Below are 144,179 nucleotides of genomic sequence, written 5' to 3'. Positions count from 1 at the left end.
TCTTTTTTCCCCCATCTACAACAGATTTTACCAATAGCATCTTCAAAGACATTTAATTGTTAAGTAATGTATACGTGATCTGAAACTGTCCTTTGTTTCTCAGTCTTTGCAACAAAAAGTTTCTGCAATAGTATTTAACCTATGGTATGAATAGGCTCATTGATTTATGTTGTGTTCCACTGGACATTCATAATCTGAACTAATTCTCACTGTCAATACAAATAGATATTCTTTTTTAGGAACAATTGAATAAGAAACTATTTGATAAATTTGGCACAGGTAATTCTAGATCAATAAGAAAATAAATAACCTTGTATAGTCTTAAGAAAATAAATAACCTTGTATAGTCTCAAAATATATAGTTGGTGATATTTCTAAAAAAATTAAATAAGTTTTAACAAGTACTATGACTATTTCTATTAGATAATCTTACATCTCATACGTGTAATGGAAAGACACGCCCTCCTATAACATGTAGAGTGTAAGTGAAAGGCATAAACACTGTGATGACTTTCAGAAAGAAAAATAATTTTAGCACCTGAATCATCCATAGCAGTTTTTTTCATACTAGCCATTGTGATAAATTGGAGAGTAGGGGTTGAATAGAAGGAAAAACTCATAAATATATATTGAATTCTAATTATCCTGATTATCCTTTCAGTCTCCTCCATCCTTTCCTTCTTTCTTTCTTCCTTGCTTTCTTGCTTTCACTTTCTTGCTTTCTCCCCCACCCCCCCTTTATTTTGCATGTATGGAAAATAAAACAGAATCAGGCAAAAAGGACTTCACTATGTTTGCAAACTTTATTAGAAATTCTGTATTGACGGAGCTAAAATGTTTCAACTGGAGCCAATAGTGCAGAAGGGAGGAGCTTTTGTATTTTGAATGAATAATGAAACCAAAGAGTTGTAGCCAAATTTTGAAGGGGAATCTAAATGTTTTGGGAAAAGATGACTGAATGAATTACCAGTGGCTGTCACCTTCAGAACTCTGCTGCAGAAAAACAGTACTGAATAGCTTTTATAATCTTTTTCCTTATCCTTTTCTTTCAAATCAAGTCAACCAGAATATAGTTAAAAGCTTAATTTTTACTGAGATCTTCTGTGTAAAATTAAACCTTCTGAAACCAACTTTCCCCAGCCGTCTTTTTTTTTTTTTTTAAACAGTAAGTAATCAGTGTTTAATTACTTGACTTTTACATGGTACAACCTTTGAGACTTTGCTGACTTACTGAGGCTTCAGGGTGCATTGTTCAGAATGTTCAAAGACCCTGGATGTCTTGTTAGCACTAACAATGCTAAGATTACAAATGGGAGAAGTGGACTGTAATGTGCTCCTCATGCTCCTCAGATAGGCCGTTGCATAGTCCCAAAAAGCCTAATTTAAATTTTGATGTGACTGGACATAAGGTAGAAATGGAGAAATAGTTCCATGTTTATGTATTTACTAATGAGTGCAGTCTCATTACTAATGACAAGAGCTTGAAACTTTCAGGTGAGAGATACTATTTTGTTACCACAAAACAGAAGATGATGAGAATGGTTGCAAGAAGTCCTTTTATCGTGTCAGAACAGGCAAATATGTAATTCAGAACCAAAATATGTGCCTTAGTAATCAATATACTCATAATCTATATACTTAGGTTAATTCTATTTCTTCCTTTACTTACAAATGTGGGCATTAAATGGAAAATTTTAAACTGTTCCAAATTTAAAGTCAGACTATCTTCAAAATTGCTTTACGGCCTTTACCTATATAAAAATCACCATATTAACATATTGTTTATTTCTTACTTTTTAATCAAATGTTAAGAAATCATTTAAATCAGCTTAAGGAAGGAAATTATAGAGCATTCTTTCAATAATAGCAATGAATCAGATTTCTGTGTAATTTATGGAAAATGAATCAAAAGACCTTAAATGATTTTAAATATATGTAATTTCTACCCTACCCACATCAAAAAAAAAATTGAGATTCATTACACACAAGCACGTATATAATAAAACACATGTATAATGAAAGATCAAATAGAAGTAAAAAATGTAAAAATCTTGGAAATGGTGAATTAATCTTGGCAAGGCCTTATAAATATGGAATTATTGGTTAATTATTTTGATCTGTCATATTAGATTATTATTTGTGATGAGTATGACCTGTTTCCCATATTTTCTCTTCAAAAAAATTTTTGACCTCTAGTAGCACATGGTAGCACCACATTCTTCCATTTTTTTTCCTAATATTTTATTTTTAAGCAATCTCTGCATGCAACATGGGGTTCAAACCCACAACCCCAAGATCAAGAGCTGGATGCTCCACTGATTAAACCAGCCAGGTGCCCCCACACTCTCCCATCTTAAACACCTCTCATAACTCAACACAGACAGAAATTCAATGCACAATATTTTTGAATACTTTTCTCAATATCTTATGTCCTAATGAAATGTATTTAGAATAAGTCCACCAAGAAAACCTACCTTGAATTTTTTTTTTTTTTTTAATTCAGCAGTTGCAAGTAGACTGTACTCTCTTTGAATGGAGAAACCACGTTATGTTGTTCACTGTTCTTTGCTCAGTGACTACATCAGTGAACAGCAGGATTCAGGTACTCCTATAAACAATGCATTAAACAAAATAATTAAATATGAATAGGAGTTAAAGACACATATACAGTAAGTGGACAATGCTGATACTTCTTTACTGAAGGTAAACTGCTCATTTTCTTCTTAGCCCACATCTTCACCTGCAGAGTCAAAGAGAGTTAATACACATTAAATTATGCCTGTTTGTTGTCATGATTTTAGCTCATTTTGCTTTCCTATGCTTCCTAATTTCTTCCAGCAATTAAATATCGCTTTATCGTCAGAAAAAAATATGAGTCAAATGATGGTTAAACAATTTAAAAAGGACAAATCTAGAGGAAATAGATATGCTTTTTACCGAGAATGAAGGCTGTTTTACAGGGGCTGAACATTTTTAAAAGAAAAAAAATGCAAACCTCCTCTTAACTAAACAAGAGGGTCTGGCCCCTCACATTCCATTTTTAGTGTACTTTTTATAGAACCAAAATTGGTATAATAATAACTATTTCATAGAGTTGCCCTGAGGTTTAAATTAGATAAAATGAATGCACTTAGCAGTATACTTGATGAGATTAAGCATTTGAAAAGAAAAGGAGGAGGCAAAGGAGGAAGATAAAGGAGAGGAAGGTAGGGGGTGATGAGGAAATGGGGAGCAGGAGGGGAAGGAGGATGAGGGAAGGGCACAAGGTGGTGAAAGAGAAGAGGAGGGGACAGGATGGAAGAGGAGGAATCATAAACTGTTTTACATATTTCTTCTTTTCTTTTCTTCTGCAGCTGGAAAGTCTGCATTAAAGTCTGAATTATCCGTCTAAATTTCTGTTCTTTACTGCTTGTAGACTACTACTGCTATTATTTATATGGGGTCTCAGGTACCAAATTAGACCATGTACATAAAAAGAATCTCATTTAATCACTACAAGTGTCCTGGGAGATGGATACATCTATCTTAAAGACGAAGAAGCTGAAATTCAGAGTTTAATTTGCCTAAATTCACAAAAAGCTACAAGAGGCTTTGAACTATGGTCCATTTATGTATATATAATTTTTTAAATCTTAATACTTTGTTCATTTAAATTCTATATTTTGCTGTTCTAATAAAGTGTGTTTTAAAAAAAATACATTTGAGGATATAATATGAACAGCAGCATAAAATTTAATTTCAAACTCGTTATTTTTAGGTTATAGTACAGATGATTGCTTAGTTTCGAAAGAGGCAATGAATCTATTTTATAATGATTTCAACTAAAATAAGAAACAATATTGTTTTAGTTTTATCCACTTCAAATATGGAAACTCTGCTCCATTAAAAATACTCCTTTTAATTCTTGCCAAAAAGAATATTCTAGAATATTCCATTGTTGTTGACTTTTTAAATTTTTACTTTATTTTTTTTAATTTTTATTTATTTATGATAGTCACAGAGAGATAGAGAGAGAGAGAGAGAGAGAGAGAGGCAGAGACATAGGCAGAGGGAGAAGCAGGCTCCATGCACCGGGAGCCCGATGTGGGATTCGATCCCGGGTCTCCAGGATCGCGCCCTGGGCCAAAGGCAGGCGCCAAACCGCTGCGCCACCCAGGGATCCCCATTGTTGTTGACTTCTATGTGTAATTAAAATAAAGAAAATGATGAGCAAAATCTTCTACATTTTTAGATTCAGAGTTTTGTTTTATTAAATTTATGTCAGATATCTCCTTTTTCATTACATTGGAAACATAATTCTTATTTTCTCTATCCTTCTTGTTTCACAGCGGGAAAATTTTTGTTGTTGTTGTTTGGCTACCTAGTTTATTTTCTCCTAATGGATAGAAAATAAATTTTAATTTGCTGTTTAAAAGAGCGAGTAGTTAAATACCGTTGACTAATGGAAAATTTTAAATTTTTGGACAATTCTCCCAGACTTCAAAAAATTCTTTTCATTGAATTTTAGTCCTCTTGAAATGAATGTCAAGTATCTTCCCAATAAGAATAAAATGGTGTGCTTTCCTATTATCTCCAGCGGTTGTGTATCTGTCTGAGACTTGGTTGGTCACCAAATTTGTAAGATTGCCCTTTTCCTCTGGATTCTTTCCTGTTTTCAAGCAAGTGAGTGCGAGCGACTGAAATATTTTCTTGGTTTAGTCTAGTTTGAAGCTTGAAATAACTAGGAAATAAGCAACTGACCGAATTATGTACACCGTGGAGGTATTCATCAAACAACATATGAAATCTGCCTTGCCTGACTACAGAGTAGAAGCGCTTAGCTGCGTCCTGGTGCTCCTGTAGAAGTCATAGTGACCGCATATTACATTGACTATCAGGCTAACACTAACAATTCTTTACAACACAGACAACACAATTTGGTGATAGATGTCATGCGATGTAGGAAGAAAATTAAAACATTTGGAAGCTCTTCTTCAATTTGCATTTGGTTTCTGTTGTTGTTGTTTTATTTTGTTTTTGTTTTTTAATGGTTAGCTTTCAGCTTCCTGGGTTGTTTTGCTGTTTCATTTTGTGTGCGTGTGTGTGTGCGCATGTGTATGTGTGGTGTATTTCAGGGTGTATGAAATTTCTCTTGGAGGTGGGAGAAAGTGGCTGGGGAGAAAGCAGAGGAGGGGATACATTTACATTGAGAACAAATAAGAAAACAGGTAATCTTTTCTTTCAAAACTACATTACAGAAATAGATATGTATCAATGACTTGACGTGCCCCACCTGAATGACCACAAATAAAAGTTACCTGTATCTTTGGGCTGCCAGGCTATGATAAACTATAAAGGGTTTCTGTTCAAAGATGATTTAAGACTGTTAACAGGGAAAGAAGTCAGCAGGGCACATCCTTTGGAGACTCATATTCTTCATATCTGAAATTCGGCTTTGGTTAAGGACTCCAAAAGAGACTTTAGAGATTGGGAACCTTCATCGCGTATTTCCAGTAGAATTTGACAAGCATGGCATTTCTTGCATATCAAGCATGACAGGTAACCTTTGTGAGAGGATCCTAGTTGCTTGTGGTTTTGGTTAAATTTTAAGTTATTTGAAGATACACAATTGTCTTCAGATTTTCATTTGGAGTATGTTTTCAGGTATGCATGCATGTGTCAGGAAGGGGAGCTGGATTACTAATTGAACACTTTGAAAACAGAAAGCAGTAAACTGTTCCTCCTTTCTTCCCCAAATCAGGTTTTCAGAGTTAGTATTAATGTTGGTTTTGAACTTTATCGAGGAATAACTGACAAATATAATTACATAATTTAAAGTGTACTATGTGATGATTTTATATATATATAAAATATATATGTGATGATTATATATACACATGTGTATATTCATATATATATATATGTAAATGATTACCAAGAGCAAGATAATTAATACATCACCTCACTTAGTTAACTTGTGTGTGTGTGATGAGAATACTTAAGATCTACTTTTGGCAACTTTCAAGAATATAGTACTACATTACAACCTATCGTCACCAAGCTATATATTACATCCTCAGAACTTATTCATCATATAACAGAAAATATGTACTCTTTATGACCCCATTTCCCTCTTCCCTCATCCTTCTTAAACCACCATTCTACTCCCTGTTTCTATGAAATCAGCTTTTTTTTTTTTTTAAGACTTCACAGATGAGTTATATCATACAGTATTTGTCTTTGTCTGGCTTATTTCACTTAGCATAATGCCCTCTAGCTTCCTTCATGTTAAAAAAAGTAGGATTTCTCTCTTTTTCAATGGCTGAATAATATCCCATTGTGTATATATATGTAGAACGCATTTTCTTTCTCATTCATCTGCTGATGGATTTTGTTTCCATATCTTCTTGCCTTGTGAATAATGCTGCAACAAGCATGGATGTGTAGGTATCCTTCAAAATACTGATTTTGATTTCTTTGGATATATACCCGGGAGGGGTATATTCCTGGATATTCCTGGCTAATATGGTGGTTCAATTTTTATTTTTTAAAGATTTATCCATGTAATTTGAGAAAGAGAGACAGCAAGTGCCGGTGGGGAAAGGGCAGAGGGAAAGAGAGAGAATCTCAAGCAAACTTCCTGCTTTCAGGGCTCAATCCCACAGCCCTGAGTTCATGACCCATGCAAAAACCAAGAGTCAGATGCTTAGCCAACTGAGCTACCCAGGTGCTCCTCAATTTTTAGCCTTTTGAGGAACCTCCATATTGCTTTCCACAATGGCTGTACCAATTTACATTCCCACCAACAGCATATAAGTGTTCCCTTTTCTCATCCTTGCCAGCATTTATCTATTGTCTTTTATTATTATTATTAGTAGTAGTAGTAGTAGTAGTAGTATTCTAACAGGTGTGAAGTGAAATCTTATTGTGGTTTTGATTTTCTTTTCCCTGATTTTTAATAACATTGTGCACATTTTCATGTACCTATTGGCCACTGATATGTCTTCTTTAGCAAAACATCTTTCTGGGTCCCTTGCCCATTATTTAATTGGATTATTTTATTTTATAGATGAGTTCATTATGTATTTAGGATATTAACCCCTTCTCAGTTATACAGTTTGCAAATGTTTTTCTTTCATTCTGTAGGTTTTCAATTTATTATTTTCTTTGATATGCAGTAACTCTTTTGGTTCATCTCCTTCTACTATTTTATTACCTTTCATTATCTCTGCTTTCAATGTCGTATCCAAGAAATCATTGCTCAGACCAATGTCAAGAACCACATTATTTTTTGAAGAGTTGTAAAGTTTCAGACCTTACATTTAAGTATTTGATCCATTTCAAGTTCATTTATTTGAGTATGTACAATAGGCGTCCAGTTTCTTTCTTTTGCACATGGATATCCCATCTTCCCAACGCCACTTATTAAAGAGACTACTCTTCTCTATTGTGTGTTCTTGATGCCCTTGGTATATGTATGAGTTTATGTCTGGGTTCTCTATTCTGTTCCACTGGTTGATAGGTCTATCTTTATGCCAGTCCCATACTGTTTGGACTGCTAAAGCTTTGTAATATAACTTGAAATTAGACAGCATGATGCCTCCAGTGTTGTTCTTCTTTCTCAGGATTGTTTTGGCTATTCAGGATTTTTTGCGGTTTCATACAAACATTAGGATAGTTTTTTTCCTGTCCATGAAAAGTGTCATTGGAATTTTGATACAGATGGGTTCCTTTGATAATATGGACAGTTTCACAATATTAAATCTTCCAAGAACATGGAATATCTTTCCATTTATTTGTGTCTTCTTCAACCTCTTTCCTCAGTATCATTTAGTTTTCAGCATATAGGTCTTTCACCATCTTGGTTAAATTTATTCATAAGTATACGTTTTTTTCAATATTATTACAAATGAGATTTCTTTCTTAATTTACCTTTGATATAATTATTAGTATACAGAAATGCAACTGAATTCTGCATGTTGATTTTGTAGGCGCAACTTTACTGAATTCATTTATTAGCTCTAACAATGTTTGGGGGGATTGTTTTTTAGGGTTTTCTCTATATAAAATCATGTCATCTGCCAAGACATAATTTTACTTCTTTTTTTTTTCAATTCAGATGTCTTTATTTCTTTTTCTTTTTTGCGGGGGGGGAGCACTAAATTCTGCCTAAACCTGGGTGCTCAGTCAGTTAAGCACCTGACTGTTCATTTTGCCACAGGTCACAATCAAAGGGTCATGAGATTAAGTTCTGCATTGGGCTCCATGCTCAGTGGGGAGTCTGCTTGAGATGCTCACTCTCCTTCTCCCTCTGCCCCTCCTTTCCTCTCTTTTTCTAAATAAATAAATAAATCTTAAAAACAAAACATCTCTGGCTAAGACTTCAAATGTTGAATAGAAATGGCAAGAGTGGGCATCTTTATCTTGTTCCTGATCTTAGAGGAAAGTCTTTACATTTGCATTGCGTGTAATGTTAGCTGTGGATCTGTCAAATATGGCCTTTACTATGTTGAGGAACATTTCTCCTACACCTAATTTATTGATAGTTTTTTTTTTTATCATGAAAGAGTTCTGAAATCGGCCAAATGCTTGTTCTGCATTGATTGAAATGATTGTATGATTTTTGTTCTTCATTCTGTTAATATGGTGTATGACAATTTTTTATATGTATATGTTGAATTATCCTTGCATCCCTTTGATTATGGTATATGACTGTTTTAATATGCTCTTGAATTTGATTTGCAAGTACTTTGTGGGTTTTTTTTTTTTTTTTTTTTTTTTTTTGCGTTTATGTTCCTCAGGGGTATTGGCTTATAATTTCCTTTTCCCATAATATCCTTGTCTAGTTTTGGTAACAGGATAATGCTCTTTGAAGTATTCCATCCTTTGAGATATTTTTGGAAAAATTTGAGAAGCATATGTATTAATTCTTCTTTAAATCTTTGATAGAAAAAAAAAAACCTTTGGTAGAATTCACCTGTGACGCCATCTGATCCTGGGCTTTTACATGTTGGGAGATTTTGAATTACTGATTCAATCTCCTTGCTAAGTATTGGACATTCAGATTATCTATTATTGCATTATTCAGTCTTCATAAGCTATGTATTTCTAGAAATTTATCCATTTCTTAAGTTACTATTTTGTTGGCATATAATTCTTCATAGTAGTCTGTTGTGATTCTTTGGTTTTTGAGGTATCGATCATAATATCCTTCTTCTGTTTATAATTTCATTCACTTGTATCATAGCTCTTTTTTCTTACTCTACCTAAAAATTTCAATTCTGTTTTTCTTTTCAAAAACACAACTTGAGGTTTCATTGATCTTTTTTGTTGTTCTGGCTTCCTATTTATTTCTGCTCTGATCTAATTATTTCCTTCCTTTTGGTAACTTTGGGCTTAGTTTGTTCTTCCTTTTCTAGTACCTTAAGCTAATTAAAATATTCTTAAGTCTTGACAGTAGCACTAATAGGTTCTGTGCATATCACATAAATGAAAATTTCTTTTTTCCTCAGGAAAAATTTCCAACATTCTCTTTTAGAACATAGCATTTTCAGCTTCCCAATTTCCTTCTACCCGGACGAGAAATTTAAACTCAACAAAGTTCAATTTTAATAGGCAGTATCTATTGACATTTGTTTTAGTCTAAATTTATAATATCAAGATCTTATATGTAATATATATGTGTATGCAATTTCAATCTTAATTCTATTTGTTAAGAAGGACTTTTTCCTAGTGATATAGGAAAATAAAATAATACAATTATAAAAAAAATCAATTTGCAAAACACAATCTGACATTTTAAGAATAAAAAAAAATTGAGACTATATTCTATCAAAAGGTGATTTTCTAAATAAGTCCTTTTAGCAGAATAAAAGCATTACTTAATATTGTCCCAATCACATACATATGAAGGAAAAATATTCTCATTGAGCTAATACAAATGCAAATATATCTATATTTTAAAACACTGAAATCACAAAATTATTATTTCATATATACATAGTATAAGAATATAATGTACTGGAGGAATATATGAAGCTGAATATAAAAATGCTTGCTTCTTTTAAATTGACAGTCTAGAAGGAAACATCTCTCAAATGCACATATGAATAGGCAAATATATTGGAATTATGTGCAATTTTTTAAAAAAGTATTTCTTAGTAAAATATGTAAGCCTTTGCTTTCTTTTTCAGAAATGAAATAAATGTTATTGGACATACATTAGACAAAATGCTCTGCTGAAATGTCTCTTAACAGACCATACAAAATATATTTATTTTGTAAATTGTTGACATGCCAGCAAGGAAATATCATATATTAAAACCTCTCCTCGACAGGGATGCCTGGGTGGCTCGGTTAGTTAAGCATCTGCCTTCAGCTCAGGTCAAGATCCCAGGGTCCTCAGATCCAGCCTCCTGGGATCAGCACCATGTCCAGCTCCCAGCTCACCAAGGAGTCTGCTTCTCCCTCTCCCTTTGCACCTCCTCTTGCTCATGCTCTCTCCCTCAAATAAATAAAAATCTAAAAAACAAAAAACAAAAACAAAAACAAAAAAAATTAAAAAAAAAAACTAAACAAAAACAAAAACCTCTCCTGGACATGGAAAAAATGTGATCCAGAGACAATTTAACACAACATTCTATTTGGATAATTATATTCTAACAAAAGCAATGCCCTTCAAATCAGAAGTTATGTTGTCTTTTTGTAAAATAGGTCTTGCTGTTCATGACAACTTTTGTTGTTGTTGCTAATTAGGTCTTTGGGCATAGAGGCTGGGAGCATTGGTTCTAGAGGCCTCAAATGATCAGCATCCATACCTGGACTCTTCTGCCTCTAAACTGAGTTTATTTAGTCAAGTTCTTTATTGTAAAAGTCTCTAACTTCTTTGAACTTCAGTAATGGTATCTTCCGCAAGTTTGGGGGATTTTTTTTTTGTATAAATTAAATGAATTAATCTATGTAGAATATGTTAGTTTACCTAGGACATAGTTAACACCACATAAGTATTAGCAATTTTTATCTCTGGAGGCATTGATCTTCACAAGTGGTAAATACTGGCATCCAATTCATTTACTTTTTTTTTTTTTAAAGAGATTTTATTTATTTATTCATGAGAGACAGAGAGAGAAAGAGGGGGCGGGGGGGAGAAGCAGGCTCCATGGAGGGGAACTGACGCGGGACTTGATCCGATCTCCAGCATCAGGCCCTAGACTGAAGGAGGTGCTAGACCGCTGAGCCACCTGGGGTTCCCTCAGTTACTTTTAATACTAATAGCTTATTAAGTCACTATTTATACTTAGTAGTTGAAACTTAATCCATTTAATAGTGTTGGTCTTATATATTTATTCCTTATAGTAAAAAATATTTCTTGGCTATTTATGATATGTGCATTAATGAATTTTAAGAAGACTCAATGTTTAAAGGTTGGCCAATTTTGGTTCAATTCCCTATTTATATTTCCTGCTCATTTTTCTTTTCTTTCCTTTTTTTTTTTTTTTAACTATGGAAGGAAAGAGTCAACAGCTTTTACCATCTCTCTGTCTTTCCATTTATTATTTATCAGTCTATTTCTGGGGTGCCTATTATTGTCCTACTGAGGAGTGCATATTGCAAACTTCAGAAAAGCAGGCATGAAGAGGGAATTTGCAGAAGGCCTTGATTTGGCAGATCCAAAGGGAAAGAGTTTCCAGGCAGGAGGGGCTTTGTTGTGTCATGAGATAACAAGACAAAGAGAGCATAGAAAGGATGAGCCAAGAGAGTTCTGAGAAATAGGGAAACAGAAGATATTTAAGGCATTGGTGGAGGCATTTCATAACAGGTATTTGTCAGATACAGTTTTTGACAACCTCACATTTGGGGTACTATATAGGAATTCTCTATATCTGAACATTTTTTATAAGAAGGTATAGGTTCATTGGATTCATAGAAGTGTTTTAAAGCAAAGATGTGAATCTCATAAAATTGGCTTAACAAATATTTTACCTACGTATTGATCATATCATTAGCAAAAATTTTTAAGAGTTATGATGAATTAATGAATACAGTTAAGGATCATGGAGCTAACTGGGAGATAACTGAGGGTCACAGCCACTCTATGTGTCAGAGGTAAAACCCAAGAGCAGATCTAGGGAGATTGGTGAAGAAAAGGTTACAGATTACACGTAACAAGTAAGAAACTATAAGGGGTGTGTGTGTGTGTGCGTGCACATGCACGTGCCCTCAGGTGCACGCCAGTGTGCAGGGTAAGGGAAGAGGGAGGTTGAAGGAAAATTCGAACAGACAGACCTAACCCCGGGTAAAAAGAGGGTGGTGAACTTTTGAACCCTGCTAGTATACAAAGCGTACAATAATACCCACCCACCCAATTCTGCAGGTAATGCAATCACAGTTCTCAAAGTAAATAAGGTCTAATCCCACCAATGTGTACTTCAAATAAGAACTTTGTTTGACTGGTATTAGTTCTTATTTTTTCAGTTGTTTCCAAGTCCTTTAAATATTCGTATGATCAGTATTGCTCTGGGCTTCCATGCTTTTAATGATAAGGACCAACAGTTTAATTTTGCGATGAAAAACACATAGTAATATACCAAGAACAGAGAATTGCTTAATATATGTTTTTTAATTATAATGGCATGTTCTGCTTTTATTTCCCAAATGTAAATTAAATGTTTAATAATTTAATTTAATGTTAATTAAATAATTTTGGTAGGACATAAAAATTGAATAAAATAATTCTTTTTAGAGATTAAAAAATTACTTTGTTGTACCCTTTCAGTTCATAGGGCACAGTTAAGAGAAAAATAAACTTGCTGCCTGTCCTTCTAATATGTCTTGGTCTATCTAGTATACTTTGCGTGTTCACTGGGTTTTATCATGTTTTCAATCTTCAGTACTATTCAAATTTGGCAACTTGTACCAAAAAGTAAGATAATCATTTTAAGAGAAACTGAACATTTATTGTTCATCCTCATGTCTTTGTTCAAAATATTACCAAAATAAGAATAAAATCATGCATATGAAATGATCATGATAAAAAACATGTACATATGCTGAAAATGGGTAACACCAACTAACAATGCTAGTATTTACCAATTGTTTCTACCAGCGTTTGCTGTGGATTAATTTTTTTCTTTGTGTCCTTTGGAGGAGGTTATAACCCTCCCACTTTACAAATGAGAAAAAAAAAAGGGGGGGGGCAGAGAGAAGTCACTGAAGAAGATCTAGTCCTTGTTAGAACTAAGAGCCTATACCAAGCCCCTTGATTGGACATTGCCTTCCTCTGTGAAAGGTAATCTCTTGTGATTTAAATAAATAAAAATTATATTTCTCATTCAATGTTCTTGGCCTTCTGCTTAAATTATTTGAAAACCAAAACTATTACTAAGCAAAAGCACTAAACTGTTATAAAGTAAATTGAAGGATTTCTCTGTAATGCATGCTATTTGCTTTTTGCCATGCAGTCTGGCCACAATGTCAGGTTTACATATATTTATAAAATGTAATTGAAAGCAAATACATATTACAACGTTGAAACTGTTCTTTAGAGGTGAAAAAGATAAGGAGAGATTATGATAGAAGACATTATGCTCTAAGTAGCTCAAAAATATTAGAACTTACTGCATGTGTATCTATATTGAACAAGTTTTGTATTTAATGTTATTAAATAAAATTTGAAGAATCATGTGAAACGTATTCATTATTCTGGACTACTTGTGTAAATTAGTTATTTGGCATACAGTGGGAAGCAATTTGTAAAAGCATTTAAGTTATATTTCTGGAAAGTATGTTGCTATTTTTACACACACACACACACACACACACACACACCCTAACATTTCATCTTACATAATACATACTATTTTTTACAAATGTTTACCTCAATATATAAATATTTTGTATCAATATATGATCACTATATAGTTTGACTTATATATTTAACTCTAAAATAAATGCATATAGCATAAAATGAATGGCATATTTTGTTTAATTGTGAGTTGCTTTGTTACTTTTCTCATATGTATTTGACATGTATGTATCATATCTCAAAGAGCGCCATATACAATGGTCATAAATCAGTGGATTTTATCACTTGCAATCTTCTAAGTCACAATAAACAATTGGCCATTTGGCACCTTTACTGACAATATTTGTTACCTCCAAGGCTCAAAGTTTGCTGATTTTAAAAATATTCTAAAAAACCAGTCAAAACGCATTTTCTGTTATCTTTAGTTTGGCGGGAAAAGAGATTTTACCCATAACAATGAAATCCCTTATGGGATTACTTTGGATAACTCTTACGTCACTGTTTTAGTTTGCAAAATTAACTTGAGTTTGTCCAGCTAAGACCTATCATCCGGAGTTGTGGCAGCTCCTTTCATTTCCCCTTTCACTTCTTAATGTAATGATCTTCGCTAGTAAATTCCAAAGATCACTTATATCACAAGTGAAAGTTTTGCTTTTTACTTCGAAGCACTGTATGCATTTTTGCCTCGTTAATAAATAAAGTAAAATTAAAAAGTTAAATTTTTATCTGTTACTTGTCAGATGTGATATAAAATAATCTCCATCAAGAATAAATATTTATCCTTGTATCCTAGCACCTAGAAGTGTGCCTCAGCATATAGTAAATAAATAGTATGTATGTATTGAATATATATTTTATGTGAATATTAATTTCATTGGAACCTGGATACATAGAAAAATCTGCAGGTAGAATGTCACTTTTGATTCTAATGTAAACTTAAATGTGGTTTGAAAATGAAAAGGTGACATATTAGAAGTGAAGCAAGCAACTAATATTTCTTAATAAGCTTCTCATTTAAAAACTTCTAAAATAATTAATAAATCAATTAGAAGCAGTGCTAACATTTCAAGTTCATACCCCTTGCAGCTAAAGTGTAAACCAAACTATTTCCCCATGAAAGGCATGGAAGAGTAATTCCCAAGCAAATCACTATCCATGAAAGGTGAAATCATAATTCTAGTATATTCTATTACATATATATTTTCCCCTTTCTTAAATCTATGAAACGTTACTATTACCTTAATGTGTATAATATTTTCTCAAGAAACGCCAAAGTCAATTCTACTCCTCCATAAACTCTCCTTTAGTGCCATAATAAAAATCAGTATATATTTAGAATCAATATGATCCTTTAGAGCCAAATTTCCTCAACTGTTGGACATTTGTAAACTAAATAACTGTACTTGTACCTGTGCCATTGCTGAATAGGACATTCTTTTTTTTATTTCCAAAGACATGAAAGCCAAGAGTAATTATCTAGGTTTCATGTTAAGTCTTTGACTTAATCCAGATATTATGTACTACTGGTAAAATTTTTAAAAAGGGGCTGGTGCTTTGAGTAGGGAAAAATTAATACATTTAACTAGAATTCTGTTTGTATGGCAAACTCTATTCATCTTTTTTTTCCCTTTATTATTGGCAAACATGTTCTCTTCATGAAACTTAAATTATAATCGTTTCTACATAATAAAACTCCGTATTTTGGGCATCTCATATTTGGATGGATCTCAAATTCCACTCATAAATTTCTAATTACATGTTCACAAATTGCTTCACAAAAATATGATGCTAATTAATGAGTTAATGGATCTTCCTTTTGTAGACAGAACTCACCGGTTTTCTTTAAAATCTCCTTTTAAAAAAATGTTTATTTATTTATTCATGAGAGACCCAGAGAGAGAGGCAGAGACACCGGCAGAGGGAGAAGCAGGCTCCATGCAGGGAGCCCAACGTGGGACTCGATCCCGGATCCCAGGATCACTACCTAAGCCGGAGGCAGGCACCCAACGGCGGAGCCACCCAGGCGTCCCTAAAATCTCCTTTCTTAATACTATTTCTCAAAGATAACAGTATTTATGTTCTTTCTCAGAGTGTCTTAGAACATAGTTTATTCATATGATATTTCATGTTTTAAATGTTCGCGTATTTGACACTTTATTGAACTTTTAAATATTTCATAGAATAACACAATACATTCAAAATTGAACATAATGATAATCAGCAGGATGTTATGATTATTAAATTGAATGCTACTTCTTCCAAGGGAGGTAAAATGCAAGAAGTTCTCTAGCAATTTATTTTAAGTAAGCCACCAAACTACTGCAGTGACATATTTTCCTAGATATTTGATGGGTGATTTATATTTTCCAGTGAAGGAGATACCAAATCAATGTAAATAAAGAGCATTAATTTTCAGAGGAAAAACTAAAGCAGGGTGATCCTTTTAGAGTCACATTTCTACAATCATCTGGTATTTATGAACCTAAACATCTATACTTGTCTCTGTCCCATTATTGAATAGGATGTTATTTTTTTATTGTGAAAGACAGGAAAGTCAGAACTGATTACAAACTTTTCATGTTGAGACTTTGACTTAATCCAGACATTAGATTTGTCTTTTATTTTTCTCTTACCTTCTCAACAAATTTAAAAATCAATATCTCCCAGGTATATAATTACCTTCTACAAGTTGTGATGTTATTTTCTGAAGTATTCTGTGCTACAGACAGTAAAAGTCTTAGAGGAAAAAAGGGTTGCATGCAAATTTACTTTAAGGAGGTCTGGATACTTTTCATAACTTTTGGGAATGAGGCTATCAAGTTACAATTGAAAAGTTAGTACTTTTAACAGATGCCATTGGATTTTCATTACCATTGTTTAGATTAGCCATTTTAAGTATTTGAGATTGTAGAATAAAGGGAAATGTAAGAATCAATAAAATGCGGCAATGACTGACAGAAACAACAAATAAAATTCTGAAAAGTTGAAGGACTCCACAAACTGTTATTTAATAACATTCTAAATACATATATATATAGAGAGAGATACATGCATCATTCCTTTTATCTTGTTTTTTCAGGATTATTTTACTCTATGTTTAGTATGAACTCAAGCAAATAAAACCTAGAGAGCAGTTGATGGTCTCTGGCTACAGTTGTCTTTACAGAAGACTGTTCCAGAACAGACGCTTGCACACCATTGACATGGTCCTTCACACATGGGACAAACTGGCTGTCCCAGTCAGCATTCGGGCCACCTCCGCACTTCAATAAACCTTTCTGAGACATGGCTCTTGTTATGTTGTACGAGGACTCTTTCTACTAAATTAAATTTGTTGTGTTCCTGCATCATGTTTTCAAAGCCTCTATTGTTCACATACAAAAAATATATATATATATCCCCAAGGTATTTATTTAACTCCTTGAAAATGTAACATTATTATTAAAATATAGGACTATTTATAAAGTGCTTTAGAAACTTTGATTCTAGACAGGACAAATTATTTTCAGAATAAAATCTAACTAATAACATCATTTGGAAACCCTTAATAACTTGACTTTTGCTTTCCTTTTTAGGCTCATTTCTCATGACTTCATCTTGAACGATATTCTGCTCATTGCCTAGAAAATTCTGTGTGCCTCCTCACTTCCAGTGGTTGAGAATATGGTCTTCTGTGCATGAGATAGTACAGACGTACCCCACCCCACTCATTCCTTGTGCGTGCCCTTCACTTGGCTCACTCGGCCACACTGCATCTAAGCTGATAAGGAATTTTCACCACAAAAAGGACACTGACCTTTAAAAGATGGATTTAGTTTCCGCCAAAAATATCAAAATAGAAAGAATGGTGTAATGAACTCCCATGTGACTGTCAAGTAGATAATTATTATTCTGCTGTTCTTCATTCCATGGTTTTTATCACTATACTTGAATTGACTGTATATTGGCTCTATTACCCTTCAAGTCTGACTTCAGTGGGGAGTGGGACCAAGTCAATTTACTACTTGTGCCTATTGCCTCCCCAACCCTGTGTCTGGCATGGGCATGTTTTCCAGACACTATGTGGATTCAGAGCCTTATAATCTCAATAAGAAGAACCTAGAAAATATATTGCTAATACTATATTAATAACAGCACTATTGTTTAGATATTATATTCAAAACAATTTATAGTGACTTATCAGCTTTTAATTAGTGACTGGTTTATATCATTTATCCCCTTAGAACGATTTTAGTATATATATGCTTATACATGTGTATGTATATATGTCTATGTGTACTCAATACAAACATATGCATTTGAGACAGGAGGTAAGTGGTCTCAAAAATACACATAAATATTAAATGTATAATATTATTTAATATATAGTATTATGTATCAGACCATCTACATATATATCTATACATATATCTTTTACCTAAAAGATATCTAAAAGAGTTGAAGTCCATGAGTCAGGAAAGTGAGTAATATGCTAAGGATGCAGCTAATATAAATACTTTCAATGAATACCATAATAAGCTCTAAGCTTTTTGATAACCACAGCACAAAGGAGTTTCCTATGATATATAATTCTAATTATCAGAAATAAAGATTCTAACTTTTCAAGAAAAACAGCTTTAGAAGGAGAGGCGAGCCTTAAACTCTAAATGTGATTTAGCTCCCAAACTTTATACAGAAAGTATTTGAAAATGTTATTAACAGTTTTGAAAGCTTAAAATATTTATTATTTCTTATTCATTGAAGTCAACTATATACACAAAAACACCATGTATACCCCTATGTCCATGATATGAACATTTTCTTTTGTAATAAGAATAAAGGAGAGAAGCCTAAAGATGCAGATTCTAATTGTAAATAAATTAAGGGATAAATGGTCATTTAAATACACGGACTCCACTATATGACTTTTAATAGTATTGGACAGTTCCATAAGCCTCTAATCTTGGGTTTTGATCTCTCTGATTAACTTGTCTACGAGTCACTCTAATTATCCAAGACTGATAATTGGCATTCAAAAAGGTAGCAGAATGCACCTGCCACTCTGACCACTGCTGACCTTCACCACGAATTAACTGGAGAATCCATGTCAGGCAGCTAATTGAATGAAGCTGCAGACTTGTAAGTGGTAATGGTTATGATTAGTGTGTAACATACCACATAACAGTAATGATGTAATCTGGGTCTCGGTAGACCTCAAATTGAAGCCTAAGGAGTCATAATCTCACGAAAGGGAGAATAAATGACAATAAGAGAACTTCAAATGGACGGACAGAGGTCCCTTGCTCCCTTCTCCAGAAAGAGAAAAATATTCAATCAGATTGGAAAGGTTAGTGGGTTTTACACTTGCACCCTTGTACTTGACAGCCCTTTAAGGTAGAGAGGCCTGTCAGCACTCCTTTCATTTCAGGCTGAGGAGTTATTCTTCATTTGCAGCAGGGAGTGAGGAGTCAAATTGGCACTGCTGACTGCGGCCTTTCTGAGCAGCCGGCGAATTGCACGTTTCAATGAGGGGCATGCTGAGCATGGCATGTGTATGTGCAGGGGCTTACCAGTGACTTTTTGTTGCATGTTTTCAGAGCTATTACAGTAATGAGATTAGTGATGCCCAAGCTGATCATGCTTTCTTTGGACGTTACACGTTGTATACAAGCGACAAATATGAAGTGAGCAGCTAGAAAATGGCATTTGGTAAGAAAGCAAGATGTGGGGGGTGGGGGAGTTCGGCTAAGCACACACCGTGTGCAGGATGGAAGAGCTTTTGTGGGCTGGATGAATCCTGCTGGGCTCTCGGCCCCAGTGCTCTCAGATTAAAAAAAAGAAGAAGAAGAAAGAAAGAAAGAAAAAGAAAAAGAAGAAAAAAAGAAAGCAAGCTTGTCCTGGGTGAAATTTGCTCCCAGCTCCAGTCTATCCCATGCTTGTGAGAATATGACATCTTGCAAATATCCTCTGCAAGACATGTTGCTGAACTCCTAAATGAGAAAAATGAAGCCTTTCATAGCAAATGTATCAGCCCAGTGACCAGCTTACTCATGAGCAGAAATGGAACATGTGTCCAGAAATGCAAAGTGACGCTGCGCAATGTGCTGTCAGTCGGGCTATGCTAAATGCGGTTGGCGCTTCTGTGACTCACCAGTGTCCTGTGGTGTGTAAATGGGTTGCACTTCTGGTATTCCTTTCCATAGATTCATATATTTACTGCGTAAATGATACTTGAAGTTAATGGTGACTGGGAAACTGCTTAATGGAACTCAAGAGCGGGTCTGAGAAATGGCATCGGTCTACCCATAGAGCTATTAGAATGGTCACAGATTTGCATCACAGATGCTACATTAACCTTGCGAGTGCATCGAGTAACTCCATAAAGCCTGGTGTGTTTATACTGTATCCTGTCAGTAGGTTTGCAAGCTGTCTGCAATAAAACCGAAGTCATGGGATGGGACCATTAGGGGTGTAGCATATGTCTACTATGTGTAACCAGTGTGAAAGGTAGATGGAACGTTCTTTTTCTTCTTATCGGTACAAAGGTTAGGCCAGGAAGTATGTTTTCAGTTGGAGGAGAGAGATTGGTAAACGAGGAAATTCAAGATCCTGAATTGGAAGATGAGGAATATGCGTAATATGCCAAAGCTGGAAAGAAACCTGATGATTAAAGGCAAATGCTGGGAGGTCAATGGGGATCTCAGCTCACAATGCTGAACCTCCTCTCTGTCTTTCAGGACATTGTTTTCACAGTGTGAGTTTGATTTCATATTAAATGTCTTTGAATTTGATAATTGGCAGCCAATTCAAAGTAGAGATTTAAATAGAAGGGAAGGGAGAAGAAATGGGTAGGAAATATCAGAAAGGGAGACAGAACATAAAGACTCCTAACTCTGGGAAACGAACTAGGGGTGGTGGAAGAGGAGGAGGGCGGGGGGTGGGGGTGAATGGGTGATGGGCACTGAGGGAGGCACTTGACGGGATGAGCACTGGGTGTTATTCTGTATGTTGGCAAATTGAACACCAATAAAAAATAAATTTATTATTAAAAAAAGAAAAACAAAAAAAAGTAGAGATTTAGCTAGGATCTGGAATAAAAAAGGAAGGGAGGGAGGGAGGGAGGGAGGGAGGGAGGGAGGGAGGGAGGGAGGAAGAAAAGAGAGGTCACAGCCTGAAAATCATTTTAAGATATTGCTTTGGAACAACTTCCTGAAATTTATACTTGGTATTTTAATTATTGATTGTAGCCCAAGGAAGGTTTTTTTTTTCTTTTTTTTAAGTGAGAGGCTTAGGCTTTTCCACTTCTTTAGTTAAGGTATTAAGGGGCAGTTTAAGTGGAAAACTGTACATATACAAATTTTATCTTCTAGCAGACTGTTAAGTTACCTATTACTCATTCGATCAAAAACACTTGAGCAGTAAGAGATTTTTCCACTAAAAAAGGAAAATATCTTGAATCAATTTTACTTTCTAAAAATTTTGAAAACAGAATTTATAGGAATATCCTTACATATTTACACTGACTTTGCCTCATTATATTTTTTCTTTGTTCCAAAATTCTACAACACATCTCTACACATCTATGCCATATATATACATATATATGCTATATATACATATATAATATATATACACATATCCAGCCTTTATGATTAACCTGTAGGCAATAGCAGCAAATCAAAACTGAACAAATATTGCAACCTAATAATTTTTAAAATGTTAACTTTGCCATAATATAGATATTTCATACAGACATACATAGGTATCTTCAACATTGCCAAACAAATCACAAGAGAGTCAAGTTGGCTCTCTTATCATGAGAAATTAATCAAAGCTTTATGATGGTTTGTAGGATTACAGATCAGTATGACATTTACTGACCTAGATGTTTATCAAGAAAATATGTTAACTGTCCATAGATCTAGGTATTTTCCCGAATTATCTGTCCAACTGACAGAGAACACAAATGTAGTTTTACAAATTGCCAAGATATATTTACTACACATAAAACTTACTAATCGCATTTAACACATAACACAACCTTTTAAACTCCAAATATTATATCACAAAGAGATTAAATACATATTTAAGCCTGATTAATCCAATTATTAACTCTACTATACTCAAGAATTTTAGAAGCCTACATATGCATCCCTGAATATTATTTACAGTTTGAGCTACAATAAATCTTATATAAATACATTAAAAATTTTAAAAATACATTAAAAATGAAAGATTTGTCAGCTTTATATTCCAAATTGCTTATGTGTCAGTATATTGTTACACTCTTAACAGTTTTGAGAGCGGGGAAGAAGGTGCATATAAAGGATCACAAGAATACAGTTTTAAACAGGCAGGGTGGGGTAAGAAGTATTAAAAATCCAAAACAAGTTTCAAAATAAGGCAAGGTATTCTAAAGTTTATATGCCTTTAAATCATTTAAATTAAAGCAAAAAGAAAACTAGTGTTTTAATAAAAGTATGGTTACAATCAATGTTATATCTAGGAGGGAGAAGAAAACAGTAAATACCACAAATTTGAAAATTTCTCTATCCAAATACATTTACCTTCATACACTCTATTTTCCAGGTAAACGGATTAGTTCAAATTTAAGGTTCATCAAGAGATTAATAACTTTTATACTAAAGTTTGAGGATAAAAAGTAAAACCTTCTCTTTTACAAGGATTGCTTTAAGAAAAACATTTCTGAGAAACTTGATAAAATCAACTGGTATGAGGTATTCCAATGGCATAAACCTACCAGGCTAGGAGTGAATTTAAAAGTCATATCAGAGCTTTAGGAACATACTTCTATAACTTGGGTGGAAATCTTTTTAAAAGCATTTTCTATCATTTTTAAGTTTGAAAGCTTTTTAAAAAGTTGAGCGGGCAAGAATAATTTAGTTCCTTCTTAACAAGGTTCATAGGTGCTTGTACTATTAATTTTGTTAGCATTTTATGCACTAAAACTGAAAACACCAGATATTCTTCAGGATACACGAATGTAAAACATTAGGAAACATAAGGAATGCATAGAAAAGGATCCAGTTGGTTATCACCATGCACCTAATCAAAAGAACAAGGAACCACAATCACATCCTGGGGCCTGTTTGTTCACAATTATGTCCGCATGGCAGAGAGAGAGCTGCACTGAAGCACCTTAGTGACCAAACTCTTGGATGAGACATATCTGGCCTATGACAAATTTGGTGCCAATTTGGATCATTGAAGACAAAGGGAGTAGTGTTAGAAAAAGATTGTCTACTGACAGGTTCAGTGTCTACCAACAGCATTACTCCATTACTGTTATAATCAGTTTAAATCAAATGAGACACATAAATCTAATGAGTTACTTTATTTTTTTTTTTATAGAAACATGTCTTTAGAACTAAAACAAAAACAACCCAAAAGAGCAAAGTATAATCATAGTTTTCAGGTGGGAAGGTATCGCCTGGAACAACAAAGATGGTCACATGTTTCACTTTACATTTTTAATTTGGAGAAATTAGAAACTTTGTGGCAATTAATGCACTTCAAACTTCTCAGGTAATCCTTTTAATTTTAGCAATTGGTCTGTGTCTACTCAATATGAAAGGATCTATTTATTTGGTGAAAAATAAATGTCAAATTGATCATCTCCCAGGTGGTTAAAAAATAAAGGTTTCATTTCATTGTCCAAAACTGGAGAAACAATGTGGCTACACCTACTTGCTGCTGGCCATCAGTGAAACTAGAAAAAAATATTCAGACAATTACCTATCTTTTGGAAATGCCTACATTTCTGACAGGAATAATCAGTTCTTATATCTAAATACAAAGGTGTAATAAAAAGATACCATAAAGATTATTTTTTCATATTTTGTTAAAAGTAAAATCTGCTTAATATGCATTAAATGAGTTGGAAAAAAATTCATTTTTTTATTCATTTGATTACAACTTAGTATTTTTGAAGTTTCTTTTTCTTATTTCCCCCCTATTTTAATGTGTTGGTTTGCATTTCAAGCTCCTTAACTGTGATTTCTTGTTGATTAAGCTAATTTTTTTTTTGATTAGGCTAATTTTAAATTGTCTTAAACTGAAGCTGATGCATTTCCTGTATTTTCATTTAATCCCACTCATATTTTATATCTACATATTTTTCTCTATTTTCTGGGGATGTACAACTATACTATATGGATAACAAGTTCAAGCAAATTACTAATTACAACTGTAATATATACTTAAATTTTGCTATGTGCCTACAAAAAAAAAAAAATCATCCTGGTTTTATTTCTACCAAAGTATAAGTGTATAGACTTGTTATTTTTTTTTATAGACTTGTTATATATGCATGGTCTATGTTGTTGAAGCCACGTACATTTAATTTGTTGTACTGGTTTTTGTTTATCTTTTGTTTCTGTTTTGTATTATTTTTTTAAATTGTTGTTAACCTAGCCTATAAAAACTACTTAAATAAAAAACTTTTCAGTGACTTTTATTCATTACGTATCTCAAGGGGACTTTTAGTAAAGCCAACAAATCTTTTCCTTTTGATTTTAATACATGCAGGCATATAAACTATCATTCAATCCACAAATTCAGGGGAAACAAAAATCTACTTCATAATCAAGGAGCCAGAAACTGACAGGTACATTTCATTTTCAGTTCTTTTGGGTTCGGGCGAAATCTTGCAAAATAGTTTGTGGTAGTAAAACTTTCTAAAACAGGTAACACTTCATGCCTACCTTCTGATTTCCTGACTTACGTCTTCAGTTTGCCACGGAGGTAAACACAACGTATTATTCTTAAATACTTCTGTGGATGTTAACAAAATGAAATAGGGCATTGCTCCAAAAAGGGGGGAGGAGGGAGAAAGAAAAAGACCTTCTCTATAATGCTGCTAGCAAGGCTTTATCTTTATGACACTAACGATAATCCCTTGTGTAATTAACTGTAGAGTGGTTATGCATGCAGCATGCAGCCCATGACAAGCCTCATAGAAAATACATCAGTATTAGCCACAGGTGAATTCGTTTAGAAAGATTAATGACTGCACCTGAATTTTAATGTCTGAAAAGGGATGGAACACTGAATCCTTAATTAAAAAGTTGAATGACTGGTATGGTTTGTTTAACATCACAAATTTCAACGGGACGGTTTTGTATTCAAATGAAGTATGCAAAAAGGAAACTTTCCTTAGAAAGTGGTGAAGTAAGGGTGAAAAGCAAAAATGTTTTATGTGCTTTACTTTATGTAAATCGATACATGGATCAGTTGCTTTGATATGGATCAAATGTGGCGTAATTATGGCTCTTTTCTGTTTACTGTGAATGTGAGGCAAAGAATTCTTACAGAACATGAGCTGGCATTACCTTCAAACCAAGAGAAAGTTCGAGTAGGGGAACAGTAAAGCCGACGAGTAATCTTATTCTTTCCTTAATGGGAAGCCGTTTCTTCTTCATTATTATTTTACAAAGTTTTTAATGAAGAGAAAGTAACCTTGAAAAACAACTTGGCAATGCCATTCCCAGTAGAGTTTTAACTCTGCTTTGCAAACTCGTTTACTAAGTACGTTAAAGCTTGTCACAGACAGAAGATTTTTCAATGACAATTTTAATCTTCCTTTTTAGGATTTAGGAGGGGGCCAGGGAAAGGATGACTTGCTCACGCTTCTATCTAGAAGACAAGGAAACGACTCCGATTAATCATTTGTCCTTCGGGTAAGAATAGCCAAAAGCAGATGTCTTAAGCAAGAATGGCCTAAAGTATTGATTATTTTGGCCACTGTGCTTACAACTTTAAAGTTCTTCTTCTAATTTCCCAATTAATCACAGAAACAGTTAACATTTCGGAGTGTTAACAAAATCCAATATGGAAAAAGGAGAAGAAGAAAATACAAGGAAAAGACTGACATAATAACATTGATCTTTCTAGAGTTGAGAATTGTCATATGTAGTGTAGGTGCATCACCGAATTATTTTTTCTTTAAAACATAAAAACAAAACCTTAGCTTCTATGGTCAAAGTGTAAAATTAAAAAAAAAAAAAAAACACCAAGAATATATCTGGTGGCTTTGTACTAACATAACTTATACAATTGTCTGCGTTTTCTGTTTGTTCTTTTCCTGAAATGAGAATTCTACTGAAATTTTACTTTAAAAGCTATCAAAGCACATGTAAAATTCCTTTGCCTTTTTATTTTCTAGGTCAGAATGCTGCTCACATCCATGGCAAAGTAGATTTTGATGCTCCTTAGCTTCACACATTGCCTGCTGTACTACTTTCTCTGCCAAGTAAAAGCATGGCTTTTAGTTCTGTCCGCTTTCCAAGGGAACACATTTTTAATGAAATGTCATTTAGGAGTATTTGTTACTTCCTGTAAAAGCTTCTTTCATGGTTTTGTGTGTGTGTGTGTGTGTGTGTGTGTGTGAAGAAAAAAAAAAAAACAAGCCTCTTAAAATGTTGTAGTTGTAACTGTTCCCAGTATTCAGAACACTGGAGAGGAGAAAAAGAGAAACTCCAGTTCTCACAGATGTATCAGATGTTTTTAATAATGGATTGAAAAAGCATGTGTTCCGTATACTGCTAGCGTCTCTGAGATGATTATAAAGCACGTTTATCACTGCCGATTTCCATCAGTTATAATTACCTGTGCCATAGTGTGAGACAATGTTATTGGCACATAAAGCATAAATATTTTTTGGAGACTGGATTTAGTTTTAAAGTAAACATTGACATCTTAGCATAAAGCCAAAACTGAAATGTAAAGAAATGCTAATGCTTTGGCAGCTCTTGTCTGCTGAATGCAGTTAATCCAGTAGGAGTCAATCTGTGGGATAAGGTTTGAGGGGGCTTAAGGATCTGGTATTGTTAATACCAGTTAAAATAATTTACAAAGGTGTCCATTAAATCTGTCAGCAAAGTGTTGACGGACAAAAATAGGTTGAGTCTGGATCCGCCCAGAGCTATTCACATTAAATGTCAGTTAATAATGTCTGTTATAATTTTACTAAGTGAATGTCTGAAAGTTCAGTATTAGAGCTTTCTCTCAGTTATGTACCTAAATCTCCTTCCAAACTTATTTAAATCCTCATCACTAAAAGTTAAGCGTAGTCTCAATGGGTTCATAAGCATTGCTGGGAGAGCCCTTGTAATTTTCTTAAACTCCAGGGGGCCATGTCCACCCCTAAACCGATTAAGTCAGAAAGAATAAGCAAATTTCAAACTTAGCAAAAATTAAGGGATTAAAACAAACAAAAAAAAAGCATTTAAAGTTGCCTCTTAAATATTTTATATTTTATTGCTATTAATTTAAGACAGTCATTGAGAGTGATTGGTAAGAGGGAAAAAGTGGTATGATTCACTGATAAGATATTGGACCAAAATGTCAATTAGGACTAAAACTCATAGTTGTAAGTAAGCCTATTATTTATGTGTATATATATATATATATCATATATATCATATATATGATACATAAAATTTATATATATAATTAATATATTCTATGTTAACATAAATTATATGGGATATAATATATGGAATTTCTTCCAAAGATCTTGTTCTAAATTTACTAGGTTCTGCTAACTCTGAAAGGTGAATGCAGCTCCCTTGATATGTGGTAAATTCTCACGTCTGTGGCATCTTACCCTATTTATGAACCTGCCACACATAATGCCTTAGCAGATAGAATTTGAATCATTTTCCGTGCTGAATGAAGGGATAATATGTTTATATGTAAGTCTCCCTCTCTCTCCTCCTCAAGTGCGACAGAAATGTTTGACACTGAATCCTAATAGATACTCTACTTGTAAACATAGTTTAGAGCTCTTGTAATATTTATAGTTCAACTGGAAGGAATACCTATATATGTTGATGAAATAATTTTAGTATACATTTATATATGTATGTATCACCCATATGGTTAGTAGTTTTTTAGTAATACAGTATAATTATGCCAAAATTGTCACTTTCTGAGAAACGAGAACAGCCCTAGGAAGCCAATACTAATAGGTGTTGATTATTTATTATATGGCAGTCACGAAATTACAGGTTTTAAATGTTATCTCATTTTGATCTGAAAATACGATTGTGAGAGGAATTGTATTAGTCACATTTTGTAGATAAGAAAACAAAGGAAATGACTGCTGTAGGTTTAACACACTACATTGTGCTAAAAACACAAAGACTTTTAAAAAATCTGTCATTTCTCTGCCCACTTTAACTATCTACCATTGGCTAAATTAAAAGTTATTAAGTCTCCATTCTAGGAGGTTTGTCCTCAAGTTTGTTTAAAGATTTGTTATGGAGCTTGTAGACAGCCCAAGACAGCAAATGCATAAATAAGCAATTGTAGGAAATTGTAGCTGTTCTCTGGCCCCGATAGAATTAGAGGTATTGCAGCTCTTACAAATGATCCTTATAGGGCTGCCCCTAGAAGACAGCAGTAGATGTTGGCAACATTTATGGAAACACAAGCACTTGGTAAAGCAATCCACTAACACCTATTTTATTTAAGAGCGCATATAAAATTTTCTGTTTCTTTGGTTTGGGTTGGGGGTTTCATTAAGTAGACAGGATATGCATTTCCCTTTCTGTCAAGCTTTCATTATGTGTCGCTCCAAGGCTGACATCCTCAGAGAACCAGGAAAAAATACAAATGACACTTTTCTTCTTATGGGAGGATTCCTTTTCACTACATAGTTTTCATATCTGTAAAATAAAAGCCAGTTAATGATTAAGAAATAAGATGCACAATGTTTTTTACACACAAAAAGCTTAAGATATAATACATTACAATTCTATTGCAGAATCTAAGTAGCAGGTATCTGGATGTTTACTGTGCAATACTTTCAACTTTTCTGTACGTTTTTAAATTTTTGTGATGAAATGTTGGGTGGGGGAAGCTTTAGATACAATTAAATACAATCTAAAATTACACATCAAACTACTAATGGTAGTTATTGCTCTGAAGAGTAGGAATTAACAAGAGACTTTCATTTCCTCTGAATTTTTATATTTTGTGCAAAAGCTTGTGTTATCTATTAGGAGAGGTTATTTCTATTTTATATGTAAAATAAAATTGGTAGAAAAAGTTATCAGTAAAACAGAAAATGGATCACTGAACTGCTTTAAAATTCTGTTTCCTTTTTGATGGAGAGTGAAAAGAAAAATGTCACTCATGTTGGGGAGGTTCTTTCTTCCCATGTGTTGTGCTAGAGGAATTACTTTTTAAATTTCATTAGGACCCCAGTAATAGAAAAGTCAAAGAACAACCACAACTATAGTATGTTGACAGTCTGTTATATGCAGTACCTTGTTGGAAATTACATACATATATATGTTTATTACCTGTATACATTATATACACACATATTTGTATGTTACATGTCTATATTACACACCTACATATATAAATAGACATATTACATATATATTTCCCTACTTCAAATTGCATATGATTTAGTTGGAGAGACAAAACTAGCATAATGAAAGAAAAGACATTTTTAAGTCAAACTCTCAAACAGAAATTCAGAGAAAGGGACTTGAATAGAGTGGTTATGAGAATTAATGTATTTGAATAAAACTACAGGGAAGAGTCTGGGAATTGAAAAGTCTTCCGAAACATGCAGATTAGTTATGTCTGTGTGTATGTGTGTGTATATGTATATGTATATATTTGTTTTATATTTTTAACCCATTTCTAAAATAAATATAAAACCTGAGAATTTGCACATATCATTATTCTTGAGGGTATGACTTTTAATAATGCTGCCTGTAATTCCATCAGATGGGCATATCTTATTTTATTAATCCTTATTTTGTGGATGGCCATGTTTAGTCAGCCATTAGCTAGTATTCTAAATAATATAAAATATCCTTAGATTCACCGTTTTGATATTTGTGCATAGCTAAATATACTACTCTTCATTTCTTTTTGGTTCCTCATTTACTTTTATCTTTGAGGTCTGGGATAATAGATGATTTTTATATAGCATACATGAGCTATAGCAACAGGTGCTCTGAGTTAAGGAAAAGTCACATGTGAAAATCAATTTCTATAAAAGATAAAACTGTGAACAAATTCTTCATGTTGTATAAATGATTTCCCATAGGTTCTCTAACTACAGATGTGCTTCAAGTGTACTTGTATTTATAGCATTTTAATTTATATGCCTTTGTATCTCAATGTATGTTGATATGTATGTTGAGTTTATTTCACTAGACTTTCGATACCTTTCCTAAAGGTAAAATTAATCAGTACAAATACCACAAACTTTACTTGTAAGTACTTCTTAAGCTGATTTTATTAAGAATGAGCTTCAAAGTATTTCAAATCAACGTTATGCTGGAAATTATTTTAATTCCATCCATAAGCTAAACTATTTGTCTCCAGCATATCAGAAATCCCGACGTTAAGAGTTTATTGAAAAATAACTGATTCTTATAACACAGAGACCAAGTATTTCCAGGATGAAAGTGTAGCATTGCTGCTTTCTCTGGTAGTGTTAAGTATTCCATTTTCCTTACGGATTTAATATTTTTTCCAAATGTAGCTGTATGAAAAAGTTAAAATACAGCACTTCCCGCAGAACCATTTGTCATTTACCTACATTTACTGTGTTTACTGTCCTCTGTGTATTGCTAAACTTCACTTTTAATAGGAGAAAATTGGCCTTAAAAGGGAAGCAGTATTTTACTGCTGAGCAAGAAACTATTTGTATTCCTCTTTCACAGCCTGCCTAGTAGCATGTAGAATGCCTCTTGACCAAAGGAGATGGTATGAATATTCATGTGTTTTATGAATCACAGAGTTGAGGCCGTATGGTTTTCCCATTTATCAATTACTGGTTTAGGATTACCCAGCCGAAGAGTTGAACTGATTAACAACGCTCTTTTTGTTTGCTCCGTGTTGAGGTGAAACAGCCCGGTGACAACTGTATTATTTCTTGCCTCTTCAGCTGTCCACACTTGTGCAGGAAGCTTAACATCCTGTCAGGTTTCATCATGTAGCCTCTTTATTACGACGTTGTGAGAATTTGTATAGTAGTAAATCAGAGTAACTTTTTAAAGTTCCATTTCTCATTGTGGTAAAGACCCCACGGTTACTATGGCTAACGAGCATGGCTAATCGTGCCCATCATAAGTGATCTCAGGTATGCTTGGCATCCAACTGGAACTGTTCAAGTTTTAAAAGTTAATGCCACAGGCAGTTGAGAAAAGCAGCTGCAGTGAGGACCTGACTGGGGTTGTAGAGGAGTTGGGATCCTTCAGACACACTCACCTGGATGGACTAAAGTTAGCATGTTTGTTTTGATTTGGGTTTGTATTTGCTGTTGTTTTTCCCCCTCTTTGCCTCCAGCCTGCTCCCTTAGCTCCTGTTTAAGGGACCACTGGAGATTTCTACGAGGCCCACCGATTCTGCTGAAATAAAATTAGCACAAACAACACAAACCAATGAATTCTTTAGTGTTTTGAGAACTCTGCTTTTCAGAAACTTGAAAGTCTAAGCTCTTCGAAAAAGAAAAAAAAAAGTAGTTAGAAACCTAGAGGCTTGGTCCTCCTCTCTTCTGGACCGCCCCCCCCCCCTGTCTCCCTCTCAACCCCCATTCCCCCCTTCTTGGCCTCCCCTTACCCCGCCTTCATGTTTACCTTCATTAGTATGCAATGGTACAGTTTAATTGGGTAGTGTGAAAATAGTCAAAGCCTAAAGGGGCTTTCTTTTTTTTTTTTTTTTTAATTGGTGTTCAATTTACTAACATACAGAATAATACCCAGTGCCCGTCACCCATTCACTCCCACCCCCCGCCCTCCTCCCCTTCTACCACCCCTAGTTCGTTTCCCAGAGTTAGCAGTCTTTACGTTCTGTCTCCCTTTCTGATATTTCCCACACATTTCTAAAGGGCTTTCTTGATGCTGAAGTAGCGATTTCTTTTTCAAGAGAACAATGAACCTGCTCAACCAGTATTTAGCAGCTTAGATTTAAATTCAAACTTTTCTTTTTGCTCTGTTACGTATTGATTCCCACTTTATCCCTTCTTCTGTTTCTCTGTGGTTTCATGTGCTATCTTTGACGAGGGTCATCTGTTCTAGTTTGTGTGTGTATAAACATCCCATGCTTTTGTTCTCTTCTTCAGTGACTGGGCAGCTGGTTTTAAATCTACAGAAGACTATTTTTTATAGAGTGGGAATTATTTCTTACGTTCCTCTATAATTGTAAACATGAAGGAAATCAGGTGGCTCCTACCATCTAGTGAATATTCCAGTGCAGTCTGAATTTGCTGTCATTTTGTTCTTTCTTCACAGACACCACTTTTACTGCTAACCTAGTTGAAAAGGAGCCAGGGAGAAGAGAGAAACTGCCTGACACTTCAGTGGTGTAGGGCTACTACCTTTGCTCTAGTATGAGAGAATCTAATTTTCTCTGTGAATCTGGGACTACACAAGAGGCGAGTTAGTACCCTCTGGCACTTAGGAATCCCTCGCATATAGCTTATGCCGACCTACAGTCTGAGAGATTGAATCCCCTTAGCCTACAAAGAAACCTGATACAAAAAACAAACGAATCTGCAAATTTTAAGTAGATTTAAAAGGAGTCTATAGTTTGGGAAATCAAATAAAACTTTTTTTGGGGGAAAGAAATCCATTTGCCACGTAGGACTCTATAACATCAAGACAGTGTCAGTGCTGTCGAATTTCTTCTCTCAGATCCAAACATATCATTCTATTCAGAGTACCAGCCTTTAGCTGCCAGGGATTCTGAAAATTCTGTTTGTGAAGCAATGAACAGTGTCAAATTCTTTGTTCGACATTCTGAACACCAAGTCTTTTTTTTTTTTATTTCTTTTTATTGGAGTTCAATTTGCCAACATATAGCATAACACCCAGTGCTCATCCCATCAAGTGCCCCCCTCAGTGCCCGTCACCCAGTCACCCCAACCCCCACCCACCTCCCTTTCCACCACCCTTTGTTCGTTTCCCAGAGTTAGGAGTCTCTCATTGAACACCAAATCTTACACTATGAATTCTGTTCTCTGGTTTCTAAATCCTGAGTGGTTGCATGCAACATATATACACCATCTAAGGCTCTAACAACAAATAGCATTTCTGGTTTAGATTTGGTGTCGTCTAGATCATGATATGCCCCCTCAAAAAATTATGTATTCATTAACAAAATGCTGAGTAAAACACAGGGATAGATTAATGAACACATGAGAAGGAGAAAACCAATAGTCTTCAATGGGTTTTTGTTTTTCAGTGAGGTTCATCTCTCACTTATTACAGTGCTCTCCTTCCTCATACACTTTTCACGCCATTTCTCTTCCATATTATAACATATACACAAAAAAAAGATCAGAGGCCAGAATTTTATATTTCTACATTGCCATCTTTATGATTCAAAATCTTGCCCATTGAAGTCATTTGTTCAGCTGTTCAGGCTGAAAAATAACGTATAACGTTCTTATAATTTTCTGCACGGCGATTACAACCTCAGAGAAATCTGCCGTTGGTCAACAACAATGAAAAAAGTTGGCACAAGACTTTTCCAATTCTTTTTTTTTTTTTAAGATTTTGTTTATTTATTCATGAGAGAGAGAGAGGGCAGAGGAAGAAGCAGGCTCCACACAGGGAGCCCGATGTGGGACTCCTGACACAAGACTTTTAAATTCACTAATAAGTGCACCTTACAGAATCAATGACGGCAAATATAAAACCAACTTGACTCACAAAACCAAATCTCTCCTCTTCTAAAATGCAAATGTGGCATCTCTGTTTATATAAATGGAGTATTACTTTCGCCCTCCACCTTTTTAGATAGATTTTATTTTTTTAAAGTAGTTTTAGGTTAACAAGAGAACTGAGCAGAAAGTATACAGAGTTCCCATAACCTCCTACCCCCACCCACTTTGCAGCCTCCCCCACTATCAACATTGAATGCAAGAGTGGTACATTTCTTGCAATTTATTTTTCTATTTGTTAGTGAGAAGAGACAACTCTTGGGTATTGAATCCATTGACACTCTGGGTTTAAAAAGAAAAAAAGGAAGAAAAGAGAAAGTAAAGCAAAAAGAAAAAAGAAAAGTCCCACTTTTAGTTCAGTTTGACCTTGCTGAGGTACATTCTTCCAAGAGACAATACACCTTGAGCTAAATTCGTGACAATAAATGAGTTACGGAGGATATACTGTGTTCAGTGCATGATACAGAGAGGATGCTAAAAGTAACAACCTGAAAAAGGTGTCACTGAAAACACTAGGTGGTTTTTAGATGGAAACTGACAAATGCCTGACTAGAGATGAGGACTGTGGATGCAATACAGCCACTGGGGAGCCTTCTCCTCTTTCTGCTATTGGCAATTGCTTCTACCTGTGGGTGGACAAAAGTCCAGATGTAATCATTCAACGCTCAACCCTGCTTTCTCAATCTGCTTCCTAGTGAGAGTATTAAAATGGAAGTTTGAGGGGATCACTGGGTGGCTCAGTGGTTTAACGCCTGCCTTCAGCTCAGGGCATGATCCTGGAGACCTGGGATCGAGTCCCACATCGGACTCCCTGCATGGAGCCCGCTTCTCCCTCTGCCTGTGTCTCTGCCTCCCTCTTTATGAATAAATAAATAAAATCTTTAATAAAATAAAATGGAAGCTTGACAGAGAAATTAAAATGAAGCTGTCATATCATCTTAGGAATAAATAATCTAATTTTAAGCCAAACACGTCTCAGTATGTGAGAGCAACAACAACCAAAAAAAAGCAGAGACTTAAGAGTGGATTGGACCATCTGAAAGAGATGATACTTAGAAGTAATACATTCATGGATAGCCCAGGTGTTTTCAAACTGTCATAAGATTATAAACATGCTTTGTCTGTAAAGTCAAATGGTGGATCTTTCTAATAGCAATTCCAGTTCGGAGACCAATTCTGACCATTAAATATGGTGTGTTGCTGGCACTTGCTAATGAATCCACAGAGTATCTATCCTGTTTGTTCATTTAGGTCTTGAATATTAAATAGAAAAGCCTTAAAAATGTGGGTTCCATAAGCTTTCATTATATTGGAGACAGATGTATATTTTAGTGAATTAAGACGATGAGTATTGATTCTATCAAAGAGTTCTGGGAACATTAACAGAAAAGATATTCTCATGACATCATGTCCCTCAACATAATGTGTGCATATAATCCATGTGGGCCATGTATATTTTATACAATTATTGATGAGAAAAGAGATTCCTTTAAGCTTTTACTCTTTAAATGGTGTTTCTCCACCATCCTCTTATCTTGTTGCTTTAAGGCTTTTATAAGTGCTTGCTGGTTTATGTATCTACTCAGCTTTCCCACCAACATCTTCAAGAATTGTCCTTAAAGCTTCAGCTCGTCCTTATTGTGATCACCCTCTATACACCTTCCCATCTTACCGTAGTCCCACAAGCCATTTACAAATATTGGTATTTAGGAGCCAATGAAGCATTCATGATACTCCTACTTTGCAGGAAAATCAGCAGCGAAATAGGAAAACTGATGCCATCATCAAAATATAATAACACGTCTGATGGAGCTCTCAATTTCAAAGCCAACAGTGAGTTATTTTTTTTTAACTAATTTCTTACTGCTCAATATCTATCAAGTGCTAGCAGTATTTAAGTTATTTCTTATAATAACAACTTATTTCCATTTGTATCTTGATCATTTCTTAAATTTTGGATAAACAAGATCATTTGTATATCAACTCTAGCACACAATAGATGCTCTATGACCATTCGTTGCATGAATGACTGAGGGAAAGGTTTCCATTTGGCTTTGGGGTTTTCTTTTCACAAATAAAGTATTTAATGAAATAAGTATGGAAAAGCATTACTAAATCCATATGTATACTTACCACAAAGTACTTGGATGTTACTATTTCTTTAAGGATTAAATGTACCTTTTTTTTCTCTCCAGTGTACACAAGACAGTAACAGGTCTTCTACATCGGATAATGTTGTCAAAAATACAGGACTGTAGGTAAGAAAAGGGGGGCCTTTTCTTCATAGCTGTGCTCTGACAGAAGGGATTGGTGGTTTCAATCTGTGTGCTACAAAATTGAAGGCAGACAGTTACTTAGGGCTCATTACATGTGGTTTGAATGGCTAAGAATAGATATGTTCAAAGCATAGATATCAATGTCTTAAAAGCCACTCATGGGATACACAACAGCTTCTTCTTTAAGCCACTTAATTTTTTTGTCTCGAAATTAATATTTCATTATTCCTTGGAGCACTTGACATGGTCTTTATGGTTTGAAGATGTACAGCAACCACCATACAAACTAATATTAAACTGTGTCTTTAAAACCCATTGAGAAGGTGCTGCAACTAAATGCTTTCACACATCACTGCAGTAATTAACCGTGGGAGACAGATTTAATGCTATGATGGTTTATTTTAACCAAGGACAAAGGTAGAGAAAGGCAGGGCAGGAGAGGAGATGGATACAGTGGGAAAGTAAAAAAATTAAAAAACGTCAGTGTGGCCCATGTCAGGAATCGTGGCTCCCTGCTACTTTCTGAACTATCATGTTCAAAGCTGTTGATTTAGGCTCCTGCTGGTAAACATGTTTTTTTATAACCTCAACTCATCCATATTTCACACAAGAGACTTCATAAAAGAGACAGATTTATAATTTTCTGTCACTGAATTCAAGATTACCAATTATTTCTTTATTGAAATTTTTGCATCCTTTACTAGAATAGGTATTCATAGCTTTATAGACCTTTTCTTTTTTTTTTCTCAATCACTCAATTTAGATTTATGAAGCCTAAGAGTTTTCTCCTGCAGCAACTCACAAAAACATTCTACTTCAAATCACAGTGCCTCAATCAATGTAATTATTTCCAGGAACAAGCCACAAGTTTTAGAATTTATATGCTTTAATAATTCTGTATTCTTGGATTATGACATGATTTTGCCTGAATGGAAAATGAGGATTTTTGAGGACAGAATATATGAGAATATTTAAAGATTGCTTTGTGGATTAATTGGACATTTATATTTAAATTTTTAACTTTTCTCTGTGCACAATCCAAGATTTAAAACTTTCCAAACCATATCAATAGCATGCTTTCAGAGCACTAATTATGTTGATGTTTGCAGAAATAGCAGAGAATTTCAACCCAAATAGTGTACAGTGAAACTGTAATAATGGGGATGAAAAAGTTTATGAAATGTGTGCAATCTTTTGACCCCAAGAGCTTAAGGGCAGTGTCCACATAAAGATGAACAACATGTTAGACCATCTTCTGTGGGCACTACACTCTGTCTTATTGATAGGGTTTTGTCCCTGGTGCAGTTCTAATATGTGGTGGAATTTGTGAAGGTGTTAGAACAATATGACCAGGCACAGTTCCTATATTATAGTCTGAGAAATGGTGAGGACCGAGAGGAAAATTATCTAAAATATGTCTTGAGGAATCTGACATTTCTCAGAGGGCCAAGAATGATGGTGCTATTCGGACTGAAGAGATGATATATACACAACTTCTTTATCTGTTCATCAGTCACTGGACGTTTGGGCTCTTTCCATAATTGAGGTATTGTTTATAATGCTTCTATAAACATCGGGATGCATGCATCCCCTTGAATTAGTATTTTTGTATCCTTTGGATAAATGTCTAGTAGTGCAATTGCTGGATCGTAGGATAGCTCTACTTTTAACTTTTTGAGAGACCTCCATACTGTTTTCCAGAGTGGCTGCACCAGTTTACATTCCCCCCCAACAGTGTAAGAGGGTTCCCCTTTCTCTGCATCTCTAGGACTTACTTCCTAAGGAGCAGAGAGGAGCCTGGATCTCATGCCTCCCGGCATTAGGCACCCAAAGCTAGCATCGCTTATACAGCCACACTTTAGAGCCCTTGATTACAAACACCCCGGATAATGCTCGTTGCTCAGAATGGGGATATTAAACCAAGGTTTGTAGAATAAATAAATAAAATAGAATTAGATGTCTATAAAAGCTGAAGAGCCACAGAGTATCCCTAGGAATGACAATTATTTGGATCTAATACTATGTGTCTAGCTAAGTACTGCTCATAGAACATAGTTCTATGTATATATAAACATATATATAAACATGTATATACAAACATATACATGTTTATGGCTGATGTAATCTTCATATTGGGCTCTTCACAGCAACCAGATGAACAGACAGAGACTAATGTTTTTATGGAAATTTTCATATAAAGAAACAGTATCATTCAAAGAGGTTAAGTGGCTTGCCTAAAGCTGCACAGCAAATTAGGTAGCACCACAAGTAGAACTCATGTTCTGAGTTCTCAAAAAAGAGACAGTCAGTACTATTAAGGTTCCCATGTGAGAAACAGAATATTTTGGATTTTGAGAAGATTTAATGAAATGATTATTCTCACCTTTTGCTGAATATGGATGGATAGTAGAATCCCTGGAAACTATGGAAAGATCTTCCACAGCTGTGTGAGTAGTTCTAGTTTCTAGTTTCCTTTATCTTTCAGACATTTCTAGTTTCCTAGTAATTTCTAGGATCTCTAGTTTCCTTTATCTTTCATTTTCCAAATATACAGTAACTCACATTACTGTTGTCATGTTTCTCAGTTTGCTTTGTTTGTCTATGAATGGGTGAGTGAATGTGTGTGTATCTGTGAAGGTGCATCCATCTATATCCTACAAATGTTGGATGGAGAACTAACCACAACTACTGAAGGAGGTCCAAAATAGGATAAAAGAATAAAGATTTGAAAAGAATTAACCTTTCTTGGTGAAAATTACTAATAAAAATTATTATTATAAGAAAGTTTATAAATAATATTATAGAATCATTCCTAATCATTTTCAAAGGTAGGCAAATTTTGACAAGGCGTTCTTCAAAAAGACAAAAGCAATGAGAGTAAGTGACTCCTCAAAGCATTTTGTTCACTTGTCTTTGTCCAGAATTTTTTTCATTATGTGAAAATCCCAGAGTCAGTTAGATGGCCTGTAAGGCTACATATTTTCTTAAAATGTCATGAATTGCAAGTCTTAAAAATTTTGAGAATCTAGAAGTAGTGCAAGAATTGGAAATATTCTGTTTTATGAGTGATATGAGTACTATATGTAATGTTGAACAAGCCACATTGCAAATGAGTTGAAATTGTGCAATTCTGAGTTTTTGTTTATCCTCAAGGGTAGATTGTTTTTATATTTTAAAAACATAAATAAAAGAAAGTACAGTATCAGAGGCCCTTTATAGAGTCACATTTAGTGGTGCAAACTCTAAGTTGTTGTAATATCAAAAACACAGTATAACTTGAAGGTAACAAAGCAGAAAAACAAAGCAAGAAAAAAAAAAAGCCCATGCATTTTATGTAAAGTATTTTGGCTTACAGTATTCTAAAGAGGGCAAAAAATTGTTGGACTGTAACATTCACATATTGTTTATGAACATACTAACAGCAAGATCTGGGATTCACAAAACCCGTCTCGGTCCATTTATTTTTCATCAGTACCTCTGTCCTTTACTCTAGACTCTAAACAATACATTGAAAAGGGGACACATGTAATCAGTAGTTCTCAAGATTCATTTTGATAGAAATAAAATTAAGTAAACTTGCTTGTGTCTTCCAGTGGTAAACCACACCATATTGTATTCTAACTTCTCTTAGTGCATTCATGTTGTCCCTTGTAGGTGTGGGATCACTTTAAAGACATAATTTTGGGGTAACTACTTTTAAAGTACAAAAATTTACATCTCAATATTCATCTGTTTTTGGTACTTACTAATATACAGCAATTTTTAAGTACTGTAGAAATGAGACACATAATAATATAAAATGAACAATGAAAGAGTAAGAGTTTGATATGTCAACAGATTAAGAACTCCAGTTTCTAATGCTATATTTTCAGATTTCTTTTTAAGGAGAAATCTTCTCTTACTTTCTCACTTTCTTTTTTCTTTTTTTTTTTTTTATAAGATTTAAGAAATCCTCCCAAGATTCTGCAAGCTCCTTTTGGGGGCTTTCCATAATAAGGGCTGCAGGCTGTTACTTCAGGTGAAATTTTCTTCATAGAAGTCAGTTGAAATTATGCTCCTAGTAATCATACTGAATTTACACTGAGAATAGATAGAGCAAATAAATATGTATAGGATCAATTTTTACATTCAATTAAATATTTACATTTTGCTCAAATAATTAACATGAGGATGAAAATGATCCTGCGAAGCACATTATACACATTTATATAGCATGCAATACTTTACCACGGTTAAATATTATCATTATACCTGATATGCACATGTGGAAGCAGAACTTAGGAATGAAGCATTTATAGTAAACATCCATATGTTTTGGTAAACACAATTGCATGTTTTCCAGAGTAAACAACCACATGAATTCCTTAAAATCGTATGGAAGAATTAAAATAGTCACTCTTTTTATATCCCAAAAAGAAAAAAGAAAAAACCTAAGTAGCATGCTTTGAGATTGCAGCAAAATAACAATGATGAAAATAGCGACAAACACCTATTTGGATTTAACACACACACACACACACACACACACACACACACAGGACCATCATACTAAGCCTACAATTTTAGGTCCTATTATCTTCCTATTTTCCAGAAGTCACCTAAAAGAGAGGCAATTTAGTAATTTTCAGGTGATAACCGACCGAGTAGAACATAAGATCTAGTCTCAAAGAACCAGCAAATTTTAACAAAACTAGAGCTTTTATAGTATTTACCAATTTGAGACATTGGACACTTTACTAAGTGTTTTCTATATATTGATTTATGTCATCTACCCTTTTTGGTTGATTCCATTATGGTCTTCATTTTCCTGATGAGGAACCTGAGACATGGAGTGTCTCCATGTCTTGTGGAAGACCTCGCAGCTAGTGAATGACAGCAGGAATTTAAGTGCAACCATTCTAGCTCTGAAGGGTGTCTTAACTGCACTTTGGCTTAGATGCAATTTTGTTAATTTAAGTGGTTCAAAACTGATCTGATTTTAATAATTCACAAAGTCTTAATCTATAAATACTCCAAAAAATTAGACGTCACAGGATTCTTTTTGTTATGCTTCCTCTACCTTTCAAGGTCTTCCCACTAAGCAAAGAATTAAATTTACATGAGACAGATCAACAGGGAAATAACAACAAAGTTCAACTGCCTGCATACAGAGACCCCATAAAGAGATTGAGACCCAAGAAAATGATCGAGTCAGGCAGCTTTTATACATTTTAGACAAAAAGACAATAAATTTGTAAGGAATTTACAGGATAAGGAAAACAGATATTTGGGAGTTTTAATCAATAAGGAATTGTAAGCAGAATTTGGGCAAAAGTGGTAGATGAGTCAAAAAGGTAACAGTATGTTTCTTCTTTTTCTTTCTTTTATAAAGCTCAATTAAATTTTTATTTTTCCCCAAACAATCCATTATGTAAAATTTATTTTTTTTCTTTTTCAAATTCATTAAATTCTAGTCCATTAACATATAGTGTAATATTGTTTTCAGGAGTGGAATTTAGTGATCCATCACTTACATGTAATACCCAGTGCTATTTCTACACCTTTCTTGACTTTAATTATCTCTGGTAATAAGGATGTAGCCCAGATATGGAATTTTTCATATTGGAGATTTGTTTCCTGGTTTCAGGGTGACAGGAGAGGCTTGGAGTCTCCTTGCACTGGTTGTTTCTCAAATAGCTTCAATTCAAAATAATCAATACACCATAGTGTATATTTTGGGATGGCCTTCCCCGAGCCCTACACTTCTCTTTCTGTAGTGATATACCAGGATTCCCAGTGGTAATAAAAATGGTGCCATTCCCCCATTCTTTCAATCAGAGATTTCATTGTCATGAGATCCTTCACATTTTCAAGATTTTATGATCTCATGAATTGAGGGGTAATATTTTGCCCTCATTAAAAGTTTAATTTTAAGGTAGCTGCCCCTAGATAAGTCAAATACTTTTAGATTGTTAGGCTGTCTCTTCAAGAGAGAAATCACAGGAAACAAGGGGTATACAAAAACATAACTATGAAGAGTAATGAAAGTACTTTGCATGAAAAAGTCATAGGAAGTGAACTATGGTTAAAGCAGAAAAAAAAAAAAAAAACTATTATATGAACTCAATTGTTTCCTTATTATCCTCCCAGTGTCCTTCTGGACTTACTGCACCCCTAGGCTAGGAATCAGGGAGATCAGGACTCAGGGAAAAGTTCAAAAATGTACCACCAGGCTCTTGCAATGCCCTTTCCTGCCTCATATGAACAACATAGTCAAGATGCAGGCTATTTTTGACACCTTCCCCAGGTAAGACAGGCTCAGGGGAGCATCAAGAAACCAACCATTTTAGGTCTTGTGGGGATTCATTTGTCACACGTGACTACATTTATTACAGCTCTGGGAACAAACTTTCTTAAATCTTTCATGTTTTCTTATGCAAAGCAAAAAGCCTAAAGGAAGAAAATGGCTTTTTTACACCAGTGGCTAAATGTCTTCAAGTTTACCATCAGAGCCTAACCCCTTTGTCCCTGGGCTAGGTTTCATCCACAACTTCCAGCTTATAATTTTTGAATTGCATTCACAGCTAGCCTCACAACTCCACACCCTGGTTCCTGATATAATCGTTTCTCCCAAACACAAAACCCTGAATCCTCTCTCTCACTGAAATTCTGTAACACCTTGAGTACCTTTTAAACTGATTTAAGTAGGATACTAACTCTCTAACTAACTATCCTATCCAATTTTCACCTTCAAAGAATGACATTTTCCCCAATATGTGAATGTCCTCATAAGAGCAGGAGTATGTTGCACATTAATAATCGTTGGCATGGACTCCTTCATTCTTTTGCAAATTTTGAAATCCTTGCCAACTCTAGACATTTCTGGTTCACCTCTAACAAATTATCTTTCCCTTAAACTGAGGGATTATTGTCAAGCATTGTCAACACTTCTGAGTATAAGACTAAATTAGCCTTCAGGATGCTCTAGCAACTTGGTATTTTTGGTATATAAATGCCAAATGTCACTATCATTGATTACTAGTAAAACGAAATAAAAACCTCTTCGTTACAAGTAAAGATAAGATGGGTCTATGGAATAAGGCCTGATTTTTCATTAATGTTGAGAAGGACCTCCTGTTCATTTCAGTCAGTTTGAGGCTATGTGGGAAGTCCCGTAAAGCCCACCAACGGGCCACAGAACATTCTTTGAAAACCATTGTGATAGACCATATTTATGCTTATCTCAAGGGAGTAAGTTAAATGGCCCACCTCCATTTTATCTCAAGTGATACTTTTTTTTTTTTTAAACAATAGAAATTGCTTTTTTATGTCTCAGAAGTGTTGTGGACTTTATGGAGAACACGAGAAGATAACATTTCTTCTTTTAAAAAACTTTCCCTTGCACTCCAGCTGCACTCTCCCAAATTTGCATTCCTCAATTGGTGAAATAACACCATTCACATAGCTATTACATGCACCAAACCTCTCTTTTCTTTTTTTTTTTCTCTCACATGATTGAATATTGTCACTTCTACCTATAGATGTATCTCAGATTTATTCATGACCAAGTTATCCAAGCCCTGGTCTCCCCTGGGTGCCTGCAATAGCTGCCTGATTGCACCTCCTATTTCTATCTGTGCTTCCTTTCTCTTCCTGCCCCACAGAATGATCCTTCCAAAATGAAAATCAGATCATAACACTTCAATGGTCTCAACCACCCATGACTGCCCATAACATGGAAACCCACATCCTTTCCCATCAGCCTCATACCCTACCCTTGTGCTCCTCATATCCTCATGGTAGAGAGTCACATGGCCTCCTTTCTATTCCTAGAAGAAACCAGAAATGTCCTCACCTTAGAGGCCTTACACTTTGACTTTTCTCTGCCTGGAATGCTTTCCCCAAGACTATGGCTTGCAGATTTGCTACATTCATGTCTCACTCTTATGTCCCTCCTCAGAGATCTCATCTCTTTCCTAAGCAGCCTGTCCAAAATGCACTCTCTGTCACTCTCCACCTTTACACCACTTCATGTTTTTCTGTCCAGCTCTTGTCACTACATAATATTATATCATGTATTCAATTCCTTAAATGTTTATCAGCTGTCTCCCTCACTACAATGTGAGTTCTATGAGGAAGGGACTTTTCATTTTATCTCTGTATCCCTGGTTCCTAAAAGAGTTTCTTGCATAGAGAACATGTTCAGCAAATATTTCTTAAGTGAATTAATGTCTATATCTACATCTACACTTAGGTCATTGTTGGGATTGATTTAGACAACTGCCTAATGCCATATTCAGGTAGCAAATTACCAGAGAGTTTCTCTAAAATTCTTACTTATTTGTAGTGCACATGATGCTTTCCTAGACTCCCTGAGACCCAGTGATCTTGTTGCAATCTAGCATGAAACTGGGAAGACAGGATGGCTGATTTCAGTTTCTCTCATCCACAGCTAGCTGGGCATTTAGTTTTCCTGATTTAATCTTTTATTTAAAAAAAAAAAAAAAAAGCTATCTCCTCACAATCTCACCACTCAGTCCCACTCTTCAGAAATTTGAACCTCCAACCAAAGACCCTCATTCATAATTCTGAATGACAACTATTGTAACTGCACTCCTTCCCCTAATTTTGCTGCTCCTGGAGAAGAAAAAACACTGTTTAGGAGCCCCAATACTTTTAACAAGCCTCTGCCTTTATTTCATATGACACTTTGACTTCTTAGATAGAAGGATTGCAGATTGGAGCTGAATTATATTTTAAATGAGCTAAATATATTCCAAGAGAGAAAAAAATATTTAGGAGACATATCATGGAAATATCCAAGTCTAATCTAATAGGAACCTTTTCAACTTTTCAAAGTAAAAGAGTTTGGATTTTTTAAAGATCCCTAACCATTGTTCTAAACAATTTCACTGAAAAATAGTTGAATGATTAACATCAGAATATGTCATAATAATTGGAAACATCATGTAGGAAATACAGGCATTTTATATATATATATCGGTGAAGAAATAAGAAGGAAGATAATACTAACTATAATACCATATGACAGGGAACGTTACAAGCACTTTATAATCACTCCCTTCAAACCTGAGGCCAGCACCGCTACCTCTTGTGTGGATTTAGTGCAAGAGCTTCACTACCTGATCGATCTGTCACTGTCCTTGACCCCTACAACCTATTTTCAGTATAGCTGCCCAATGATGCTTTAAGGAATGTCATATCATATCACTCTCCTGCTAAAAACCTTACTGCCTTGATGATTTTCCACCTCTCTTAGAGTAATATGAAAAGTCCTTAGCATGTCCTACTAGATCCTACATAGGGCAGCCCCCAGGACTTCCCTGATATCATCATCTCCTCTTTGCTCATGCTGACTTCTGTGCAGCTCCTTAAACCTCCACAGCATGCTCCTTCCCCTGGGCCTGGTACTTTGCCTTCTCTTTCCCTGGAACAACCCCCCTCTAGATATTTACATGACTGCTTACTTTCTTCCTTCAGGTCTTTTGCTCAAATGCCAGCTTCTTGACACCTTCTCTGACCACACAATTTACAAATTGTCCTGAGATGGGACTCTGCGCTCAGAGGGGCATCTTCTCCAGATTCTCTCTCTCTCTCTCTCTCTCTCTCTCTCTCCCTCCCTCTCCCTCTGACCCTCCCTTCCCCCTCACACTATCTCTCTCTCTCTGAAAAAAGAAATGCATTTAATTACTAATTCGATAATAGACAAAGAGATTAACTTTGTTTAATCCTCACAAAGTCCCTTTGATATACTTCTATTGTTGTCTCTATTTTGAAAATGGGGAAATATCCTTGCCCTTGTCCAAGCTCCTATGGCCAGCTCTTGGAGGCTGTATGGGTGGAACTCAGGATGGATCATCTCCAGAAACAGCAGTCTCGATTTCACCCTCACCAAAGGCGTAAATATACAAGAGAAATATAGCAATAAAAGAAAAGCTCTAATAAGACATGGAGGCTGCAGTGTTTTTCCCATCACTTTCACAATACATGTGCAGAGATGGCCTGTTGTGGTCGGAGTGACGGCATCTGTACATAGTAGCTGTGCTGAGAAGAAAATTGCCATTCAAGAAGGAAGCCTGATAGTTTGTTGTCATTGCTTATTATCTCTGGTGTTGCCTTTGAAAACAATTTGATCGCTGTTGACATACATAACCTTGATGATAAATATGAACATTTTCTACATTACTGCATAGATCTCAATACAAACAGATTGAGAGACACATCTTTTCTATTTTGGTTTTTAATTCTCCTGTGGGCCGAACATGTGTGTGCTATGGAGGGAACAATGGGTTATCTAATTTTCGTAAAAGACTTTTAAATATACCTGAGGTGACATTTATGTAAAATTAAAAATATGGCAGGACGAGTCATTGAGTGTGAAACAGAATTCCAGTTGGCTGATGAGCCCCCCAGGCACATCACTGAGGGCTTTATGTTATTCTTCTTTAAAGCAGTTTCTAGATATTCTGTTATCATGACAATCATTCTCAAAGTCTGGATCTTCAAAGTGACCTTTTCCCTGCACTGCCCAAAATAGAAATTTCACTCCATCTCTGCCTGTGGCAGTAATAAAACAACCCTGATATTCAGCCTCTTCCCAGATTACACAGTTTATAATAGGATATCATCATAACTTCTTTCCAAAGTATAATATCCATCCAATTAACCTTGAATATTTTTAAAGAAAGCTCACAATAGAAAAGATAATTGCATAGTTGTCAAAAATTATGACTAACCAGGTACAATAGGGCCCATAAAATAATTCCTATCAAAAGATTAACATTTACCATGTTGCACTAATGAAATATATTGTAAGAGATTTAAAAATAAATAATTGGAAAAAATAGCAAATAGTCATTGCATGTAAAACACACAACCAAATGAACTAAAGAGTTAGAGGAACACATTAAATATAAAGAAATACCTCTTCTATATCTAACATAGGAATATGTCCTGCCATATAGAAATTATTCTCCCTAAATACTTGTTAAAGAAAGAACATTTGAAATAAAATGATTTTCTTGCCCCTTTGTGGTGTCATGAGGTTATTTCACGAACAACTTTCTACTGTATCCCCTTAGTAAAAGTCAAAGCCTTTAAGGTGCAGTCCTTGGTAAGAAATAGCAAGGAAAACCTTTCACACATATAGAAATGGAGAAAATTGCTAAAGAAAGAGAAAAAAGCCCCCTTGACAGATAAGCAATAGCTCTGCTTACACAGTAATTTATGGTAATATCAGAAAGCTTTTGATAAAATTTCACACATATTGCAGGGTAGGACATTGGAGAAGATAAAGGACTCAAAGAGATAGGGGAAAATTAAACCATTTATAAGAGGGGGAAGTATTTTGTAAAAAAAATTTGGCAATTGGTTTTGATAGTCATAACAATTTATGTAATTTCTGTGTGCATTAGGCACTTGCTGTCTGAGAAAGTGGCAGCCTAACATTTCCCCCAGTGCTACAAAAAGTAATTTTTGAGAACAATAAATATGGAAAGCTTTGAAAATACACACATGCATGCACACACAAGTGCACTGACAAAACTACAGTAACACATTCGGGAATGTTTGTGAGCAAAATTTCCATCATTTGACTAGTTTGGACCTTTTAAATGCTTATCTTTGTTTTATGTGATAGCAAATCAATTTTCCTATAAAATAATTTTGCCTTTGGGGTAACATAATGAAAAAACACTTTAAAATATGTTCCTATAAATACCAAAAATTATTTTCATACTAGATATGCAGTAAATAAATGAGATTTTCACACAATTTGCTACCTTCATTCTTTTTATCGGAAAAATAGTGAGCCTTAATTTACACATGTCTCCATCAAGCCCTGGAGCCCTTATTAAGGTCAAAGCCTGAATATAACATATTTGTCATTCTATAGAATTTGATATTTTGAATTTTAGAGTCCTGTTTGATGCTCTGATTTCACCATCTATACTAAAATATATAAACAACATCATCAAGGAGTTTAAAAATGTGCTTTAAATATATTCCTCAACAATCGTGTTCAGGAAAGTGGCTCTGTCTTCCTCTGAACGATAGTGTATTTTTGACTCCTGATTGTCATTCTTACTCAATGATTTCTCAACTCAGTTTCTGACCAAAGACGCTATGGAGATCTTCACGTTAGGTAACATAAAAGATTCTGTTGTTCAAAAAAAAAAAAAAAAAAAAGCATACTATGAGAACTCTGTTCTTTGTTTTTGAAGACTAACAGGAAAATTTGGAAAAAAGAAATGCCAGCTTGTCTCTGTTCTCCCTAACAAATTTCTCCTGAGGCACGGCTTTAATGAGTAGTTCTGGAAACTTCTTAAACAATATGTGTCACTGACCAGAATGGCTGACCCTTTTAAGCTGGCTGATTCTATTCAATAAAGATACTATCAGAATCTGAAGTAACTGGCTTGAGTTTTTAAGGCATTTTGAGGAAATATTTTGTAAGAGTGGGAAGCACATTTTAATGCCATTCCCATGTTTCTCTGAGAATGAAAGCTGATCTGCAAGGGCGTTGAAAGCATTACAGGCTAATTTCATTGCAATTTTGGGAGCTGGGAGGGAGACTGGGAGAACTAGGAGTTGGGTGGGGGTTCAGGAACATCGAGGTGAACACTGTTGACCCTCTGGAAAATTGCTAAGTGCTGGAACCCACTCTAGAAGGCTCATGTTTTGAACCTTTACAGCAATTGTGCAGCTCTCTTGAAAATTTACACTGTCATTTTATTTATAGCAGATGTTTCTTAAAGCAAACATTTTTACTTTATACTATACAAATCTTACAGAAAATTGCAAACATAATGTGAGTTTTGGTCATGCTGTAGAAATCTACAGTATTTTCTCTAATGGATTGTGAGCAAGGGGAAAAGCCGATACTGATCTAAGGCTGAGGGATAAAGGGTAATCAAAACAAGGCTTCTGTGGATGCTTTTATGGAACTTGTTTTAAAAGAAAAGGCAAAAGTTGAAGCTGTGGATTAAACCAACTAAATTAAATCATCTTGTATTCAAAATACATTCTGCACCTCAGAATAAAATGACCAGAAGTCAGTGTGAGCCTTAAGAAAGGAATTCATTTGCTTAGATAAATCTACTGTCTGGGCTGTTCAAGCAGCAGCAGCAGCAGCAGAAGAAGAAGCAGAAGCAGGAGGAGGAGGAGAATTTTACCTGGATTTTCCTAAGTAAAACTTTTATTTCTTTCCCGTGTACATTCAATGAAAAACAAAATCTAAAAATGCATTTTATTTTTCTAGCTGGTTCTGAATTGTAGTCATCCTGTAACTCAATTTCGGGCATAGGGACTTAAATATATGTCCTGTGGCTGCTTAGCAATTGTTCAGCTGCTGATAAAGAAGTTGTAATATCTGAAATTCAGTTTTTAATATAAAAATAGAATGTGTGGTTAAAGGAGAAAGTTAAATTCTTTCTGGAAGTCACACTAGGAAATATTAATAGAAAGAAAGAGATATTACAATTTCATAGAAATAAATGTCAGAAACTTTAATTTTCCAAGGAATAGTTGATCCAGGTACAAATATTTACTCCTGTATTTGTTTTCCTAATTAGCAGAAGTTAAAAATAGGCAATTATATAAATTTTGGAAATGGAAAGCCAGGTATGGAAAACCTGTATTTCTGAGAATATGCTGTTCATTATGCAGAGTTTGTTACAAGATACATTTCAAAAAGTAAGTCATTAAAGTAATGTGACTGTTATATTTTCACAGGCCTTTGTGAGAGTTTGAACCAATACAACAGCATAATCTCTCTGGACTTTAAAAACACAAATCTGTGACAAGGACATAAGATTGATAGAATTAGTAATCACATATTTTTTTATGTATGTAATAAATTTATCGTTTCAAGGACACCATTTGAAATGGCCCCCCCCCCACATTGCAATATGTGGATTCCTATGCTGTTTTGCATTCATACGTGCAGACAATTTTTACACTTTTAACAATCTGCCATTGGCGTTTCAGTGGGCTACTTACTATTATTATTCTGGTCACAGATGAGGGTTAAAATATCTCTAACCTTTACAAATGTATTACGTGGCACCATTGACATAGCTTTTATTGCAGATAAAATCTATGACAAATTTTCCGTATGACAGAAGAAGAACATGATTTCATATTAAATTCTGATGATAAAGACATATTTCTCTGCTTGTACTCCTGAAATGTTTTGGGTATAGTAACAATGGGCAATACTTCCTCTTCCAGTACATCAATAAAAGCTCAAAATCCACTTCATTTTTATGGGTCCAGAGCTTCAGTAAATATTTCTTAAACAGAACTGAAAAACAGTGCAAAAAAAAAAAAATTGGTTCAGAATTCCGCTCACTTCTAACCTTGCTGATCAAAACAGACAAAACATTCTGCTGGTTAGACATAATGAGAAGCAGAAAGGGGAAGCCACAAAAGAGCCTAGACATTGAGTGTTGCCATGAAGGTGTGTAAGAGCTCAAGCAGAAGTTTCTCAAATACAAGTGTCAAGATAATGGCAGGTCCCTCTGACAGTCATTTAAAAGAAATCATAAAGCCTATTATAGTAACTTTATGGAGTTATAAAAGCATTTGAGTTCTCAGGGAACCACAGACTTATAAAATGTTTCTGACATTCCATCAAAAAGTTGGTATTATGACATTGTCATAATACATAATCATATAGTCAAGGAATGATTAGAAGTAAATCCCTACTAGCAGATTAAAAAAAAAAAAACACAATCTCCACATTGCATTCCAGACATCTTCTTTCTCCTTTTTTGCTTAGTTTTAATGAAGAGAAAGGTAGAGAAAGAAGTGCATTGTTTCTCCCGATCCTTTTTCCAGACATTCTCTTGGAAAAGATGAGAATTCTAATCGGTCCATAATTTTTTCAGGTATTGGATTGTGATGAAGCTCAAATAAGTCCATGTCTGATGATCTCTGTACTGAACAGCTACCTCTTCAAAGTTACCTAGTTAGAAGAATGGGTCCCTTTAAATCACCAAGATGCTCACAGCTCTATCAAAGACTTCATGGATTATGTTCAAGGTTCTTGAGGATGGGCTGAACCTGACTCTCCATCCACTGCTTTCTCTGCATGTCACTAGAGACTGGCCCTAGACTATTTAGGGACTAGGCCTTTAATCACAAGATTACCTGAAAGCCGACTCAAGGTTAACATATGGGGTAGCCAACAGTCACATGAATGTGGCTCTCCCCTTCCAAAAATGTAACATGTGGCTTTAATTTTATTTAATTTATTTATTCTTTCAATTTATTTAAAAAAAATCTTTGCCCATTGCCTAAGCCTCTGGGCACATGTGTATAATAAAAAACACTGCTGAGCATAAATAATGTATATTAACTGTGTCTATTAGGATTCTCCAGAAAAGTACATCAAAATGACTTATTTTATAGTCAGGAGTCTCAATTGAAAATCTATTAGCAAAATAATTCTATTAAATTGTATGATATTTCTAACATTAATTAATTACATTTATATCCAGCTCTATAGTGTAATGACTTTGCAATATTAATTTCTATTTTAATTTAGGAAGAGAATTTGTAAGTTTGCCTCAAGTTTTAGTGTCTAATGGTTTTTCCACATTTAGACTGTCCAGAAATTGAGATTTTTTTTTCCTTTTTTTTTCTAATTGAACAACATGTCATTTCAAGGTTTATCTTTCAGGAGTTGTTTTTGTTTTTGTTGTTGTTTTCTGAGTTGAACAACTCAATTTTCTTTGGGGCAGTAAAGAAGCTCAGTAAATAGACAAACTAAAAGTTACCACATAATAAAAGCTACTACAAATTAAAATTACTTTTGCTATGTACTTACTGCTCACATTTAACTATGTGACCAGTAACTTATTTTCACAAATCTTGGAATTGGGGTTTCCTGCTATTGAAAACAGACAATGCAATAATCTGATTTTAAAATAAAATATGTCATGTCTGACGTTAGTTAACAAAACCGAGATGTCTATACCAGGTCAGCAGGAAGTTGATTCTTTCCCACAATAAACAAGTTTTATATCTGGTCATTTCAACCGATTAAACTGACTCTGAGATTACCTACATCCTGATCTCAGCTCCTCCCTAGGGAAAGTCACATACCTCTCCGTGTATCTTCTTTATTCATTTATTTAAAAAAAAAAAAAAAAAAGCTTGATCATGAAATGAGGTAATAGATGAAAGTGTTTAGGACAGACTCCCACAAGTTATCAGTAAATGTTTGTTACTGTCATTATTAATTTTATCGCTCAACCTAATATTGTTCTTCAAGCTTTGTGCTTTTAACATGTTATATTCCTTGCCTGACATGATCTCCTCTCCCTATCTTGATGCTGTAAATTAAATGTTTTTTTCATGCCTCAGCTAAGCACTAGTCCAAAGTGATCTCTCTCTTCTAGGAACTCATATTGACCCTCTCGCCCAGATCACGACTCAAGGTATATATTATTCTCTAAACATTTCTTAAATTCACAAAAAAAGTACAAGTTACTTTAAGAAGGGAACACTTGCTATGGTTCTTGTGCCTTAATTTGTCATGTAATACATGCTCTACAAAACCACATCTCAATTAATGCTGCATAGAATCCAAAGAGCTAAGTAGCCACCATTTCTGACATCACTTATTCATCCTGGTCATGTTAGAGAACCACATTGTATCAACGGAGATCTAGCTTGTTTTGTTTTTGTTTAAAAACAATAACTCATGTTCCTTTAACGGCAACTCCATATCTGCCTTTGGACTACAAAACACAGTCTTACACACTAAAATCCTTTGGATTGAGTCCAACAAAGTCCAAGATTATACAGTTTTCCTCTGTAATGCAAAATTTCTAAAACAGCTTATATATCTTATGTTGCATTACAGAATATAAATAGAGATTCTTGGATATGTCTCTCAGGCTCCTTCAATTCCCTGAAGCCAAAACAGATATGTCCACTATTATTGATGCAGTTCAGGGTTACGACTATTGGGCATAGTGTTTATATACACCCAATTCTTGTGATCACCATCGGGGGTTGCAACTATTTAAGATTTTTACATGGATTTCATTTGAGCCCACTAAGTGGCTTGGATGAAGGGAAGGTAGTTGTTTCAAAGATCAGATGCCTAGAAGATGATCTTTTAAGTGTTTTAATGTCCTCACATTACTAAAAAATCTGTTTGCATGTTAAAATGAACCACCAAAAATCTGATTTCATTTTTTGTTTTGTTACTTTGCTAAAAACATAGCTCTTATCTAGTTGTCAATCTTGTCTTTTCATCATAAACCAAGTTCTTTAATTCTTCCACCATGTCATAAAAGATTCAATAAATTCTGATTTGCATTTCAAATTCAGGTCTTTTTTTAGAAGGACATTGGATTCAATGACAATTACATCACTAATCTCTTTAACACTGACAGTGGGAAGCCAAGTTCAGACTCCTGCTGCCTGAAGTCCTAAAGATGGAAGGTCATAAAATGTTCTACTTTATCAGTAATAGTGATATTTTTGTGTGAAAACTTCACTTCATCTTTTTTTAATCAATATGTGCTCACTTAAGCCATTTGCTTGGGGTAGATATTTTATACTCTTTGTCTCCTTGTTTATTTATTAAGAAATGTGTATCTTATTACTTTTGCTACAGAAAGAGGACACTTTCCAATACTATTGGCCACAGTAATTTTTTTTAAGATTTTATTTATTTATCTATTCATGAGAGACACACAGAGAGAGAGGCAGAGACGCAGGCAGAGGGAGAAGCAGGCTTCATGCAAAGAACCTGATGTGGGATTTGATCCCGGGACTCCAGGATCAGGCCCTGGGCTGAAGGCAGGTGCTAAACCGCTGAGCCACCCAGAGATCCCCAGTTTTTTATTATTATTTTGTTCTTGTAAAAATATTACTTGAAGAATTTATTTCTATATAATTTTAGGGAGATGTTTTTCCATTTTACTTTTGTTACTGTTTAAACAATTAAAATGACCAAAATTTTTAAGTACTTATATATGAATGTATACATGTTTGCTCATGTGGGTATGTACATATATTATCTATAAGTATTTTGACATTCAGTACCAAAGAGAAAGCTAAATTTAGCCCTTGAATAAATGTTCAGTGAATCAATGCTTGCTACTCCTGATTCCATATTTTTTCCTCTACTTTCAAAGACTTGTCGCAGTTACAGCCAACTTTATGGCAGAAACTATACACAATACAGAAATTGTATTTCTAATAATAAATTTTGCTGATTCTGTAAAGAAATAAACAATATAAAACCACATGGAAGTCATTATAACAATTTAGTATAAATTAATAAAGTGACTATCAAATATTATATTATGCACATAATATGGGAAATGGAGAGAGAGGAATTTTTAAAAGGAGGTAATATAAATTTCCAAATTATTTAACTAAATCACAAACTTAAGATGTTTGAGTTGTCTGAACACAAGCTATTAACTAGTAAATATTTTTAAATTCTAAATTTTCAGCTGATAAGATACTTGCATAAAAAGTTTATTTCCGAAAGCATAGGCATAAGATTGAATGGAGAAATACACCCAGATCACAAAAACAAAAAGCATAAATGCCATTTCTGTATTTTTAAATCAATATATCTGCTTTGACTGCATTGAGACTTGTGATTAACCTAACCAGCATATGCATATCATTTCAAATATAAAATGGGTACTTAATAAACACTTATTAAATTAGCTTAAAGAGGAAAAAATTAATTACTTAATTTGTTGTGAATAAGAAATTCCTTATTATAACAGAAAAATCTAGTTAATAGCTTAAAGAATTGGTTTTATTCCATAAAATGTATATATATGTATGTGTATATATGTATTGTAGACTCAAGGTTCAGAAAATTTTAGAAACAGTATCAAAAGAAATCCAAATAAAAAACAAAATCCACAATGCAATGTGGAAATATTTCCAGACAAATTTGTGTAAAAGTCTACTCAAGTTAAGGGACCATGTAAATACTTAGGAAGTAGAAAAAAGAAAAAAAAAAAAAAAAAAGGAAGTAGAAAAAAGGAAATTTGAAAATTGATTAAACAAATAATAAATATTAATTTATCAAAAATAGTGTGTTGATTCCAATGATGCAATAAACAGTAACTTTTCTTGATAAAGAATACTTATCTTCACACCGATATAAGACTAATTAAATGTTTCTTTTGTCCTCTCCTTCCTGTCTAAATGCTTTATTTTGCATTTTATAAGAAAATTAAAAAATGAATTTTGCAGCTACTATTTTTATATATTACTGCATGATAAAATAAAATAATGTTTTATGTGTTAAAACTGAGTTTTATGAATATCTCTATCAATATATAAACATATATAAGTACTTATATAAATATATATGTAAAGATTTATTGATTGTGTGACATTTAGAATAAAAATAAATCTGTGCGAAAAACATAAATCTGTGTGATCAACAGCAACTAACATTTTTTATTTCTTAGAATCAGTCTGATTATATAAAAATATCAGCAATGTGGTCACAGTGAATAAATTACACTCTAGGTGCTAATAGCAAAGCTGTGACTACTGAAACCAGAATAGCTGGCAAAAAAAAATAGATATCTGTATCATTATTTAAACAATACCCATTCATCCAGATATTAAGAAACAGTCATTCGATTTCTTCTGATTAAACAAATACTCAAAAGTATGGTGTCTTGTCAACCAAACAACTGAATGCTTTGACTTGAATTTTTCAGCAGGATGTTTGGGCATTATGTAGACAAGTACTTTTTTAAGACCTGGGTGAGTTCCAGGAAGTTGTTTACACACACAAAGATAATGCAGTTGTATATGACTTTATTACTATATATGACATGAAGAAATTTAAGTCTGGGAGAGATTAAAAGTTTTCTAATTTTTAAGGGAAAATGTATAAGTATATTCTTGTTCAGAACTCTCTCCTTTCCTTCAATCTATGCAGCTACCGAAAGAAACCAAAAAATGTCTCCTTTGGAAAAAGAGACCAATAGGAGGACATAGTTGGCAAGAAATGGAAGAGATGGTTGACGGGGCATAAACAGAAAGGGCTCAGGAGGCAAAAAGTGTGTGGGAACAGTTTTGCATGGATGAAGAAGGATGTGGGGATTATACAAACTTGGAGAGGACAGAACTGTACTGAAACTAGAATGCCTCCAGTTCTCAGACCCAAAATCTGCACGTTCACTTGTCCTAGTTTTCTGGAATTTCAATATTCTAGACATGGCTGTTACCATGCATCTTTGAAAAAATGCAACGATTAAAGCAGAGTATGCATTTCATTCACTGAATTTATCAGAAAGCTTTTGCCTAAATAACTACCCTTTCATTATGAGTGTAAGAAATCATTATTTAAGATATATATTATTAGACAGAGGTAAAAATCAAGAAGTAGAGGTTTGGTTAAGACACTATAGAATCAAAAAACTATTTTAATGCAACTCCAGCTATTCACTTTGTGATTTTTATGCACATGTAGATTTAACCAGAAAAAAAGTAACCAGAGAAAGAGAAACCCATCAGTTGTGTCTTCAAGAGAATTTAGACTCAGAAATAGGTTTGTATAGATAGACTACCTGGATAATTCCTGTGTGTTCAAGGAAGAGTGTTGGAATTGCCGGTGTCCACATCATGTTTCATTCTGTAGAAAGAGCTAAGCGATAAAAATCATCTTTTAAATTCCAGAGCTTCTACAAATCCTGCCATCACCAACTAACCACCAAGGTTTCCTCCAAAAGTACTGCCATTGATTTGGACTTAACAAAGTCTTTTATCTCCTGGGTAAGATCTTTAATTGTATGTAAACAATAAAGAAAAGTAATGAAGAAATGAAATAAAATACAATATAACAAAGTTCTAGTGGGCTCCTCATAACCCTCAGCAACTTTCATTTAATAAAAATGTAGACCTTTCCCTTATTGTCTTAAATTCATATTTTGGTACTTAAGATACCCAGGGAAATTAGTAGACAATTGAATGCTTTAAATAACCCAGAGCAGAAAATGTGGGGGACTCTATTGTAAAAAGGTGCCAGAAAAAATTCTGAGAAGTGTGGCTTAATACAGTGCTCAACAGTATTAAAATAAATAAATTAGTTATAAAAATAATAATAATACTGAACATATTGAACTGATTTGAGTATAACAGTTTCAAATGTTTTCAGCCAGGCACTTGTCTGACATTCAAGTAAATTTCATAGACTTTGCTTTTTGTTTCCTTTGCCTTTCATACCCCAAGGCCAATGCTTAAAATAACTCCAGACTCAGATTCCCTATATCATCCTCATCTGTGTTCCCCAAGACATTTCTTCTATCCCCTGTTCTACCTACATTTCTCATCTATCAAAAGAGCTACCCATGCCTTTTTCATTTGCACTACATTCTCACTATGCTATCCTTGAAATCCATTCTATGGGACCATGTTCGATGTAAAAGTGTTATAACAAGATCCTTCTGGTTCATTTGGTCATAAACCCATCTGGATTTGATCCAGCATGTACTAGTTTTATACCAAATCTGACCTATTAGGGCTAGAATTACACTAAGGATCCATTTCATATTCTTCCTTAGTTAAATTATGATCCAGTCATCAAGGATTTTTTTTTAAATTGATTTACTCATTGTAGGGAAAGAGAGAGAGGTGGGAGAGGGGCAGAGGGAGAGAGAGAATCTCAAGCAGATTCCCCACTGAGCACAGAGTCTGATGCAGGGGCTCCATCTCAGGACCCTGAGATCACGACCTGAACCAAAGTCAAGAATCAGATGATTTTTTAAAGTTTTTTTTTTTATTTATTTTTTTATTTATTTATGATAGTCACACACACAGAGAGAGAGAGAGGCGGAGACATAGGCAGAGGGAGAAGCAGGCTCCATGCACCGGGAGCCCGATGTGGGATTCGATCCCGGGTCTCCAGGATCGCGCCCTGGGCCAAAGGCAGGCGCCAAACCGCTGCGCCACCCAGGGATCCCAAGAATCAGATGATTAACCGACTGAGCCACCCAAGCCTGGTCACCATGGATTTTAGGCAGCAAATCATCAAAACTAAGTTTACACAAAGATAATACAAAGAATACTTTACTAAGTGTGACTTTCCTAGAGGAAAGACAGAGACAAAGACAAATAACCTAGTTTGAGGTGTCCTGCTAATTAGAATAGTAGCTCTCAAACTGTTTTGACCTGCACTCATTTCAACAAGGCAAACAGCCCTGAAACTCACTTAATTTTCCTGTTCTTATTTTCCATTGAAAATATTACTCCATGATGGTGGTGAAATATCACTTACTGTAGAATTAAATTGGGGGGAGGAGGTTAGGATTAGATAATGTAGATGATTCATATGTGATTCAGAGTACATACCTTAGAGACAAGTTATTATAAGATTAGAGGACAGAAAATTAGTGGTAAAATTATGCTTTGCTACCATTATAGAGTATGATTAAATAAATACACAACAAGGATATATCATGATGAGACTAAACCTGAAGCCAAGAATAGTAATGGAAAATCATCACCAACATAAAACAGCCTTCACTGAGTTTGAGGAAGATGGAAGTTGGGGAAGATGAAAGGCCATTGAGGAAGATGGAAGGCTACTCATCTTTAGAAGCTTCTCAGAATCGCCAGGCTATACGTGGCAACCAGACCACTTAATAAAGAAAGAAATTCAGCAAATCTAAGATTATACAAATTTTGGCTTGTAAATACTAAACTATGGTCACCCTGAATAAATTACATAGTATTTTACTGGTAAATAGGCTTTAATTGTACATAAAGATGAAATTCTATGAAACTACTTGGCATTACTCCAAAAAAACAAATAAAGAACTTAATATCATTGTAGCAGTTCACAGACCAGCAGTGAACCGAGATGATTAATTAAAAAAAAAAAAAAAAAAAATCTGCTGGATCCCTGAGCTCCTAAAAGTTTAGATGGATGTTTTAGTATGGTAATCTAAAAATTTTCTCAGTAATTGTATTGTGAATCATCTATATGAAAACTCTATAACCAAATACTGTAACTCGCTTTTGTCTCCCAAATACACTTCTGAATTCAGGATGTCCTGGGTCAAAGTGCCTCCCTTTAATTGTCTAAGGCTAATGCGAAATGTACATCATAGGGTCGCTGCTCAGAAAAGGCAAACTGATTTCACTTGAAATCCTCGTGAAGATTTTCCTGTGGTTTGAATATAGAAAACAGTGAGCAAACTAAGTCATAATAAGTGATAAGATAGTACTGGCATTCCAAACTCAGAAGAGCCTGATCGTCACTGAGGTTGTGAGCAGCCATTTAAGTCCCACAAAACAACTTCATCTGTCCATTAAATTAATGGTCTTCATTTAAATTTTATTAGTTTTGTAGTTTTTATTGACTTGAACTTATAAAATGGTTTTTCTTATACATAGTTATATAAAACCGATAAGCACACAGGGTTTATCCCTATTTTTATGTTTAAGTGTGTTTAAGTAATACTATAATAAGAATAATTAACTCAAAGCTTGGGGTCATTAAAAACTTAGCTCTTAAAAGGGGCCTATACAACAGTGCCCTGGTTCGTGGTAGAGAGAAGCAGCTATCGGCCTGTTCACAGTCTGTCCCGGCTAATCCCCAAAAGAACAAAGACATAAAATGAATGGAGCAGGCTAAACCTAGGGAGAAAATGGGCACAGAGATTAGGAAACATTTCTATAATCAGCTGGGAGGATTTGAGTAGGGAACAGCTGAACAAAAAGCTTCCCCATGCCCTCTGAAATTTCTAGAATATTATCTCCAAGGAAACCCAGTGAACTGGCACCTCCTGGTCCTTCTAAAGACTTCTAAGGCCCCAAAACATCTTTCTCAAACTTCCAGAAATATCACATTTGGCCAGTTCCTACTTCTTCTCACATCAAATCAAACCCCTAGCCCCGTTTACCTCTACACTCTTGCCTGGGAACTCTCCTCCCCATTTCCTCTGTCACTAACCATGGCCAAAAACAACGATTTCTCCCTCAGGAAACCAAAGTTAATCCCTTTAATGGTTCTCTGATACGAACCCTTCTTTGACTCTGATGCAATTTACATACCATGCAATATTCCCACAGCAAAGTTTAGATCAGTTTAGTTGCTTGCTCTAAAGGCCATGAATGTTCCCGAATGCCAATTAAATTAGGTATTCAAGGCCATCATCCTGGCATTCAAAGTCTTTTATGATCTGGCTTCAATCTCTCTCCCCAAGCTTGTTCCCCAAAACATCTAAACCCTAACAGTAGATTAATAAGTGTTTCATACCTATCACTTTCCCACCTCTGTGAATCTAGACAAGCTGTTTCCTTAAAAGGAAATATTCTCTCCTCCCACCCAAGGGTCATAGGACAGATTCTCTAAAAAACAGGCTGTGAGATTCTGAAATGCATAGATAGGGCTTTAATTGGAGAGTGCTCTCTGGAATGGTACCTATGAAAGAGCAAGGGAAATAGGACTGTTCAGGTAGAGGTTGAAGTTCCAGTCAGATAATTTTGCAACAGAGGACTCAGCAAATCTTACAGAGAACTAAGAATCTGGGGATGCCTTTCAGGCATATCCCCAAACTAGATAGAAGAGCCAGGCAGGCATTTGTTCTTCTGTATTGATCATTCATTGGATGCAAGTTGCCCTGGAAATAGGGCATAGACTTTAGCAAGGCAGCCTCTTTGGCCGAGAGGAAGGCAGTGGGATACAGTTAGGCGTAAACAATCAACAGCCACCAATCAGGTAGATCCTAAAAGCAGACCCGCATAAGACCACACACCCACCACAAGTCACCACTTCCTTGTGCCACTCAGAATTACTTTCTTCATAGAGCAAGTTCACCCCACCTATGAAAAACTCTAGAATTCTGGTTGGTCTCTTTACCCCGGGGCAACTCAGGAGAGGAAGGTTAGTGGGACAAAGTAGAGCCCAAGACTACATCTAATATCCATGGCCTTTCCTCCAGATATCTGCCATAGATTCCCCAACCTCTAGTCCAGCACATCTGCTGGTTTAAGTAGGTTACGTGTAGGGTGAACTAGATCCTCATCCCTGAAGAGTCTGGTCCCCTGGTCATCAATTTCTCAGACCATGGCAGATCAGACCTTTTCCTTTTACCGTTAACTTATGTAGGAGAGTTCCAAGAAATGCCCCAGTGGAATTCCTGGGTGACTGCTCTGTTATTCCTTGCTCACATTGTGTCATAGCAGTGCTACTTTCTCCCGATTATAAGGATCGATTAACATTTCAACATTATTGCTCTCCTTACCCATAGTTCTCTTGGGAGAAAAAAAAATCTGATGTGACTAGGCAGGAGCCATCACATAAAAGATTAATGGAATTCATTAAATCTCCCCTGGGACAAGTGCTCCCCCTTGAAGAACTAGCATTTCTAGACATGCAGGGCCTTAAGTTACAGATGTGGGCATCAGAAACTCCCCAAAGAGGTCCCTGTGAAAAATGGGGAGTAAGACCACTTATATTTCCACTTCTTGTTTCCCAGACTTACGCATTTCACATATTGGAGCTAGAGCACCCCATCATGATCATTTATTTAATTGAAGATTACATTTCATGGGGTGCTCTTAGTCACACCAGTTATTATCAGCAACTTGGCACCTCTGTTGTACCTTCAAGAAACTGTTGAGCCAGCAACAACTGAGTGGTGCAGTATGTGACAGGACCAGTGTATCCTATGATCATGTGCCCACTGTCACACCTCCATTGCTTTAAAGAAACTTCTTTGATCCAAGAAAATGTTAGGCAGGATTCTATGTTCATGGATCAAATAACTCTCAGGTAGTGATGCTGGTTGAGCTTCTGCAAGCTGGAAATAGAAAGTCATACTTGGAAAATATCATAATTTTCATCCTATAAGTCACAGCTTCTTCCAGAGTAAAAGGAGTCCTGTGAAACCAGCCTGACATCAAGTTGGTGGTTGATCCTCTCAAGAAATGGTATCGTATCTGGGATTCATCATTGGTTTCTGTTATCAATGCATTAGACTCTAAGTAGCAACAGTAGTTAGATCAGCCTAGGTAAGTAGGTACACGTATATTAGCGTGCTCCCCATTCCACCATGGCTACTTTGTTCAGAAGGCATTTGGCAGCTCTTGGGTGGTTGGCAACAAAAGGCTGACTGGTATCAACTGGCTGACTGGTGCAGTCTACTAAGGTATTTAGTGACTTTTCCATAGTGGGTGGCCCCTGGCAGAAACTAACCTGTGCTTCAAGGATTGCCACACTCTGTGCCCGTTCACAAAGGTCTAGTCACATACTCGACCTCCTTCTGAATACTCATTTCTTTCTCTTCTCAAGCCACATAACCAATGAGCTAAGCCATTTGACACTATCCATAAGCCCATATGTATACTTAGCCAGGGCCGCTTCCCTTCCATATAAGGTGCTTAACTAGGTATACTGACCAAAGTTGGGCTTCATGAGAGAATTTCCCTTAACACACTCTCTTGGGAGCAACCCTGAGTGGAGCTCTAGTGTGCTTGTACTCACATTCCAAGTCAATCACAGTGAGCTTTTTTCCTCTTCCATCGCCTGGTCAGAATGGATACCCCTTTTTGTGGACAGAGGTGTAAGGTAGGGAAAAGGTGCTGATGCAACTGTGATAGATGCATCCTATGGGCTCCTAGGAAACATGTTTAAGCCTCTTACTTGTACCCCCATGGGTCAAATCACTCCTCATCCCAGATGAATCACTTCCATCTTATGATGGTCTGTGACTTGGCCTGCCCAAACTTATGACTCAGTGGACCTACCAGAACTCAGCTCACGATGGTCATCTCTGGACCTCTGAACATCTGATATTTCCTAGTCAGATTCTCCACATCTACCAGAATTCAGTAGCTCATAGGGAGTTTTTATTTGAATAGTGTATAGCTGTGGATGGCATGACGGGCACCAGACAACTGCCTGTCTATATTGTGATTCTCTTTTGGATTTTGACCTACCACAGATACCTATAATACCAGAGGATGGGCCAGATTGTTTGTATAGACCAAGTGGCAAGGCTGCTTGAATGTAGCTTGGATTGCGCAGACATATTCCTTAAAGGTGGCAGCCTTCCATGTCACTCAGTAAGTAGGTTGGATATTCTTAAATGTGAATATGCTGCCTCCAGAAACTCCAGAAGCCTACCAGATACCATATTTACTTCTAGTGGCAGGAATATGAGATACAATCATTTGTCTTTATTTTAGAAAAGATGTCATGGCATACACTGGTCCCCAAAAAACTTCACTAATGAGTTAGCACCTTGACCCTGTGTTGGATTTATCTCCAGTCCTTCAGAGTTCTTCACATACTTACTAAGGCCTTCAATGTACTTGCCATATTATGCTCAATTGATCTGATTAGGATGTATTGTCAATATAGGAGTGGCATATGTAAATCTAGATCCCTTCTGATTATATTCTGATAGAAAGCACAAGATATAGAGCAAGGCAGTAAATAAATTACTCTTATCCACCTTATGAGAATTCACCATGCTTCTGATCCTCTTTCCTGATGGATATTGAAAAGAGTACATGGTCCAAGTCAGTGGCAATAGACCATGTGACTAAGGCCATGTTAATCTTTCTATCAAAAACAGCACATTTGACATAACAGTTTCAAATGGTGTTACTATTTGGTTGAATCTGCAGAAACCTGATTGTCATCCTCTAGGCTCCATCTGTTTCCATAGAAACTAGACTGCTGAATTAAATGGAGGGTATTATGAAGACTGCCATCCCCATATCCTTGAAGTCTTTAATACTGGTACAAATATCTGTCATTCTTTCCAGGATGCATTATTGGTTTTGATCAACTATCTTGACTAGGGTTTTGAGGGAACAGTTTCAGAAGCTTCTCCTTGGCCTTCCCTGTGATAGCTCTTATTCCGTAAAGTAGAGGAATCAATGTGAGAGTTTTGCCCACTACCAAGTATGTCTCTTCTTGGACCTCATAAACTCAACTGTAACAGTTACCCTGGATATCAAGATCAAGATCAACCGAGACCTTGTATCCATCAGTCCTCAAAATGTAGAATGGCATTGGTGCTTTAGTTAATGAACTTGGGTATTACTTATTACATTTACTTGCTGTAGTATTTCAGGATCTTTCTTCCTGTGACTTCTTTAGTCATTGATGATTCCAGATCTGAAAACAGACTTATAGAAATAGAGCAAGGATATGACTTATTTATGGCAGCTGCCCTTGCCCTACTGGTTCTCAATTCTTTTTTTTTAATTGCATAAAAAGACAGTACCCTTGATGTCTGCTCATTTACCTAAAAATTACATTATCTGTTAATCATTTCCATTTGTCTCAGCAAATCAACATCTCCCCAATCCTAGTTACAACTCCAACCTTACTTGCATTACATCTTGCTTCCAAAGTGGCTAATATTTTGAGATCTTTCCATGCCCTTTGTTATCAGGAAATAGTTATTTTTGCCAATTAGTAGGCTCAGCACTTATCTACTGGATTTATTATTGTGATTAGACCTTATTTATTGGCCTGGTGGCCAGGAGGGAAGGTAGGGTTAGATCCAGAAGGTACATATGCTGTCTTGGAAAGTAGAAATTTCTGCAACAGCTTTAAGCAGAAACCTTTAACTGGGAGCAGTGGAACCACTTCTATAAGTCCCAGGGAATTCAGAGAACATAAGGATTCAAGAATTTTAGAATAGAAACTTAGATATTCTTAACCATTTCTCACCTTGACATAGCAAGTTTGCTAATATGGAGAATTCAACTTTAACAATTACCTTGTAACTGTAGATTACTCTCAGCTTTCCATTGGCTTACTCTAATATATAGATTCCCCCCAGGCAACAGCCATCCAATGTCACAGCACTTATATTTACAGTTTTCCTCAAACCTCCAAAACACCTGAAATATTGCACCCACTAGTGCATTCCTTTGCCTCAATATCCCATCCCAAATCCAATTCACTGTTCATTTGTTGAAAGTATTAATAACTGCCCTGCTATAGCATGTCAAGAGCTATCCATATTCCAATCACTACCAGTGATGGAATCCTCACAGCTAGCTTGTCTGTCCAGCTCCAAAATTCCATTTAGTCATCTATTTTCTAGTACCACTCCCAATTCTGACTCGTTGGGTTCTTCAGGAAGTAGACACTGAGATTCTAAGATTTGTGTGTAGAAGTTTATTGGGCAATGTTTTTGAGAATACTTATAAAGGAGAAAAGGAAGTAGAACTGGGCAGAAAGGGCAAGTGGAAATATGATCTAATTGCAACATGGCTTCAGCTGATCCCCTTAGAAGCTATGAAACTGAGATGACTTTTAGAGGTTATCTCAATCCAGGCTAAAGGGCCAGCTCTTCGTAATACTACATTAATTAGTCCCTGGCTGAAGGCTCCCTCAACCGTGGGAGGTGATATAAACTTGAGAATGATATGTTCTTTCAGTCAAAAGCAGTTATTGGAGAGGGACATGGCCATGAGCTGTTAGCTCACTCACAGAATCTCAGGGGATGAAAATCTGGATCATGAGAGATTTGGATGGTACAGCCCAGCATTCACTCCACCATCTCTGAAAGGCTCTATCAAATTCCATCCTGTTCTTCTAAGGTGGAAATATCCTTATTATTCTTCTGAACTCTCACTGAACTTTGCTATATATTTCTCATGACATTTTCTATCTTCTATATTTCTAGATAAATCTAATCTAACCTTTTATATTTAAAATTCCTTGGGTGCACAATTTGAGTCTGATTTATCTTGAGTTCTTTACGAAGTCTATTTCTGTACTTTCTCATTGTTTAATCAATATTTGTTTCATCTTGTAAACTTCTATTCATCTTCAGATCTCAGCTTACAAATCATTTCTTCAAGAACTTCCCAGCCTCAGAAAGGTTATTAGTGTTCATAGCATCTTGTACATGTCGATCATTGCATTAATTACAATTACACTTAATTTGTCACAGAAGTAGTTGCTGGTAAGAAAAAAAAAAAACATGAGGCAATATCTATGTATCCTTTTCACCATTTTATCTACAGAAATTAGCATGGTTCCTAGTGCATAACTAGTTGCCAAATAAATAGTTATTAAGTGAAAGGTTGAATGAATTAATGAGTAAAGAAAATTCCCTTCAGGATGAAAGTCACTTGGTAAAGAATGGAAATTAACAGTCATTATTGAATTGGTTCTTGAGCTTTCCTTCCTCCCAAGACTATGCCAGGATCAGCAGCACCAAGAAGCTGTTTTAATGAGAAAATGAAAAGATCAAAGTATTTTAGGCATTGATTGCAGGGCAGAGCTGAGCAAAAGACTCCAGAGAGGTTGGTCATCTGGAAAGCGTGAGGACCTTGAACCTCTGAAGTTACAGATAAGATAAAGGGACACTTTGTTATGAATCAGGAATGCAAGAGGGGAAATAGTACTGTTGAAGCCAAACTTTGTCTTATATGCTACTTGACCACATCCCTCCACCAAGAGAGGATTGCATTTTTGTATTATTTTTAGTATTTCTTAACTTATTGTTGTAGAGGATGGACTTTAGTATCAGAATATCTAGGTTCAACTCCTCTGTAGACCATTTGTAAAATATGCTGTTTTTGAAAACTCAGTTGGGCTCACTTTCCTCATTTATAAAACTAAAATTAATAGAAAAAGCTACCTCAGAGCTATTGTAAGGAACACACTTAAAAACCACAAAAGCACCTGGTAGGTGGTAACATCACCCCTTTGAGTAGCTCTGAAAGTGACAAGCCAGGCTCAGAAAAGGACATCATGGCATTTACTGCTAGTTTATGAACCGCTTTTTGTGGATACCTTATTTGGGGAAGTTAAAAGCACCTTCATAATCTAAATGGTTATTTTAAATAATTAAAATGCTTTAGAATGAAGCACCTAGTATTAGCAGGGTGCTAGTACACTCAATGACGGCCTGCTGACTAATTGGTTGATGTTCTTGGCAGTTAGGCCAGAAATTGGGGGAGGGAGGTGTATTTGCAATTGTCATAAAGCCAGGTCATTACCAAATATCAATTATAATGTCTCATTGTATATTGAGATTTAGGAAAATAACTGGCCTACTTCTCCAGGTCAAACTATTTTCAGATCTTGTCTGAGTTTTCTCATAAGCAAATGTAATCTTTCTTTCTTATGTGATTGCTTTATGAGGAAAGTCTTAGGGTCCACAGGTCTGATTAAGTTGCTGCTCAAGAAACCCAAGTAGATTTGTGACTGCAGGTAAGGGAGTTGAACCCCTTACCCTTTTGCCCAGATGACTGTGAATATAAAGCACAGGCTAAGAGCATCAGTAAAGCTCTCTTCTAGCCCTAACTCTTCAAGGTGGCAATGTGAACTTGGACATGCTAGGCATGCCTCTGTTCTCCTCTACACAATTAAGAATCCATTTCAACTAACATTCGTCAAGCACCTACTGCAATCAAGAAACTGTGCAGGGAAGAGAATGTGATTCTAGGATGCATTCAATTGTTGCACAGAACCTAATATCAGTGGCTTATTTTTTTAATCTTAAGGTTGACTCCTTCTACTTTCAACCCAATTTCTTCACATGTCTCCTCCTTCCATTCACTCCCTTGCAATATATGTGTACATGTCTGGTCTTCCACTCAAGAAAAAGTTCCTTTGGGTGTGAGGACTCTATGATAATATTGTTTTTACCTCCTGTCCTCACCCTTGGCGTTGGTAAAGTGGTTAGAAATGGTGAACACTAGATGAAATTTAACTATATAAAAATTTTAATAGCTATCATCAAAAGGGATCTGGTAAGTGTCATAATGGAATTTTAAGGAATTTGCTCTGGATAATGAGTTTATTAAACTTCTAATGCATTATCTCAAAAGGCAACTGTAGCCAAACCAACATGAGTTTGCTTCTTGGTGAGTTAGAAACTGCACCAGGGTGAGTTGTCATACAAAGAAAGCTTCATTTGCAGCAAATAAGGAGTTCATGGGGAATGGCTTACAAAGCTGTGACTCCTGGAATACAGGGTGGATGAGTTCCTTTTATCTAGGGTTAGAATAAATATTTAAGTAGGGAAGACTTGCCATCAGAGGTAGAGGCAAACACAAGGTCATATCACACATGCTCTTTAAAGAAACATGCCTATACATATACTTTATGCTATATGAGGGAGGCTTGTGCTCTCCTTGGGTGGAGATGTTAGTGTTATAGCGAAGTACAAGTGTTCATTTGTCTTTCTAGAGATCGCTCCATAGTCCATCTGGACAGGTGCGAGTCAGAAGTTAAACTAGCCTGAGTGGTCTGGGCCAGCTGGAGGTCTTGACAGTCACTGTTGCTGAAAGGCCAGTTTCCTCTTTCCATTTACGTGAGCTAAGATATAACCTGTAGGGATGCGTGGGTGGCACAGTCAGTTAAGCATCTAACTTTGTTTTTGGCTCAGGTCATGATCCCAGGGTTGTGGGATCAAACCCCCCACATGGCGTTCCTTGCTCATTGGGGAGTCTGCTTGAGATTCTCTCTCTCTCTCCTCTCCTCTCCTCTCCTCTCCTCTCCTCTCCTCTCCTCTCCTCTCCCCGTCCTTGTCTTCTTTCTCTAAAATAAATAAATTTGGGGAGAAAAGAAAAGATATAAGCTGGAAAGAAGAGCTCAAGGAAAAATGTAGGACAAAGGTGAGTGAGCACAAGCAAGTGGGCAGTAAAGGTCAGGTCTTTGCATCTAGTTGGTGACACAACTTTATGAGACAATTAAATATCATTATCTTCTGTGTAAACAATTCAAACACAGAGTAACGTAATATTTTGTAGATCAAGCCTGGATTCAAACAAGAGTTTGTCCAATTTTAAGTCCTATAATATTTCTACACGAGTATGTTTCCCAGGGTATTACACATGAGAAAGAACATTTCTAGAGGGGAGGATTGGAAGGAGTTTTCCAGAAGTGGTGATATTTGAGATAGATCTTGAGATTAGACAGGATTCTGAAAGAGAGATAAGACAGAAACATGTGGGCAGCCCGGGTGGCTTAGCAGTTTAGCGCCGCCTTCAGCCCAGGGCATGATCCTGGAGACCTGGGATCGAGTCCTTCATCAAGCTCTCTGCGTGGAGCCTGCTTCTCCCTCTCCCTCTGTCTATGCCTCTGCCTCTCTCTCTCTCTCTCTCTCTGTGTGTGTCTCTCATGATTAAATAAATAAAATCTTAAAAAAAAAAAGAAAGAAAGAAAGAAACATATTCAGCAAAGGTCAGAAACTGGGGAGCTTGGCATATGATTGGAGAAATAGTAATCCAGGTGAGCTGTCATTATGGTACAAGACTAGTAATCAAAAAATATTGTGATTGGAATATGATGAGAAATTATTCATAGACTTTTGCTCTTTTAAAAACATATGTAACAAGTTATGTGGGTCCTTGCTCAGAATGCTCCAAGGTATTTCCATTTCACCCAGACTAAATCCAAGACCCTTTCTACATGATCCCCATGGCTGCCACACCAAATTCAGTAACTATCACTTTTTCTCTTTCGCCTGCTGAATTCCATTTAGACTAGTTTCTTTGCTACTTTTTCATCCCACCAAGGCCTCACACTTCAGGGTGTCTACATTGGCATTTTCTGAGTCTACACATATCTTTCTGTAGACAGTTCTATAACCTAATCTTTTGATATAGTCTAGTTTCTGTTCAATGGTCATCTTAAAAGTTGGCTTACCTAGCCATGCTATCTGAAATAACAACCCCCTTTACTCTCAAACCATTTTACCTAGCCTATTTCTTTTCCTATTAGTTGTCCCAAACAACATTAAAGTAACTGCCAAGGTCACCAGAAACAAGAATCCTCTGAAAAAATGTCCCAGCCAAGAGGATCCTAAGAGGACATGATCACTAAATGTCATGCAGTATCTTGGATGGTACTCTGGGACATTAAGTAAAAACTAAGGAAATCTGCTTAAACTATGGACTTAAGGTTAATAACATATCAGTGTAAGATGTCAATAATAAGGAAAACTGTATGAGAGAGCTCTCTGTACTTTCTTCATAATTTTTCTATAAATCTAAAACCATGCCAAAATAAAAATTTGTTTTTAGGAAAGTTGTGTGTATGTACTTTTTGATGATTGTCCATTTTCCTAGAAACTCTTGTTCACTGCTTTATTACTAGACTTAGAACAATGCCTGGCACATAACATTGGATAAATATTTGTCTAATTAATTAGTCAATTAATTACATCATTTATACCTTACACGAACCCTATGATGGGCTTAAAGATCTTAATATTTGCCAGGTTATACAAAGAGCAAGAGTTAGAACCAAGATTTAAACTCAATTTAAGCCAATTCTAAAGTTCATGTAGTTAACCAGAATCTGGAACAGAGAAAGGAAATCAGAATACTGAATTTGTATTTAGCATAGGTGCAGTAGGGAATCATGGATGGTTTTGAGTAGAGACAGTAGCAAAGTAGATCTTCAGAGTGAAGAATGAATTAAGAAGAGTAAAACCAGTGATGGAAAGGCCAATTTGAAGATTATGACACTGATGCAAATGAAAAGATAAGACATCTAAGTCAGGTGGCAATGGGAATAAAAAGAAATAGGTGTAAGAGATATTATGGTCTAGGAATATACAGGACTAACAAATGACTGAAGGTAGTAAGCAAAGAGAAAAAATAGAGATTAGACTGAAGTTAGGAATCTGAATTCCTAGAAAAGTGCAAATACCATTAACCGGAATGAAGAATAGTAATTCCTTCCTGACTGTCCTATGTTTCTACATACTTCAGTTGGTTCTCATAAATATACAAAAATAGGAAATTTCCTGAAAAAGTTAAAAACCACACAAAATGTAAATTATTTTCAATATGATTTTATTTGTAAGATTCCTAGGCAAAAAGCCAGAACAGCAGAGTTTATTATGCCATCTTAGTATATGTTTTGCTTTATCTGACAGAGTGTGAAATGTTTTAATTTATTCATGTCTCAGGTTTAAAACTTTGGTAAGAAAAAAAAAAAAAAAACCTGTAGAAAGAATATTGAGACCTCTGGTCTCCGCATCAGTTTGAGGTTATTAATGATTGTTATAACTATTATTTAATATCTATCTGAGACTAACATACATACAACCTACAGAACGAATGAATGATCTGACCCTGGAGCAAAGTAATTTTTTATGATCAATAATCTATCATTAGCATAGTGTTTATTTTACGCATCTGCAGACTTTTTGTCACCTGAATTGTGGTTTATAAGTATTAACCTATTGATCTTTGCTGCTCTTCCATCCTCTATAAGAGTTTCTGATAAACATCACCACTTCTTTTTTTTTCTTAGTAGGTGAAGGACAAAACAATAAAGCCAACCTCTAGATATCTGATGACTGGACATTGTTATAGAAGATTCAGAATCCAAGGTTGCCTAACCACATAAATTCCTCAAGCTATCCTAAAGGCTTACATTTTAGTTTATCCTTAAAATTCATGCTGATAATATGTTCTTTTCAATGCAAATCTAGAATGAGTACAATAACATAACATACATATTTTACCCAGCATCATGACTTGTGACTTACATATGCTTTATAAATTATCAAATAACATGCTGAAAATGTACTTGATCTGTTTCACAAAGATCTACAGCCATTTATTTTCTTTTGTGTTTTTTTTTTTCAAGTTTTAGCGGCAATTTATTAAGCAAGGCTTCCTGATTTCTTCCCTGGAAACGTGTCTTTCCATTCTTTGGGGAGTTCATTACACTGGATAGCAATCTGATTTCATTTAGGTAGTGAAAATCAGCTTTTTGAATGATCAAAATAATATACCCTTAAAAATAATAAAAGAATACATTTCCAGGAATCTGAGAAATCCATTACGTTTCCTAAACTTTTTTTTTTTTCTAATTCAGTTTGTGTGGATTTTCCAATAGAAGGCTTTATCTGGTCTATTTTTTCTCTAATTTATTTTGCTGAAGTAAACCCGACACAAGACTGAGTCCTGGCACCAACATTTGAGTTATACTTAATGAAAATTTAGAGCACAAAAGCACTTCAATTATTCATATTTCCTGACTGATACTGAAAAATGGGTGCATATATGTGTGTTCTTTTGATTGGGTTCAAATTAGCAGTGAGCTTTTGAAAATTGGTCCTTAGTAACTCCCACAAATGTCTTTTTACCAGCTTATCTTGAGCAAAACAGAGACTTTCAAATCAAACTTCTATTTCATCTATTTCTTTCTTTATTACTGAAATGAATAAAGTAATTTTGCATGGAAACTTAAATGCTTATCAAAATTGGGAAGCAATAAGTACAATAATAAAGCCATTTGTTAGAAGCTTCCTATATTAATATATTATATTACTACAACTAGAGTGATACATTTGTCTTCTCGTAGGGAGTTACATAGATTTTTTTTAGGCTGTGAACCCAGACGTGTCATGTCTGTGCAAGGCAAAGAACCAAAAATTATGTCCGGTTGAACTCACTGAAATTTGTTTATGCAAAGGAACTTTAGAGTTAGGAACCAACAGCCCTTCATTTCATCACTTGCAACACAGACAAGACTCTCAGTCATAGGTCTGACAAATCCACATTCAGGTCCATATGGTCATTTATCCTCCCTATGTCTTTGAAAATAAAATACTGTGAAGGCGGCATTTGAGTTTTTGGTGACAAATTACTTTTCTCAATGGAATCAAAGGCTGTGGCCATCTGCAGTGAAATAGATGAGCCACAGCTGGCTTTCATAATAATCAATCCTGATTGCGGCAGGACCGTGGCACTTCTGGATTGATTGTGAGGACCCGCTGTGACAAACAATACTGACCAATTCAGCCACATAGGCAACCAGTTATTTCTCATGTTTAGACGCAGACTCTATCTCATGTCATCAGAGGGAAGGGAAGAGATGAAAATCATCTAATATACTTTGGTCAATAGTGGAAACCTGAAAATTTAGAAAATTCTTAAATCAGATTTGGAGATCTAAACTATCTACATGATAAGCGGATAGTGAGACTAGATTTATGTTTTACCAGCAAAATGGGGACTCATAGCTGACTAGGAACTTTTCTCATGCCTCTAGACCTACACATGCATCTTAATGACTACTTCCTTATGAATAACTCCTGCTATAGGCATGATAATACACTTGATTCCATGTTTTCTATGTCCCCCTGGTGCAGCTGATTCCACTAGGGACAGACCACGAAAAGGCAGGCAGTTCATAAGCATGGTAGCGACTTGTGGTCCAAGCCAACCAAATCCTCTTTTGGGAATTGGGAATGGAGCACCTAAGACACTGAGTTAGTTAACTGTGCTGCATAACTTCAAAGGTTGGGTAAACTGTTATAGGCCAAGCATTAGTGGCAGAAAAGGAAGAGTAACAATGGCTAACTAATGTTGAATACTTATTCAATGCCAGGCATTATGTTGAATGCTTATCATCCATTCTCTAACCTGAACCTCACATCACTATTAAACCTGTTGATAGATGCTATTTATAACCCTAAGTAACCAATAAAAATTCTGAAATTTGGAGAGATTAGCTAAATCCCCCCATCATACGGATGTAAAATAAAGACAGACCTCTTAACTGTTTAGCTATAGAAGTGAGAATCTTGGCAGGAAGGGTTAATAGAGAAAGAGAGAAAACAGAAGCAGAAATAATCTTACTATGTAGCCTGGAGATAGTGGTTTTTTGTTTTTTGTTTTTTTTTTTTTTTTTTTTTTTTTGGCTTCTGAGCTGCAGTTCCTCTAGGTCTGAATATTCCTAGAGGATATTGATCTCCATCCTCAGGTTCCCATGGCTCCCCACTGTGTCTCTAGATACATGCACAGTACACAATACTTTGAGTAGAGCTAATTGAGATAATTAAAGCAAAGGTCATATTTGTCCTCATTTCTTCAGATACTCATTTCAATATTTGGTAATTCACTTTGATTTCAAAGATTTGACTTCAGTATTTGTATTTTCCTGAATAAAAGATAACCAAGTAGTGACTGTGAGTAAAGGTGAAATCTGGATTTTTTTTCCAACAATTTCCTACTTTTCAATTTCCCAACCAAGTCAGAAAATGTTTATTTATTATTAATAATCTACATGATTTGAATATACATGTGCTTCTTCTTCCCTCTAGAATCCCTTTTGTATTCTGATATATTAAATCTGTTCCAAATGAAAAGGTCACTAATGGCCCCAGCCTGTCATAATGTTTCAATCTTGGAAATAAAACCCCAACTTGGAGATAGCAGAGCTGGTCCCTTTCTTCACTTTTTAGCAATTAGTTAAACTGTTACTCTAAGGATGAGGCATTGGGGGATTTATACTCAATATTCTTTTCTCAAAGCCTAGAAAAGAAGAATGCCTGGATAATGGCAGACAGCCCGAAATTTCTAAAGAAACCTGCCTTCTTATGTAGGAGCGACATTCAAAGGAGAACAAAAATTTTGTACTATTTTATGGCTTACACTATTTGTGCATTTCAGTTCCCTAGATTTTATTATCCTACACTTTGAGGATGGGAGTCTTAACGTCATTGCCAGGTTGGGTTAATTCAAGTTTCAACTGTTCAAAAGCAAGATTCTGCAAGGGCTCCAACACAGCCGCATGGCTCAGTCTGGGCCAGGCCTCCATACTGTCTGGGAGCCCGTCAGCATTTGGGTGCTCCATGTTCCACAAGCAGACAGTACAATCACTGTCTCTTCCAGAGAGTCGACTACTGCTATGTTTGGCAGTAGTTAACTGTTTAAGCAAGTGTAGGATACTGGAATAGCAATTTAAGATGTATAATGAGACACAGAAATAGTTCCTTAGCATTTTCCATTACTTGTATAATGCTTCACTCACCATCATTCCCCTAAAATTGTTTCTCTTTGTTTCACAGGGGGGAGGAAAGAAAAGGTTATTTATTGCAAAAATGTAAAGACTCCTTTATTCTCTTTGATATTGTTCACAAATTCTGTGTCATTATAGACAAATTGTTGAGAAGATTTGCAGATAATCTTGTCCCAATTTTCTTAAACTCATTCCACTGTATTTTTCCCTTAGAGTAATGTCCTCACTATAATGGAATTTCAAATATATTAGCAGATATTGCCATCGATTTTCCTCCACATCAAATGACTATTAAATGTATATGTTGCATTTGTATAACTAAAAAATGTAAAAATCATACACACATTTATATTTTACATAATTCTACCCATTTCTATAGCGTATCTTTGAGGATTCATGGTTCATTTTGCATTTCTTTGAGTTGTAGGGCTTTTGCTACACTGGAAAGTTCGTATTGGGGCAGGAGAAAACAGCAAGTATATTGAAAGAGAAATTGAGAATAATAAACTCACATGCTACTTAAAACCTAACAAAATTCAGCTCCTTCATTATACACATACATTGAAGTGTCTGATCAGGATTAAGCCAAGGTATATACAAAAATATACACTTAAATATATATTTACAATATATTTGTACATATTTACACACATACATATATGTACACATGCATACATATACACACAGAAATACACACGTGCATACATATATATTTAAGAAAAGAGTCTATTGAAGTAATATTCCATGTTCACATCAAATGTTTTCAGGAATAGTAAAATATCTTCTTGTGATAAATGTTACAGAGATAAGACATAATAAAAGGGCTAGACAGTGATGGAGGCATCATGCTATCATGAAACTGGAGATAGCATCTATCACAAGGCTCCATTTAAATACAGAACTGCCAAACTGAGGGACTTTGTTTTCAGTTTAAGGGAAGATCATTCCAGCTGGAGGATAAAACAAAGGCTTGCTGGTTGTGGTCAAGTACAGGTGAGGGGCCGAGGGGCAGCAATGCCTGGAAACTGTAGAGGGTGGTAAGACAAGCAGTATCTCACAGGTAATGGAAGTGTTTTGTATTCTACTTGGGAAAAGGGGGGAGGATAATAGGAGAGTTCTAAGCAGAGGAGTCAGCATGATGTGATGCACATTTTTAAGGCTTACTGTCTCACGTTTGAGTTTTTTAATCACTGTGTGTTGTGAGCTCGGGAGGGCATGCACCATCCACTTGGCTGTGGTGTACTATGCTCGCTCAACTGTCTAACAGGAGCCTGCTCCACTCATTCACTGTACCTTCTTTTTTTATTTTATGGAGGTCAAATTGGTGTATATTATATTAGCTTCAGGTGTATAACATAATTATTCAATATTTGTATATACTACAAAAGTGATCACCACGATAAATCTAGTTACCGCCCAACACTATACAATTGATCCCCTTAACTCATTTCACTAACCCGCCCTTCCTCTCTGAAAACTACCTATCTGTTCTCTGTATCTGAGTTTTATTTTGTTTAGTTTTTTATATTTCACATATAAGTGAAATCATATGGTGTTTGTCTTTCTCTGTCTGACTTATTTCACCCCCTGTGTCGTCACAAATGGCAAGATTTTCTTCTTTTATATGGCAGAGAAGCATTCCATTGTGTATTACATCACCTCTTCCTTACCCATTTATTCATCAACTACACTCAGGTTGTTTGCGTATCTTGGCTGCTGTAAATAATGCTTCAATTAATATAGGGTGCATATAGCTTCTTGAACTAGTATTTTCATTTTTTTTAGGATAAGTACCTAACAGTGTAATTGAGGAATCAACTGGTAGTTCTATTTTTCAGTTTTTGAGAAACCTCCATACTCTTTTCCTTGGTGTCAATGCCAATTAATAATCTCACCAGCAGTGTATGAGGGTACCCTTTCTCCACATCCCCTCCAATATTTATTATTTCTTGTCTTTTTTGATAATAGCCATCCTAACAGGTGAGGTGGTATCTCACTGTGGTTGTGATTTGCATTTGCCCGATGATTGCTTGCTATTGAACATCTTATTATGCGCCTGCTGGCTATCTGTAGGCCTTCTTTGCAAAAATGGCTTAGCAACTCTGCCCATTTTTTAATCACACTGGTTTCTCTAATATTGAATTTTTTTTTAGTTCTTTACATATTCTGGATATGAACTCCTTAGCAGATGTATGATTTGCAAATATTTTCTCCCATTGAATAGGTTGCCTTTTCATTTTCTTGATGGTTTCCTCTGCTATGCAGAAGATCTCTAGTTTAATGTAATCCCACCCATTTATTTTTATTTTTGTAACCTTTGCTTTTGGAGTTAGATCCAAAAGTCCAATGCCAAGACTGATGTCAAGGAGCTTGCTTCCATGTATTCTTCTAGGAATTTTATGGTTGCAGATCTCACATTCAAGTCTTTAAGTCCATTTTGAGTTAATTTTTACATATGGTGTAAGATAGTGGTCCAGTTTCATTCTTTTGCATGTGGTGTCCACACCATTTATTGAAGGAACTGTTCTTTTCTTGACTGTATATTCCTGGCTTTTTTGGTCACAAATTAATTGAGCATACATGTGGGTTTATTTCTGAGATTTCCATTCTATTCTATTGATCTACATGTCTGTTTTATGATAATACCATACTATTTTGGTTACTATAGCTTAGCTGTATAGTTTGAAAGCAGGGGGTGTAGTAACTGCAACCTGTTCTTCTTTCTCGAGATTGCTTTGGCAACTGGGATCTCTTGTGGTTCTATAGAAATTTTATAATTATTTCTTCTAGTTCTGTGAAAAATGCCATTGGAATTTTGGTAGGAGTTGAATCTGTAGATAGCTTTGGGTAGTACTGACATTTTAATAATTTAATTCTTCCAATTCGTGAGCATAGAATGTCTGTTCATTCTTTAATTTTTTGCATCAATGCGTTGTAGTTTTCATGTCATGTGCACATGTAGTGTACATGTCGTTCACCTCCTTGGTTAAATTCATTCTTAGATATCTTACTCTTTTTTTTTAAAAAAAATTTTTATTTATTTATGATAGTCACAGAGAGAGGGGTGTGCAGAGACACAGGCAGAGGGAGAAGCAGGCTCCATGCACCGGGAGCCTGATGTGGGATTCGATCCCGGGTCTCCAGGATCGCGCCCTGGGCCAAAGGCAGGCGCCAAACCGCTGCGCCACCCAGGGATCCCTATCTTACTCTTTTTGATGCAATTGTAAGTGGGATTGCTTTCTTAACTTTTCTTTCTGATAATTTGTTACTAGGGTATAGAAATGCAAACAATTTCTGCATATTAATTCTGTATATTAATTTAACTTTACTGAACTCATTTATTACTTCTAACAGCTTTTTGGTAAAGTCTGCCAGGTTTTCTATACATAACCAATATTAACTGTGAATATTTCTTCCTTTCCAATTTGAATGTCTTCTATTTCTTTGTCTTGCATAATTGTTGCAGCTAGGACTTTTCAATACTATGGTGAATAAAATGGTAAGACTGAGCATCTTTGTCTTGTTCCTAATCTTAAAAAGGAAAGCTTTCAGGTTTTTACCATGCAGTATGATGTTAGTGTAGTTTTGTCATGTATGGTTTTTATTATGTTGAGGTAGATTCCCTCTATACTCATTTTTGATAGTTTTTATTATGAACTGATGTTGAATTTTGTCAAATGCATTTTCTGCATCTATTGAGATGATTATATGATTTATTTTATTAATGTGGTAAGTCATGTTGATTGATTTGTGATGTTAAACCATCTTTGCATCTCTAAAATAAATTCCACTTGTTCACAATGTATGATCCTTTTAACATATTGCTGAATTTTATTTACTAATATTTTGTTGATGATTTTTATATCTATGTTCATTAGGGATATTGGCCTATAATTTTCTTTTTGTGGTATCCTTGTCTGATCTTGGCATCAGAGCAATACTGGCCTTGTAAAATGAGCTTGGAAGAATTTCCTCATCTTCAATTTTCTGTAGAAGTTTGAGAAGGCTAGCTACTAAATCTTCTTTGAATGTTAGATAAAATTTACCGATGAAGCCACTTACTTCTGTACTTTTGTTTGTTGAGGGTATTTGATTAATTTCCTTACTCATAATTGTCCTGTTCAGGTTTTCTATTTCTTCATGACTCAGCCTTGAAAGATTGTATGTTTCTAGAAATTTATCCATTTCTTCTATGTTGTTGACATACAATTGTTCATAGTAATCTGTTATGATTTTAATATTTCTATGGTATCAGTTGTAACTACTCTTGCATTTCCAATTGTATTTATTTGAGATTTTTCTCTTTTTCTTGGTAAGTCTAGCTAAAGGAAACTAAGAGCTAGAGCTAAAGAACCAGCTTTTAGTTTTATTTATCTTTTCTACTGTTTTGTTGATTTTTACTTTTATTTAGTCTCTATTGCATTTATTTCCATTCTAATCTTTATTTCCTTCCTTCTACTAACTTTGGGTTTTGCTCATCTTTTTCTAGTTCCTTTAGGTGTAAAGTCAGATTATTTATTTGAGTTTTTTCATTTCTTGGGGTAAGCCTTTGTCACTACGAGCTTCTCTCATAGAACTGCTTTTGCTGTGTCCCATAGAACTGCTTTTGCTGTGTCTCATTTTCATTTGTCTCTGTTTGTTTTTTAATTTTTTAGTTCCCTTTTGATGTCTTCATTGTATCATTGGTTATTCAGTAGCATGTTGTTTAGTCTCCACATATTTGTGATTTTTCTGGTTGTCTTTGTGTAATTGATTTTTGATTTTATACTATTGTGATTGGAGAAGATGTTTCCTGTGATTTCAATCTTCTTAAATTTACTGAGACTTGTTCTGTGTCCTAACGTGTGATCTATCATGTGCACTTGAGAAGAATGTGTATCCTGCTGCTTTTGGATAGAATTCTCTGTATATAACTATTAAGTGTATCTAGTCCATATGTCATTTAAGGTCAATGTCTCCTCATTGATTTTCTGTCCAATCATTCACTTTACCTATCAGGACCCCAATGGCATTTGAATTTGTGACCCTTATTACAGGCTCTTACAGTTTCTGCCTTCTACGACATAATAGGAAACTATTCTTAAAACACAAGCTCAAGCTGCTACCCTTTATGTGTCATTTTTTTCTTCCGATGCACCAGTTTTCCTCAGACATTGCCATGTTCACATTCTGAATTGTAAAATAGTTCTAAAACTTCCACGTCTTCTGGGACTTGTTGTGGCATTCAGAATAATTTAGGTCTAAAAACTAGACTTACTGGAGATCTTGAGCTTGTTGCCAACTAGAGACTAGATTGGTTCTAAGGATCTTTTAAATTTATCTTGAAGAGTTGGGACAGGACCCACACCTAGACAAGGTCAGGGTCATCCTTAGGGAATGAGGAGGTCAGCCATAGTACCTCATAAAATATATTCCTTCCCAAACATACTGTTATAGAAACAGCAGTTGAAAATTCACTTTCAATAGAGATTTGAAAAGGGAAAGAAATATCCAAGAAGCAGACTACATATGTTTAGATATAGAAAGAAAACAGTACCCCTTTCTTCTGGTAATAACAGGTGTAAGAGTTATTTTGTGGGGGTCGGGGGTAGGAAAGAACTTCAGGTTTCTTTTTATTACAATATTGCTTCCGTTCAGCTTCCTTCTTGGGTAACAAGCCTGTCAGTGAATTCAGAACTCTCACTACTCTGCACAGGACCTACAAGACACCCCAATTTAACATTTGACAGAATATCAAAATATTTATCTTCATGGGATTCCTAACACTGGTTCAACAACACTCTAGAATTGAGCTCCTAGAATCTATAACATTCTCCAAGCAAATTTCATTTTTATTTGCTCTTTTTAATATGAATTACCAGTTAGATTTATTAAGCATGTACTCTGTGTCAAGCACTCTGGGCTCTGGATATTAGGCCTTGGGTATAACAAGATTAATAAAAACTATTCATTCCTTGATGAATGCATGTTCTAGTAACATAGACGGAACTATAAATAGATAAATGGTGATGTAGTCTATTAAGTGTTATTACTGAGGTAAAAATAAACTGTGAATACACAGAGGACACTACCTTGCTGAGGGAAGATCACATGCAGAATTGAGCACTTCACTTTTCACTTGTCATTTCACATCTCTAACGCATACTAGCATCCAGGAAAAAAATAATTTCATGTATCACAAATCCTATAAGGTTGTAAAGGTAAGATAGTAGACTGGCTTCAATAACATCCTAAAGACATTGAACTATATGCCATAGCAATGGGAACCCACTGAGAGTGTGTAAACAGAGGAGATACTTGATCATAATTACCTTACCTCATTGATACCCCTAGACCAGGCCTCTCCTCTGAGCATCTGATTCATAATCCAACAGCCTCTATTATTTACTTCTCTACTTGGATGTATCACGGATTTTGCAAACACAACGTATTCAGACTTCTTGATTTCTTTCTAATCTATTTCTTCCCTTAATCTTTGCTATCCCTGACAGTGAGTGACATGACCATCTACCCACGGCCTTAGAAGCCATTTTGAGGTCTTCCTTTCTCCTTATCCCCCTTCACCACATCCTTTAATTTTTCTACTTCCAGGTTGTATTTTGGATCTGTCCTTCCTACTTTATTTCCATTACTATCATCCAAGTCCACATTCATGCTACATGTTTACTATGACAAAGATCTCCTCCTGGGGTTTCCCACTTGAATGTATGCCTTTCTCCAGGACATCCTCTATAGCAGCCAAGAGTCCTCCACTTTTTGATACCGTAGCACCTAGTTTATATACTTCATGAAACATATTGCAGCCTGTAATCAGATAGATGATAATGATGCATGATAGATAGATAGGTAGGTAGATAGATAGGCAGAAAGGAAGACAGATGGCTGTTCATTGCTCCTTTAATGTTTGCCTCCCCTATTATACCATTACACTGCAACCTCTATGGGGTCTCTTTTATCCACTGTATCCTCAACATCAAAGTGCTCAATGGACTTTTGTTGAATGAATGAAATATCTTTCTCTTTTTCCATCATTTTTCCTTTAAACTTACGTAACTAATTTTCATATACTTCCAAGCTATTTTACTTAGATGTCTAAAACTTCCCTTCCCTACCACTTTTTACTAGGCCCAAAGAAAAGTAGAAGAGATAACATTTTATCCACCCCCTTTCTTTTTTTCTTTTCTTTTTTTTTTTTTTTAAGATTTTATTTATTTATTTGACACAGAGAGAGAGTGCACAAGTAGGCAGATAAGCAGGGAGCCTGATGTGGGGCTCAATCTCAGGACCACATGATCATGACCATGATCATGGCCAACGCTTACCCAACTGAACCACTCAGGCGCCCCTATCCACCCCTTCCCACTGCAAAGCTAAGAAAACAATATTTTAGGGCATTTGCAAATGCTGTAATGTGTTTTTTAACTCCCATTGATCACTGGATTTCTTATAAACCTATCTATGACCAATTTCTAGATTTCCTGGAATTTTTACTTAAATAGATACCCATTTATTCTATCATCAAAATGAGGCAGATAGTTAAGTTTGCTTCTCTATTTTCATGTCTTGAGCAAAATGAAAAACAAATAAAACTTCCATTCAAACAGTTTTTAAATATATAAGCAATATAGGTAACTTTTCATTGCAAGTACACATAAACATTTTTCTTGTGTTATTTCATTCCCAGCTTCTAGCCAAAAAGGAAAAAAAAAAAAAAAAGAAGACTATTCTTGCAATCTTTGCAGAATTTCAAGCCTTAGTCAAAGAAGAAAATCCCAAAAATCTTTTCAGAAATCCTATTTGGGCGCTATTCCCAGCCTAATTTTGCAGACCAAGATGTTTGGGCAGTTCTGGTATGCCAGGGATAAGCAGTTGAGGATTTTTATCTGAATCAAACCCAAACTCCAACCTTAATTAAAATACCACAACATTGTTTAACTCCTTGACTATGTTAGACATTGGTTTAGTTGAACTAATTCCACTTCTGGAATACAGTCTCTCATTTATGTTCCTGCTGATTGCTTATATTTTCATTTCAGCTCTCCCATTGCTTTTCAAAGGATAGCAGTATTGTCTCAGTTTTTGTTGCTATGCAAACATCTCTGGAGCTACATAAAGAAAACAAAATTACTAAAGCCGGATTACATAGATATGGTAACGGAAACTTCTGGAACCTTCTGTTTTATCCATTTTTCCTCCTCTGGTGACTGAGGATAGTGCAAAAGATGTCTTGTGACACTTTATTTATATTGTCCTATACATTTTGGAGAAAGGAATACTGACTTTATATACATAAATTGGCAAGTTGCATTTAATGTTGACATTTAGGTGCATAGTCCCCTACGTAGGAAGCATGAACTGGTAGGATTAGTGCAAACTCTTTATGTGCTTATACCACCAAGTAAATATGTAATTGATGCTTAGAAGTTGCCATTTTGCAGGAATATGCCCTAAATTCTTTGAAATCCCACCAAAGAAAATCAGCAAAGGACACATGTTCTCTGTCCCTCATCCCAAGGCCGCTTTACATGCGTATCCACCGTTTGATCCTATTCCCTTCAAACCTTCTTTAAGCCTCTAAATTTTAACTTGCATTACCTGTTGCTGGCGCTGCTGCTATTCCCTCATTACTATTTCACTGGGAGTTCTGGAGCCTGGTATGAAGTCAAATATAAAGTGACAAGTGAAAACCAAGGGGTTTCAAAGTACAAATTGTATATGATCTTCTTGCCATAACAGAACAGTGTCATTGTCCTGTAAAATTAGAGAATCTACTCTTCTACTCCAGAGAATTAGCAGTATGACTGCTAGTCGACAGCTAATAGGAATTCTGGAGAGATCTGGAAGGTTCCCTGGGAGCAGAAGTAGGGAGTTCCTAGATTTCCCATATACTTTCCTCAACTCATTGTATCATTTATTAAATTGAACAATTATTTACTGGCCATCTCAGGCAAAAAGCAATGAGAAAAGCTCACAGATTTCTCTCTTATGGAGCTCGGATTCTAATTGGGAAGATACTTAACAAACAAATGGCAATGCTATAGAGAGAAGGAAGTCAGCAAAGGAAGACAGGACTGAGCTGAGAGTGGGAATGTTGGGCAGCAAATGGCATTTTGATGGAGTGATCACTCTACAATCAACACATAAAAGACATTTCATAAAAATCTTGAGCCATGCAGACAAGGTATCTCGGAGAAGGACATGCTAGATAGAAGGGACAGTTAATTAAAGGACTTGAAAAAGGCACCTGCCTTATTATATCTACAAAGATATAAATAAAATCACATTCACAGGTTCTGGAGGTTAGCATGTGAACATATCCTTTGTGGGTCCACATTCAATCTGTTACGTGGAGTTCTGAGTAGAGAGTGGCAAGATCTGACTGGTGTTTTAGCGGGTTCATTCTAGTTCCTGTGGGGACAATGGACCATAGGGAGGCAGGACAACTGCACAGTAGAATCCGATAGACCATAGGCCACAAAGTGACAATTCAAGTGAGTGTGTAACCTGTACCTGAACAGGTGAGAAGTGGTTGGATTCTGATCAGATTTTAAAAGTACAGATGACAGAATTACAAAAGACTTTAGGTGAAATGTAAAATAAAAGATAGAGTCAAGGGTGAATCCAAGGTCTTGGATCTAAATATTTGTGAGTTACTTTTTTTTTAAAGATTTTTATTTATTTACTCACGAGAGACACAGAGAGAGAGGCAGAGGCATAGGCATAGGCAGAGTCATAGGTAGAGGGAGAGGCAGGCTCCCCGCAGGGAATCCAACATGGCACTCGATCCCAGGACCCTGGGATCACAACCCGAGCTGAAGGCAGACGCTCAACCACTGAGTCACCTAGGTGCCCCTATGAGTTACTTTTGATATATATGGTAGAACTGTCTCCTTTTCTATAAAGCTTTTTATATTTGGGGGGTCATGGTCATGTGCTAGCTGTTAGTCCTCGTCTATCAGGTCTCAGGATGGAGATCATTTTCCTCTGGCAGCCTTCTCTGACTTCAGTAGTTTAGATCAACATGTCTCTATGCTCTGCACCCTACGTTTATCCCTATTATAACTCTTTAGTAATTTGTTTTAGTTTGCTTTTTCAAACTACCAGAAGTTAGTGACTTGACACAAACAAAAACATGTAGTTAGCTCACAGTTTTACAGGTTGACCACCGCCTTATCTTGACTGTGCTTCTGGTCTGGGCCATGGACTACTGGTCTTGTCTGGACTTGCTCATGCAGCCACAGTTACCTTATGGGTCAGCAGGGACTGGCTGACTCATAATAGCCTCAGGTGAGACGGCTGTGATGACTGGGGTCTCTCTCTATGTGGTCTCTCATCCTCCACAGGCTGGACAAAGCAGTCCAAGGGTTCCAAGAGTGTAAGAGTGAAAGCTGCAACTACATTCAGAACTGGCACAATTTCTCCTCCAGTATTAGTCAAAGCAAGTCCCAAAACCAGTCCAGCATCCAAGGATGAGGAAACAGACCTCCCCTACCTATAGGAGAAGTTACTAAGTATTGCTGTGATTTTTGCAATCTACAGCATCACTTAATACAATTGCTTATTGTTGTGTCTCTCTTCCCTGCTAACTACCCCATAAGCAGGGACACAAGGCTCTCCTGTTTCCTGCTGTATCCTAAAGCAATAGATGCTGAACACATATTTTTTAAAGAAATGAAGGAGTGAAAGGATGAGTGAGAGAATCAGTTTATAGATAAACTAAAATGCAAGTCAGTCTGCACTTCTCAGGATCACTTTTTTTATAAATTTTTTTTTATTTATTTATGATAGTTACACAGAGAGAGAGAAAGAGAGAGAGAGGCAGAGACATAGGCAGAGGGAGAAGCAGGCTCCATGCACCGGGAGCCCGACGTGGGATTCGATCCCGGGTCTCCAGGATCGCGCCCTGGGCCAAAGGCAGGCGCCAAACCGCTGCGCCACCCAGGGATCCCTCAGGATCACTTGATCAGTCTCCATTCTCTTGAATCTGCATCAGAGTCTTCACATACCCAATATCTGCAACCTGCACTTACAGGTAGGGTAAATTATTGCTTCAAATCAAAAATCTGAACTAATGTGGGCATTCACAAGAAATGGCCAAAACAAGCATTATTTATAAATTTTGTTTAAACATGATATATATTTGGGATGCCTAAGTGGCTCAGTAGTTGAGTGTCTGCCTTCAGCCCAGGGTGTGATCCTGGAGACCTGGGATCGAGTCCCACATCGGGCTCCCTGGGATGAGCCTGCTTCTCCCTCTGCCTGTGTCTCTGCCTCTCTCTCTCTCTCTCTGTGTCTCTCATGAATAAATAAATAAAATCTTTTAAAAAAATATGATACATATTCAAAACAACTCTTTAAAGGAATTAGATACTCATTAGCTTTACATTAACCTAGAACAATGATTTGTTTTAGATTGTTTCTGGAATAGTTGTATTCACATATGCAAGTTAACAATACACTTACTTGAGTTGTAGCGGGTGTCATACAGACCCATTTTTCTTTCAGGTTTAGAGTTCAGGTAAATCTCTTCTTTGCATGAGTCACACAGGTCTCCTTTGAAAGGCCTTGTAGAAACAAAAGTTTTTCGAAAGGATTTTTTTGTTCTTCACTGATGTTCGTCTTAGAACCTAATGCAAAGGATTCATCAATGGGGATATGCCTTTATTGTTAAACAGTGCTGTTGTCTGGGAAACTCCAAGTGTTTCATAAATGGAATATAGATGTATCTATATATATATATATATATAGATAACAATATAGTTGTTACCCTTTTTGCAGTGGAAACATATAAGTGCCTTGGTGATAGAGATAAGAACTGAATTTAAAACCTCAGTGCTCAATTATTTTCACTAATGACTTCATTCCCAAAGGCCCATCCATTTTTCTCTGTTACTCTATGCACCGTGAAGAAATTACACTATTGAAGGAGAGCAGGTTTGGTCACCCCAAAATGTAACCTTGGAGTGAGGATTATTTTGAGTGAAAGGCAATCAAACCCAGGAAAAGCTCTTTACTTCTCTATCAACTGCCTAAATTTACATTGGAAAGGGGCCTGTACCGGGAAGATAGCCATCAGCAGAGACAAGTTTTTATTTTTTTATCTACTAAACATCTTGTATCTTCATAACAGAGCAACTTTTACCTTCCAAACACCTCCTCTGCCTTTCTGTAACGGCCTTCCTTCTCTTTGTAGCCCCAATCCCCTACTCCTTTCTTTAGCTCAGGATGTTATATGCGCCTCAATTGCCGGACTGCCTTTGGGACTCACATTTTTATAAGGTTCCTGTATGTAGGAAATTAAATTTGGTTAATCTGTCTTGGATCAACTGAATTATTCGACCACCCGAAGAACCTAGAGGAGAAAAGGAGAGTTTCTCCTCCCCTAATCTACCTACCTCCTTTACGCTAACTCCTTTTAGACTCTTACATCTTTCAAACCCTCCTTAAGGCGAACTTCTTTCAGCACTGAACCTGAACGTCTTCCAGAGCCTTATTGATCTACATACATCAACATGTTGTTTGTGCTGATTGTCTGTCTGCTGCAGTTAGCCTAATAAGCCTATTGGACTGTTCAGTTCTGTGTTTGGTAGTGCTTGTGTTTTGGACTCAGTACCTCCGAGGTGTGGAAACACAGCAGCAACGTGAGAAGCCATTCAGTGAGAGCAGCTCCTGGAGAACCTTTAGCTTTCCGAAGAATCTACTTTTTCCCAAGACCCAAAACATTCAGGGAAGTAAAGACACAGTGAGGAGCTTTCTAGGAGTCCTATCGATAAATGAAGAGTAAGAGTCCAGGTCTTTGGAAATGGAGGGGAAGGAGAAATAGGAATAAGAGAAAAGGAAGAAAAGTTGGTACTACATCAAGTGACTAGATTGTTGACTGTTAGGAACTTGCATCTGCTGGGCACTGGACACTGGGAGAGTTAGGGGGTCTCAGTGTTCTAGGAGAGACTCAAGCCTGCAGAAGTCACATGCCGGGGGAGGCAGGGTTGGGCAGGGAAAGCCTCCAAGGAGTCCTGCACTGGGCAACCCAAACAGGCTTAAGAGCCCCATTACATTTAGTCATTGTCTAAGGGTTGCGTGAGGAGGGGGGATGGTGGCAGTGCTAATGGCTGGTGGCTCCCTTCACCCCTCATAGCAGAACCCCAAGGTTTTCCTCGGAAGGAGATCCAAGAGACACACCTTGGCTGCCACAGAACTGGACATAGTTTAAAAATATTGGGAAAAGGGCTGAATGCTGGACTAACCAGAACTCTTGTCACCTCTGTTGGGTGGGTGGCAGCCGGCGGGAAGACTGCAATCGAAAGATAATTTAAAAGAATCCTAATGTATTCAGTCATTCTGTTAATCAGTATAATTTTTTAATCATTTGTGGTTTGCGTGCCCTTTTTGGAGGTTTTACTTGTCATTGTGTTTATGGGAAATTGACAGTTATTAATTGTTTTTAAACTTGAACCAGTCCTTATTAGAATTCAAATATATTTCCCACTACTGGGTCCAATATCTGTGTAATCATTTATCTTACAGTGAATTTTACTGTAAGTGTAATATTTACAAGAAGCAATTTGTCATTCTTGGGTTAAGTATAGAAACTTCGATATTTTCTGGATAAATGTGTCAAAATAACTAAGATTCAAGCAACAGAAGAGAACAGGAAGCTTATGAGATGGCCTTTTATATTAGAGTTGGGAGGTTTGCTATCTGGTTTGACTCCGTTATCGTTACTGTTTTTATAAATATGATTTTCCAATTATTAACCATCATTAGTATTAATGGCATTAATGCTGGTAATCTGTCTCACTAAGGATTTCAAAGTGCTGTATTTTTTTTTTTATATGCTAAATGAGTTCCAGGGCTCCAGCAGTGATTCCCACCCTGATTTGCTACATCCCAAAGTCTCCAAACACAATTAATTTTAATTCATAGATGAAAATGCCATTCAGCACTTTAGGTTACGGAACGGGGTAGCAGACCCTCACAAACGATTTTGGAATATTTCAATTCCCTAAAGACTTAAATCTCTAATCTAATTGGCAACACATCCTCCCTGCCTCACCAGGGATAGCACTCCTTGTCATTTAAACGTTGTCCTGTGTGTGTGTCCTCAGGGCTGGGGAGCCTGGATGAATGCATGCACAAGGCATGAGGAGACAGAGGAGGGACAAGGGTCCAAGGCTGAGGCCCAGAGGGACAAAGGATCTGTCGTGCTTGCGCCCTGTGTCTCCTTCCTGTGACCTGCTCTTCAGTTCTTTCTCCCGCTGCAGTCACATCTCTCCACATTTCCCACTCATCCTTCTATCCTGTGCTCTGAAAAATCAATTGACTTCTCCCCAGCTGGTTGTCTCTCTCAGGCTGCCCTGCCTCTGGACCCGGGTTCGCTCCACCTGGCGCACACCCGCAGCTTGGCCAGCTCCCCTTGCTGGTCCAACAGCGCCCACTCTACCTTCAAGAGTCACATCAAGCATCGCCTCATTTGTAAAGGCCTTCTTCATTACTGCAAATGTGCTTTGCCTTGCCTTCTTCCCTCTCCACCCTTTTCTTTGGACAGATGTCCAACATTAGAATCAGTCTGTTTCCACGCTTGCTCCCATCATCTCCAATAAAAATGAGAGCAAGGACCATCTATTTTGAGGTAGGCAGCCTGTGGCCCTTGCCAACAAAACGCTCGATGGGTGTGTGGCGCATGGATGAATGGATGAATGAGCCCGTGTCCCTTGCCCCAGTGCACCAGGGGCGGGCACCTGCACGTCACTCTCCGAGTGCCCGCTGCATGCTCTCTCACGTACTGGCAGATCCGGGTGCACCCAAGCGCAGGTAGAGCAGCACCCTTGGTAGGATCTCACCCCCACACACTGTCTGGCATATACAGATGAGCTTTCTCTCCACCTTCGCTGAAATCTGGCTTTTCCTTGGCATTGCTGGTCTTCAGCTAGTTACTAGAAGAAAGTCTCTCTGATAGAATAATTAAAATAACTATGAATTCATGTGTTGCTCTAAGTGTAAACTTGTTAATGTGTTAGTGCTGCCAGTAGTGTGTGCAATTGAAAAAGAGAATGGGAAGCCAGTAAAACATAGAAATAAACGTCTAATGGTGGCATTTCAGGAAATAGGAGAGGACAGATGGGAAGATATTTCTGGACCAGGAGCTTCTGGATGCCCTTCACTTTGTACCACACAAGCCATTTCCTATTCCTGTGCAGAAGGTTGGATCTGCTTGCTACAACACTCTCTAGCTCTCCTGAGAATAGTACTTCTATTTCTGTCTTTTATAAAAAGGTAGAGGCACCGGTCCTTCTGGTTGTCAGGGACCAGGAAGGAGCCTTCTTCATACAATGGCGAGAAAGAGCCAGGAACAGACAAAGAAGTCATCTTTTTTTCCTTCTTCTACAGCCAATAGACACTGTAGTAACACCTCCCAATTCAGAGAGAGACAACCAAGTGCAACGGAAACAGATTTAAAATAATTGAACAATAGCTTACACCGATTAGGTATTTACCCAGGTGCTATCCTCAGCCCTTTCTTTTATGCCTTACAGAAACCATAGAATAAAAGGCATTTTTTTAAAAAGATTTTATTTATTTATTTATTTGAGATAGAGAGAGAGAGAAAACACAAGAAGGGGGAGGGGCAAAGGAAAGAGCAGATTCCCTGCCAGGGGGCTCAATTCCAGAACCTCAGGATCATGACCTGAGCTGAAGGCAGACACTTAACGGACTGAGCCACCCAGACACCCCCATAAAAGGTATTTTTTATCTCCACTTTACACACAAGTAACTCACCCATGGACACAAAGTTGATAATTGTCTGAGTCAGCATTCGTGCCTAGAAAGTTGTGACTCAAATCCTAAACACACTCTCTGGAAGGTACCCCCTGGTATGAGGAAGGGGACACCTAATCAAGCTTCCACCTCAACATACAACGGAACACGACTCCACTGTTATTATAATCCCATATACGCAAGACATTTATGTGATAATTATTTCCTTTTATTTCATGAAGGCACAGAGGATATTACAATTTACGAATCCAATTTTTATTCTAAACAACTGGTATTAGAGAATATAGGTGCTTTGTCATTATTTCTGATATCTTTGATACAAATATTTTTGAAATATCTAAAATATGTACAGGACACTTCCAAAATTTGAGGGGAGGTATTTTAAAGGCTATTATATGGTCCCTGACTCCAGTTTACAATCTGAGAAGTAAGATTAAGACCTCAATAACATTCCAACGCCAATCTGTGTGCAAGCTGTGCCCAAATTGATATCAGGAACCTGAGAACTCACCCATCCACTCAGAGAGCAATCAGGCCATTGGATGTCAGAGACATAAAATAACTGTTGTCTTCACCCTTTTACTTTCAAGCAATTGTTTCCTAAACACTGTTGTAGTCTCTAAATCTTCACCCTTCAGAAATTCCAGATCTTCACTAAATCTCGTGAAACTGTGTGTTGGCATTTTCCTTGAGATTTCTTTGGAAGTATCACTTCTGTCCATCAAGGCAGAGTTCCTGTAAGTATAGTATGTTTAAATCCTTGCTCTTTCCTGACAGCATTTGGGTTCCCAACAGCAGCAAAAAATCTGACTGGTCTCTCTCCTACTCTCTGCAAATACCCCACACATGTGTATGTGGAGAGTTTTAATGTCATTTGTTGAAATATATTTAACCAATGTCATTTGGTTCACACCAAGTTAATAATGGCTTCCCCAAGGCTATGATCAATTCAGTCAACCAGCTGGTTTGACTGATTTTTCCTTTGAATTGACCTAATTGCCTGCCTGTTTGGGCATCTGCAGACACCTTTACACAAAGAGAAGGCAGGCTTCACGTTAACTTGCTAAATGAGGGTTATTCTTGCCTTCTGAGATCTGCCACGGACTTACTGAGTGACCGTTGGCAAGAGTCACAATCCTATTCCACTCCCTCTTTCTCATTTTTAAGATGAGAATAAGGATGTACAAAGCTCTGATGATGCAAATGGAAAAGCACATAATCCTCGTGCGTTTAAAGACACATCTGTATTGTACAGAAAGAAGGATTTCTTCTATTCTGAAATGCCAGCAAAAGACAACACGAAGGGGGTTGTGTTGTGGGGGGTGGGGGTAGAAACCCAATTAACAATCTAAGGAGATTAAAAACAACAAGAACAACAACACAATTCCCTTTCAGTTGTACATTTGGGTCCTTTCGGGGAATTCCTCACTAATAAATACTCAGATAGCTGTTTTCTTTCTGCACTGCGGGACATACCACCTCCTCTTTGGAAGTTCGCAGGGATCTCACTCTTTTTCAAGATAAATCCTCTACTGAACAAACTGTCCACGTTCCTTCCCTGACACACACCGTCCGCCCATCAACTCAAAGCCCTGATCTCATTCAAAACTCCTGCTCATAGGAGATTTCCAGATTGCCCCTCCAACCCCCCCACCACCCACCAACCCCTAAAATCCTGATGGCCAAACAGAAAGCCTTGGGACACGTCCACCTAAAAATCGGGGCAGCCAGAGCATCAGCCAGCCCGGGTGCATTTTTCCCTGTGATTAAGCGGTTCTTAATGACAACGGTGCTTATCTTACAACTGTGACATGAAGAGGGAGCTGTAGCTCTTCGGAGGCCGGGCTGTGCAGGAGCCGCGCAGCCCCCTCTCCCTCTCCCTCTCCCTCTCCCTCTCCCTCCTCTCCCTCTCCCTCTCCCTCTCCTCCTGCGCTGCCCCTCATTCATTCACTCTTCCATCTTCTTGCCATCGTGCCAGCTCAATTTAAATGTATCTGCTCCGTATCTGTTCAAGGGGAGATAATCCATGCAAATCAGAAGCAGTGGCTTTTCCATGCTTGGTTCACAGAGAGGACTCAGCTTTGGGGAGGTCACTCGTTCACAGCCGCTCCTCCCATTATATTTTTCCCCTTATTGCAGAACTGCAATGTGTACACAGTGACTGAAAGGACTCAATTTACTGCAGCTGCTGCCTGGCTTTGCTTGCAACTTTTTTTTTTTCTTTCTTTCTCTCTCTCTTTTTTTTTTTTTTATAAAGGAACTTACCTCCATCTGTCTTTTCAAGGTAGGAAGTCTGATTCTTCTAAAGACGTGTGTAATGCCTCCACTGTCGCTCATTATCCAATGTCACTTGAATGCTGTAATATTGTCGCTGGCATCAGGCACAAGCGCTGGGATTCCAGGTGCCTCACGCTTTTGTTACTTAACCGAAAGAGGTACAATTGTTTAAGTGTCGGGTATTGTGATGTTGATTTTCCCTGCAGCCAGCTTCAGTTTTTCCAATGTCAGGAAGGCTGTAGCGTCCACTCTCTAATCTAGAGGTGCAATCCTCCATCAAGTTTTCCCTAGTAAAAAAGAATAAGAATAACAATAATCTCTCAGTATGTTTTAACTTCTGCATCCTGGCCGAGCAGGTAGTCGAGTGTAAAATTCGATCGTGGTAATTTTTGCTTTTTTTTTTTTTTTTTTTTTTTTTTAACCCCGGCACCTACCTGCAGCGTTTTCTGTGAAAAAGAACTAACTGTCGAAGTGTTTCTAACAACAGCAAGAAAAGGATAGATTTTACTTCATTCTGCTGCAAAGCAAGAAGCTGAAGGCCTTATTGCTAACAGGCCTGTCAAATAGATTTATTCTTCACGATTTACAAATTGTTACTAAGCTATGCAGAAGTATTATAATTAGTCAGGATTCAGTTACTGTGATTGTACATGCGCTTATTTATTGTTTTGAGATTGAAATTAGATTATAAAAAAGTTGAATGTTGCAAGGCTAACAGAAAAGCTTATGCTTGCATTAACATTGTTGGGTGTCATTTTTTTTTAAGGCTGATTTCAATAGCCAAATGGTTACGTTTAGATGAAACATGCACGTAAGAGGCTAACAGATTTGACGATATACATGCTGATTTATGAAGTCAGTTTCTGGGCTGACGTGACTTCGTATGTGTTTCCTTGAAGTTACTTGTAATAATATTTTAATCATTCCTTAGTCATTTCAATTTTAAGACCTACTAAATGCCATAAAATTCTAAACTCAAAAATCTCTTTTTGATTAGTACAAATATAATTATAACATTCCAGTTGCAATTTAGTTTTCAATAAATGTAATATGTCTTTGAAAGCACCCCCTATTAATATAATTCTACATGTATTACCTTATTTTTCTAAGAAGGCTTGACATGTAGCTATGACAAGACTGTTTAATCTCTTGTTATAGTAGAGAATTGAACACAAACAGTAAACAAAGTTGACAGTCCTGAAAAGAAGAAAAAATGATCCTCTGGTATACTGAATAGTTCTGATGACATAAATCTTAGATTTCATCTTCCAGGTAGATACTTGTTGTTAGTGGAGTTCAAGGGAAAGAATTTATTATCCACATAAAATATCTCAGTGCCAAAAATGTGCAGTTCCTTTTCTTTTTGATACAGACTCTTCTACTGAAAAAAAAAAAAAATGCACTCTGATTTTTGAGTACAGTACAAGGCATGAAGCCCTGTCATTGTTAGCATAAAGAAGACATCTACACAAGTATTACTGTGCAGAGGGCAATCTTTCTGTCTCTGGCATTTGTTAGGTTACTGTACATAGAATTTAACAGATGAATATGTTCTGCTTCGTGGCATTTTAGTGATCCTATTGGTATGCAGGCTACTCTGCTAGGATAGCAACAGAAAAAAAAAAAGGATATATGTTTTATAGCAGTGGGTAATAAAAGCCTTACGCGGGGAGAGAAGAAGAATTTGACTTATTTTTTACGCAGTAATTAGAATTTCTTTAAAACTCTTTGAAATACCGAGTGGTCAAGTAAACTGAGGCTTCTCCAGGGAGGTCTAATTGAATGTATCTATTCGAATCATGGAGTTGCCCAGAAATATCTTCTTCCCAGACACTGTCACTGGAGGATTCCATTCACATCTTCAGTATTACAGGGAAAGAAATGGAATCGTCACTAAAGGTAGAGGGCGATTGTTTCATATTTAAAATGAGTTTGAAGGGAGCACCCGACGCAAGAAAACCTGAACAGATGGAAAGGTGTGTGAGATTGCCTGGTTGTGTGAACTTGAGACTAGTGTGAAACCAAAGGATGCCCCTTCAGAACAAAGGAACGCCATGCAACACTCTGTCAGCAGTCAAGCTGAGCAGAGATATGAGAAGTGGCCAGGGAGAGCTTTGGGGAAGAGAGAAAATGCAAACAACTAGGCATTCTCTTTTCAACCAGATTGCCAGCATGTGATAGGTATGATGGCATTCCCCCACGGAATCTCAACCCATCATTTCACAGCTATTTCAGAATCACATATTTTATAGACTTTCACATTTGTTTGTAAACCTCCTAGGAAACTCTCCAAAGACCTAATAACTTGTATGCCTTAAATTAGGTTTTACTGTGCATCCTAAATAAAAAGGTCACAGCCTTTCACTCCCATGGGTTTCTTTTGCTTCGTCTGTAAACTTGCCATTCTCCTAGTAACTCATTCCAGCAACTGTTCAAGATAAGTTGCATTTTATTCCATTTTAGTGTGCCTTGCAGCAGAATCTATACAACTGGTAAAACTTGTAGCTGTATATAATACCATGTTGTTATTCCCACCTGGCTCTTTTCTGCTGGTTTTACTGAGTGCAGTTAAAAAGATAAATTATCATCTTAAAGGGATGCTATGGAGGGTGTTAATAAGTTCTCTGCAACTTCGGGAGTGCTCAGTGGTGCCAGAGAAACTTGCATCCCTGCTTGAGGGAAAATGATGTGCTTCATCAGCAGACATTCAATGCCTGTATCATCTGCAGCCACTCAGGATTCCTCAAGAAGGACCGTGTCTTGCCACACGTACTGTCTAAATCCTGAAACACTGCTGCGTGCGGGTTGACCATCAAATTAAGTGGACACTCAGCAGATACTAATTGCTTTGTGTGTATTAATTTAATCCATGCGACGTGGTGAGGTCCTTGGGACCATCATCTTCATATCACAGATCAACACACTGAGGTATATAGGGAGCGATTTAGCCAAGGCCACACAGTTGTGATAGAATTGGATTTGAACCCATTTATTCTGATATTTGCTCCAAAATATCACACAGCAATGCCTCCCCGGCTAATCAGCTCCGATAACCGATTACAATAAGGATGCCCCCCACCAACAGCTAAAACCTTTCTATTTACCCATGTGTAGTCTTCATTCCAATATCTGATTCCCATGTTTCAACTCTCACCAGAGCCCTTTACTTCTATCTGTACAACCATTAGAGCAGAGGTTTGTTGTTTTAAGTTGTTCCATTTAATGTGTGCCAAGAACATTACAGAACATTTGTCTTTTACCTCAAGGAGTTAAGAACTAAATCAGATCTGTAATCGACTGACTTGTCTACTGATAGCTTTTGAAGCATGCGCCCCCCCCCCACACACACACACCTTTATTTTTTATTTTATTTTATTTTTTTCCTGTCTAAAGAACAAGATTGACATCTCTTTATACGTTTGGAATTTTTCAGTGGTGTAAAGTGTTTGGTAATGATGGAAATTAACCTGAGGCTTTATCTAACTACCTCGCCTTGCAACTCCATTGACGTCCTGGTCACAATTAAAATTTTCATGCCAACAACTGTCGCCATCAGAAAAAAATATGTGTTCTTCTGTCTTGTCTTATCACCCTTCAGAATCTCCTGGGGAGTGAAAAGGAAGCCCTTTTCCTTGCCTTTCTTTCTGCTGGGTGCATCTGAACGAACATTTCCCCCAGTTGAAATACACCCACATATTAGAAAAGCAGGTAAAGAAAACAAATGGAGTGAAAATACATCTTTAAATGGTCGGCCTCTGAAACACTGAAATTGTTATCCGTCCTTATGTTGGAAGGTGTTATCTCCTCAAGGAGAAATGAGCAAGGACGGGTCCATACAGGGAAGCATCTGTGGCTTTACTTCTGTCTGTTTATTTGGGATAGCTTGAACTGCCTCTCAGTGTTTTTCTACGCAATGTGGGAAGATGAACTATTATACATGTAACTCATAGGAATCTGATTCAGAGACTGTGTTCATTTGACCTCTGAATATCCAGTATGTAATGTAAACAAAAATCTGACCAGCACAACACATAATCAAGAAGCAGAAATGTGGGGAACATGGGGTCAGTAGCAATTGAGCAAGCTACACATTTCTCGAGTAAGGAATGAAAAACAATTTTGATGCCTTTCAGTGATACCAGCATTCTTTTTAGATCTTGTTTGAAGTATCAGGCAGATGGGCTGCCCTATATATCCAGAACCCCTATCTGCTGGCAGGCAGAAAGCCTGAGAACCTATCTTTAAAGTTATTTTAATATATCAGTGTTGCCCGGATTAGCTAAGTTAGACATCGACCATTGGTACAGGAAAGGTTGGGAATTAATTTAAATTTGAGCTTACCCTTCCATCATCTCTTGCTGAGTGAGTTCCTTGGCCTGTGAGACATTCCTTTCAGATTTGATTTCTCCATTACTTGGTTGATATTCCTACTTTGAAAGAAAAAGAGGGTGCGGGAGGAGAACAGGGTATGGTGGTTATGAGCTGTGTGTTGATATAAACAGTCAGAGAAGTTAAAACTGACCTAAAACCATTTGAAGACTGTGTCCCTTGTTGCTAAATTCTTTGGCTGTATGATTGGATTTCCTATCTAAAAAGATGTCAATTTCCTGAAATTAAAAGTAAAATCAAAAGATTTTTTTTCTCACTGTGGAAAGCTTGTGAGATGTGCAAAAAAAAAAAAAAAAAAAAAATTCGGATAAATTAATTCTCAAATGTCTTGGCACCGACCAGACAGTTATCAACATGTCCGAGCTCAAAAAACAAAACTTCACTGGCTAATAAGATCTAAAGTTGGAAAACAAAGCCAACACTTGAAAAAAGCCTTACGCCAGGATTGGAGAGTCAGTTTGTTTCCAGCTCTTGTTATAGATGTTATTTTCCTATCAATCCTCCCAGAAATATTAATGAAGTGCCCTTCCCACAGCCACTGAGACCTCTTCCCTGTCTGTTCAGAGCACCTACAGTTTCCATTACGGAAGCCAGACTGTGTCCCTTTCTCCTATTTCCCTGGTTGTCTTATGGGTCATAGTCTTGTATCCCAAACAGCTTGTAAACTACATAAGGGTAAAAATCATACTTATTCTGCATCCTACACAGAACTCAGCTCAGTGTGAAGGCCAGAGATCAGTCTTGATTAATATTTGAATGATTGATTGAATTTTTTTCAAAATCCAGTTAAGCTTAGGTCGTAGGGATATTTTAAAATTTGTTTCAAGGGCAAAGTGAGGAACATCTATCCATTCAAAACACTTCTCAAGACCTAGCTAGATTCCAGACACGGGGTCCGTGCTCTGATAGCATAGGAAAGTTTACAATTGCTCAATTTTAAAAAATAGCAACAGGAAAAGAGATTATTCCAATAGATAGAATTATATACATCAGTATAGAGCACATATGTGTCATATATATCACATGTAGATGTTTTATATACATATAGATCTGACTGCTCAGTTGGCACTTAAGAGTACAGGCAACTGATAAGAGAACAAAGTAGAAGGTGAGAGAAGGAGGAGAATGAAAAAGATAAAGGGAAATAAGGCAGAGGATGGTGGGGGAGTGGGGAAGAGAGACACGTCTCGAGGGATGAGGAGGGAAGGGTTTAGAAGATTTTAAAGAACTCAGACCTTGGCATTTCTTATGAACCACAGTTTACAGCTTTTTAACTCCTATCATTAAATCTCCATACACTGTAAGTGGAATAGGAGTAGTAATTAATCTCAAAGAGAAACTATTCTTTGGCCCGAAGCTTTGGCTCCCTGGGAATTGATATACGAAGCGGGGTTGGGGTCCTAAGTAAGGATGAAAGGGAGGAGGATATAAGGTGGCTTTTAAAGCAAACTATAAATAGCCCATCCAAGAAGCTCCCCACACAGGGAGCTTACAACCATAAATCAAATTCTAAAAGGAACTTGGCAAGTTGGGTCTCACTCGGGCAGACATCGACACCTAAGCAGGGTGGAGATGGAGCCCATCGGAGGGGTGGGCAGCTTCAAAGGTGTGACTGTCCCCCAGTGTGCTCCTGGAAAAAGGCTGGGATGCTTGTGGGGTAAGACATAGGTTGCAGGAACCAGTGCTGGAAGAAATGGAACAGGAGAAGCAGTGCGGGGTTCACCAGCCTGGGGCAATAGCAGTGTTCCCCATCTTTCCCCTTTTGGGTCCCAGAACCCAGGGAAACAAAAATCTCCCAGTTCCTCAGAAGCTTCGTTGTGAAGGCCCTGACCACATGCAGCTGGCATTTGGGGGTCTCAGCACCCAGTTGTTTCATTTTTCCACTCTTAGTCGTGGAGCTGGTAAAGATTATCTGTGAGATCCTTCCGGTTCGCAAATGAAAAGCCACTGCATACTGGCTGGAGGATTCTGGTGGCTTCGGAGAGGGACAGAGCAGCCTGCAGGTGACTGTGGATGCAGATTTCTAATCAATGAAAGAGATAGGGGACCATGGTTTAAATCAACATCCTTCTTGGAAAACAAAAATCAAAGGTATTTAAAATCACATGAGCTCTTACAGAGGATGCGTTAATGAAACAGAAAGAGCGCCAGCTTCAGACGGACACACCTGGGTTGGAATCCCAGCTTTTGGCCCTAGTCTTTCATTTCTCGGAGCTACAGCTTCCTCATCTGTGAACTAGGAGTAAGAATTTGCACTTCCCAGTTTTACAGTAAAAAAAAAAAAAAAAAATTAAAGAATTTCTGCTCTATGCCCCCAAACAATGCTGAGCTTGGGAAAGACGTTTGACAGCACTTTCCCACATTCATTTCATTCTCTGTCCAAAATCAAATTTATATTACCCTGGAACCCTCGCCTAGACATAAGTATTTTGGTGTTTAATGGCTTAATTTTAATTTGTAGCTAAAAAAAAAAAATTTTTTTAAAAGAGAGAGAGAGATTCGAGGGACAGCAAGGTACTGATCCTGTTACTAAACTAGTATCTGAAAATAGTGAAACTTTAAATTTTTAGGTCTTCTCGTGTGGCAGTGAGGCCAAGCATAGCCATGAATAGCAAATGCTTGAAGAAAGATGCTTCGTATGCTGGGGGTTATATTTGTAATTTTGATTGGAATTAATATGTTCACCTACCTCTGCGGCTCAGGTCCTGACTTAATATCCTTAAGGCCTGATGCCTAATGACCAACATGTGTTAATTTTCACAGCTTTTTAAACGGCCTGCCTGTCAGTGCTCCCGGGCACGTGGGTAATGGGCATTCAGCTGCACAGTTTGCTGAATTCCTTCTGAGCAGGTTCTGTGCAGGCCACCGTGAGTTTCCAGTACCCACGCTCAGAAGCCAGAGTGAGAACTTTTGGAAGGATTGACTATGAACCCGTCAAATATAAAATCCCTCCGAAGAGGATTCTTGTTTTTAGCTTTTTCTGTGTGCCAGATGAGCATGGGACCCACATCAGACAACAAGAAGCATCAGAACACGAGTGAATCAGGAGGGCATTTCAGAGCTTTGTAGGATTTTTCTGATTTCTTTGGAAACTATGTAAATGAATTCCTTAAACACAGACTGTCATTGATTTTTCCCGATGTTCATTGATCCCCTCGTCATTGCTTCATGTATGTGTTCTCCCAAAACATCTAGTATCGATATTTCTCTCCCTCAACTCTGTCCCCAATCCATTATAAGTATATCATTAAAACCTGTTTAATTTCCTATGAAAGATTATATTAAGTGCACTTTTAGTGTAATTATGTCAATAGTGGAAGATAAACATGTATTAGGCAGTGCAAAATGCTGATTATCTGTCAGGGTAAATCTGTTTATTTGAGATATAGCAATCTGACAACCCCCTGGTGTTAATCGGGAAAGTACATTCTCGTTCCAGGTACAGTTTGGTGGGGTCTGACAGCAAAATGCTGTCAATGGCCTCCTGCTGTGGCAAAATCTTTATCGTATATCAGCCCATATGCACGTGGACCTAGGTAATAAAATACAGACGTGCGGATCATGTGTTTGAGGCATGTGTGATATGCTTACATTTTGGCATTTTTGTACGTGTAGAAAACAAAGTTGACAAGTTCGAGAGAGGGGAGAGTGGGTTATAGGATTAGCCTGCATTTCCATTTGCACCCAGGGCAGGCTTTGCCCTGAGTAATGGCAGCTCAGAACCATTTGTATTAATCCCCAGAAAAAGGAAAGAGCCCGTGCAAAGAAGGAGAATCAAGGAAGGTCGGGCTGGTATAGGGGGTCGATCCGATGCTCGATGCAAACGTGCTCCTTTGATTCTTGTAACTTTTTTTCCTTGAGGTAGTAGTTTCTAAATATATCCTAGGAACACTACTACTAACTGCCAGCTGCTATCGGGCACAAAGCTTTCCTTTAATGAGATAAAACAGTATAGGAAGGTGATATGCCACACATGCCATGACTGAATTTCACCAGGCTTTTGTGCAGCAGAGAATGAATTGAAATGAAAATAGATTGAATATTCAGGCACAGTGTGCCAACCCCTCTGAAAAATAATTTTGTCTGACTTTATTACATTGTGATCATTTCCTGAATGCCATAAAATGCTGAGTAGAATAATAAAAATTGATATGTATATTGACATTTTAGTTTTCCAAATAGAAGCTGAGAAAATATAAACAGCATTTGGTCTTTGCAACTCTCCTGACCAATCGTTCGCATGCTGACTAATTCACTTACTCTCAAATACTTCATCCGGCCTTAATATAAATGTCTTCTGAAATAATTTCTCCCCAGTAGATTATGCACATCTTCAGTTTGATTCAGAATTTACATGTGTAGTTTGCATATTTTTGCATCAGAGTGTCTGCTTTAAATTAGATAAAGGTCACTGTCATTCATAATCAAGAAGAAGGTGGATTAAAGGTCACAATTCAATAAAAAAAAATCTGATTAGATGTAGAGGTTTGTTCATGTGATTCAATATCGTTGGATAAGTGGAAATCATGAGTCAACAAATTAACCTCAGGATAATGGGTGACTTGCTTCACCGTGATCAAAAATATTCACAGATTTTTTTTTTTCCCCAATGTCTAACTTGTTTGTCTCTCTGTAGCAGTGACAGTTACTTCTGTTACTACTCTTAATATTAGGTGTCTTTTATAGTGTCACTTGGTTTTAGGAGTGACATAAATGACAATTTTATCTCCAAAATAAAGTAGTAAGCTATAATGAATTAATAATAGACAGATGTGGATTAGGAAGTCCCTGAGGACCTATGGTTACTTCTACCATTTTCTCCCTGAGGTGGTTCCTAGTTCTTCCACTCTTTTTAAAAGATGGAGCTGTCACAGCACATTTCTTCTCTTACATAACTACTTTATACCTCTCACAGACACTTAAGAGCCCTTATAAACCCTTCCAAATCTTGACATCTACTCGGTGTTTCTGTCTGTGATTAGAATGGAGATGTATAAAATGAGTGTAGTCAGTGGCAGACAATCAGACTTTGTCAATTTGGCTGAACTTTTTTAAAGGTAGTTTGACAATGACTTGAATAAATGGAAAGCAGTTAAAAATAAAGAAATGTTAAGTTGTGGTCTGTATTTCTTTGGTCCATAAATCGATCTGCACACCTGAAGAAGAAAAATTGGTAGACTTTTCATATATATATATTTGGAAGTTTGACATAAGCACTCCAGTGTTAACATCAAGGCTTAGTGTCACAGAACTTACTACCAAAAAGGAAAGAGTCTGACTTGCTCATCTTAAAATATTTTGTTTCCTTTTTGCATGTGCTCTTGACTTAAGGGAAAATCTTATTTCTGCCCCCTTGGATTGTTTGTCTGCTTTGTTTGCTATATTGACACCTTACAGATGAAAGAAAGAAAGAAAGAAGAAAGAAAGAAAGAAAGAAAGAAAGAAAGAAAGAAAGAAAGAAAGAAAGAAAGAAAGGGAAAGGAAAAGAAAGACAAGAAGGCACTACCTTTTTAGGGCACATTGTTTATTTTTCTAGAGAAAATCAAACATTTTTATAGGAACTATAAAGGTTAAATGGCTTAAGCAGATTATAATTAGTTAATTTTGTTAAACATATATTGGATCAATTTTACATTATTTTAATTACCTTTTGGAATAAATGGTTTGGTGAACAAATTCACTTGATGTTCAGGATCAAACAAAATTACCTTTCCTCTGGGTAGGCTTAAGTTTCACAAAATGATTTGGAAATGACCTCCTTTGCTTTCATCTAAAAATATCTTTGGATTTAGAAAATGATTAAAGTTGGATATATTGTGTTTTAAGCCAATCATATTTTATCATTTTCATGGCTTGTTCTTTCTTTAAAGAGGAGTGTAATCAAACTTCACTACACAGATGTTCCCCCTTTAAGGAGACTCTTGTAATTCATACAGTATCATGGTATTTATAAGGTTGATTCAATTCTTATTTCTGCCAGAAGACATATAATGTATTCTGGTAAGTTTGTGAAGTTGTGTTGTTGTTGTTGCTGTTTTTTTTCTGATAAGATATTAGAATGAAAGCTAGATAGTCATTAAATATCATGGCCAATTCAGAAATGTCCTGATTTATGTCTCTGTAGTGCGTGTGTATGTATATACCTACACTCATACCTGGAAATAGTTAATCACCAAATTGTAAATACTGGGTCCAGGTTGTTGAATAGTCAGTAACAAAACCACATAACTATCTCTCACCCTCCCCAGTATAGGGCCTCTAGACAGCAAATTGGGAGAATGCAAATACCATTTGCCTTTTTTTTTTTTTTTTGTCAATGTGGAATTAGCAAGTTAATCGAGTGCACAAAGATAGCTATTTCTCTTTTTGCTTACAGAAGGAGTTCTCAGTGAGGGGTGATTTCCTTCCCAGGGGACATTTGGTGCTATCTGGAGACATTTTTTGTTTGTGTTGGTGGGGAGGGGTGGCTGTTAGTACTACTAACATCTAGCCGGCAGAGGTCAGGCATGCTGCTAAATACACAGGACAGCCTTCCACATCAAAGGATTATCCTGCCCGAAATGTCAATAGCCCTGTGGATGAAAAACCCTCTCTTGTAAGAAAGAGGGATGTTTCTTTAGTATGTATCTCAACTCTGTAACATCTCTTTTCCCATAGCCCAACTCTTCATCATCTTGACCTGCATCTAGCTAACTTCTCTTCATCCCTCAGAACCCTCAGGGCAGTCATCACTGCATTCTGAAAAGCTCTTCTGGTTTGTCATCTGAATATACCTTTGTGTGATCACACCACTCTATCCCTCTACACTTGATTAATCTGCTTTTCTGTATCCCATTCTAGGCCATACATTTCCTGAAAATTGTACTTTTTATTGCTAGTCTCTAGCATTGTTTGTGAGACGTAACTGTCCTATTACGACTTGTAGAATGAAATCAAGCTTATCTGTAGAAACAATACTGCACAGGGTGTTTGGGTTTAGCTTAAAGAGCACTTAAGATACTACTTCAGGTATTATGGATTAATAATATAAATTGTAGTTGCTGGCTTAAAAGCATTACTGTTTTAAAAAATATTTGAAACACAACCATTTGTAAGTAGGGGGTCCTGCATGCATATCTACTTATGTCTATATAGCTGGTCATGTTTTAAAACAAGGCATAATTGCATGTATGTGCATATTTTTTCAATATGCACAAGTTGTGTTGATAAGATAATATACATTTTAATGAAGGCGTCTACTATCACATATATACACATATATAAATGAAGCATATTTCTACATTCACATTAGTACTTCTACATTCACATTTCAAGCTCTAATAACTATTTGTATTTAATATGCCAAATATTATACTTGCAATAAAATAGGGAAGAGCACAGTCTACCTCTAAAGAATATGGATGCTTTTAAATCACTGTTCTCTCTAATGTTTTATCTTTTCTTCATCTCTGGGATTGGGGCTGTGAATATGGTTAATAACAGTATCAAATTATAAAGATACATGTCTACAATTGAATATTAAGTGACTGGTTAAGTTATTGATTATTATTAATCAGTGAAAACCCAGAATTCCCTTTACATCAATTGTTATGTCTTTCAAAAGTAATATTGATAACTCTGCATTTGGCGATCCCGTGTACTTTTATTATCTCACAAAGAGAAAGAGTGAAATAAAAATCGGACAAGTCTCTGATTAATAAATGTCAGCATAAGCAGCTAATTTGGATAAATAAAAAACTTAATTCCACAGCGCTTAAAGATTAAGAGCACAGCTTCAAATCCAGAAAGATTTATGCTCCATTTCTGGCTCTGCCATGTAGAAGCTTAAGACCTTAAGCAAGTTGTTGAACTCCCTAAACCTCATGTTCATCTGCAAAATGGGAACAATACTGACATCTACTAATAGCTCATGTAGTTATATAGATAAGTGATATGAAAAAAAATTTGTATGTGTCCCTGGACACAATAAGTTAATGCAGTAAGTGATGTCTATTACTAACATAGTAGTAGTTACAGGAAGTAACTCTACCGGTAATAATAGTAGAGGTAGAGTACTACAAATCCAGAGTTTCTTTTATAACCTGAGAAATATACCCAATAACACTCCTATAATTTAAAATTTGATTTATATTAGAAAAAATTACAAAAGAAATACTCTTAATGTTTTCTTCTTACTGCAGTCATAATATCCAACAACATTCATTCTCTGATACTGTCTGCTTTCTCCTACTTCCATCATTGTGTTGCACAGAACATTCAGTGTATCCTCCACCAATTTTAATATGTTGTTTACAAGTTGCTTCTAAGATTTTTTAAGAGCAAGTTTCAGACTTACACTTCTTTAATAAACCCAATGGCATTTTGTTCCACATCTCCATGTCTTGACATGGCTCACCAGAACAACATGATTGTAAATACAAAATCAGATTTTTTTTTTTTTTAATGAGGTGCACCATAGTTGAAAGAGGCTGTGAAATATGTAAGTTTCTTGTCAAACCAGAAAAATTTCATCTATTTCTCCTTTTCTGATCCCTGCCGGCCAAAGTATCTGAGGTTAGCATTTCTAGAAAGCTGATCATAAAGGTGGAGCTCAACAAATGCTTTTGAATGGAACTGGAATAATGAATATTTCTAGGGAATGATTCTATAGAGGCTAAGATAATCATGAGTCCAATGATCACGAGTTTTTATTGCATTCATTCATTTTATTTCATGGAATAAGGTAATAATTAAAGAGGAAAATAAGACCCATGTACCATTTTGTCTTCTAAGTCAAATTTTTCTTGGAATTATTCTCTTAATCTCCGCATATATAGCTGAGCTTCTTCACAGGATGCAGTTATGATTAGACTAACAATTCTAACTTTTTGTTTTTAATTAATTTTAAAATAATCAAGACATAACACTTATTTCAAAACTTAAAGAAATAAAATGCTTTTGACTATATATTTGAATGAACTACTACCCTTTTAGCAATGTATTTTAAAAAGCAAATGCTAAAATTTTTTAAAAACTTAAAGTGAGCTTATTAAAATAATACAAATTATATTACATATGTCCATGATACACATTACATAATTTTATATACATAAATTATATATAATTTATTGTATTTATATAAATATTTTGTTTATATAAGCTAACATATATAGTAGATCAAATAGTGGGATCTTTGACCCCTACCTGGGAATAAGGAAGGGCTAAAACACAGAGCTTTATCTTTGGCCCTGGCCTTTGCTGTATTGAAGGTGAAAAAAGAAAATATGCTTATCCAGATTAGACATGAGACCAACCTGAAAGGATAGTCAGTACCCCATGTGACAAAAAGGCAATACAGATAGCAGTGCAAGATAAAAGATAATTCTAAACATCAGTTAAAAACATTAAATGCACAATTTAAAGTGAAGCTCTCTGGGTAGGAACCTCAGTTAGGGAGAAAAAGATTTATCGATTTTAGTTCATCATAAGCTTACTATGCACCAATGGTGAGATCCAGCTGCTGAAAAGCGTACCACCACCTTAGGCTAAATTAATAGACATTGTAAGAAAGACATTGGAAAGAATAGTCCCATTAAATTCTCTAATTATTAGATCACATCTAACAGACTGCAATTAGTCCTCCATATTTAAAATAATAAACTGGAAAACACAATGTGTCAAAAAATGTGTCCAAGTTGGAAGGGAGTTTAAAAACTGTCATATGAGAAACAGTAAAGGAACCAAGATGTTTGGCCTAGAAAAGAGAAGACTAAGGGAAATATAAAAAATAATTGATACAGATCTTTCAACAAATATTTATTGACACCCTGTTACAAACACTGTGCTTGAGTGTGAGGTAAACTGAGAAACTAAAAAAAAGAAACTGATCTTTTATCCCTTAGTTAATGGACTTTAAAGTCAAGAAGAGGTGACAAGACTTTAAATAATCACACAAATGAACATCAGATAACAAATAGTGATAAGAAAGGAAAGGAAAAGCTACAATGAAAAATAAATAAACTGATCTAATTGGGATGGAGCATAATGTCAAAGAAGGCTCTCTGAAGAAATGACATTTAAATCAAATAAATAAAGGTAGGGGAGGCGGGAGGGCAGGCTTCCTTCCAAGCAATGATAATGGCTACGCAAAATCTCATAATCAGAGCCCCTAAGGAGGAAAAGAGCTTAGCAAAATTGAGGAATGGAAAGAAGAGAGGGTGATTAGAACATATTAATGAATTAGGAAAAATGGTGTGAGAAGAAAGAGGGGCCAGATTGTTGTAGCCCTTTGGAGACACATTAAGTCTTCTATTCTAAGTGCCAGGGGTAGCTGAGGCGGAATTTAAGTGCAGAGGAAGGTAAAGAGATTTGCCTTTCACAAAGATCACTCTGGCTTTGTGTGGATAATGTATTGGAAAGGGGCTAAAGGTGGTGAAGGATCTACTTCAGAGGCTATTGCGGTAGAAGAGGCAAGAGATAGAGCTCATTTGACCTACACTGGAAAAGAAGATTGAATAACAGAGAGATTCAAACACATTTTGGAGGTAATATCAAGTAAATGTGATGATGGAGTGAATGTGGGTGCAGAGAACAAAACATAGTTCTGAGCAAGACCCTTATTTTCTGATTGAGATATATATATGTGTATGTGTGTGTGTGTGTGTGTGTGTGTGTGTATTAAACACTGAGAAGTGAAATATTTTTATTTATTTATTCATGAGAGATACAGAGAGAGAGAGAGAGGCAGAGACACAGGCAAAAGAGAAGCAGGCTCCATGCAGGGAGCCCGATGTGGGACTCGATCCCGGATCTCCAGGATCATGCCCTGGACCGAAGGCAGGCACTAAACCACTGAGCCACCCAGGGAACCCGTGAAGAAACTTTAAAGCAGAAATTCAGATGCCTTGGCTTGGTCACAATAAGTTTGAGAAGCAGGATCAGTTGTTTAAAAAACAACAGGGGCTCCTGGCTCAGTCAGTTAAGCATCTGACTCTTGATTTAAGCTCAGGTCATGATCTCACAATCATGAGATTGAGCCCTCGTGGGGCTCCATACTCAGTGGGGAGTCTGGTTGAGGTTCTCTCTCCATCTCCTCCTGCTGCCCACCCTCCCCCAGCATGCCTTCAAATACATAAATAAATAAATATCTTAAAACAACAACAACAACAAAAGCTGGAAACTTTTCATATTATTTGGGTGAATATCTGGTGAATTGTGAGGGAGAAGAGAGAGCAGAATTGTTTTGTCTTCTTCAAAAAAACAGATCCACAACTACAAAGTCAAATTAACCAGAATGTCAGTTTCAACTCAGTCCATAAAAGAATGATTTTTATTTATTTTTTTTAAAAGAATGATTTTTAAAAACTAAACTCTCCCCCCCCCCCAAAAAAAAGAAGACTAGCTTGGAAGGGGAGAAGTTTCCCTTCACAGGAGGTATACTGACAGAGGCCAAAATCTATAGGAAGGGACTTGGGTTTCTTTCAGTACTATTGTGTTCAATCCGGGAATCCTATATTAAAACCTTGAGAAGAAGGGCACTCTGGGGCTCACTCAGCTAAGCCTCCAACTCTTGGTTTCAGCTCAGGTCTTAATCTTAGGGTCGGGAGACTGAGCCCCACGTAGGGATCCTTGCTCAGTGCAGACTCTGCTTGAGATTCTCTCTCTCTCCCTCCCCCTCTCCTCCTACCCCCCACCCTTACTCTGAAATAAATAAATAAAGACAATCTTTAAAAATAAATAAATGAATGAAATAAACCTTGAGAAGAAAACAAAAAAGATCCCCACTTAGGTCACTGCAGGTGTTCAGTAAACCATTTAATTGCTGATTGCTACTGGCCATGTACCTGGCACTTTTCTACCAGAAGGGTTATTGATTGCATTGAGCAGCTATTGGCTGTTTACTGAAGTGTGTGCACTTTCCCCCTTGGGTAAGCCAAGGTCAGTAGCACGCCGGAAGTGGACTGCAAATGTTAGAATTGGAGACTTCTGTTACGACCCTAAATTCTCCTCATGCAAATGCCACTAATTTGTTATAGCTTGCTTTCTTGCTGTACTTAAACTTAGCCTCAAGCATCGTTTTCCACCTAGCACTCCCACACAATCAATACCTTCTGATTGGCATTGGCATTGGAGATGATATCCAACCCAGCTGTCATGAGTACTCAACCCCATGACTCACAGCTCTTGAGGGCGGCTACCCTCACCGACTCCCCAGGGAAGGAGAAGCTATGATGATTTCTTCTAGGACTGGGGCATCTCATTGAGAATTAATGCCACTCGCCAGCCTGAACAATCTTTTCTTTTTTCCATTGGTACTGCTTCATTTTTTTTTCCCCCTGAAAAAGCTTTGCAAATTTAAGACCATTCTGCAGTGTGGTCTGTATAAACACACGTAAGTGGAGAGATCACGATGTCACTAGGTTTGTCATAATAACTTGGTGTGTGATCCTGTGTTAAGTGGAGAGTGAGAGAAAGAATCGGCCACATAGCCAGCATCCCTTGATAGACACTATACCTATTCAGAGCCAGAGATTTGAGGCAAAACATCCCCGTCCTCGGGGGGGGAAAAAAAAGGCTTATTTTTCTTTTTCATAGACTCTAGCCTTCAGTAATAATTGTGTGCTTTGTGATTGTGGTTCAGGGATAGTACCTATCACATTAGAGTTCAATTTTAATATATCTAGAGCTCTTTAATAAGACAGTCTGTTAAGACTAGGGCACTGACTGATTAATAAGTTGGTTCAAGTAGACTTTCGTTCGGTTCTCAGGAATAAGTGCTCTGTCTAGTTGATAAATTTCCACACTAAACACAAACGTTGTTATTTGTCATATACTAACTGTTTTAATGGGCCATTCTTCATGATCTTTAACAACTATCAATTGATCTCTAGAACTCAGATGTCACACTGCAATCCAGCTATGTTCAAAGAATCTAAGTTTAAGTGAACTACAATATAAAAGAAGTTAAAAAAAAAAAGACCATTAATTTGTTCTAAGGACAGAAATATATTAAGCACATTAATGAAGATGTGAACAACAAGCAGTGACTCAGGGCTGTTATTTTTCTCCACAGCAGAAATATAGTAATCAATCCAGACAGTTATAGCTTCAGATCCTTGGGTTTTAATAAAGGTAAGTCTAAAAATTCTACTTAGGCTTTCAGACCATTACATCTTGAACCATCAGAAATAATCAGATATGTTTAAATCATCTGGGAGATAAACCGAGTGATCTCATAGTTGTAAAACATAAACTCTAGAGGAGGCTTAATTTTCACATTTATCATTTGTGATTATTCTTTCAATTCCTTCTTGCCTAAAAAACTGTATCAAACTTAGATTTCCCTTCAGCAGACTGACAGGACTAGGCCACTTAATAGAAATAAAACCCAAAATGTTTAGAAATGAAATAAGCTTTTTTTTTTTTTTTTTTTTTTTTTTTTTAAAGGAGGCTCAGGGCAAACACTTATGTCCAGGAGTACAAAAGGATATTCGCCTATTTCTTCATCTGATAGTCTCGGGTGGCGACATTAGCACATTGATGTTTTATGCATTTCATACATAATGCTCCACGTGATTATAAAATCCAGACTGCAGAGCTGAATTGGAATGGGGCGGGAGGAAGAACATGTGCTATTGAGAAAAATCATCCCGTTGCTTTATCTTCTAGGAGATCTGTGGAAGCCTTTCTTTTGGAAAGTGCTCAAAGACAGATCAAATGTGATAATAAAGGTTCACTATCTGAGCAGGTCTGCCCTAGAAATGGTGCTTTAGAAATTTGAGGTGGGAAAGAAAGGCAGCCTGTGCCAGAAACTGATTAAATTTCAGTCATCTATCCAAAGAAGTCCCTGGTTGCTTGTAAAATGCTCCATATAATTACAGTAACTACGGGTTTTAAAGGAATTTACACATTAGCCTTTATCATGGGACTTTTTTTGTGGGTGCATTTCTACTTTAAAATCAATATCTCTAAAATAAACTTTAATAAGATTTATTAATTTTATCTATGTGGACCTTTTAAAAGTCAATATCAAATATCTTTCTCCAGATTCTTCTTGGCATTTGAAGAAGCTTAGATATAATCAAATGTCATGCCCTCTGTATGTTAAACGATCATTGTTCTATGACTTGGCTCTTGTATACAACGTAGCCCGATTTTAAACTTTGAAAGAGTTGTGAATCAATACAAAGACTGTTTAAAATGTATGGGTCATCCCGATACACGATCTCAGTGCTGTGGACAAGGCTCATTAGTTGCTTCTTGAGCTATTATCTTGCTCCGTGTTAGATTTGAATAACCCAGGGAAGTAGTCTGACGGCCCCCAGTTGACCCTGCACCATGGTGGCTAAAATCACTTTTTCGAAACATCTACACGCTCTACAAAAAACAAAAAGGCTTTTATAAAGTTGTGTCCCAGAGAACAAGCTTACTATCTTTCATTGAAAGTAAAGAGCATTTATAGGATATCACAGCTTTCAAACCCCTTCTTTTTCAAAAGAGAGTTGGCACCAGTATTTCTTCTCAGTAAACCTCAAAGGGAAGACTCCCTGCTGACCACACACTCAATGGCTTCATGTTAGGTGGCTATAATCTTAATCCAAAGAAGAGTGAATTTATATTTTTCATTGAAAGGAAGACTTCTGAGAAAGTCAAATGTTAAGATCTTCATGGATGCCGGAAGAATTCTACCGCTAAGGCATAAAGGCAACATCAAATTTTGTTGCCCCTTGAAAATGAGACCTGATTTAATCTTAAATCTCAGATGTTTGTGAACACAAAAGTCAGGCCAACTTCTCATCCCTAAAAAAAAAAATAAAAAAAGTAAAAATAAAAATAAAATTTAAATTAATCCTTAGTACTAGATTGAAAGCTTACTTAATGTTTCCTTTTTTCTGTCTCTACCCTCATAATGTCTAGTTTCTTGAATTACTGTTTTTGTGTAATAAATTTGTATACTGACTTGGAAAATTCACTATAAGGTGAATTTGTAATATTGAAACTGTATTTGTTAGGCCTACCATAGAAATATAATTTAGTAATTAGCCAAGGTAAACATCATATCTTTCTACTCAGATAACACGGAGAGAACAATATTTCAATCCTGGAACGTGACTAACTACCCAGGGCTAAAGATCACTTCGATTTCAACATCTACATCTACCCAATTCAATAATAAGCCATCTCTAGCCACTGTTCCCTTCTTCTCACACAGAGAAAAAAAGTAAATTGCTATTTGACTCTGCATTGACTCGAAACATCAAAGGGTACAGATGTACTTAATTATCATTTTATAGTCTGCCCTTTACCTGGACTATTTAAATAAGGTTTTTACTTCCTTCCTTATTTGCTAGTAAATGACATTTTATATGATCTATAGAGGCTCTATCAATCTATATAGGATTGGGTCTAGTTGCTTCTAATGTAAAACCAAATGAATAGTGGCTGAAACCATCTGATATATGTATTTTTTTCATGCAAAAGGAGTCTGGAGTTAGTCTGTCCATGAGCAGTATGGTGGTTCCGTAGTTACGAGTCACCCATGGTCCTGCTGTCTTTCTGTTCTGCTACCTGCATGCTGGCTTTCATTCTTCAAGTTTCTCTCCTGTTTGCAAGATAACACTAATGCTCTAGCCATTACATTCTTTTTCCAAACACCAGAGAGGTCAAGGGGAAAATGGCCTGCTAGATCATCCTATTACATTCGTCTCAGAACACCACCAGCACCACATACCCAAAGACTATTCATATCTCATTATCCATCCCTATTTTGAAAAGAGGCTGAAAGATAGTTTTGTAGACATACAGTCTGTGGTTCTCAACAATATAGGGATTCTCTTACTTAAGAAGAGAAAGGGGGTATGTATAAGGTGAGCAGATAATACTTTCTGCCATACAGTCTTGAAATTTGCTCCTTTAAATATGCTTTCAAGGTGGCTTATTTGGGGACCTATAACCCTGAATCTAATGCAAAATATTTTTCCAAAAGCAGATGGAGATTCTGCTAGCTAAGATCCTTTAGCTTCACCTGCTTGCTCGAACAGCATTATATTTTAGAGGTAAAAGCTCCAAATATAAGCTACAACTTTAAAATAATTTGATTAATCAAACCCATGTTTGATTAACTACCTTTTAGATGTTAATTTATATTTCACCTCTGAAATTTTGAGGGGATAGGCATCTGCGGTCTAAGCAACTTTTATTTTCACAGCTTAAAAGAATCAGAGAGAAAAATCATTGGTTTTACATTACACATGTTTTTATTGTTTCACCTAAAATATTATATTTACCTACACATTATTATATTGCTCTAGAAATTATGGTCTTCGCAGATTATCCTCTGACAACCCTGCTAGTGTAGATGTCCTTCTTCTGCTTTTCACATTTCTAATGATTGGTTTTTATTTTGAGCTAAGGTAAAAATCTTAAAAAAAATCTTTTTGATTAAATTGCTCACAAATAAATGGCAATGTTTTTGGTCATCCAAGAAGCCTTTTAGTTTCCAGCCGATATTTGCCATCAGCTAATAAACTAGAGCATCACAAGATTAAAGACTATTAAAATATGGATTTTCCTGACCATGTTTAGCATCTCATCATTATGATGAGGATGACCAAAAATATCTGAAATATGCTGATGTTTTACAGAAAAATAGGGTCAGAAGATAATCTCAAATACTGACCCAATAGGGATTAATTCAAACAGATTTTTAAAGCTGTCACATGCCACTGAATGAAGTACATGTGATACACAGCCTGGTCTATGTCATCTGTAGAATATAGACAATTAAAAAAAGAGAGAGGGCACACATTTTTATGTTAGCATGTCTGCATACTTCCATGGAGAATATTCCATCGCTGAAGGAACACACAAAGAATGCAACTCTAATTTATCTGAATTTAATCCAAAAATATCTAAGATACCTTATTTGATCAGAGACAAAAAACACTGGAGGGGCTAATTATCTGGAGAGTTTGGATATCCTTAGGTCAAATATTATTTTAAACTGGGATATCTTTGAAATTCAGTCAAATTAATGGATCTTTCCTCTTACGCCATGCCATTATCATTTAAGTACACAAAAGCCGTTAACACATAGCATACCTGATGATCACCACTACCTGCTGCCAACAGATGTATCAGTCAACAACAAATATATTCTAATTGTGTCCTGGAAAGAACGGTTTCACACCTTCGGAGGCTGACATCTGCACCATGTAGCAGTGAAAAAAAGTGTGTAAGGTCTGCATTTATTATTGCTTGCTATGTGCATTTGAGAAAACCTGTAAGGGTTGCTCAAAGGATGTTCTTAAGGAATTAAGAACATATGTTAATAACTGCTATTGTAACATTTTAAAGTTTAACAACATAGATTAATTTGGTTGATAGGTACATACATGACTGAATCCTATATTTCATGAATGCTGGAACCGTGTCTTACACTTATTTGCATGTCCCATGGTGCCTGGCACAGTGGCTGGTAAATTGTATGCTTTCAATAAATATTTGATGGTAATGAGTATTTTACCTTACATCTACATCAAACCAAAACATCAATTGAAAGGGGAGAGATTTTTGAAATTTTGATCTCTTAACTTCCCAATACTCACTTCTTATTTCGTTCCTTTTTTTAAAAAAACAAGTAGTATGGAACTGCCCTGAATAATCAGATATATGCAAGAACGCTAATGACAATAAGTAAGTTACAGAGAGACTTTTACATCTGCAAGTAAAATGGGCAGTTTGGGAATTAATTCATGTTACTAGTTTGGCTCTGAAATAATGACTAGGTAAATTTGGACCCTTTGTGGGTGTGTTACTTTTTCTTTATATCAGGACCACAGTAGCCAGGCAAATACAAATACAGACAATAATATATATATCGAGTCACAGGCATAATAGAGCAGTGAATAGTGCTCATCTTTTTCACGATTATTGCCTCTTTGTTATATTTATTTTCCCCAAATAATTATTAGCTTTATATAAATAATATACTTTATTCCCTTGCTGGTGGAAAATAATGTTTGACATTAAGGAAAGGTCAGGTATCATGAATGGGAAACCACAATGAGCATTGCCTTTAAGGATTATTGAATTAAGAGGTACATATATTTGACAAAGTATAGAAATCAAATAGCTGCCATGTTAGCAGTGCCCTTTTACATGCCATAGATTTATTGACATTTACTAAATATAAAAAAAAAGTTGAAACTGTGAGTGCTTAGTATGCATTATGATGAAAAACCTAATATCACTTCCCTAAAGATTATGTGACAGCATTTTAACCAAGGTAAATTCACTAAATGATTGGACATGAGATTGGAATATAAATTAAATGGGCCAGTTAATTTTATAAAATACACACACAAACAAAATTAGTTAAGTCACTATGTCAGATAAGTTGTAGCTGTTGACCTACATACCAGTGAAATCCATATTATACCCACATGCACACATACTTTACATGGGCCTACGTTGCGCTGGATATATCAATGTGACAAATGGATTCGGCAATTCACAAGGGTGCTTACTACTCTAGATGTCATGATAGCAGTTGTCCAGAAATTAAAAAAAAAAAAAAAAAAACTGGCCAACTCCACACCTTTCATTTAAGTGCAAAATCACAATGTAGATTTTATATTCAGAACTTTCATGGGAGAAGTCAAAATAAATATACACATTCAAGGTTCTAGAATAATTCCTCTCACAGCTTCCCTTATTTTTCCTGATAGATAGCATACTTTTTGCCCTAAATTCTGGAGTCTCCCATTTAAATACCAGTAAATGTGATCAGTAAGGGAAAGATTTTTGCAGAGATTGGGGGAAGGGGGCATAAGAATCTTTACAGAGTTTTCATAGTCTTTCATATGCCAGTCAAGTTGCATAAATGTCTCATGGGGCCAAATTGATTTATATTCATCAGATTTAGTGGTATTTATATTCTAAAAGCTTAAAAAACATTAAACTCAAACTTCCTCATGAAAATAAAATCTAATCCCAGGTAAATGTTTTTGTTTGCCATTACCTGAATGGTTACATGGCCTTTGAAACTTATACAAGCTTGGAAATGGCCCCAAAATGTTGGACTCCTCTGAGGAATTACATATTTAAGTGCATAGTAATAATCGTATGCAACTGAACCAAAAACCCATAACATAAGTGCCTTTTGCCTTATTTCCTCTAGTAAAACATCAAAGCAAGAAGATTTGCTTTAAAAAGAGAGAAGAACAAAAAAGGGGGGGGGCGGCACCTGGGTAGCATAGTCATTTAAGCATCTGACTCTTGATATTAGCTGAGGCCTTGATCTCAGGGTCCTGATAAGCCTTATATTGGGTTCCAGCCTGAGGCATAGAGCCTGCTTTAAAATTTAAAAAAAAAAAATTAAATTAAAAAAAAAGAGGGAGGGAGGTAGACTTATATATGAAATTTGAAAACATTGAGTTCAGAAGTTCTTGTTTATGTTGTTTCATTCTATAAAACTGTATGCTTGTCTCTGGTTTTGTTTTGGTTTCTTTTTCCTCAGAGAAAAAATGAACCATCATGAGATTGTGATATTTCACAATGAAGTGACCTTACAGTCCAACACTAGAAAGAACAGTGAACTGAGATTTTTTTTTTTTTTGAACTGAGAATTTAGAAACTAGTTTCTGAAATGAACTCCACCATCATCCAGTTGTATTGTTTTGGGCAAGTCAAGAAACCTCTCTAGACCTTAAAGACATTGATTATGATGTTGTAAAAGGAGGACATTGGAATAAATTATTTAGTGGCATTTATTATGCTAAGGTTTTGCTTAATATCTATCAGCTACATGGAGGACTCAAAGAGAAATAACCTAAACGCACAGTTTTTATTACCAACTGAGGCTCCTGTCATGAATCTACTCTCTTACGTAGAAAAGGTAGGCTGAAAAAGTGGAGAAATACCAAGGAGCCCTTGTCTACTTCATTCTCAGATCCTAAGCCAGCATCAAACCAGAGGATTGAGCCTTTTAGCTGCCTTTACCCCAGGCACCTCTCTTACCTTCCTAGTCTTCCAGAGCTAAGTGTTCCCCATGTCAGCCCCCTCCCATGCAAAAACGTGTCATTTTCAATCTTAACGAAAAGTGAGAGACAGGAGAACGTCCTGCCATAGTCCATACCCTTGGTGCATTTTGACTCTGAACTCTTATCAGGAAGCTTTCCTGTTTTAAGTTATGTCCCAGAGCTCCAATAGAGTAATATAAGTTTGGATAGAAGTTTTTCAATATTTTCAATTCAAATGGCATCTTTAGGCATTTCAAAATTAGAGCAGAATGACTAGATACACAGCTCTGGAATCAGCCTCTGTCCTTGTCTCAGTTTTGCCATTTATCAACCTACCTAATGGAGCACGTTACTTCATTTCACTAAGCCTCACTTTCCCTGTCTGTGAATTGCAGATCACAGGAGACTTTCCTCATAGGGTCTTCTATAGCATATCTGGTCTTTGACTCCATGTAGCCTTGACTCCATAATCCTTAATACTACACAGCTTCCTACCTTTCCCATGATGACATATTTTCTTCAATTTCCATAAAAATGATTATCTCTTTGACTTGTTTGACATTTCCTAGAGCAGAGCATAAGGGATGTGTGGAATATAACCTTTTTTCTTTAAGTAGATGAAAACATAATCTAGGTTTCGCATACATTTGGTACCAAATAAATGTTAGTTAAATTTTCTACTTTTGACAGCACCTAGCTCAGCACCTCTCTCAATATGGAAACTTAATATACCTATGAGCATTAATATACCTATGAGCTCATATACCTATGATCATGAGACACTTAGGTGTCTACTTCCTTCAAAAATCACATACAGAAGGTGGCTAAATGCCGCCCTTCACATCTCCCTTAACCACAATGGCTTGGAAAAATCACTATGGTGTGAGGTAGGTTGGCCAGTCATACGGTCAAAAATGCAGGCAGACAGATCTGGAAAAGACATGGGCTTCCAGAACACATTCATCCATCATCCCTTCATTCATGCAATAAATGCTTACTGTGACATTACGGAACAGTCACCATTATTTTGCCCTTACGAACATTCTAAATAGCAGAGACATTCAGTAAACAGGGAAACAAAACAACAACAACAACAACAACAAAGCCAGTTGGATAGTTGGTCCTAAGAGGAGAGTTTTTCTGGGGTAATGTGAGGAAGAGTGACTAGGAGTGAGAGGCCTCACTCGGGTAATCAGGAAGGCCTCTCTGAAGAGGTGACCTTGAGCTGAGATCTCAGTGACAAGGAGGAGCAGACACCGGAAGATCTCAGGAAAGAACATCCCATTCAGAGGAGCAGCAACAGAAAGAGCACTTGAAGAACAGAAAGAAGACCCACGTGTCTGGTGCTCAGTGATCAAGGGAGGACATGTGGGACCAGATGAGGTCAGAGAGTTGTGTAGAGCAAGACCTGTTCAACGGGGAATGGCAGGTGGAAAAACCAGTGTGACAATGTAGCCAAAGCCACATTTGAGCACATTTGGTTTCAAATCTGTGCTCCATCCTTTTCTATTTGTGAGACCCTGTCTGTGAGCTTCACTTTTCCTCAGTAGAATGGAAGTCATAATAACCTACTCCTCACAAATCTTGTGAGTGTTGAATGACATAGTGAATACGGAGGGCCTAACTCAGCACCTCAATAATTACAATAAGCCCTCAACAATAATAGTAATATATCATTATAATTCTTACTGTCGTCATGTAGTTGTGATGCCATCATGGTAGTGGCGGGGGTGGCGGTGATCTCCAGTTTTCTTTTTCTTCTGAGATATTTTTTACCGAAATAAATTCAGTAAAATGTGTATGGTAATTTAACCAAACTACAAAATGATTTCACTATCTCTGTTTATACAGCAGAATATGAAAACATAAATCCCTCTACTAGATTCTAGTCAAGAGAAGAATACATAATACATTATTAGTAACCCCCATCCAATTTTGCCTGGATATAGGTTTGCTTGCAATCCCAGCCTCCAGATCGAGCTGTCATGACAGGATTAAAGAAGCAGCAAATAGGGAACCTTTCCCAATATCTCAGAATAGCATACGGTTAATAGCACCGGCTCTGGAGAGCCAGCCTAGGCTTCGATCTGGTTCTGCTACTTGCTGGCTGTGAGGCCCGGCTCATCCTCCCTGTGTCTTGATTTCTTCATCTCTAAGAACAATACCTAGATTTTAGGAATCTCATGAACATTAATTAGACAGTGCATGTAAAGTACATGTTACAGGATTGTTTTGTTTTTTTTTTTTTACATACGATAAATTCTCGCAAGTGTTAGCTATAATTAACTATTATTTTGACTCATGAGCCAGTCTTTCTACCATACCAGTTTCATTCCTTTTAAACACTGCTGATTTTAGGATCAAAGGTTAGAAAGTGACTTACTTGTCGCAACCTCCCCAAGTCTATCCAGATATTACCATTTCAATGACTTAGAAGAAACGCCAATTTTAGTTATGATTTCCTGGCCAATATACTGATAAGTTACATGAATAGATTTTCCCCCAAGGTATTAATAAAACAAACAAAAAATAAAGAAAGTAGTTTGCTAACATTTAAAAGGAGCCATCAAGGGGTAGTAGGATTTCAGATGACTTTTACTATACTTTTTTTTTTTAATATGGCCCATTAACACATAGAATTGGCACTTGTAAAAAAATGGTTGTTCACCTCTGCCTGAAGTCATTATCACACATTGATTATCAGTCAACACCTTAAAGGGATTAGTTGCCAGTCAGAGGCAGACAGTTAGCATTCTCACAGGAGGGTCATGAGGAGGACTGTGGAAGCTGAGGGACAAGGAAGAGTGTCCTGGGAAAAGCAAAAGAAAAATGTCAAAGGTGGCAATTAAAGGAAGTGGGGTATGTCAAGGACTGAGACAAGGAAGAGCCAAAAGAGGACGCCAAATAGGTTTGGATCCAAAACCTAATAACTGTAGTGATAACAAGACAGAGACACATTTTTAAAAAATGCTTGCATGAGATTCTCTATTTAAAAAACAGTGTGTTGGGGTGAATCATTTCACCCAATCCTTATCAAAAAAAAAAAAAAGAAAAGAAAGAAAGAAAAAGAAAGAAAGCAAAGAAAAAAAAGAAAGGAAAAAAAAAAACCTGTCGAATATCATTATTTCATTTTGCAGCTGGAATTGCAAAGCTCAGAGTGTGAAAGTAATTTAATAACACATAGCGAGAGCTGGATCCTGAACCCACAATTTCTGATTGAGTCCAATGTCTTCCCAGTACACGAACCTGCTTTCATTCATTAATTGATTACACACTCACATAATACCAGAATGGAGTCCATATAACCAATCCCTCCCCCCCAAACCAAACACTGTGATCCCTGCCTACAAAAACACACAATTTAGTGTAATTTACAATTTAGTGTAAGAAATAAAATGTGTGTGTACAGAACTTCAGGTCCCTTCCATGGAGCAGATGAGCAAATACAGGATCAAATGGAATTTTTTACATGCATGATCCCAACTGCCCCTCACACCCTCCTCTTGTCTCTATCTTCCCCTAATATTGATCATCCAAAATCAATTTTGGAAGAAGGACTATAATGCATGCATTTTTTTTTTCCCCAGGGATCTGTCTCAGTTTTCACTGATTTTGAAACTCCTTCCTTCCATCCTCCACTCTACATTTATTGAATCCTACTAATAGCTACACTCCTGAACCAAACCCAGGGGCTGCAATGTTAAAACAGACACCACCTTTCCCACTCAGGGAGTCCAGCAATTCTTAACAATGTTTAGGTGGAAAAATTTTAGTTCGGTAAATAGTACAATTATTTGGAGTCTAGATCTCAAAATTTCCTAACACTTCCTTCTCTGCTGCAAGTCCCTGTTTTAAGTGCAAGGCTGCTTTAAGTGTGGCTGTTTGTGAGACAAGAGCGATTACTATCAGAGTCCCATTGTGATGACCTTCACTTTATCATTCCTTTCCTCTCTGATTAAGGTTCAGCAGACTTGTCAGAGTTTCTCCTCTACTATGCCAATCTGCCGCTTCCAGACCTGTTTCACCTCCCTTTCTTGGCTGTAACATTCAGAACCGGATTTCTGAAAATTGTTTGTGCAAGCTGTAATAATGCTGCTTTTTATAAATATACCGATAAAAATAGGCATGTGATTCTGATACTAACCAAGGACTGGAAAAAGGAAGAGTTACCCAGTAAGTTATTGCAACCTCCCCATTTATTTCAGTCTTAAAGTTCAGTAGAAATCATTTTCTAGTTTCAAATATTAACCAGACACATGACCAGGTGAGACTGTAAATCTTCACCGAGCCAGTTAATTGTATCCATCTCCTTGGTGTTCCATCTGAGTTGGGAATACGTGTTCATTGCCTTGGTAATTTCCCTGTGCTCACTGCCCAGGTCCCTGAGGGTTGTTAATATGGAGTGTAGCTGGGCCAACGTATCTGTGGCTGTCAATGAACAAGGTTCTTCTGTACATACCATGATCCTCAGGAGTGGGGAGATGATCTCTTCATTTGAGGTATCTTGATGGTCTGATCCTTCGGGATCCTGTGTCATTCTAGCATTATGAGATCTCTCAGAGAAATACCATTTGCTTTAAATTAGAGGAGACTGAGCCATCCTTGTGCTTCTATGGCTGCTAATATACCATCTTCTTTCAAGGTCACCAGCAAGTTACCCCATTGTCCAGATCTATTTTCTTTTGAGGTTGCTATTGGTCTATCAGGTTTGGTTGAAAACAGACAAATTGCTAACAGCAGTTAGCATACATTTTATATACTGGGGTTATTCTTTTGTTCAAAGTAATTCTTAGGACATGGACTTTGTCAAATGGTCATTCCCAGTCATTGGAGGTTCCACTATGTGCATTATAATTCTGTGATCCTGCTCAAGTCTTCAGTTGGATAATTTGCAAATGGTGGTCAAAATAGGGCCAGAGATCTTAAGTCCGTGAAAATATGACTCTCAAACTTCAATTCCTATTTTTTTCCAGTAGACTTCTCTAAGTAGGGAAAATATTTAGTTTTCTGATAAGAAATTGTCTGCCCTGAAAAAAAAAAAAAAAAGAAAGAAAGAAAAAGAAATTGTCTACCCTGAAGGAATGTTGACTTACCACAATGAACACTCTTCTTAGTATACAGTCAACAAACATTTTTTGGCATCTAGTCTAGACTAAGCCTAAAGATATGAACTGATAGTAGTAGGTTAATGCTACCTGGTGGCTAACTTTGAGTTCACAGTGATAGAAATTAAATGACTTAAATAAGAAAAGGAAAAAGATGCTCAGAGCACACAATCCCAGATGTTACTTTGGGCTAACTCCACCATAAACCTGAGAATTTAAAAACAATAGTTAACAATTCCAAGCCATTCAGCATGCACAATGCAGACAATGTTCTGTAAACTTCCTTACCCTCTCACCCCCGTAGGAAATATCAGTATCTCTCTTTTGTAGATGAGGAAATTGAGCCACTGAGCAATTATGTCACTTGACTAAATTCAGACAGCCTCCAAACAGCAGAGCTGGAAATTGAACCCAGAGAGTCTGACTCCAGAGTCAAGCTTCTAACAAACGTGGTAAAGCCTCTCATTGAACTCTGCTCCTGATCTCTGGGGCTCAAAATGCCCTCTTCTTACTTTTGTTTTGAGAGTCTCCCTCTTTCCTTACTCTTTCATCTCATTATGCTATTTTAATGCCTGGATATTCTCTCCATCTTCTTTGTGGCACTAACTTACTCATCCTATAAAACTCAACTCATAATTTACTCTCTCTCTCTCTCTCATCTTTATTCTAATTTAGACGTAGCCTATGTTCCTATAATACCTTGTGTATGTGTGTGTGTAATAACTTATATTTCCTGAGAATAAATATGTGCCAGGCACTAATGCCTTTGCATGGATTATTTTGTTCCATCTTTGCAACATCACTGTAGGGCAGGCACTCCATTTCACAGAAAGAATACTGAAGGACATCAATAAATAAGGAATTTACCTAAGACTATAATGAATCAATTAATGATAACTGAAAAAAATCTGGATTCAACTTGTCTGATTCCATGCGCCTTAAGCACATTATTCCTGTATATGCTCTACACACGCACACAATTATAATCCTAATACTTGCTCTATTGTGTTTCTCACTTTATTGAAAGCACCCTGAGAGTCAGAGTCAAGACTTGCTTGATTTTGTATCCCCAGTTCCTACCACGGTGCATAACAAATAAATGTGGCTAAGTTAAGTTTTTCTGATTCTTCCTCATTCCCTCCTTTTTTCCTTTAGTCCTTCACCTGATACTGATTTCATGGTATTTCCCAGGGCTTCAGTTCTTATAAGGTCTCCTTACTCGAGGTGAGACTCACTGCTATGGCTGTAGCTCCCACTGACCCACTTGTGATTCCCTAATTCCCAATACGGTCCTGACACCCCCCAGCACTTGTCCTGGGATGCCTTTCTTTCCTTTCTTGACTTGCAAACTCCAAGTGTTTCTTCCACATTCAGCTTAACCTTGAGCTTTGTTGGGATCCCGTGCTCTTCTCTCTGTATTTTGTATTCATGTTTCCGAGATAGCAGGACTCATGATCTGCATCCTGTTACAATTATAAGTTTACCTTGATCTCTTCCCCCAAGGAGATTATCGAAAGGAACTTATTCATTTCAGGACCCAGTGCCTGAAAGAAGTGTTGCGTCAAAGTGTGCTCAAAAATATCATTTAGTGGGTCCCTGGGTGGTTCAGTGGTTGAGCATCTGCCTTTGGCCCAGGGCATGATGCTGGGGTCCTGGGATCGAGTCCTGCATCGGGCTCCCTGCATAGAGCTTGCTTCTCCATCTACCTGTATCTCTGCCTCTCTCCCTATGTCTCTCGTGAATAAATAACATCTTAAAAAAAAAATCATTTAGTAAATGAATAAATGAGAAATCGAAGAATATACTTTGAATAACATCATCTTTACAAGAGGACTCTTTTATTGGAAAGTTATGTGTTAGTGTTCTGTCATTTTATAATGAAAGTACTTTGAAGATGCTGTCATAAACAAATAATATGCTATTAACTTATTTCAAAATATAGATTTAATGTAAGAAGATTGATTTTTTTATTCAGTCTTTTTCAGGCTTTTTCAATACATAATTAACAATAAGAGGATACATTAACCTTATCACTACTATCCAAGCCTCTGCTTTTTGAAGAGTCAGAATCCTTTTGCCCAACTTCTGCTTGCCCCAGGTCACGAGTCCACATGAGTGCTTCTGGTACAGAAGCAATCTTTTCTCTCTTCTAGGGTACAGGGTCATCTGATTGGACTTTCCATGGTCCTGGCTGAATAGGAAGGGAATTAAATTGCAGTGTCAAAGGAAATTACTCATTCTAAGAAGCATTCACACATTATCTATGGCCAAAACCATCTCTGACACTCATTTATGATTAAAATTAAAAGAAAAAAAAAAAAAAGAGACACAGTTTGGCAGTATTTCCACGACAATAAAAATGTGAAGACCAAATTAAATCGATGGTACAAGTCTGTGGCACACCAGATAAGAAAGTGGTTTTCTCAGTGGTGTTTTAGAATATAGAGGCATACCCTAGGTAAAAAGGAAAGGAAATGTGTGCCCCAGTGTGAGATGGTCTATACCGAACTTCATTCTAGAACAAACCTTATTTAGGTTGATGCCTGATAAGTTCAAATCACCCACCATTCTTTCATGGGATGTTTTTAAGGAGCAAAGGTCTTTACAATGAAATCCTAAAGGTCTTCAAAGCGAGGCCTTCTCCCAAACAAGCTCATTCTTCACCTTGTCAACAAGCGTGTATTTTTACTATTCTGCGTAATTTTATTTTTAATGTAGTCCTAAGCATCTATTTGAAACTTGTTTACATTTTTAAGGTAATGGGTGGTTGCAACAACTGGTGGAAGGGATAATAATTTCTGGATAACGTATCCCCGAAATAACATGGAGCTGAGGTAAAATGCATGTTTTAAGACATTCCCAAATTATCCAGCCTAGCTTAAAAATTGTGCTCAATCCTATGCCCGTAGAAGAAACAAAATTAAAATGTTAGATTTAACAGGAAACTCAAATTGATTCTTTTAAGAGTAAAAATGTTTTTTTGAAAGGTCATGGGACTATTTTAGTTCCTGGAATAAATATAGCAGCAAAGATAGTTTAAATGAGAGAGGCGCCTAGATTTATTTAAAAGACATGTCATCTCTTTGGCCTATTCACACAGGGCAGACAGAACAAAAATGATTTATCAGCTGGGGGATTTGGCTTTTAGAAAACCGTGATTTGTTTCTTCCGTAGGCCTATTTTTACACTTTTATTTCATTGCCTGGCATTTAAACACTTAAGCGTCTTTTACTTCAAACGTCAGCTTTCTCTACCAACTGAGCATTTATATTCTCCTTAGAAAAGTAGGTTCTTCTCGGGTTTGAAGTAACAGTTTACTATTTATTTTACTCTGGTTCTTATGCATTTTAATGGAAGTGATACTTATGTTGCTTTCATGTGATCACATTGCTAGGTGATTCTATATTTCCATAAAAATATGTCTGTAGAGCTCCCTGGGAGTTATATATATTTATGTATCCATTATGTAACTATCTGCTAAAATTCATCAAAACTAATGGAGAATTAGTACCAATTACTATTGTAGATGTTAGTAATTGCATCTATTTGGGTCAAATTTTAAACAAAAACAAAGTGCGTTCAACTTTTAAGTTTTTACATTTTCCCATAGAAAGGAAAGCGTGAGTTGCATGAAAACTAGTTACTTCCTAAGAGAAAAAATAGGAGATGAAGAATGGTTAATGTTGGTTAGACAAATGTGTTCTACTCAAACTGTGTCGTCCACCCTCTCTGAGAGTGGAATAGGACTTTCTGAATTAGTGACAGTAAGATTTCTTGGACATAGACCTTGAGAAGCAAATATCATTTTACACCCCACTATGGGGCTGGAATCATTATATACCAAGCATAAGTACTTAAGAATGGGCAATTTTAATGACAGCCAAAATTTCCGGCAGATTTTCCCCCTAACAAAATTCTCATTATAAATGCCCAAGTTAATCCACTAAAAAAAAAAAAAAATCACTTACATGTCCATATGTTATAGATCCTATGTTAAGAGTCTATAGGAATTACAACAAATATTGAGAAAGATGGAGTTACACTGGGATTGACCAAGCCAAATTAGATTGGTATTCTAATTTATCACATGGCTTTCAACAATTTTCTGTTTATTTTATGTGATTTTGAAAGACACTGATTAGCCTTGTCTGAATTTGGCTATTCTACTAACTGATCTCAAGCTATGCTTTCACTATGATTCATGGGTCAATTCACCATTTTACAACAAACGATAGCTGGAAAGTTTCCATCTGGCTATTTGGATATAATTTTAGATAGATATCAGTAGAATTCAAATATATTTGAGTCAACTCCCTCAGCCGAGCTTTAAAAAAAAAAAAAAAAAAGAAATGAAGTAATCTAATAAATTTTAATTTTCCATTAAGAAACTTTATTTTCCTGATTGAATTCTTAATGCATGTGTTAAGTATGCATTTAGTATCTTATTTTGCCTTTATAACAGCCTAATGGAGTCAGTTATTGTCCCCCACCCTATGGATGAAAAAAATCAAGGTCCATAATGTTAGCCAACTTGCTCCCTGACATACAGCTAGTAAGTTTTGCAATTTAAATTTGACCTTAACTCTTTCTATTTGCAAAGTCTGACTCTTTATCACAACATCAATGTTTTCCAGTTTGCATTCTGTTTTTCTAGAAGTGCTAACAAGTAACAAGCCAGTAAAATGCAAGTACTTTTTTTTCCTAAAATAAAAAAAAAAAAATTGAGATATACGTAAAGACAATAATAACTACATTTAATTATTATTGTACAACAGTCTTCTTCTAACAAGAAGTTATTTGTTATAGTTATAAGTCTATATTATTTTTTTTAAATCCAGTAAAAAATTAACAAAATTCAGAAGTAGAGTTTCTTCATGTCTTAGCTCAGGCTGCTACAATAAAATGGTATAGTATAGACTGGGTGGCTTAAGCAGCAGACATTTATCTTTGATAGTCCTGGAAGCTAGGATGTCCAAGATGAAGAGGTGCTGGAAAATTTTGTTCTTGGCAAGGGTACTCTTCCTGGCTTGCATATGACTACCTTCTCACTCTATCTTCATATAAGCTCTGATAGCTCTTTCTTCTCTCTATAAGGTCACTGATGCCATCATGGCAGCTCCACCCTCATGACCACTTCTACACCTAATTACCTCTCAGACACCTCACCTTCTAAGAACTTCACCCTGAGGGTTAAGAGCTTCACCATAGGAACTCAGGGAGGACACAAACATTCATCCCATAATGCCTCAGATAGAAAATAATTATATGACAACTTAGGGAAGTAAGACACGCAAAAAAAAAAAAAAAAAAAAAAAAAAAAAAGTGTGAATTGTTGACAATAGTTTAGTTTCAGGGTTTAGTGACAAATTGACCAGGGGTCATTACATTACAAAGAAAAGTTAAAAAATAAATATATAAATGAAGGATGTGCATGGATTAATGATGAGGGTGAGTCAAGAGTTAGAAATTGGGTGATTTATAATTGACCCAATTTTGCATACCTAAGATGAGGAAGGTTGTAGGAAAGGAGAAAGAAAAAGAGGGGAAAACACTTTTTGCCATATTGAGAAACCTAAATATTCAAAGGGATGCTGTTCACAAAAGGATGCTGTTGTTCAATGTTCACTTAGGCGACCTTAACTACTAACTTCCATGCTTATTTGTGGGCTATGTTATGTATTTTCTCTTATAACCTCAATAAGTATTTTGGATTGTTAATTTTTGTCCCATGTTAATTATATAACAAATGTTTCCCATGAATTTGTGATCGGTAGAATATTTTAAATGAAAAGAATATTGTGTCTGAATCAAATAATGAAAATTGGAACAAGTCAAAATAAAAATCAGCAAATTCAGCTTTTAAGTTCTCAAAAATCATAAAGCAATTTTCTACGTGAAACAATTATTTTTGGAGCATCCAAATTCACTGTGCAGATCACGTAATTAGTGATTTTCTTTCCCTTAACACTCAGTACTCATATCAAACAGCTAGATGATGTTTTTGTAATCATTTTCTCATTAAAAAAAGATCATGTTTTTTCTTTTGTGTTGAATTTTCCCAAAATAAATGCAAAATTAATTATGCTCTATTTTTTATCTTATCTTTTTTTTTTTTTTAAGTTTTACTTATTTATTTTTTAGGGAGAGAGAGAGCAATGGGGGAAGGGCAGAGGGAGAGGAGAGAGATTGAGCGCAGAGCCCAAGGAGGGGCTCCTCCTTAATTGCTACCTGAGCTGAAACCAAGAGTCTGGCACTGAATGGACTATGCTACCCAGGCACCTCGTTTTTATCTTATCTTGATAAGATTTGTTCTTTTATTCTTAGGAAAATAAGATTTTTTTTTATGTTTTACTGAGAGTTTATGGCTAATATAAGGCTTCTATGTGTATTAGCTACCTATTGTCGCATGATAAATTGTCTTAAGACATAGTGGCTTATAACAATAATAAACATTTTCATCTCTCACCGGGTTTATGGGTCAGGAATCTGGGAGTGGCTTAGCTAGATGATTCTGATTCAGGCTCCCTCATAGAGTTGCTGTCAAGCTGTCTGATAATAGGATATTACTCATCCAAAGCCCTGACTGGACAGTGGCAGTGGTGAGGGGGAGTGGGCTCACAAGGCTTACAAAAGAGGGGCTCTTCACTGGGTATTACACTATATGTTGGCAAATTGAATTTAAATAAAATCTTTAAAAATAGCAACAAAGGAAATGTATAACAAAAGATTATATACTTTTGTGGTATATTACGTTTATGCTGAATAGTATTGTACAAGTGAATGTACAAACCATCACGTAAACATTCCTTTTGCAGAACTCTTTTTTATAAGCCTAAAATTTGGTAACCATTAATCAAAACAAATCAAAATTGGAAAAAAAAAAAAAGAGGGCTCTAAAATTTTCTGAAATTTCACAAGCTAAACATTAAATAGCCAGTATTAAAAATTAAATTACATTAAAGTTATATGAAGGTTATGGAAGCTATGTTAAATTGTATAGTTGTTAAATTAAAATTCATAATTAAATTATTTTTCAAGGATTGTCTTAAACTTTTTTTTTCTAATTTTGTTAGTTAACATACAGAGTGATATTGTCTTTGGAATAGAATTCAATAATTCATCACTTATATCAACACCCAGTGCTCATCAAAACATAGAAATAGATTCTACCAAATCAAAGGTAAAAAATAATCAAAACTAATCACCTTCTAATAATTTTACTGTTTTACTACAATCAACACTTTTGAGGTTATTTAATTATTTTCTATCTATATGATGAAAATACTATAGAGCTTTGTGCTACTGTGCATCTCCTCCTAAGTCCACATTTTATGACATAAACAGGTTGGTTTAAATTGGCCATAGTGTGAGTGTTTATACAACAGAAAGGGACAAACCTTATAAAGTGGGACTTGATTTATTGTTTTGTTAATTGCCCAGACTTAGGAAAGTGGTGCAGAAAAATGTTAATAATGTAGACTATGTTTAAAAGCATGTTGTATCCATAGCTATCACATTGTCAATCACATACCAAAAAAATTGAGGAAATATTTTTCCAGTATTCAAAAACTATTTTCTAATTCAGCAGAGTTGTTCATTCTATTAATGAACAAGTAAAGTTCCAGCTTATGTGTTTATTTTTCTGCTTTTGTTTTAGTCATTAATGTAAACAAAAATATCAACCAGCATTCATTTCAAAACTACACTCATTCATTAGTAAGTGATTTCTTTGCTGAATTGATTACTCATCAATATATCTGATATATATTGTGGCTCTCTTTGGGGATAGATTACAAAAACTGATAATAAAATTTGCAAGACGTAGGACTGATCACGCTGAAGTGTAGGAATAAGGAATTTATAATACAGACTATTATATATTTTATTACTATTGGCAAAGTTTATACTATAAATTGCTTATGATAAACTACTGTGGGTACAAGCATGTACTGAAATGAAGATACATGCATTCTTTTTCAGAGAACAGGAAAACATTTACCAGTATACCATTGAGCTGATTGAACTTCCAATGTGTCTCACTCACTAATCTGGGAACCTAATGCTGGTTGTTAACATGAGGCCCTGGTTCGTTTCCATGTAGCCTCTCCACAGGGCTGCTCAACATGGTATCTGGCTTCCACCAGAGTGAGTGAAGCAGGAGAGGAAGAGCCGGATGGAAGCTATACCCTTTTCATGACCTAGCCTTAGAACTCACATGGGCAACTTCTCTTTTGAAACAACTCTAAATCTAGGGCTATTCTCAAAAAATGGTTTAGATGTAAGCCACTCTTATTGATGTATTGGATGTCTATGTTCCACTACCACCCTTCCCTTCAGATGTTGAAGACTTAACCCACGATATGAGTGTGAAGGCAGGAGGCGCTTAGGTCATGAGGGTGGAGATTTATAAAAAGTCTGAAGCCTTATAAAAAAAGAGGTTCCTGGCCACTTTTGTCATGTGAGGTTATAGTGAGGTGATGGCCGGCTCTGAACCAGACTCCAAATCTCCCTGGGCTTTGATATCAGACGTCTTGGCTGCCAGAACTGTGAGATATAAATTTCTTTTGTTTATAAGTCACCCAGTATATGGTATTTTTGCTATAGCAGCCCAAACACTAAGTCTGTCACTTAGCCCAGGCCCCACCCAAGATAATCTCTCTCTCTCTCTCTCTCTCTCTCTCTTAGCCAAGGTGATACATTTAATCTCAAGAATAGCAGCCAGATTCCATCAATGCATAATAGTTTTTAAAGAACCACACTCTGGCCCAAAAGTTTGAAAGCCATGTGTCCTACTACATTATCCCATCTATTCCTATCCACACATAACCCCTTTCCAGAAGTAAGGAGAAGACTAATATTTTGCTAAATATCAGAAAGAGAAATGATAAGTAAATTATCTATTAATGCCCCAGTGCAAAATACATATATAGAACAATTTTCTTTTTATAAATATTAATGTCAGAGAATCTGTACAGCACCTGGAAATTTAGGTGAGCTGCTTTTGGCCTACTAGCCATAACTGTCCTAGATTTAGAATTACTTGATAAAAAAAAAAAAAAATGAGAAAGAGGGGGAAAGGCAGAAAGGAAGATAGAAAGGAAGAAACTAATATGATGTAAAATTTAATGCTTAAAGAATTTTTAAATCATATTCTAACATTTGTTACTAAAAATCTAGATACTCAATTGAGATTATGAAGTTTGGAATATTCATTATATATTCTCTTCACTTACCTAAGTACCATTTCAAAGGATTTGAGCTTTTGTTGGATCTGCTCTTGGATTCTGAATTTTATGAATAAATAATTTTTTATAGTTCTAGCCTCTATTGTTTCACATTTGATTTTCTGTGACAAGATATAATACAGCAACAGTAATACTTTGCTTTTCCATAACAGTTTCTGCAGCAAGTTTATAAAAGTATTGTCTGCTAACCCAAAGCTAAATTGCATGCTGAGAAATGTGACAGGTATTTGGTGGGGGGAGGGGGGGAGGGCGGGGATGGAGGGAAGAGGTAAAAGGGGGATGGAGTGGGGGATACTCCCCTGGGAATATAACACTTCTTACTCAGGCTTGCAAAATATCTGCAAAATGAAAGTTATCCATCATATTTATGCAGAAATAGGTCACAGTCACATTTGTGCAGTTGTTCTAATCCTTTTGACTAATGTAAACACCTATTCCACATTTGTGGCATCATAATGTCATAAGAAGAAGGAACAATTTGGCAAACCATCTTTACTTCAGGGATATGATCTTTGTTCAACTTCTACATATTCCACATTCCAGATTCTATGACAACAGCATCAGAGAATGCTGTGGACCAAATTTTGTCCCCCTAAAATTCATATGTTGAAGCTCCACTCCCCATTATGACTGTATCTGGAGATACAGTCTACAGAGTAATTAAGGTAAAATGAGGTCATAAGGATCTTTAATCCAATTAGAAGAAATGTAGCTGATAATAGGAGAAAGAAACTTCTCCCTGTCTCCTTCCTCCTCTCTCTCTCTCTCTCTTCCTGCTACCTGAGCACACAGCATCTGTGAACAAGAGAGGTCTCACCACAAACCAAATTGGCCAGAAATTTCTGTTGTTTAAGCCACCTAATCTGTAGAATTCTGTTATGGTAGCCTGAGGAGACAAAGATGTTATTGAGAAGTGGGGTTTTGTTATAACATACCTTAAAAAGTGGAAGTAGCTTTAGAACGGGATTGGGGGGTAGGGGAGAGGCTGGAAGAGTTTTGAGGTGCATGCCTGAAAAAGCTGAGATGTCTACGAAGGGACTGTTGGTAGGAAAATGGATGTTAACGGTGAGGTGAAGGCTCAGAAGGAAAAGAAGAGAGCCAGAGGAACAGCTTCCATAGTCCTGGAGAAAGTGGACATAATCAGAAACAGAATGTTGGTAGAAATAGGCTCCTTAATGGCCACTCCAGTAAGGTTTCAGATGGAAATGAGGAACAGGTGATTGGAAACTGGATGATTGGCCATTGGAGGAGTGATCCTTATTATAGAATGTCAGAGGACCCAACTGAATCGTGTTCTAGTGTTTCAGGGGAGGTAGAACATGAGAGTGGTGAAGGGCAATATTTAAGAGATTTCTAGGTAAAGTATCGACAATGAGGCCTAAATTCTCCTTACTGCTTATAGTCAAATGCAAGAAGAAAAAGATAAGCTGAAGCAGGGGCTGTTAGGCAAAAGGAAGCATAACTAGGGAGACTCGGAAAATTGAGAATTTTGAACCCATCCATACTATAAAAAGCCAAGACAGCTCTGTTCTCAATTTTCTCACCTTTCTCATTTGTTCTCATTTTCCCACTTAGTGCTGAAGCCACTGTGTGGCTGCACAACCATCAGGTACAGAGATCATGAGTGCAAATCATGACTCTTAGCCAACCTGAGCAGAAGCCAGGTGTAGTGATTATACCAAGAGAGACACTGCAAGTCGGAAATAAAGGGAACTGAGAAAGCAGGACGGAAGGCAGGGAGGCCGTTGAACCTCTGAGATTCTCTAGGACCGGATCACAGAGCTATTTGGTTGCAAAATATCCTATTTTTCAAGACAAAGTAAAAACAACACCGAAGCATTCAGAGGTCATTTGTGCTGTGATTCCAACCACAGAACCTAAGGGATCAGGCCACCCTGCAGAGCCGTGGAGGTGATACTGCCACCCCACGGGCCTGGAGAGCAGAGAAGAGCACCAAAAAGGATGATAGCCTTCAAGTCCAACAGATTTTACCTTCCTCTGCAGCCAAGATTCTAAAAGACATGCTCATACCCCATCCCCACCACTACCACTACCAAACACACTCATCACTGACTTAATGCAGCTACTCTTAGTGCTATAAAGCAGGATCCTGACAGAAACATCCTCTGGGACTGCAAAGTTTCTCCGTGCTATGCAGATCCTAACTTCTTTTTTTTTTTAATTTTTATTTATTTATGATAGTCACAGAGAGAGAGAGAGAGAGAGGCAGAGACATAGGCAGAGGGAGAAGCAGGCTCCATGCACCGGGAGCCCGATGTGGGATTCGATCCCGGGTCTCCAGGATCGCGCCCTGGACCAAAGGCAGGCGCCAAACCGTTGTGCCACCCAGGGATCCCCAGATCCTAACTTCTTAAAAAGCTGCCGCTCCTTAACATCTGCTCCACTTCTCTGACCGTAACAGGTTCAATTAGTACATTAGGTCTATAGCAAAGACAACTTTATTAAAAACGTGGGATGATTTGGGGCACCTGGGTGACTCAGTGGTTGAGAATCTACCTTCAGCTCAGGGCGTGATCCCAGGGTCCTGGGATGGAGTTCCTGCATCAGGGTCCCCACAGGGAGCCTGCTTCTCCCTCTGCCAGTGTCTCTGCCTCTCTGTGTGTGTCTCTCATGGATAAATAAATAAAACCCTAAAAAAAGAAAAGAAAACAAAACAAAACCTTGGGATGATTTCCCTGTGCCTGGCTACAAGAAGCACGAAGCGAGATGCAAATTCTTGAGTTTGAGAGCCAGATTTTAGAAATGTCAAAAAAGAAAAGAAAGCTCCAGAGTAACAACAAAAACAGCCACAACAAAGAGAGTTCACAGTGAATAGCTTTCGAAGACTAGGCTTTCTTGCTGTCATTAAAAAATAAAAAAGTTTTTAAATGAGGACACTATGAAATATGAAGTGGCCCAACCAAGCCTTTCCAGTGTATTACTGGGAAACAGTAAACAATTACATTATATAAACCAACCATCTGAGCAGAAATGATAATTAAAGTAATGCATCTGTATGCTTCATTGATTTATGAATTTGTTTAATGATTCTTGTTCGGAGTAGCAAAAACTATTATGCATTCACTGATTTTTAAAGGCAATACATAACTGCATGACCTTTTGTTGCACCAATGGAAGTAATATGCACTAATACTCAGAGAGATTCAAACGGTCACACTGATTTTTGATTACATTTTAAACCATATATTTTTTTTCCTTCACTGAAAAAGTTTTATGAGCGTATATTCGTAACTATTGATTGTTTTAGAAAGAATCATGGCACCCGAGCAAAACTGCCTCCCAATAGCTAGGGTTAGGCTTAAATCAATGCAAGCAAAGCCATTAACCATGGTGGGGAGCTTGGCACCAGGCCCCTCCATGGGCCTCACTCCAGAGCCACTAAAGAGGTGTCTGCTTATAACCAGATGCTGCTGGACAAAGGCCACGATGGGTGGTTGTTCCTATCAGGGAATTTCTTTGTTTATATGGTGTTCAGTCACAGGCTGATCTTTCTATTCATGTCTTGTGGTGTAAACTTCCTTGTTTGTTTTCATTTCTTTTTAACCTGGTTGCCAGAGAATCTTAGCACACAGCTAACCTGAGAAGAAAAGCCAGGAACTAAGTGATGACAAGAATGACAGAAGAGTAGGGATGATATTAGTGCTCTGAATTTTAAACTCTTTAAAAGCTTCGCATCTCTCACATTCTCTCTCCCTGTGTCTCTCTTGCTCTTTCTCTCTCTCTCTCTCTCTCTCTGCCTCTCTCTCTCCTCTTTGCAACTTCTCCAAGAATGTAAAGAAAGAGATGGTATAGAGGGACATGCTTTAAAAAGCTGCATTAGGGGGCACCTGCGTGGCTCAGTGGTTGAGCATCTGCCTTCAGCTCAAGGTGTGATCCTGGGGAGCTGGGATCAAGTCCTGCATCAGGCTCCCCACAGGGAGCCTGCTTCTCCCTCTGCATGTGTCTCTGCCTCTCTCTCTCTGTGTGTGTGTCTCTCATGAATAAATAAATACAATCTTTAAAAAATATAAAAATAAATTTAAAAAAAACAAATAAAAAGCTACACACACACACACACACACCAACTTTCATTCATTCGGTAAATCCAAGCATTCTCTCCTCAGCATGTCCATGCTTGACTGGAAGCAGATTCAAGAAAACTATAGGAACAGCCAATGCACCATATCAGATAAGACCACACATTTATCTATTTCTGTGCCTTGCCTCTGGGAGTGACCAGTTTCTGATGTTCTGTAGGAGGTGGAGGGGGGAATCGAACAAAAGAAATATATACTTTTTGCAAACACTCATAGATGCTCAATCACTAGCCAGGATAGTACTTTATAATCTTCTATTCTCGTGCTCATTTCGTTCCCCTGAACCTTCCTATCCATATCAAACTTAAAATGATTATTGCAAATATCATTTGAGTGTTCCATGAAATATTTTGGCAACCTTGCAATTTATTATGCACCTTTCTTTCATTCCTCTCGTGTTGAGATTTACCTCGGTTGAAAAGTTGATTGTCTTTTTAGGAATTAATTTCTAAGGAAGAAAAAAATACTCCGTGGCAGGTAACCCTCTTTGATAATGTTAGTGCTTAGGTATGATTTTGCCACTCACTACTTTCTCGTAGGATGTGCTGTATTAAATGAGGCACTGTTTACCTTACCTAAGAATGTTCTGACAAAAATACATGTGCTTATTGCTATCAGAAATTTGCATGAAACAGCATCTGAAGATGTTTGACATCGATTCAAGGGAATATTTATAAGGCATTTTTTTCTTGTAAGCCAAGATTAAACTGGATCTTCAAGGATTTCAGTAAAAACTACCGAAAATTACTTTGGAGGCAATTTAAAAAGAAATGCCAACATGTGAATCTAAAGAATAATCGGTAAAGAAGCCAATGTAACAACATCAAATATTGAAGACAGCAGTTGCAAACACTTGACTATAGGATTTCTTTCATAACCGTAAGACAGTTTGGACTTCATTAACAGAATTTTGGGGTCCAGATTGCATGGAAAGACAAAGAAAGCACAGGAACATAGTCTCTCTACCTAAGTACCATGCTTCAGTAGCAAAGTTTAATGACAATAAACCAGGATTGGGATGTCTGACAATTTTTCCGCTTCGTGTTGCAATTTTAAAATTTTAGGTATTTTACACATAAGCATTTGTACATGTATGTATCTCTTGATTGTGGTGGAGCATTATACAATACAACTACGTGTTGATTTTCTAGCAATAGCATGGATTTTCTATCAGCATATCTCTGGACGTGGAAGAAAATTTGCTCATTTGTATTGACTTATGACTCAAAAGGATGGTTCTAAATAACAATGTCTCTTATGTTTTCATTGATTTTTATGATTAAATGCAAAATTACAGAAATAAAAATATTTACAATCTGGGACATATTTCCTACCAGATTATGACAATTTAAAGCTTGGTCAAAATTTGACCCTAAATTATTTGACAGTGTCCCTTTAAGCCTTTTAAGGGTCACTTAGCATTTCCATTACAAATCTCGACTTTCAGAGGTTTAAGGCTTGGCAGTTTGAAGTTGCAAGAGTCTGGAACTTATACAAGTTGTCAGACCAGATGTTTTTTATTTATTTGAGATTTTTTTCTTTTTACCCTCTCTTTTCTTTCCTGTTGCACTAAAAGTGTTTCTAAAACTGCTGGTACCTTCCAAAGTACACAGAAACTAAAAACTTTAAGCTTTTCATTTCTCTACACCAGAGCCATCAATGTTTTTTATTTAAAAATATGATAATATGGAGGGATATGTTGCCCATTCTATGACAAAAATAAGCCCACCCAACTCCAGAATTATTTTTATGTATTATGATAAAGATGAGAAATAAAAATGAAATTTTAAAGGCCAATGATAAGTAGCAATCTGGTGATATTAAGCCCAATGAGGAAATCCTACTGAATGGACAAGGTATTTGACAAACACACAAAGAAAAAAATGAGTTGAGATTAATTGTGGAAAAGTCTTTGATGCCCTTTATCCAGCGTGTAAAACCTTCAGGTTGGTGGAAGGAGCTCTGAATCCCGGAGGAAAGGTGCTGAATGCTCAGATTCAAGTTCAAGTCAAATAATGTTTTTAGTGCTTACATTTTCTGCCAAAAAAAAAAGTGTTCCTCTTATCGACTGTACTTGCTTTTTAAGAACCTGAATGACTACATAGGTGACAAAGTTATAAACCCCTTCAAATAACTGACAAGTGTCTAAGTCAGTTTAAAAAGATTAAGAGTGGCTCCCTTGTTGTGAAATTATACAAAAGTGCCATTTCACTTTTGAAGCAATTTGAAAGCCATTCATTTCAGTGGCAGGTAGCCAAAACACAAAAGCCAGAGAATGGCAGCAGAGATGTCATACAGGCATACACACGTATTTTCCAAAGGCTTGTGCTGCTTCTAACCTCAAAGGCACAGCCTCAATAGGTTGCGTAGACAAAAGAGTCACAGCAAAGCACTAAGTGCATGCATGTGCATTGGGTTCTGGCTTGCCCCGGTTCACTCTCACCAACTGCCATTTCTTAACTGAACTCTTGAGCCTGGATGCCACGTTGTGAATGCCTGGATGCCGATGTGAAGTTGCTGGAGATGGAGCAGAATTTGTACCACCCCAAAATCCTGATGGCCAAAGTCTCAATACACCAAGGAACATTCTGATGGACCTCACCTGAGTTTCATTTTCTGGGATCTCCTGGTAGTGTATTTACCTCCAACCTGTCCACCGGAATGACGCAACATCTAGCAAAATACATGCAAGTAGTACTCTATTTCTCTTCTCCCCTGATGTAGTTGAAATACAACTTTGCACAACATGCTTGTAATACTTGACTTTGAACAGCCTAAATACCATAAAGAATAGTTCAGCTTGCAGGTCAGGCAGTGTGCTAGTTCAGGAGGTTCTGGGAGATACTAGAACCCCTGGTTGGGGTTGGCCAAACAAGATAATCCTGGAAAACTTGAAAAATTCTGTTGGGCTTCATAGTAATACTTAAATTCTTAAAGCCAGCGGTGGTTAAATACTGTTGTGTGTTACTGTTGTATGCTCTTCCTCCCAAAGACGTGCCAAGTGAGAAAACGGTGTTGTTTTTAAAGCTCCTTTGGTGAATCTTATGCACTGGTCTAGCTCACAGCCATTTCTTTTAGACACCTAGACACTGTCCAGGTAGAAAGGAGAAATACATCCAAGCAATTTAGGAGAATTAAAGCAGCAGCAATGGAAGTGAAGGGCAAGAGTGTTTGCATTTGACTGGTTAAGTCAAGAAAGGCTTCAAAAATGAGATGACATTTAAATTAGTCTTTAATAGGAATAGAAGGATTTAGTCAGGTGAACAAATCAGGTTAGGGAGTGGGATAGGAAGACAAACAAATATTTTTAGTATATTTGGAGATAGTTGTGGTGAAACTTAAATTGAGTGTTGGGGGCTCTAAGGATGGTCAGAAGAAATATTGATAATTGATAGCCAACGTGTAATGATTGCTTGCTATTTAGTGGACAGTATTGTGTGTGTGTGTGTGTGTGTGTGTGTGTGTGTCTGTGAATTAACCATCACAAGAACCTGATGGTTGGGTGCTATACTGCCAATAATAATACTTGAGACTAGATGGCCAGGGAAGGATGAGAGAGCATCATGAGCCTTGTTGGCATGATGGGGAGTTTAAATGGGTCCTTTTATTCTATAAATATTAGGGAAACTTTGAAGACTTTTGAGCAGATGAATGTCAGGATCAAATTTGATATCCAAAACAAGGAGAGTCTGATGAGGACCAAGTTTGGAAGGTGAGGGGCCATAGTTAGAGGTTCTGATGACCAGGCCACTGAACACACTTGAGTTAGAAAGATGCAGATCCTTGGGCTCCACATCATACCTACAAATGATGATTTCTGGAATGATAAGAGCTGTAATAAGTGGAGCAGCAAGAACTAGAGAAAAGGAAGTGAATTTGAAAAGAAATATGTAAAAAAAGATTTAGCAGGACATGATGATTGATTGGAGGTGGAAAGATGAGGAAAAGGCAAAAGTCTAGGTTGACATCAGCGTTGGTGTCTGAAGGCTCATTTGGGCAACAATGGTTTCAAATAATCAGAGATCTCAAGAGGGAGAAAAGGATGAATGTGCTGCACTTTAAGTGACTTTGGGATGACAGTGTGAACATGTCAAGGATGCTGTGGTTCTGGCGCTCACAAGAGAAGCTTTGGATGAAGTTACAGAGGAGCAGTCGGTAATCACCAGTGAACTGAGAGCAGTAAAAACCATTGTGAAAGGAAGCGTGTGTCCCAGAATAAAATATGTGGAGTGAGAGAAGAGGACCAAACATGAGCCCATGTAGCATTTAAGGCATGAGTATAAAATGAGTAATCTGAGGAGTATAGGAATAGTTGTAGGGTTGAAAAGGGGGAGACATAGCACCAAAGAAAGATGGAAGGTGGGAGATAACATGATGGAGAAGGAGGGACTTTGGAGTCCACAGACCAGATTTGAACCCATCGGGCAATTACCATAAGCCAGGCACTGTGTGAGTACTTTGCGTGCATTATTTCACTTAATCTTCACGAATAGCCCTAAAACAAAACTACAGTTGCCAGTCTTATCTCACTGATAGAGGAAACAAATATTAGAGAGAATTGGGAACCTGCACAAGGTCACTTAACTAGCTAATGATGAAGCTACGATTCCACTTCTTCCCCCCAGAGCCTACACCCCTAATTATACACTTAACTACCTCTGTAAATTCATACTTCAAATGCCAAGACATAGATCTTGTAGAACATTGTGCTTCCTTGCACCTAATACACTACCAGAAATGGAGTAGGTCCTCAATAAACATTGAAGGAAGGAAAGAATAAGAGTCGAGGTTAACTGGTGTCCTTCCTCTCATCTTCATGGCCCCTTCTAGAATGCCTTCCCACTAACCTTCCTGGAAGCCAGCATAGCACTAGTCTCACGTTTATATCATAAGGCCCTCATATCAGCCTCCTCCAACCCAGGCCTCCTCCTCCTGTACTCACACATTTGCCTGTGCTGCTTACCTAGAGTTTATTCTGTCTCCTCTTAGTGTAATCAATTCCAAATACAGTATTTCCAAATACTTCTATCTTGCTTCAAAAGCAGGCTGCAAGCTTTGCAAGGAAATTTATGTACTTCTGTATTCTTCAGGTCAACTAGCCCCATGCCTTTTACTAGATAGGTATTAATAATGGTCTGTTGATTGATTTAACCAGTTAAAATCAGAATATTAAATAGCACGTAACCCATGGTTGTGTCACAAATATCACTATATTCCCTTCATCTCTTCCAGAAAGATTCTAAAGATGTGAAATACGGATTTTAGCAAAAGCAACCGTATAGGAAAAAAAAATGTGCCAGACATTCACAGCTACCCTCTGTAATGTTCTTTGCTACTTACTGTAACAGCAGACAACCTTTTGCTATGCCTTAATAAATCCCACTTTGCAGTTTTCATGTCTTATGCATTTCAAGTTATATTTAGTTGAGACTTGGCATACAATTTTTGGTTTCAAATATATGTATGTGTGCGTTCTCTTAATCTATAAACTTGTTTGGATGTATGGCGGGGAAAAAAAAAAAAAAAAGCAAATTACCAAGTACCTCAGGTGCCTGGCTGCTTACGATGGAAGGGAAGGCTGTAGCTGTCCATAAAGGGAACATAACATCAGCTGGCATCTGGGAAAGAAAGCACTGCAGCCCCAGAAAGTGCTCTGCAGACAGCAGCATGCAGAATCTTTCGTGGGAAAAGAGAGGTGATTAGAAGCAGGCTCACTGGGCCCGAAGCTTTGCCGGCTCTCACACGCAGCTTCTGAATTCTTGCAGGTGTTCTGTGAGCAATAAGGGCTGCTTTGTAGCTGCCATTACCCAATGAACGGTGACCTACTCCCTCTTGGCCTGACCTTGTCACTGTCTTCGTAACCCCTAGAGTAGACCATTGCTCTGCATTTATACAGATAACACTGACAACTGCCTAAGAGCCTCACCTTGTACGGAATGAGGAACATGTGTTCTTATTGCCACCATGACACATTTTTTCTCTCCTGGTAATATGCTATCTTGGGTAGGATACGAACATTGTTTGCTTCAGGAGTCTTCATCAAATGCTTACGGACCGGTACAAAATTAGTCTATTGGGTGACAATTTGCCAGTGGGTAGGACTAGAGGCACTCCAGGACAATTCTCAAATTCTTGCCTCTCTCCTACCTCTAATATTTATGCAATGGCCTTCCCTGATTAGATTTAAAATGAACTAAGGGAAATGGTGTCATCTCCAACAGGAATGTTAAAACATGAAGCATGCTAAATTCAACCTAAAATTTCACTAAGGTTAGGTTGTCCCTTGCAAAATGCTATCTCCTTTTAGAGGTGAAAAAAAGGGGATCCCTGGGTGGCTCAGCAGTTTAGCGCCTGCCTTCAGCCCAGGGCGTGATCCTGGAGTCCTGGGATCGAGTCCCACATCGGGCTCCCTGCATGGAGCCTGCTTCTCTCTCTGCCTGTGTCTCTGCCTCTCTCTCTCTCTGTGTCTCTCATGAATAAATAAATAAATAAACTTTTAAAAAGAAAAAAGAAAGAAAGAAAAAAAAAAGATTCCCAGATCACATTAAAGAAAAAAGAAAGAAGAAAGAAAGAGAGAAAGAAAGAGGAAAGAAAGAAAGAAAGAAAGAAAGAAAGAAAGAAAGAAAGAAAGAAAGAAAGAAAGAAAGAAAGAAAGAAAGGTGTGGATCAATGAAAACAATATGGGATTTTTGCCAGGCATGGATTCAACTTCATTTTCTTCTGCTTACTGTATAGCCTCGAATACATTTCCTAAGTTTAAAATTAATTTTTGTTGAAGGGGGAACTGAAAACATTAGAAAGCACCAAAGATTAAGGTGAAAGAAGTGAGAGGGTCACATCCAATTCTCTGTGAAGGAATCTTTGGTTATTTTCTCAGCGTTATAGACCGACCGACGCGTACTAGAGTCTCTCCTGACAGAAGCCGCAGAAACATCTGGGTGGGATGCTTGAGTCTGTCTTCAAGGGAGCATGAGGAAAGTTTTCTTTTTGAACCCCTTTCAGCATCATAGATCTCCTTTCATCTCAGCTGCTAGGTATTCAAAGCTCATCTGTCCAGGAGAGGCCCACGTAATAGCTACTCACATCCAAAGACCTTCTGGAAAAGTGTAAACATAGCAAGACTTGCCTTTCCCTGTTGGCCTTCCCCTTCAGCCAGAAGGAAGAACACTGGGTCTGTGGGCCTTGTTCTGGTTTTACCTTATTGTTTGTCTTGTGGTTTGTATTCATAGACTAGCAAAGTCTAACATTTGTGATTAGGCTTCCAGATTCCTTCTCTCTTCTGTTCTCAGGTGGAAAACATCCTACATCTGAAAATACGGCACCTTCCCGCCCACCAACCCTGTGAGCTTTAATTCTAGGCTCCTTTACACTCAGTTGAGCCCTCTCCTGGATCTACCAAAGGCATTCTTCTTTACTCTTGGACTAGCTGTTTCTTGCAAAGCCTCCAGTATATTTGTTAGGATGTAATTCGAACATTTTTTACTCTTGTATTTATGGTTATGTAGCATGACGTCATGGAAAAAAATACTAGACTTGGTTAAAAAAAAAAACTCTTAGCACCATTTAAATATATATATTTTTTTAATTCAGACCTGTCTTGTTATTTGTTCTGTACGACAATAATAGGAGATGAATAACACTACGATTTTACAGGTGAAATAAATGAAGCTTGGCAGGAGTGGGGAGTGAGAGGGAGTTTATAAGTAAGTTGCCTAAGGTCGTACAGCCAGTAACTAATAAAATCCGTATACAAATTCCAGCTCTCCTGACTCCCATGTGCATACCCTTTTTGCTAAACTATTATGCCTCGGAAGTTATTTAAACTCCTTAAGCCCTAATTCATTCATTTACAAAATGAGGATATTAATCTCTGCATAGCTTAGAATGCTCTTGTGAAAATCAAAGAAGTGAAAGTGCTTGATAAACATTAAAATGTTATAAAAATATGGGGTAATAATAAAGTAAATTAGCAAATGCAGAGTAACAATCATTTTCCTATAAGTTATTATACATATTAAACTAAAAGGCACTTATTAATTAGCCATTTTTACTTAGAAGAATGAAGCCCTCAAGTATGGAAATTAGACCTCTAATTCCCTTTTCAACATAATTTAAAAAAAATAATCACAAAAGCTAATTTATGGAAACGGGATAAATTTTACACCTTTAAAACTATGTGACAGAGCCTGAGTTTCCAAGGCAATGTGGGGAAAGACACATTTTTCATAAGCAGGTATGAGAATATTTTTCCCACATCATGTGAATAAGGCGCAGTGGGAGAAAAGTGACCTCACCTCTCTTGAAATGAATGTGCCTTGATGACTAAGTCGAAGATGCCATTGCATGCCCTCTGTGTTCAGGGTAAAGTACAGGCACTGAATCTAGATTTTCTGGAAGCTGATGGTGTCCTAGATTTTTACTGTATTAAATTCAGTTTGAATCTTTGGATAATCCAATTTAAAAACAGATATATGGAAATGCTGCTTTTGTGTTCTTTAATTTCTTCAAAGATACAGTTTATATGAAATTTTCTTTCTGGTGAAAATCTCATGGAGACTTTTATTAATTTCTATTGGTAGAGTTAAACATCAGCCTGAATAAAACAGCCTGTTCTTTCCTGCATTTTAGGAAAAAAATGTTTAGGAACATTTAGTGACAATTCTTGTCACTTTGGAAATCTTGAAGGTATTTTATTTATATTAAATGCTTACTGCTGTCCTCCCCTAGATATAATGGTGAACAAAACAGACCTGTTTAAATTAAAATGGAA

The 144,179-nt window shown here is 36.6% G+C and overlaps 4 long non-coding RNA genes across 7 annotated transcripts; 2 read left to right on the top strand and 2 right to left on the bottom strand.

Annotated features, from left to right (window-relative positions):
• Positions 1-27,952: 27,952 nt before the first annotated feature.
• LOC112679118 (uncharacterized) lies at positions 27,953-84,789 on the bottom strand. 4 transcript variants are annotated; one of them, XR_003148129.3, is made up of 6 exons: positions 84,667-84,776; positions 83,115-83,170; positions 56,332-56,408; positions 35,658-35,807; positions 31,025-31,164; positions 27,953-28,452 (listed from the first exon to the last, which is right to left on the bottom strand). It is a non-coding gene; the product is annotated as an uncharacterized LOC112679118 (long non-coding RNA). The 4 variants fall into 4 exon arrangements; XR_003148128.3 differs by lacking the exon at positions 83,115-83,170 and having other exon boundaries at positions 27,956-28,452; positions 56,332-56,396; positions 84,667-84,789; XR_003148126.3 differs by lacking the exon at positions 83,115-83,170 and having other exon boundaries at positions 27,958-28,452; positions 84,667-84,748.
• LOC112679119 (uncharacterized) lies at positions 30,833-51,060 on the top strand. Its single transcript, XR_003148130.3, has 4 exons — positions 30,833-30,896; positions 35,227-35,312; positions 35,675-35,737; positions 50,644-51,060. It is a non-coding gene; the product is annotated as an uncharacterized LOC112679119 (long non-coding RNA).
• Positions 84,790-90,592: 5,803 nt separating the features above from the next.
• LOC125755334 (uncharacterized) lies at positions 90,593-93,279 on the bottom strand. Its single transcript, XR_007411567.1, has 3 exons — positions 93,008-93,279; positions 92,562-92,860; positions 90,593-91,031 (listed from the first exon to the last, which is right to left on the bottom strand). It is a non-coding gene; the product is annotated as an uncharacterized LOC125755334 (long non-coding RNA).
• A 24,726-nt stretch (positions 93,280-118,005) lies between these two features.
• On the top strand, positions 118,006-131,535 carry LOC125755333 (uncharacterized). Its single transcript, XR_007411566.1, has 4 exons — positions 118,006-118,345; positions 126,530-126,619; positions 129,141-129,247; positions 131,465-131,535. It is a non-coding gene; the product is annotated as an uncharacterized LOC125755333 (long non-coding RNA).
• The last annotated feature ends 12,644 nt before the right edge of the window (positions 131,536-144,179 follow it).

This window comes from Canis lupus, chromosome 6 (genome assembly GCF_003254725.2).
Source record: "Canis lupus dingo isolate Sandy chromosome 6, ASM325472v2, whole genome shotgun sequence".
Taxonomy (NCBI): Eukaryota; Metazoa; Chordata; class Mammalia; order Carnivora; family Canidae; genus Canis; species Canis lupus.
This window is presented reverse-complemented; position numbering and strand designations above follow the sequence as displayed.